This window comes from Girardinichthys multiradiatus, chromosome 14 (genome assembly GCF_021462225.1).
Source record: "Girardinichthys multiradiatus isolate DD_20200921_A chromosome 14, DD_fGirMul_XY1, whole genome shotgun sequence".
Taxonomy (NCBI): Eukaryota; Metazoa; Chordata; class Actinopteri; order Cyprinodontiformes; family Goodeidae; genus Girardinichthys; species Girardinichthys multiradiatus.
This window is the reverse complement of record NC_061807.1, coordinates 30550947-30673715: the sequence shown is the minus strand read 5'-3', so window position 1 is coordinate 30673715 and position 122769 is coordinate 30550947. Positions and strand designations below refer to the sequence as shown.

The following is a 122769-nucleotide window of genomic DNA, read 5'->3' as shown; positions in this document are numbered from 1 at the left end:
GTCTTTCCTCAATCCAAGAACTTTCCCTCTTCACAGAATTCATTTTACATATGGTAAAAATAATAATAATACTTTCAATATAACAAACAAAGCTTTAAGCTTCCACAATTGCAATACATTAACAAAACATTTGGCCTTTAGATTGGAAAAGGTATGTCCATGCTTGATACACTCAGACCAGTTGGGGTTTGTTAAGGGAAGAATATAATCAAATAATGTAAGGGCATTTTTGCACTTTATATGGTCAGAGATATCAGTGCACCTATAACTGCTCTATCACTGGATGCCCAAAAGGCATTTGATTGAGTGGAGTTTCCTTCAGTATACTTTAAAGGCATTCATATTTGGCAAAGGTCTAAGTGGGTTAGCGTACTTGGCATACACTGCAGGGGCACACACAACCAGAAGATCCCTGAACTTTGGGGAATGACATAAGTACATGCATCCACCATTCTGAGACCAATAATTGTAGGCTGCATTTATAGGCCACCAGCTTCAAATGTGCTAAATGTAGATGCATTGTGCTCTTTGCTTACAAAGATATCAGAGTTGGGCAATAAAATGTATATATTAGGCGATTTAAATATTGACTGTCAGTCTAAAACATGCCCACTAAAGAAAAGGCTAAAAGACACTGCAGTTATTTGTGACTTAAAACAACTCGTTAACCAACCCATTGGAATATTCTGTGATAACTCAGGGCACATATCTTCAATATGCATCGACCATATTTATGCCAATAACAGTGCTGTTTGCTCAAAAGCAGATTCTGTCCGTCGTATTTACAGATCATAATGTAGTTGCTGTGGTAAGGAAAGCTAAGGCACCAAAAACCGTTCCAAGAATATTTCAGAAGAGAAGTTATTGGAAATTTTGTAAAAATTATTTTGTTAGTGACATAGAGGAAATAGACTGGACCCACGTGTTGGGGACTAAAGACATAGATATAACTGGCAAACCTTTCAATGAGTTGTTTCTTTCTGTAGTGGATAAACATGCACCGTTAAGGAAGTTTACAATGAAAGCTAATAAGGCTCCATGGATTGATGCTGAGCTTAGACAGGCCATGGCACACAGAGACTCATTGAAAAAGGAAGCATGTGTTTTAGGGAAAACTGCACACCCAGAGAAATGGACTGCTTACTGCAAAGAGAGGAACACAGTGACTAGACTGAAAAGAAAAAAGAAAAGAGAATATTATAGACACTTATTGCAGGAGAAAAAGAATGATGGAAGACAGCTCTGGAATACTTTGAATGAGTTAATGGGCAGGAGAAAATCAAACACACCATCATTCACAGAAGTGGATGGCCTTTTTCTAACAAAAGGAAAACAGAAAGCAACTTATTTTAGAATCTTTTTTGCTAATAAAACTGATAAGATTAGACAAGGAACTGTAAATTACAGTAGTTATGGCACCTCATCTAAAATAATCAAGAACTCAGCAATGAGGGGTAAAGATTGTAATTTCATATTTCATCTGTTGAGTCCCAGAGAAGTAGAAAAAATTATTTATAATCTGAATCATTACAAACCATCAGGAATACATGAGGTGGATAGTAGTTTACTAAAATTAGCAGCGAGTAAGATAGCTGTTCTGGTGTGTCACATATTCAACCTACTTTTGGCACAAGGAATCTTTCCACAGGCATGGAAATCTGCCAAAATAATTCCTCTCCTGAAGAATAAAAGTGATGGCTTCTCAACAGTAAAGAGTAGGCCAATTAGTATCCTTCCCATCCTGAGCAAACTAATAGAAAAGTTTTCGTACAGATTTTTAAATATTTAAACGTAAATGAATTAAGTTTTGAATCACAGCAGGGATATAAGGAAAATCCCTCAACGAGTGATTGAGTGATTGATCGGTGGCTAACCAATGTTGACAACAGAATGATGGTGGGTGCATTTTTTCTAGATTCTAGTGCTTTTGACTTAGTAGATCATGACCTGTTACTAGAGAAACTATCTGCATATGGTTTCTCTTACACACCACTAAACTGGATAAGAAGTTGCTTAACCTGTAGATGTCAATCTGTATTTTTCAATGGTTCTTCTTCTCCTAAATATTTACAGCGTGGTGTGCCACAGGGCAGCGGCTTAGGGCCGTTACTTTTCTCACTTTTTATAAATGACATGCCACATTTTCTTAAAAGGTGCAGTACAACTCTATGCAGATGACCCTACAGTCTATTATGCTACAAGTAATATGGCAGAGCTAAGACTTACACTACAGTCTGATCTACAGCTGCTACAAGGCTGGATAAATGAGAACAAATTGATTTTGAATGTATCGAAAAAAAAGAGTATGCTATTCATATTATGTTTAAGGGAATGGAAATTGAGCAAGTGCAGGAGGTAAAACTCCTCAGAGTAATAGCTGATGAACAGCTGTAATGGGAGAAGCACATCAGGTCAATTGTAAAGAAAATGGGTAAAAATATGTCTTGTATAAAGAGATGTAGCTCACTTCAGACCCCTGCTTCCAGAGTCCAGGTGGTTCAGTCTTTGGTAATATCCCACCTGGATTACTGTTTTGTGGTGTGCTCTGGGGCATCCAAAAAACACCTGTTTAAACTTCAGACTACACAGAATAAAGCTGCTAGATTGGCATTGGGTTGTGGTCCATTTGACTGGAGACAGAACTCAGCTGCTCTTCATGAATGTCCGTCATGGCTCAGGGTAGAAGAAAAACTTAAGAATCATTTATTATGCTTCTTTAGGAATATATGCCATAGCAGACAACCTGCTTATTTACATGGGTGCTTACGTTATGTGAGAGATCAACTCAATTATTCCACGAGAAAAGCCTTTCATGGTCATTTGGTCCATCCGTGACCCAGGACTGAAGCTGTTTGTAGATTAATTTTCTTTAGAGCTGTAACTATATGGAATAAACTACCCTCAGCAGTTAGTAAACCATCTGGAAAAGTCTCTTATAAGAAATTACTGAGAAAGTATTTGTTTTCTGAGTAATAGATGTTTGTAAAATGTTTGTTTTCTGGTTTAATTAATTGGAATTTGATTTTTTATTTTTTTATTTTAACATGCATATGTACAGGTCCTTCTCAAAAAATTAGCATATTGTGATAAACTTCATTATTTTCCACAATGTCATGATGAAAATTTAACATTCATATATTTTAGATTCATTGCACACTAACTGAAATATTTCAGGTCTTTTATTGTCTTAATACGGATGATTTTGGCATACAGCTCATGAAAACCCAAAATTCCTATCTCACAAAATTAGCATATTTCATCCGACCAATAAAAGAAAAGTGTTTTTAATACAAAAAACGTCAACCTTCAAATAATCATGTACAGTTATGCATTCAATACTTGGTCGGGAATCCTTTGGCAGAAATGACTGCTTCAATGCGGCGTGGCATGGAGGCAATCAGCCTGAGGCACTGCTGAGGTCTTATGGAGGCCCAGGATGCTTCAATAGCGGCCTTTAGCTCATCCAGAGTGTTGGGTCTTGAGTCTCTCAACGTTCTCTTCACAATATCCCACAGATTCTCTATGGGGTTCAGGTCAGGAGAGTTGGCAGGCCAATTGAGCACAGTGATACCATGGTCAGTAAACCATTTACCAGTGGTTTTGGCACTGTGAGCAGGTGCCAGGTCGTGCTGAAAAATGAAATCTTCATCTCCATAAAGCTTTTCAGCAGATGGAAGCATGAAGTGCTCCAAAATCTCCTGATAGCTAGCTGCATTGACCCTGCCCTTGATAAAACACAGTGGACCAACACCAGCAGCTGACACGGCACCCCAGACCATCACTGACTGTGGGTACTTGACACTGGACTTCTGGCATTTTGGCATTTCCTTCTCCCCAGTCTTCCTCCAGACTCTGGCACCTTGATTTCCGAATGACATGCAGAATTTGCTTTCATGCAAAAAAAGTACTTTGGACCACTGAGCAACAGTCCAGTGCTGCTTCTCTGTAGCCCAGGTCTGGGGAATGCGGCACCTGTAGCCCATTTCCTGCACACGCCTGTGCACGGTGGCTCTGGATGTTTCTACTCCAGACTCAGTCCACTGCTTCCGCAGGTCCCCCAAGGTCTGGAATCGGCCCTTCTCCACAATCTTCCTCAGGGTCCGATCACCTCTTCTCGTTGTGCAGCGTTTTCTGCCACACTTTTTCCTTCCCACAGACTTCCCACTGAGGTGCCTTGATACAGCACTCTGGGAACAGCCTATTCGTTCAGAAATTTCTTTCTGTGTCTTACCCTCTTGCTTGAGGGTGTCAATAATGGCCTCCTGGACAGCAGTCAGGTCTGCAGTCTTACCCATGATTGGGGTTTTGAGTGATGAACCAGGCTGGGAGTTTTAAAGGCCTCAGGAATCTTTTGCTGGTGTTTAGAGTTAACTCGTTGATTCAGATGATTAGGTTCATAGCTCGTTTAGAGACCCTTTTAATGATATGCTAATTTTGTGAGATAGGACTTTTGGGTTTTCATGAGCTGTATGCCAAAATCATCCGTATTAAGACAATAAAAGACCTGAAATATTTCAGTTAGTGTGCAATGAATCTAAAATATATGAATGTTAAATTTTCATCATGACATTATGGAAAATAATGAACTTTATCACAATATGCAAATGTTTTGAGAAGGACCTGTATTGATATTGTATTATGTAAACTGTCTGTAGAAAGGACCCCAGAAAGAGTAGCTGTCAAGCTTATGACAGCTAATGGGGATCCAAATAAATAAATAAATAAATTCTGTTTCTGTCTTAATCACACCCAGTTTAACAATAAAGTTTGGTATGACATTCAACTCACTGAACTTGTTATTTTTGTCATCTTTAACAGGCAATTACTCATCAATTTAAATAAATAATAGCATTTGATTACACTTACAAAACCTACAAACATTATTTAATCTACAGCTGTATTTAAATTTTTTTTTTGTTTATTTGTTTTTGACTTATAGTATGCCTTTGCTTTGTTTTGGTAGGTTTATATTTAAAATGACAAACGATACATAAAAAGATTATGTTTATCAACTAGTAGTTCCTCTTACATGACAACAGATGCCAGCCAAAGGTTGGAATGTGCATGTACTTTCTGTCATTCCCCAAAGATTAGAGATATTCTGGTTGTGTCTGCCCTTGCAGTGTACCGATTGGGTAAAATGACCTTAAATGTAGTGGCTGAGCACTTAAAGGACCACCACACGTTTATTTATGTCACCGCGCGTTGACATTCACAATCTGGTTGCTCGTAAAAAAACGTCTCGTTATTTACGGATTAGAACAACGCGTTAATATCTCTCCCTCGTCTAAACCCGCTTATCTTTGCAGTGTGGCGGGGGTTCTGGTGCCGAGCTGAGGCTAACTTGCTGCATCATGACTGAATTAAACCGTTTTTAAGGTGATTTTAGGTATTTTTCAGAATGAAAATAATCTATATGAGTATTCCATTTTCAGAAGGACCTGATTATAAATACAAAAACATGTAAACTGTTTACTTGGCAGCAGAGACTATTTAGCACTGTAGGCCTACTATAAAATAAAAGCAATTAGTATAAACTATCTGGCTTGCTACCACCAGTGTAGCTGTTATTTGCTGCTGTGTATTGTATTACCCTGTTCACACAGAACAGTAACCTGTCTTTTTGATGAAAAAGATCATTTGTAGTTAAGTTTCTGTCAGATGATTGCTGCTATTGCTGGTTTGTAATCAGATCCTGTCGGATCAGGAGCTAACACCCAAACCAATCAATAAACTTAATTTCAGTGAAGCTGCTGTCTGTTTCTCGGTTACATAGTTTTTCTATACAAGAAATGAACCAGCTAATTAAGTCTCCATGTGAACATTTTGTTTAAAAAAATCTTTTATAGAATAATTAAAGTGCAATATTTGACAGGAGTTGATATCTTTAGTCTACACAGTGTGAACACGTTTGTCTGCAAGACAACAATAGCTAATTCCCTGTCCTCCTCTGTGTGGTGACTTCTATTTCAATCAAAACGTATTATTAAAAAGTTTAACTAATAGTGAATATCATATAGCTTTACCTCCTAACCAAACATTTTACAGATACTAGCAGACCTTCTTCTTTCAAAATGAAGCTAACTCAGACTGATATTTGTGTTTTACCTTTTTTCAAAGTTTGTTTTAAATGTTTTGATTAGGATTATAATTCAATGTAACTGGTCGGCTACTCAGTCTCATATTGGTGAACAACTTGTCAAATGCATTGAACATGTATTTAACATTTGTCATGTGAGTCTCATCTCTTATTCCTGAAAGTAAAACACAGATTTTTTTTGTTTTGTTTTTTGAAAGTAAAGTGCAGTTTCTTACTTGGTATATTTTTCTCCTGTGTTGGATAGCCCACGTGGGAAATGACAGTGACACCTGGAGAGGCGTGATCGGGAGGAATGGCCTCCCCGATCTGAATCCGAGTGGTGTTTTGTTATTGGACTTCTGTGCTAGTCATGGGTTGTCCATAATGAACACCATGTTCAAACATAAGGGTGTCCATCAGTGCACTTGGCACCAGGACACCCTAGGCAGGAGGTCAATGATCGACTTTGTTGTCGTATCATCAGACCTTCGGCCGCATGTTATGGACACTCGGGAGAAGAGAGGGGCTGAGCTGTCCATTGATCACCACTTAGTGGTGAGTTGGATCCACTGGAGGAGGAGAAAGCCGGACAGACTTGGCAGGCCCAAGCGCATACTGAGGGTCTGCTGGGAACGCCTGGCGGAGCCCTCGGCCAGGAATTTATTCAACTCCCACCTCCGGGAGAGCTTTGAACAGATTCCGGGGGATGTTGGAGACATAGAGTCCGAGTGGACCATGTTCTCCGCATCTATTGTTGATGCTGCTGCCCGTAGCTGCGGCCGTAAGGTCTGCGGTGCCTGTCGCGCCGGCAATCCCATAACCCGGTGGTGGACACCGGCAGTAAGGGATGCTGTCAATCTGAAGAAGGAGTCCTATTGGCTGTGGTTGGCTTGTGGGACTCCTGAGGCGGCTGACGGGTACCGTAAGGCCAAGCTTGCTGCGGCCCGGGCAGTGGCAGAGGCAAAAACTCGGGCCTGGGAGGAGTTCGGTGAGGCCATGGAGAAGGACTACCGGTTGGCCTCGAAGCGATTCTGGCAAACCGTCCGGCGCCTCAGGAGGGGGAAGCAGTGCTTCGCCAACACTGTTTATTGTGGGGGTGGGAGGCTGCTGACCTCAACTGAGGACATTATCGGGCGGTGGAAGGAGTACTTCGAGGGTCTCCTCAATCCTGCCGTCACGCATTCCCTGGTGGAAACAGAGGCTGGGGACTCAGGGTTGGACATTTCATCACCCAGGCTGAAGTCACCGAGGTGGTTAATAAGCTCCGCAGTGGCAGGGCTTCGGGGGTGGATGAGATAAGCCCTGAGTACCTCAAATCTTGGCGGTCGGGGGCAGTGCCTCTGGACTGGCAGACTGGGGTGGTGATCCCCTTGTAGTTGTTCCAACTACAGGGGGATCACACTCCTCAACCTCCCTGGTAAGGCCTACGCCAGGGTATTGGAGAGGAGAGTCCGGCCGATAGTCGAATCTCGGCTTCAGGAGGAGCAGTGTGGTTTTCGTCCCGGCCGTGGAACACTGGACCAGCTCTATACCCTCTACAGGGTGCTCGAGGGCTCATGGGAGTTTGCCCAACCGGTTCACATGTGTTTTGTGGACCTGGAGAACTCATTCGACTGTGTCCCTCCTGATACCCTGTGGGGGGTATGAAACAGTTTAGTGGAAAAGAGATCTGTAAATGATTGCAGACCTAAAACATTAAATGGCTCCTGTCTTTTTAAAAGAAAGACATACAATGTTCTAAACCTTTTGGAGTCAATTGTTTTCTTTTTTATTGGTCTAGAAAAAAAGCTTAGTTTATTCTCAGCAACAAAACAGGATATGAGACTCTCTTTGAAAATGCTTAACTGTATTTAGACAGGCTAAATGAATGGGCGCTCCCTGGACTGGCTTTGACTAAAGGTCTTTAGATGTTTATGTTTTTGAAAAAAAAATGAAAGCAAAAATATGGTTTTTTAGGAACATTCCAGTTTCTCTGCATTTTTGAAAGGCCTCAGATAAATGGAGACCTTTCTCTAAAAAATTTAAATAGTGTCTGTCTGCATCAACCACCTGAGTTTGTGGGCCAAACGTGTGCAATTGTTAAACGGTTGATGCTGGCCGCACAAAATCATTCTGAATGCTCCCCGACCCCTCTTGCCACGCTTCAGATTTTTATAGTGCATCACAGATTCTCTTACCTGAGCTGTGGATCTATGTAGCTCCTCCAGAGTTGCAATGGACTTTGTGTCTGCCTTTCTGATTGATGCTTCATTTGTCCGGCCTGTTAGTTGAGATGGACGGTCATGTCGTGGGAGGTTTGCAGTTGTGGCATACTCTCAGCTATCTACACACCCAGTGAATAAGTTATTTAGTCTTCATGATGTTATTGTTCACTGATGATCTGTTAAAATGCTTCTGTGCCAATTTAGCCTAAAAAAGACACAAGTTTTGACTGGGTGTATGATCATCTCTAATAACCTTTTAAATCATATTTAGATATAAAAGGACATTATGTTCAGGGGGTAAGTCTATGCTGAATCAGTTTCAGGCTACGTGTACATTGAACATTTTTGATTTAAATCTTTTCTTTTTTATGTTTCCGACAGTGTTATTAATTATTAAAATATGTGATAATTTCTTGTCTGAACATACTATAACTTGTTAAAGTCGGTTAAAAGCCTTTTAACTGTTAAGTGCTTCTTTTTGAGAGTTATTTTTTTCCCCAGACATAATTACAATTAAATTTTATTAGGAGAACGGCATCAAGATGTTTTTCACACCAACAATATTTGATGGAGAGAACCAGATGTACTGCGATAACTGTGATATTAAAGTTAATGCTACCAGAGTGAGTAAATATTTTGTGTTTTTCGGATTTTTTGATAAATGATGAAAAAATTTAAACATACATACATTGCAATATTTTTACATCAGGATATCTGTTTTGTCCTTCAGAAATGTGTAATAAATCATCATCCAGATGTTCTTCTTCTTATGCTGAAGAGGTTTGACTTCAGCTACAAGCACATGTCATACATCAAAATCAACTGTGATGCCAATGTTCCCCACACCTTGAGGGTACCAGAGGTAAAAATCCTTTCTATGTTTTTAATTAGAGCTGGTCGTTATGCACAATTGTTGTTTTGTATTTTTCAATTCCTGATTCCAACAAAAATTCTTACATGTGGGTCAGAATCAGACATATGAGCTGTACGCAGTTGTGGAGCATTGTGGTGACCTGAGAGGTGGGCATTATAAGGCAATAATCAGGCCCAAGAATGAAGAAGTCCAGTGGTACGTCTTTGATGACACCAACGTCATGCCGGTAAAACTAATTCAAACTTTCTTTCACCTTCAAAGATTTGTGCTCAACACTTGAGTTGTAAAACATAGAACGAGAACAATTAATCAGATCAATTCTTTGCTTTTTTCTTCTATCAGCTTGGCCAAAATCCTTTTCCTGACAATGTGAACATTGCAATGTAAGTTTTAAAGACTGCTGACTGCTGCATGAAAGATGCGATCACCAATTGTCAGCTTTTTAATTACCCGGCATTGCACCCCCTCCACTAAAGTGACTTGAGGAATCATCTTAAATCAAATTGAAAATCCACTTAGTCATTTCACTCAGGCAAAGGGTGGCTTGCCATCTTCAGGTTGAATGGGATTTCCTGCCTCAAGTGGAGGAGTTCAACTATCTTGGGGTCTTGTTCATGAATGAGGGGAAATTTGAGCGGGAGATCGACAGAAGGATCAGTGTGGCTGCCTCAGTAATGTGGACGCTGTGCCGGTATGTTGTGGTATAGAGAGAGCAGAGGCGAAAAGCAAAGCTTTCGATTAACCGGTCGGTCTACCTTCTTCACTTATGGGCATGAATTTGGGTCATGACCTAAAGAACGAGATCGCAGATACAAGCGGCAGAAATGAGCTTCCTCCGTAGGGTGGATGGGACTCCTTTACAGATAGGGGGAGGAGCTTAGCCATCCGGGAGGAGCTTGGAGTTGACCTGTTGGTCCTCCACATCGAGAGGAATCAGTTGAGGTGGCTCGGGCATCTGTTTCGGATGCCTTCTTCCTTGCTTACCAAGGGTTCCTTGCTCATCAAGCCCATTTCAAGTCACCCCACAGAATCTCAATAAGAGCTTGAACTTGGCTTAATTCTCAGCCAGTCCTTGGTGGATTTACAGTTGCTGTGTTTCAGGTCTATGTTACTGGGTTAAGTTCTACTTCAGCTTTATTTTTTTTACAGATGGTCTCATATATCTATATCGTCTGATACACAGCAGACTTCATGTTGCGGCCCCTACCAGATTCATAGGCTGCAACAATCTTCTCTCTAAAGCCCTCAGAAAGCTCTTTTAATCTTTCCATGATGTTCACTTTGACTTCAACCGTCAGAAGCACACCATATTTACTGGTTGAGGCTTAAACAGGGCAAACTTCCTTTAAAATGCTGAGTAATTATGTACTTATAATGAGTATCTGATGTGATTTGCCTGTATGCCATCTTAGCTATTAAAAGTGGGGTAAACATGGTGTCTCAATTTTTTCCGTACAAGATATTGCGTTTTTATTACATTTTGCAAAATAATTTAAAAGGTCTTTACATTTTTTTGTTTCTTGTAAATTCTAAGCAAATTTAATGAGAAGGATCAGGCTTTTATTATGGGAATAAACTTGTGCCATGAGAAACTGAATTTGAATTGCTCAGACTGAATCTGCATTTGCGTAATTTGAAATGAATTGCATTGGTTTGAAAAGGAATTTCACTAAACTGAAACTGAATTTCGTGGTTTAAAACTGAATTCTTTTGCTTTGAAAATTGCTTTGCTTTGTGTTGAAAATTAACTTTCAGTTCTAAAATTCAATTTCATTTCCAAAATTCAGTTTTTTGTGTCACACATCCAGGTCCTTGAAGCCACAGATTATTCAAACACAGATTTGTTGATTTACATTTCACATCAGGTTACACTTCCTTTATGGCACCTTGAGCTGCAGCTGTGCAGCATACATGAGCTTGGCAAATGTCAATCAACAAGTCAAATGATCATTTATAAGAAGCATCGTGTAAACAAATGATGGTCAAACAGTAACACTTATGCTATTTGTAGCTATTAACTAAACATGCCAGATTAACTGGATTGACAAAACCGACTGCTTTTTAAAACCACTGGCTAAAATATACTTTATAAAACATAACGTTTCTCTATGTACATTCACAGAAAAACAATCTTTAAAGCTCTGAGGATTTATACATAAAGTATACTGAAGGTCACTCTTTAACTAGCCTAATTTCTGTCTCTAATAGGAGTCAAACCTAAATGGATTTGTCTTCAAACTTCTTGGCAAATAGGAACAGTTGTATTTTTAAAAAGATCCCCTCTATATCCATCAAACTATGCCATTTTTAGCAAGAACATCATATTTTGGCAAGACAGTTATAAACCATGTTTTGCTCATATCACCGCGGCATCCCAATGCAACCTACCTTCATAATAATATTAAAACAGTTGCTGGAGAGAAAAACAACACCACCGGCCCAAACTGTTCAACATCTTAAATACTCAAATACAGCAGTGTTGATAAAAGACAAGTGGTAAAGAAAATGGTAAAACTGTCAGTCACATGTTGTTTTGACTTTGCTGCAAACAAATACATTGAAAAATGGTTTTATATTGAAATTCTCAAACTAACTTTTTGCCAGGTTTATTATTAGAGTCTAAGAGTTTTTTTTTTTTTGCAATGTAAGAGTTTTTTTAACTTGTTGATTGGTTAAAAAAAAATTTTTTTTTATTTATTTATTTATTTCTCCTTCTAGATCCAGGGGTGCCTATCTTCTGTTCTACAGAAAGAAAGGTGAGAATCAACATATAATTTTGAATGAAAATTTGAGAAGTGTTAAAGACAGTTGGATTCATTTGCTTAATAATTTTATTTTATGGGGTGGACAGGAACCTTTTTTTCTCTTACACGCACCACTAACACCATGCATACATTTCTATAGACAAACACACAAATTCACAAGATATAATATTGCGCATACATACTATTAGAATATCACACGCGCACACCATTAAAAACATGCACACATATAACTAAAACACCTATGCCTGGTTGAATGAGAGGTCATACCCGTGTGTGCGTGCGTGCGTGCGTGCGTGCGTGCGTGCGTGCGTGCGTGCGTGCGTGCGTGCGTGCATGTGTGTGAACTAATACTAGACTGAATGTGGTAATTTGTATTAGAATGACTGAATGAATGGCGATACATGTACAAGTAAGAGCTTATTCTTTTGTGAATGAGAGGCTTGTACTTGCGTGAGTTAAACTTGTCACGCAAGAAACACGGCAAAGTTGCAGGTCAGCTCGCCCATGTGTGAATCTCAGAGCAACAGTGGTTTAATACTGGATGTCCAGTAAGTGGCAGCATTGCAGCGAATTATCAGCAAACAACCATGAGCTCCAGAAAAAGCAAAACATGGCAAATGACAATGTGAGTGAGGTCAGAATAGATCAAGCAGCCGCAGTTTTAAACAGTATTTTATTATCACCAGATGCAATAAGCAGTGCAACCTGCGTCTTAAGCGAAAGAACTTCTATGACCGCCTGCAGTGATTCAGTTGAGACAGGATCAGCATCTCTGTTTTGTGCTGGAGCAGCTAGTGGGAGTTCAGCTGTGTCAACAGTAAATCAAGGTAAAAAAAAATGCTTTTATTCCATTTTTAATGCAGTAAATATTTTGTTTACTAAAGAGAAACTGGACATTTTATTAACCAGTTTCTCAAGTCCCGACCTACCTTAACTGTTGCCTAAACACTGACAATTAAAAGTATCGCTCTGATGTTCCTCAATGCTGAAAACTGTTCTACCACAGGACCAGGTCCGGAGGCTCCTGTAGCTCCACATTTCTAAGCCCAGCAGTGTTTTGGACCTTGGACTGCTAACAGGAGAGGAAGGTAATATGTTCCAGGTCTTCATTTTGATTACTAGCACTGATTGTGCATATTTAGGCCCGAGCAGGAAGGCCTGCAAGGGCCTATTGTAATCGTAGGATTTCTTATTATGTTTGTTGTTCCTTCTGAGAGAATGTAGTTAACTCTGCCTGGATAGTTGCATCACATTACACACAAATAATGACATTTTCTTTAGGGTCAGTGGTCATTACACTGTAATGGTGTCTATTACAGAGTATAATTCAATAATTAGAATCTAAATGCTCCAGATCTGTTTGAGATGTATAGTTTCTTTAGTTGATCTTGGGATTTATCCTCAGTTAAGTACAAGTACTGATGAAGAATTGCCAGGAGTAAACCATTCAGCCTTTTGTCCATCAGCACCAGCTCATCAGCTGCAGACTCAAACCCCTCAGACACCAGTGGACTCTGCCAAGATGAACCCACAGCACACGCAAGCTCCAACAACACAACCCATTTGTCAATGATGTCAAATGGAATGCACTGCAAATTCGATATCAGTCGTTCAGCAGTTTTAGATGGAGCCATACGTGAATTTAAGAGGGTTTCATACAATCCACATTTCTCAATGAATGTGAAATTTTCTGATAATTTTGGAAAAAATGAAGAGGCGGTTGATTTGGGTGGCCCACGGAGAGAATTTTTGCGTCTACTTATTGAAGCCTTGTCCATGTCTCCGATGTTTGAAGGCCCAGACGAAAGCAAAGATTTAGCAATGAATAGTACAGGTTTGTTTTGATTCTTCCATTTCCATAATTTACTGTCAACATCTTTATTTTTAAAATTTTTAGATTTTCTTTTTGCTCTACAGCCCTGAGGGAGGACAAGTACTTTATAGCTGGAAGGGCAATAGCTGTTAGCCTTGTCCATGGAGGCCCAGCTCCACAGTTCCTTTCTCCAGTCCTTTTCGCTAGATTGGTTGGAGGTCCAAATGCAGCTTGCCCTACTTTAAAAGATGTAACTGATGCAGACCTCCATGAAAAACTGAAAAAGGTTAATCCACTCACTAATTATATTACTTTTAACTGTGCATAAAATTTATAGAAACCATTCATAGTAAAAGTGTAGTGGCTAAAGTTTTTCTTATTTATTTCTCAAAGTGAAAAAAGATTGTGGCGTCCCTATTTGATGTTGTGTGTTTACCCTTTTGTTAAACTGTATTAGGTATCTGAAAGTTCTACTCTGGAGGAGCTTCTGAGAGCCACAGATCCTTTTTTAGACTACATGACCAGTGCAGGTTGTGTCAGACCCTTAACAACCATCAATGATCGAGATCTTCTCCTGTATGATCTGCTGATGTTTCATGTTGTTCACCGAGTCCAAGGCGCTTTTCAAAGGTTTAGTTTGTTATTAATATTACTTTAAATGCATGATACAAAGATGATTCAGCTCAGTTTATCAATAAGAGACTGGGAGCAATGTTCTGCCTATTTAAATTTGTACAGGTTTGAAGAAGGACTAAAGACACTTGGAGTTTTGAATGCTGTTCAGCAACATCCAGACAGTTTTCGCTCTTTGTTCTGCCATGAACCACGTCGATTAACTGCTGACGTGATGGATGACCTTTTTAACCCTCGGCTTGCTCCCAAAGGAAGTAACCGGAGAAGAGTAGAAGGTGCAGTTATTCCCTTGTGGAGACATAATCTGCAGGATGCGGAAGGTACCTATAGCAAATATTCTATCCTTTGTCTATAGTGGCTATTAATTATACACGATTGTTACTCATTAGAGTATCTCTCAAAATACCCACACATCATTTGAAAGAATAACACCATACCTTAAAACTATAAAGTTTGGTTTATAATGAAACAAATGATCCCCAGTCTTTATGGAGATGAAGATTTCATTTTTCAGCATGACCTGGCACCTGCTCACAGTGCCAAAACCACTGGTAAATGGTTTACTGACCATGATATCACTGTGATCAATTGGCCTGCCAACTCTCCTGACCTGAACCCCATAGAGAATCTGTGGGATATTGTGAAGAGAACGTTGAGAGACTCAAGACCCAACACTCTGGATGAGCTAAAGGCTGCTATCGAAGCATCCTGGGCCTCCATAAGACCTCAGCAGTGCCACAGGCTGATTGCCTCCATGCCACGCCGCATTGAAGCAGTCATTTCTGCAAAAGGATTCCCGACCAAGTATTGAGTGCATAACTGTACATGATTATTTGAAGGTTGACGTTTTTTGTATTAAAAACACTTTTATTTTATTGGTCGGATGAAATATGCTAATTTTGTTAGATAGGAATTTTGGGTTTTCATGAGCTGTATGCCAAAATCATCCGTATTAAAACAATAAAAGACCTGAAATATTTCAGTTAGTGTGCAATGAATCTAAAATATATGAATGTTAAATTTTCATCATTACATTATGGAAAATAATGAACTTTATCACAATATGCTAATATTTTGAGAAGGACCTGTACAGATGGATATGATTGAATCTGAAGAGACCATGGGTTGATGGAATAGTTTCAAACAGGGGTCAATCAAAAGAAGGGAAACCGGCAGCCATTTAGGCTCAATGGTGTTAAGAATTTTATTTCTTTTATTTAAAATGACGATGTTATAAAAGCAAATCCACAAACCTTCAGCCTTAGTACAGGCCACCAAACATTAAGGGTTGTTCCTTTGTGTTTAGTTTCTTCCTTATTTCCTGTATCTTTTTCTCTGTGCATTTTGGTTTATCCTTTAATGTAAGTGTTAGGCTTTGTGCCTTTGATTTGTAGATCTTTTTGTGACTTATTTCAGCTTCCTCTTTACTGTCGGTGTTAATTCGTCTGTTTCCCTGAGTCTCCCTGTCTTACCTTACCTCAAAGCTGTTCTGTATCCCCCTGAGTATGCTCACCTGGTTTTAATGTAACCAATCACACCCCCTCTATATTTAAACTGCTTTGTTTCTATTGTTCATTCCTGTTTTTTTCCATCAAACTTCCCTGGTCTGAAGTCATGTTCTCCTCTTGCAATTTTTTGTAAGTTTTTTGTTACACCAAATAACTTTCAACTTTGTATAGCCATCATTGGACGCCTTTAGGAGATATCTTGTTAAGAGGGAAGACAGTCATAAGAAATAACACTGTACTGAGACAGTCATAATGACTCTTACTCCTTCTGTAAAGTCAAAAGGTTTGTTTTAATATACAGTTATTGTGCTCAGAAAATAATCCATGTTGGATCGTAGCCTAAAGGTTACTTGTAATGTAGAGCAAAAGAGTGATAAGTAGAAAACAATAAAGAAAGCTGAGGACATTGAGGGACTGGTGAGAAATTATATATCTGCACTCTATACAGCTTAAGGATGAAGGTAAGAAGAATAATCCTGTAAAAGCAGAACTAATGAGGTTTGAAGACAAGAAGTCAGATTTTGAATGAAATTGTGACTCAGGATGAATAAAAGGATGGACCAGATTTCTGGAGGTCCAGTTTTCTTTTTTTTTTCTTTTTTTTTTTTTCTGGAGGTCCAGATGTCTTCAGATTTTTCCATAATGTCACACAAGAAAGCAATGTGTTTGTCTTGATATACATCCAAAGGTGTGCCTTCATTTAACTTAAATGTTGTGAACTGACCAATCAGCAGCTCACAAAGCCTCAACATCATTGCATTGTCTACGCTTTCCCAAATTGTTCAAATGCATAGTAATTGTAAATACATTTTTAAAACTACAGAAATCTGTCATTATTGTTCATGTAGCACACAGAAATAATTTTAGTAACCCTACCTGACCTAAAACTGGAAAACATTTGGTCTTATTCAATGTTAGACAGGGTTAATAAAAGGGTTATATGTCTTTGTATACAGTTGATATGTAAATATCAACTGTATTGTTGTTCATGTTGACTATTATGAAATATATCTAATGAAAACCACAAGCTCAGTTTCTCAGAAATTTATAGACCCCTAAAAAATTGTTATGGCCATGTTATGGCCAATACCATAATGGGAAAGTCTGCTGACCTAATTGTGTCTAGCAAACTGGTATTGACACCCTCCACAATGAGGGTAAGACACAAAAATAATTTGCTAACTAAGCTGACTGTTCAAAGAGTACTGTGTCCAAACATTGTTTTGGAAAGTTGAGTGGAAGGAAAAAACTGGTAGAAAAAAGTGTGCAAGCAACAGTGAGAACCAAAGCATCAAGAAGTTTGTAAAACAAAAGTCCAAGTTCCTTTAGATCCAGTGTGGAGTTTCCACAGTCAGTGATGATTTGAGGTGCCAAGTCATCTGCTGGCGTTGATCCACTGTTTTTTATCAAGTCCAAAGTCAACACAGCCATTTACCAGAAACCTTTAGAGCACTTCATGCTTATCTCTGCTGACAAGCTTTATGGAGATACTGATTTCATTTTTGAGCAAGACTTGGCGCCTGCAGCAACTGCCAAAGGTACCAATGCTTGCTTTAATGACCATGGTATCACTCTGCTTGATTTACTAGCAAACTGGCCTAAATTAAACCTGAGAGAGAATCAATGGAATATTGTCAAGATGAAGAGGAGGGACACCAGACCTAACAACACAGACAAGCTGAAGGTCGCTGTTAAAGCAACATGGGCTTCCATTACATCTAAGCTAAAATGACAGGCTGATCACCTCCATGCTAAGCTGCATTGATGCAGTACTTCATGCAAAAGGAGACCTGACCAACTAGTAGATACAGTCATAATAAATTAGAATATCTGTTCCAACAAGGCTTGTACCTTTAGAAACCTTTCATTAAGCCCATATTTCTGGGTTTAAAAAGTTTTAATTTGTTTGATGTATATGTTTTTATTAGCTGCAAGCAGAAAATCCTTAATAGATATAATATATCACTCTGTGTAATTAAGCTATATAATGTGTTTTAATTATTTAGTTGAGTTACTAAAAGAAAAATAAACTTTTCAATAATATTCTAATTTATAGAATATTATTATATACTGCACGTTAGTTTTTTGAAATTCAAAATAATATTCAAATTTTTCGAGAAAATACATTTTGGGTTTTCATTACCTGTGAGCCATAATCACAAAGTGAAATACAATCTTGAAAGATTTTGTGCAAATATAGTGGTTCGATATTTTCTGAATTTCACTTTTTGAATCAAATTACTGAAATAAACAAAACATGTTTATGTATTTCTTATTTAGTGAGTTGCACCTGTACAACTAGCATGCGTAGTACACAGTACAAAGTAATAGAACTAAACAAACTGTTTACATTAAAATACAACACCAAACCCACAGGGAATGCTGACTTTAAACCTTCCAATATCTGAAATCTACAGTAGAGGACGCTCTTATCTTTTACAAATGTTACCGGCAGCTCTGAGCACAACTGCCCAAGAAAAACAACAAAACAGATGGTGGTAGTCATTATATATGGAGAGCTCATTAATTCAAAATGAAAAGAAATACTATTATAATTATTCATAAATACTCTGTCCAATAAATAAATAAATGTCCCCATGAAATAAAACAAAATATATAATAGAAATAATCTTTTTTTTAGTTTGTCAGGTATTTACTTACTTCCAGATTTATGCATTTAAGATTTATTTTACAATTTATTTCAAGATTACTCTATTTAATAATGGTATTTTATTTTTTGATACTTTTATTTAGTAAAGCTACTTTAGGTGGGACTTTTATTTTTTTAACCCCATTGTATCTAGCAATCTTCAATGAAAATCCATGCTCTACATCAGAGATCTTCAACATGGAGGTGACACCATATCTGTACTTTGGCAACCCCACACTGGAATAAAATAAAAACAGTTGGGGAAAGTCACTATAGGCTTTATTTGCAAGAATATGTTCCTTAAAATAATGAAATAAATCCACAACCAAAACTGCTCATCTCACAAATTACAAACATTTTGCAATCATAACTGACAATCATGAAAATAACTTTTTTTCATTTTAACTGAAAATGCATTATTTTATTTTATATCGCAGACAAAGTTAAACTGATGTCAATGAAACTAACCTTTGACCTCACACACTAGAACAACAAAAAAAAAAAAGTAAATCAAGTTTGATTGTAAAGGAATCCAAACGTTGGAGCCTGTATCAGGCCAGACTCCATGTAGTGCACAAAGCTGTCATAGGTCTGGTGGACGGGGAGGCGCAGAGTGACCTCACAGGTGTTCGCCTCTGGATACAGAAAAGTAGTTATGCTCTAAAAGACAGGATGAACTGGATTTTCAAAAGAACATGATGTCACTAGCAGTAGCAACTCAGCTGATGCCTGCTCCTTTTTCATTGGACCTCTTTTAAGGACCCTGTAATCATTGTTTGAATTTTGTTATTTTGGGAAAATAAAACCCATCTTCCTTGAAAATTATTTCTGTGTCCTCATGCTTGACCGACCCGGTCCCTCACATCATGGAATATTTGTCGAGCACTTTCCAAGGCTTCCACTAGTATATCCATCCCAAAGCATGTACTAGGGCGAAGAGGATCTATTCTCTCACGGAGATGTTCAAATACTCGGTTTTGTAGAGGCATGGGATTTTCTGGAACATCAACTGCAGCTTCATGATCAACAGGTGTTGGTCCTTCCCAGTCAATGCCATAATCCTCCAGAGTTGTATCGCTGCATTGGCAGCAAAAGGAGGCCCTAAACCATACTAATAAATTATTGTGATCTAAAACCAGGTGTTTCAGTTTCATTGTCCAACCCCTGTATATGAACTGAGAGAGAGAGAAACAGACCAAGTTTTCATGGTCCTGAAAGCACGATGGTGAAGCCACTCCCTACAGGACACACCTTCTGTGAACCCGTAAAATTGTTAACTCTAAACAAAACCACTGATGCATTTTAAATGATTATAAGACTGTCCAACTGTTCGACTGCCTAGAAGATACATGTAAAAGGAAGACTTAAGAGTTATGCACAGAAGCTTTAACTGTCTACAGTAAGATGACATTGTGAAGCCAGTTTTTGTTTAAATGTTTGCATTGTAAAAGTAGTACTTTTAAGAAATGTTGCTTTTTTTTTGTTTACCAATTGATCACGTTTTACTGAAAAAGACTAGAGGCCATTGATTTAAAGCATCAATTTATTTGGAAAGCTGGTGAGTGTGGTTCCTTGCAGTTTTGGATGTTTTTGGAGCATATTGACAACTAAACCAGATAAGGACAGTACACACAACAAGAACAAAAATATATTGGTGGCAAAATAATGCTGTGGGGATTCCTTTCTTGATGGTAAATTGATGGGTAGCTAAATGGAGACATTCAGTTTAAACTAGGTAATCCATTTTGGATTACCAATATTTCAATGTACTAAATGTTAAAATGATGAGTTCCCTGCTTCTGGATGAATGGATAAGCTAAAAGAATTTAAAAGTTTACCTACATTTCCTCAGTATTTTGGGGAATTGCCTTTTAAACTGTACAACTTTGGTCAAATTCATTTTCCAAGCTTCTTACAACAGTTTGCTAGAACTTGGGCCCATTCCTCCTGACAGAAGTCATGTAACTGAGTCGTGTTTGTAGGCCTTCTTGCTCACACACACCTCTTCAGCTTTTCCCATAAGATTTCTACAGAACTGAGATCAGGACCTGATGATGGTCTCTCCAAAACATTCACTCTGTTGTCATTAAGCTTCTTTGTAAGTAATTTGGCTGTATGTCATGTATGCATGTCATTGTCCATTTGGAACACCTATTCTTTAACATATTTGCTCTAACTTCCTGGCTGATGTATTCAGTTACCCTCAAATTTCTCACATAATGTTCTTACAGTAAATGTTTGCAAGAGAGAAAAGAAAGAACTTGTTCCTGAGCAGGTGAAGTTTCCTCACTCCCGTTTCTGACACAGCAGACGGAGGATTTCTCAACACATAGTTGTTATTTGGTGTTGGAAGGGCAACCTCAGACTGGCTGGTGGTGTGCAAAGGTAAAACAAAATGAAGCTTGCTGGTATTTTAGTGATTAGACGTTGAACAAGACAAAAATGTATCACTGGTGAATGATGGAGACATTTACTGAAATATTATTTGCAGGAAGAGGCAAGAATGCAACTTACTCAATTCTAAACTAGTAGGATAATTTTACTATAAATGAGCATAAATAATAGGCATCTAAGTTAACAGTTTATCATTTCTTTGCATTTTTACAATCTCAAGAGAATCATCCAATGTCTCAAATAGAGCTTTTTAACAGTCTTGGTCTAATGCAATCTGTCCATATGAATATTCAGATGTATGTGAAAACTCTAAACATCTATAACCATGCATTATGCTTGTTTTAAGTTTTCCTTGTTCTCATTTCCTTGTAAATACTTGTTGCTTTTCATTTGAAATGAAAAACTCATTCATTCATTCCTTCATGCATTCATTCATACCAAGCAATTAAAATACATTTAAGTTTGTGGAAGTAACATGCCAAAATGTGGAAAGGTGCCAGGGCTATGAATGCTCTTGCAAGGCATTATAACAAATCTCAGCAGTAACACATTTCACCTTAAAATTAGACTTTTATTCTTTTGAATAGCGATTACAGTCATTCATTTCATAGATGCAGAACAGAAATCATATGTAGAATGAGTGAATGTACAATGTAGCCATCGTATGGTGGTAAGATCACATTTGCATCTCCACAGGTCGGAACAAAAGTTCTCCGACCTGAAAAACAAGGTGGTGACGGTCAGATAATTCTTGAATAACTGAAGGTAAGACAAAAGTAAAACACAAAGCTTGTAAAGATAGAAAAGGCAACTACCTCAACATGAGGAGGGGCACTTAGGGCATATACAACAGCATTCGCAACGTCTATTGCTTCCAAGGCCTGGAAAATAAGGTAAAGGCTTGATTACTTTTGTCATCCCTGTAAAAAGTCTACATTATATTAATGCAGTATGGATTATTAAATATATACATTTTTAATATGTTTACCTTAAGGCGAGAAAATGATGCCTTAGCTTTCTCAGGGTTATCGCTGTAGAGCCGATAAATAAATTCAGTCTCAACCATACCAGGAGAAATGGACTGCAGAGACAGAGAACAGTGGGATAACGTCAGGACATAAAAAGATCTATTCTACCATAGACTGCAGAACCGGTTGAGCCTGAAACTTTATGGGGTCAAATGTAAAAATACTAAAAGCTGAAAGACTGATCAGTCAAATCAGCGGCAGTCATTCATTTCTAAGTTGTGCCTGGCCTGCATATCCTTTTTAAAAACCAACAGATAAATCTGTCTTTCAAGAACACAGCAGCTTAAGTCATGAGCTCTTATGCCAACAAACACTCCTCACAGGTCTCTACCACATAAATAGGAAAGTGAAGTTGACTGATATCCTCAGTGTTAAATGAGGTTCCTTTTATAATATTCTGAGAGTTTGTTATGAGGTGTGGTGGATCTATCAAAAAGATTTGATTTTATACTGACTCACTGCAGGTTAAACAAGTAAAAGGGGTGTGTTTTTAAATGAAGGGAGACAGCACTGCAGCCTTACTGTAGCTCTGATGTGAGTCTTGGCCTCTCTTAGCTCCTGCCTCAGGCCTTCAGTCAAGGCGGACACGGCGTATTTGGTGGCCGTGAAGAAATGGACGTCGCTGCTGTTAATTACAATGTGCCCACTGATGCTGAAACAGAAGAAAATATTTGACGGGCCAACTTTTACAAAGACGTACTGATATATCCCACTACAGAAAGCACAGAAACATCCCAACTGATGTGAATTCATAGTGAACCATTGAACAATATTAGACATCTTGTGCCACAAGACTCTTATTTAATTCATGTTTTATTGAGAAACTGAATGTTTCAATTTTTTTTTGCTTTGAAAGTTCCTCAAAACACAGACAAAACCGTTGCCAGAGCTGTTGCTGCTATTAACTTTATGCGCCCTGTTTTAATTTCTGTGAGCCTTTCACTACCTGCTGCAAAAACAGGTCGATTATTATCATTTGCAAGGTGAAACAATATAAATAAAAGTGTACCTGTTTAAGTTAATGATGTGCCCATCATCAATGTTTCTTTCTTTCATCGACTGGTACGCTTCACGAGCGCAGATGGTAGGAGCCAAAACATTCACCTGCAAAAGAACATGTCAACACAGTAAATATATAAAGAATAAATGTTTATAGAAGTTGGGTGTCATAGTTCAACTACTATATATTTTAGTCTAAAATTTCCTGGATGGATTAAACCTGTCATCCAGGTTTATTCCATTTAATTCTTTCCATTTAGATCTCTCTCAATATCTGAACATCTCCAACTCTGCCCCCGTGCTTTCTGTTATTACCCATATCTTGCCCACCATTGATCTCAGGTACCCGAGTAGCACCTATGCTCCTTGCAGTTCCACTGTTTCTCCCATCTCCTTCTCATTTACAGGAATGAAAACGATTTCTGACTATCTCTGAACAATTTAGAGCCTTAAAACAATGTTACGTCAGATTTTCAGAGTAACATTGAGTTCTTACATCCAGCATGTTCTTCCAGCCGCTGGTTTTTCCGCTCAGCAGATGCTCAGGGTGAGCCAAGCCGGCGTTGTTAATGCAGACGTCCACGCCTTTGTGCTTCGCTTTGATGGCTGCGAACATGGACTGGATGTCTTCCACACGGGTCAGGTCGCACTTGTATGGGATCAGGACGCCGCTGTAGCCTGCAGTCTGACACTCTGCTGCCAGCGCCTAAAAAGGAGAAAATGTTTGTGGTTTTATTTTTTCCAAACATTTGGTTGAAATGTCTGACATTATCAGGACTGCAAATCTATACATTAATTTGTGCTAAAAAGATCCCCCCCATAAATGTACAGTTTTATTTAGGGGTGGAAATTTAAATCTAAGACTGTTACTCAATGGAAGTGGAGAGCAACATCCTGTAAATCTTACTACTGACCTGATGATCCTGATGTTTAATTTCACAGATGCTTCTTTAATTTTCAGTGTAAATGGTTAGTTTAGTTAATTCTAGGTTTTATTTGTAGTTGAAGCTAATATTTGAATTAGGTGTGTTTGTCAAACACATGGAGCTGACTACAGACACACCCACCTGCTGGAATCACCCACAGAATCCTGGAAGAAGCAACTCTGTTACCCTTCAAAAATAAACTGCTGTTTATTCAAAAATAAAACTCCTGCTGCCTTTGTTTGCTGCTCACACTAGAGGATCTTATTAGACAGACCAGTAGATTCAAACTGTAACGTCACCCTCACAGCATCTTCATGATGTTTTACCCTCAAACTGACTTGTTTGTGTGTCATTTTAATACTTGCAATGTTACAAAACTAATTTGGATGTCTTAAAACATATTCAAAAAGGGGTAGATGGCTTTAAATGTTTGGTTTTAAGGCTTCTTTGGAGATTTTTCATACAGAACAGCTTTTCTGTAAAACAAAAATGCTAAACCAACGCCACTCTAAAGAACCAAGAATAGCATGTGAAAAATACAAATTTAACTAATAATAAAAAGCTCAATTTCTGACTTTAATGACTTGATTCTTTTTTGTTTGAAGATAAAAAAGTAGCCAGAATTGTTAGCATGTGCAAACAAAGCCTTATGTTTATGGCTGAATAATTAAATAGTTACTACACATAGTGAGCTTCATCTTGTGAGAACTTGGACCTATACAAGAAATTAAACTCTGTATCTGTGTGGACACTTTTTCTTCAACAAGTTACCTATTCATTCCAGCTTTTATCTTTATATATTTAATAGACTGATTGAACATATTTCATATTTCATTCCAAAATGCTGGATTTTGCTTTTGTTGTTTGAACCGCTTAACTATTTTTCAACAACATCCAACCTCAAAAAAGACCCAAAACGAATCCTGCTGCAGACATTTGCTTCATTGTGTAAATCAGCAGAACTCCCAGTCAGAGGTTTTCTTCAAACCAGTCGCAGTGGATTTTAACTGGAAACTGATCTGCTTATTTTATTACATAACAGGACCTTTGTGTGTTAACGGGGTTTTGCTTGTTTATAATAAATTTCAAACGCCCCTCTTATGTAATCATGACGTAGACCAGCTGGCATTCAACTGACATTAAACGTTTAAATATTGTTGAAATAATGTCAGTTTAAAAGAAAACATTAATTCAACCACAAAACAACGTTGAACACCAAACAGTTGAATTGGTGTTGTTAACTCACCATGGATTCAGCATTGAAATATCAACAGTTTTTGAGCTGTATGTCTAATAAACATTACTTTTACAAACATGACTTTTAAAAATGTTGCTGAAATATGTCAGTTGAAAAATAACATTGTTCCAACATCCAGACATGATGATACATGATGTAGAAAAGACGTTGCTATTTTAACGTTGGCTAGATTTAACCGTTAATTCAACGGTTATCCAACTCAACTACCTGCCGTTGATTCAACAGTGACTCAATGTTAAAATTATATTTCTAATTGCATAAATAATCTAAGCTGTCTGAAACCGTTCCTCTATTATAAATAATGTAAAAACGTTCCCAGCTGCTTTGACAAAGTTGCATAATATCCGGATTTAATTAAAAAATAAAAATAAAAAAAAGTTTTAAAAGTGGAACAAACCTGTATCTTGTCCACGTTTCTTGCGCAGCCCACCACCTTCATGCCGAACCGGACCAGCTCTTTGGCGATAATCGCTCCGATCCCGACCGAAGCTCCGGTCACCAGAGCCACTCTGCCCGTCCAGCGGTCCATCACAGCTTCACAGTAGGACGTTTATTACAGGTAAGAAGGAGAACCAGGAGAGAGTGCAGCCGAGAGAACACCGGATGATTTATAGTCTTGAGTTCCTCACCATGGAGACGTCACCTCTACCGTGGTGCGTTCAGGGCCTATCGTCACTGTGTTAGTGGATGGATGAGACGGGGTGCCGTTTGTAAAGTTACTTTGTCAAAAATTAACAGCGATATTTTTGGATTATTTAGCTTAAAGAAAAGAAAATGGGGGCTCAGTTTTCAAAGTCATATTTTCACCATGTCATTCATACATTTATGAATATCACAGTTACGAACTAAATATTTAATTAGCAAGTTAAATATTACAGATTATATATTTAGTTAGCCAGTTTAACATATAGTTCTACACTAAATATGTAGTTAGCAAGCTAATTATGTAGTTCACAAACGACATATTTAGCTCCAAATTAAATATTTCGTGAGCAAGCTAAATATTTAGTTTACAAATTACATATTTAGTTAGCAAGCTAAATATGTGTAAACTAGTACATATATAGCTCCAAACTGAATATTTAGCTCCAAACTAAATATTGAGTTAGCATGCTAATTTGCTAATTAAATATTTATATCTTACCTAAATATTTAGTTTGGAGTTAAATTTTAAATTTGGAGCTAAATATGCAGTTTGTAAACTGCATATTTAGTTTTAAACTAAATATCTAGTTTGCATATTGCATATTTAGTTTGTCTCCTATGACAGGCTAAATAACCCAAAATATTGCTGTCAATTTATGACTGTAACTTTATGAACAGCACCCCATAGCATGGAGAGCCTTTTAATAAAGTGTGTGGGATTTGAAAGGGAAGAACGGGATAATGATTGTACACTCAGAATGTTTTGCTATTAACAGCCTGGATCGTACAACGTTGTGCTTGTTTTGCAAAAATCAGAACTTGCACCAGAAGCAGAATTGTACACGTTAGGTACACATTGCCCATAATTTCCACTTTTTGTTTTGGTATTTTTGCCAAATCAAACCTCTTTATACGAGAAGGCAATGACAGTAAAACGCTGACAGGTGAGAGTCCACATTATTATCAAATAGATGAAGTAGTAAAATGACCAGCCTGGCGAGTCAACGTAACAATAAGGAAATCAAACTAATGTCAAGCATTTAAATACGGTATGTTTAAACATTGTTATGCTGTGTGACAAGTGATTTAATTTTGCTAAGTTTTATTATAATGATTTACACATTTCTTAATCCAGTCAAAATTGTATGATCCATTAATTTTTCTCCAATGATTGCTTGTTCATTTGTTTTATTTGTTGTCTTTTCCAACAACCAATCACAGCTCTTAGAAGACAGCATCGTACCTAGCAACAGGGTCAACCACATCTCCTCACTAAGATAGGAATTTGTGTTTTTTTCCTCTCTCAGTGTTGCTCTCAGCAGCTAGCTGAATCACTACTAAGATATGACTCCTTGGTAGGACTTCTTAGGATAAGATAGGAGCTCTCTGAGAGGACTCTGTGAATCGCTGTGAATACGGGCCCTGGCCTTTACGTAAGAGTGGCAAGATGAAATCCATTGTTGAAAGAAAGCTGTAAAATATCCTGTTTGAAATATGCTACAAACCATGTAGAGGACACAGCAGACATGTGGAAAAGACTGAACCTTTATGATTCAATACACATGAACACAAGGCGGGAGACTAAAGCTGCACATCATCCTGGAAACATCATCCACACAATGACACATGGTGGCGCCAGTATCATGCTGTGGGAATGCTGTATTCAGCAGCTGTGGACACATGGCCACATGGTAATATCTGTTACAGAATGATGTCTGTTTTTAATGTGGTGCCTCCTAAAGGATCAAAGGTCATGGGCATTCAATATTGGTTTTTAGCCTTGCTGCTGACGTTCAGAGATATCTCCAGATTCTCTGAATCTTTTAATGATATTCTGGACTGTAGATGATGAAATTGTACGTTGAGAAACGTTGTTCTTAAACTGCTGAACAATTTCCTCATGCTGTTGTTCACAAAATCATGAACCTCACCCCATCCATGCTTGTGAACGACTAAGCCTTTTGTCGATGCCCCTTTCATACCCATTCATGACACTCACCTGTTTCCACCTGTGGAATGGTCCAAAAAGGTGTTTTTTGAGCATTCCTCACCTTTCCCAGTCTTTTGTTGCACCTCTCCCAGCTTTTTTGGAGCATGTTGCAAGCATCAAATTCAAAATAAGTGAATATTTGCACAAGAAAACAACATAGTTTATCAGTTTGAACATGACATATCTTGTTTTTGTAGTGTATTAAATTGCATATAGGTTGAACAGGATTTGCAAATCATTTTGTTCAAATATAAATATTTTTTGTAAGCACATCTATACCTATTCTTTCTCTATCTATTGCTGTTTGCCAAAACACAGTGTCGATCTTGTGATTTTTGACAGGAAATTTATACATGGTTCTTTTTTCTTGTTTATTGTGGGGGCTCTTTTGCGCTGTAGAACCCTCAGACAGGATGACAAATCCCAGCAGTTAGGAGGAGGACCATAAGATGAAAAAAATAGAAACAGGCTTCATCAGTTTTCCAGAGCTCTTTGTTTTTTCTTTTAATTTCTTTCATTAAAAAATGTACACCATCAGCTCACCAGTGCAGATTCTGGTACAGGTCTTTTGCATCACAGGTCAGGCAGAAAAATAACTTTGGCAAAACCCATCTCAACAAAAACAAAAAACAACCACCACCCCTACTCTGCAATCCTGCTTAAATATATAGGGATACTTTCACTCTTCAAATCCAGGTGGGATTTCCCTTAAGCAAAACAGCTACATAAGCTATCAGAATTGCTCAAAAGTCATTTTAAACACACACACACACACTTGACCAACAACTTATTTAAATATACAAGTCAACAAAACAAAAAAAAACAAAAAAACTTCAGTCCATTTCAACCCTCAGCTTCAGGCAGTAGGTATTGGCTAGATGGGGCCAGCAGGACCACTTTATCTGCAAAAAGAAGAGACAAAATCCACTGGTCCCCAAACCAGACCCCCTCCGGCCCTTGGCTGCGCCTAGAAATCCTGTCCGTAAAAGTTATGAACAGGACAGGTAACAAAGGGCAGCCCTGCTGGAGTCCAACATGCACCGGGAACAGGTCCGACTTAGTGCCGGCAATGCGGACCAAACTCCTGCTCCGCTCGTACAGAGACCGGATGGCCCCTATTAAAGGGCCCCCGATTCCATACTCCTGGAGCACCCCCCACAGGGCATCATGAGGGACACAGTCGAATGCTTTCTCCAGGTCCACAAAACACATGTGAACCAGTTGGGCAAACTCCCATGAACCCTCGAGTACCCTGTAGACGGTATAGAGCTGGTCCAGTGTTCCACGGCCGGGACGAAAACCACACTGCTCCTCCTGAAGCTGAGGTTCGACTATCGGCCGGACTCTCCTCTCCAATACTCTGGCGTAGGCCTTACCAGGGAGGCTGATGAATGTGATCCCCTGTAGTTGGAACACACCCTCCGGTCCCCCTTCTTACCACCTTCACCATGTGAAAAGTGTAGGAGGAACAAATCAGTGGTGTAGAACCAACTTTCACTACATGTAGCGAAAGTTGGTTCTACAAAGAGCAATACTGCTGACATCTGTGGTTTTGGGTATGGGTGGAGGTACTTGCGCTTATAGGGTGGAATCTACACTGTAAAAAATATCCGTAAATTTTACAGTTAAAAAAAGTAAACCATGAAAATTTAAAACCGTAAATTGGAAATCAGTTTAAAACTGTTTCTTTAACAAGTAATTACCGTAAATAAGATAATTAGGAGAAAATTTAATTTTTACGGCTTTTCTTCAGAAAATTTACATTGCCCTGCAGTTAAAACAAATCTTGTAATACTTTTACCAGTAATATACTGTAGTTTTTCTAGTAGTGCATACCGTAGTTTTTGCACTGATTTTTCTTAAATAATACAGTTAGTAGCTTTTAAATGTGCATACTGTTGTGACAATTACAGTAATTTACTGTAGTTTTTCTAGTAGTGCATACTGTAGTTTTTGCAGTTATTTTTCTTAAATAATACAGTTAGTAGCTGTTAAATGTGCATACTGTTGTGACAATTACAGTAATTTACTGTAGTTTTTCTAGTAGTGCATACCGTAGTTTTGCACTGATTTTTCTTAAATAATACAGTTAGTAGCTGTTAAATGTGCATACTGTTGTGACAATTACAGTAATTTACTGTAGTTTTTCTAGTAGTGCATACTGTAGTTTTTGCAGTTATTTTTCTTAAATAATACAGTTAGTAGCTGTTAAATGTGCATACTGTTGTGACAATTACAGTAATTTACTGTAGTTTTTCTAGTAGTGCATACCGTAGTTTTGCACTGATTTTTCTTAAATAATACAGTTAGTAGCTGTTAAATGTGCATACTGTTGTGACAATTACAGAAATATACTGTAGTTTTTCTAGCAGTGTATATCGTAATTTTTACATTTAATTAATCTAAAGTATACAGTTCAAAACTGTTGAATATGCATACTGTTGTGGAAATGAAAAAAAAAATGAAAAAAAAATAGAATGTCATTTTTCTAGTGGTGCATCCTGTAACATTTGCATTTAATTCTCCTGAATAATACAGTTGGTAACTGTTAAATGGGCATACTGTTGTGGCAATTACAGAAATATGCTGCAAGGATTTGAAGAGTAAATACTGTTGAACCAAACCGAAGTAATTTAGTGAGACATGAGGAAACCTGTGAAGGTGCTTTAAGTTTATGATTCGTGTGGCACTTAGTTTTAAACATTCATGCCCATAAAAATTTGGGCTGATTTCTTCACAGTATTCTGATATTTTGAATTCCTGTTTTGTGTGTTTCATGAGCTGGAAGCCCAAATTACGTAGAAATAAACAAATTCGTGCAATTGTTTAAGTTGTGGGTCCTGAATCTGGAATCTATTAAAGTTTGACTTTTTGAATGGAATTATGTAAATTAAATATCTTTCCATGAAATGTTCTGTACTGTCAATTATCTTGTTGCCAATACTGGAATTTTTTCATTAACAAATAAATTAAAATAAATAAGAGTAATCTGTACTCAGTCACTGAAAAATGTTTTAGAGATATTTGTAGCCTATTGTAAAATAATTTATTTGGTTTAACAAAAGTCACGTAAGTCAAGTTTCCTGCCTGTAAGTAAGTAGACCTGGCAGGCAGCCTGCAGCCAGTCTTAATTAATGGCCCATCAGGGGCCCCTGCACCTGGTCTGCGCGGACAGGTGAAGTGGAGCTCTGGGGGTATTTTGGAAGCGGTGGATTTGAACGGACCATTCAGCGCGCTGCATTTGAGGACTCGGTGGTTCGCGTTTTTTCCAGCTACCCCGCTCAGGTTGTGCAGAGACTTCATCATCCAACCTTCTCCATCAGAGTGGCTCTCTTTCTCAGGTATGTAAATATTGCGGAACATTTCAGAAAACAAATGGTTTTAATTAAACTCGGTAGGTTGAAAAGAGATTTCAGGGGAAACAAGGAAAAAAAAAAACGTTGTGGAAAGTTAGCCTCTCCACAAGCTGTAGCTGACATCTGTTCCGTATCGCCATTGCTGTAAACTAACCATCGAAGTAATATATTTAAGATGTATTCATGCAACCTGTGTGCAGAAACAGTTCAATCTGTTAAAGCCTTTGTTCTCCATTGCAAACTGCATCGCAACGAACCGAGCCGTATGTTCAAGTGTGTTGCAGCCAGTTGCAAGCAAGTATGTACTGGTTATGCAGCATTAAAAGCACACTTCTATCGTCATCATAATAGCATGCCAACAGTTGCTCTGGACACATGTTTAACGAAATTAAAATGCACAGTTGCACTTTGTGAATGGCAGTGTGAAGGGATAAAAGCTTTGGTTGTTCACTTGAAGGAGCATATAGTAGAGGGGCGTCAAGTAACTTGCCCTGTGAGAGGGTGCACCTCTGTGTTCCGTGTAAAATCTTCCTTTACCTCTCACATCTCCAGAAAACATAAAAATTATTTGGAAAATGTGATTTGTGAAACAAGTAATGAAAATACTCAGAGTGCTGCAAGTGCTACCACAAAAGATTCCAGTGTGCCAGATGCAGAAGACACAGTCATAGATGGACCAAATTTCAGTGACTTGTATCTTAGAAATGTATGCATGTTTTACATAAAACTACAGGGACAGCATCTTCTTCCATCATCTACCATTCAAAACATTGTAGAAGAGATACAGAATATACATGAATTGGGACAGACATACTCTTTAACTAGATTGAACTTGCTTCTTAAAGAAATGTCATTTGCAGATGAAGACATTGCAAAAATCTGTGACACAGTAAAGCAGTCGGACTTGTTCTCAGCTTGCCACACAGGGCCCATGAGAACTGCTTATTCAAGAGTCCAGTGTTTTAAAGACATGTTCAAATATGGGGAACCCAAAAAAGTGTTGTTGGGCAAAGACGAGGACAGAAATGATAGATTTGCATACTATGTTCCTGTGCCAAATACATTAAAAGGTATGTTAGATTCCAAATATTGGCAGGGCCTAATGATGGCTCATGATGTTTCAAAAGCTGATGTTCTCTGTGACTGTAACGATGGTAAGGTGTTTATGTCCAACATATTTTTTCAAGAAAACCCAAGTTGTCTCAAGCTGGTTCTCTATCAAGATGCATTCGAATTTGTGAACCCATTGGGATCTGCAAAAAAAAAGCACAAGGTCTTGGCTGTATACTTTTCTCTACTCAACATGCCACCCCATGTCTGATCAAATACTGATCATATGCAGCTGGTCTTGTTGTGTAGAGAGAAGGATTTCAAGGAATTTGGCCATTCCAGAGTTTTTTCAGAACTGTTGACTGACTTGAAAATACTGGAGGAGAATGGGATAACTATGGCAGATGAATCAGTTGTGAAAGGGGCTGTGTATTGCATTGCTGGAGACAACTTGGGGTCTCACTGCATCGGGGGTTTTACGGAAAATTTCAGTACATCTCAGTACTTCTGCAGATATTGTCTGATTACTCGTTCTGAATTTCAGAGTGAAAATCCAGCTATCATTGGACCGGAGCGGAACATATATCAATCTGCCACTGAACAGCTGGAGAGAGAGGATGTGACAGAAGTACAGGGGATTAAGTTCAGGTCAGTGTTTAATACTTTAGAGAACTTTAATGTTTGTTCACCAGGCATGCCCCCTTGTCTTGGCCATGACATCTTCGAGGGTGTCCTCTCATATGATGTTGCCCTTTATCTCAAATACATGATTGTCAAAAAGAAATGGTTGACATACACAATTTTGAACAGGCGCATCCGACAATTCAAATACAAAGCAACAGATGCTTGTTCCAAACCTTGTGCTGTCACTTCAAAAGCACTGAAACTCAGTGGACAAGCTGTACAAAACTGGAGTTTCTTGAGATTGTTGCCTCTGTTAATTGGTGATAAGGTGCAGGATTCACAAGATGATATGGCAGTTAACATTGCAGCTTAAGGATATTGCTGACCTGATTTGTGCTCAGCAAATTTCTAAGCCTCAGGTTGCATATTTGAATGTTCTCATCCAGGAATATTTGGAGACCAGGAAGGCATTGTTTCCAGATAACGCACTGAGACCTAAACATCATTATTTACAGCACTATCCAGGGCTGATTCTGAAATTTGGTCCACTCATCAGGCTCTGGACCATGCGGTCCGAGAGCAAACATAGTTACTTCAAAAGATGTGCCAGACATCTGAAGAACTTCGAAAATCTGTGTTTGACCCTTTCAGAGAGACATCAAATGTTTCAGGCCTTTCTTTCTGCTGGAACAGTGAGTCCCCCAACCCTGCAAATAAAAGATGGCTCACCATTTTATTCAGAACTTTACAGTGAGGAAGTTAAAGGTGCAGTTCTTCATTTTGGGTTCACTGAAAAAAATACAATGATTCCTGTTGATGTGCAGTATAATGGAATAACGTACAAGAAGGGCCAATTTGTAGTCAGTCGGAATGATGAGTCACTGGAGTTTGGTGAACTCATCCTCACTTTGGTGAAGGATGAATCTGCACTTCATTTTCTGATGAGAGTTTATTGTGGAGAATTTCTTCCACACTACCACATGTACTTCGTAAAGGATGAAACAAGAAGATTAGAATGCAGACACATTAGTAAACTGGTTGACATGTGGCCATTATCATCTTACATAAAAGATGGGAATCAGTTTGTCCCATTAAAACATAGTGTTTTGTCATTGTAAATGCTTGATATTAATGGGTCAAAGATCAACCTTTTTTTAGTTTTCTGTATTTCAACAGATATGATGGATACACAAAAGGACATCCGTGATGCCCTACGAGCAGTGCTTCCTGGCCTTTCACAGGAAGTTTTGACTGCTTTAGAGGATGTGTTGGAGAACCTCAGCACTACAACCACAGATGATTTACAATATATCACTGAAGGAGACTTATTGCCTGTGCTGAAGCCCATACAGGCCAGAAGACTGGTTGCTGCGTGGGCCCAAAATAGTAAGTATTTCGACATAAAGTCTTGTGTAACTTTTGCATAAAAATATGTGCTTTACACCTAACTACAGATCAAAATGAAAATGAAAGGTCAACAAAGACAAATTTCAATCATATTTCATGTGTTTGTTTATTTGACAAGAACAACAATGTACAGCTTCTCATTTACACCTGGTAGTTCCTGTGCAGGGGACAGACAACAGTCTGTTAGAAAAGGAAACACTCTACATTAACAGTTACCTAACATTACTTTACACAGGTAAATTTGATATCACTAACACAATTTAAAAGATGAAAATTGTAACAATAAAAAGTACATGTACTTGTATATATTTATGCATAACTTAATTTGATATGACCAGTTAGTAAGATATTTCAAGATAATTGCAGTTTTGAGATTTAAGCATATTGTATATAATATCTTGTTTTGATAAAAAAAAAAAAAATTCTTTTTTTTACAGAGTACCAAAAAAATGTATACTTAATGTTTTTCAATTTCATTTGTTGTACCTTTCCAGACTCAATGGCTTCATCTTCAGGCGGGGCATCCTCCTGTCCACAGTCCGTTCAGTCCTCTCAATCTGCAGCCTCACTTTCACAACCATCGTCTGCTGCTATTTCATCACCTTCACTGAGCTGCTCCCCAGTTTTGCCAACCTGGGTTGACAGTTTTCAGATACCGTGGCAGAAGCTCCCGGAAGAGCTGATACAAACTTTGGAACGACAGAAAAGGCCAAGTGCACCACTTCGAAGACAAATGGTGAGGATTATTGTCTCTGAAATGATGCAGATTTGCAAGAATCCAACCAAACGCAACACTACTGAAATAGCAGAAAGGATGGTGAGCAGATATCCAAAGTCACTTAAGGATGTCATTGATGGTGACGTTATTGGACTTGGTTATCATTCCCTGGTAAAACAACTCCAGGCTAGAATTGAAAATGTCAAACGACAATACACACCAAAGATAACTAAACGCAAGGCAGAATCAGATAACGACACTGATGAGATACCTGCTGAGCAAAAAGCCAGTGTTCAAGACACGTATGGCTGTGTCAACTGGGAGCCAAAGTTTTTGCCCCTTTCTGAGACTGTAGAGAGTCAGCTTAAGAGAAAAAAAGACTTGAAAAAGATGTTCAAAGACAAAAATTACGCTGCAGAAGATGTGAAAGAACTTATCAAGTCCACCTATTACACGCAACGAAAGGACATCAATAAAGGTACAAGCATCCTGAAGCTATGCCAAGAATGGCCTTTTTTGTTCCACAAAACTGGCATGGCAGAACACTTCCAGCAACTTACTGGCATCAATCTGATGGAAGCCTTCACCAATCTGGACAAAAAGGGGGAGCGCATCCTCAACTTCCTTAAAACTGTTTTTGCTGAGAAAGAAAACCAAGTTAGCAAATGAAAAAGGTCGGTCCAGTGGTTGTACAGAGATGATTCTTCTTCTACTTGCTTTTTTTGGTGAGAAGGAAGAGCATATGTTCCACTACGTTGAGAAGACGAGCCTTGCTGAAGAGGTTGAGATGGAGGATGTGCCAGCAACACCCTGCCTTATTGTGTGTGGTATGTCTGAACCAAGTTTACAAAGTAGTTGAATGGTGGAAAGTTTGTACAGCCTCACAAATTTTCATTAAATGAAAAATTACAATAAACAAAGTTTGGTTTTTGGATATTTTATGTAGACTTTTCCATGTTTTTACCATTAGACAAAACTGGTAACACATTATTTAGCTGCTATAATCGATTGATAATCCATTTCACAATTTACACTAACTAAAACACTTCTTTAATGTTTCAATGTTAATTTTTAGCCAAAAAGTTGTTTTTTTTTTCCCCCAGGGTAGAAACTTAGTTTTATATAACATGGCTTTGTCTGTAATTATCCATAAAATCAACAATACTGGTGCTCTTTTACCATTTAAAGTATAGGATAAATACCCATCATTTTTACAGTTTTTTACCTTTGAAAAATACAGACAAAACTTGCATTAATAAAGTAATTTAGGGAAATGTTCACATGGTAAATTTGTATTTTTTAATTCAAACTGTTAATTTTACAGTAAAATGTTTCAAATTTCATGGCATGAACCGTATCTTATATATCCTTTAAATGTAAATTTTGGGACAAAATGTCATTTTTTTCAATGGTAAAAACAAATTTTTACGGTAAAAGGTTAAGAAAAACACAATTAATTACGGTAGAATCAGCAACACCAATACTCATCTACCGTAATTGTAAAAAATGTCTTACTGTAATTTTAACGGTGAAATTCTGGCAACCACAGCTGCCGGTTAATTACCGTTTAAAATACAGAAAAAAACCTGTATTCAGTGACATGTTTTATAATTTAGACTGTTAATTTTACAGCAAAATACTTTCATATTTCATGGCTCTAAATGTATTTTATATATTGTTTTAATGTAAATTGTAGGATAAAACTTGATAAATTTCAATGGTAAAAACTGCCATTTTTACAGTAAAAGGTTAAATAAACCACGATTTATTACTGTAGAATCAGCAATTGTAAAAATTGTCTTACTGTAATTTTAACGGTTAAATTCTGGCAATCACAGCTGCCGGTATTTTACTGTAAAAATTACATTTTTTTTTTTTACAGTGCAGTTAAGATGCAAGTCTTTTGGGTTACATCTCTGCCAACTTTGAAGACCCAGAGACCAGTGGCGGATGCTGGTCTTTCAAGGAGGGGAAGCTCAATTTCAAGATCGCTGATTTGCTCATTTCGTTGTCAATCAAAAAGGGATTCAGCCTCAGACAGATCATCCAATCATCATGCAGAAGCTGAGCGTCCGGGCCAGCCGAGGCCAGCCCACTGCCCCATAGACTCCCAGAGACGCTGAGCGTCCGATGGACGGGACAAAGCCCAGCATTTTTGCTTCTCTATTGAACTCACTGTTTAAAGCACTGTGAAGCTGCGGGAATGATTGAGAGGACAGCCGTGTCATAACCAGTGATAAGAAGCTGATTTTGAACAATTGTTGAGCACGTTGTAGCGCATATTTAGTCAGTGACATGTAGATGCAACAGTATATATTTGATCACTTATTTTTTGATATTTTTGGGGAAGCTGAGCTTCCCTTGCAGTCTTAGAGCAATCGCCACTGCCAGAGACTGACTTTATTTTTATGTTCTTCTCTTCAAAGTAGGTTAACTTCTATTAGGTTGGATAAGGAGCGTCTTTCAAAAGCAAGTTTTAAGTTTTGCCACAGAAAATATTGGATTATGGTCTCAACTTTGACTAGGCAACTCTAACATATTAAATATTTTAATCTTAACCATTGTTTATGCTTTGTTTTATGTTTAGGGTCATCATCCTGCTGGAATGTGAATCTCAGAGTTTCAAGTCTTTTGCAGCCTCTAACAGGACTTCTTCCAACAATGTGCTGCAATAAACTCAATCCACCTTCTGTTAACTCTGACCAGCTTGTCCACAGCTGCTGAATACAGCATTCCCACAGCATGATACTGGCGCCGCCATGTGTCATTGTGTGGATGATGTTTCCAGGATGATGTGCAGCTTTAGTCTCCCGCCTTGTGTTCATGTGTATTGAATCATAAAGGTTCAGTCTTTTCCACATGTCTGCTGTGTCCTCTACATGGTTTGTAGCATATTTCAAACAGGATATTTTACAGCTTTCTTTCAACAATGGGTTTCATCTTGCCACTCTTACGTAAAGGCCAGGGCCCGTATTCACAGCGATTCACAGAGTCCTCTCAGAGAGCTCCTATCTTATCCTAAGAAGTCCTACCAAGGAGTCATATCTTAGTAGTGATTCAGCTAGCTGCTGAGAGCAACACTGAGAGAGGAAAAAAACACAAATTCCTATCTTAGTGAGGAGATGTGGTTGACCCTGTTGCTAGGTACGATGCTGTCTTCTAAGAGCTGTGATTGGTTGTTGGAGAAGACAAAAAATATAACAAATGAACAAGCAATCATTGGAGAAAAATTAATGGATCATAGAATTTTGACTGGATTAAGAAATGTGTAAATCATTATAATAAAACTTAGCAAAATTAAATCACTTGTCACACAGCATAACAATGTTTAAACATACCGTATTTAAATACTTGACATTAGTTTGATTTCCTTATTGTTACGTTGACTCGCCAGGCTGGTCATTTTACTACTTCATCTATTTGATAATAATGTGGACTCTCACCTGTCAGCGTTTTACTGTCATTGCCTTCTCGTATAAAGAGGTTTGATTTGGCAAAAAGACCAAAACAAAACGCACAAAAAAGGTGAAGAAAACCGAACTGGACAGAGGAGTAGAGCCTGCTGGTGGCACAGCTGGTGGGAGAGAAGAGAGGAATGTTGAAAGGTAGATTTGGTCCCAGGATCACAAAGAGGCCTCAAATATTCTTCTACAGTATAAAACAGGGATGGGCAACTGGCAGCTCCCAGCCTATGCCCTCACTCAGTTGCTCTAGATATATTTTGAATAATAATAAAAATGTAAAGGAATATGGAATGCCAGTGGCACAGTTGGTAGCACCACCCCGTTGATGCTGACTAGCCCACAGTCCTTTAGTTGTAAAGTGACATGAAATAAATGGGCATGGGAAAAAAATCACCCTTATAAAATAAAAACAGGCTTTTTGAAATAAAAGCCTTAGGAACATTTCAGAAAACCACTGTCAGTTAACACGATTCGTCGCTACATCTACAACTGAGTTAAAACGTTACCATGCAAAGCGAAAGCCACATATGAACAAAACCCAGAAATGCTGCTGGCTTCTTTGGGCCCGAGCTCATCTGAGATGGACTGACACAAAGTGGAAAAGTGGGCTAAGGTCTGAGGAGTCCACATTTTAAATTACTTTTGGAAATCATGGGCAATGTGTACCTAACGTGTACAACTCTGCTTCTGGTGCAAGTTCTGATTTTTCCAAAACAAGCACAAAGTTGTTGTATGATCCAGGCTGTTAATAGCAAAACATTCTGAGTGTACAATCATTATCCTGTTCTTCCCTTTCAACTCCCACACACTTTATTAAAAGGCTCTCCATGCTATGGGGTGTTGTTCATAAAGTTACACAGTCATAAATTGACAGCAATATTTTGGGTAGTTAAGCCTGTCATAGGAGACAAACTAAATATGCAATATGCAAACTAGATATTTAGTTTAAAACTAAATATGCAGTTTACAAACTGCATATTTAGCTCCAAATTTAAAATTGAACTCCAAACTAAATATTTAGGTAAGATATAAATATTTAATTAGCAAATTAGCATGCTAACTCAATATTTAGTTTGGAGCTAAATATTCAGTGTGGAGCTATATATGTACTAGTTTACACATATTTAGCTTGCTAACTAAATATGTAATTTGTAAACTAAATATTTAGCTTGCTCACGAAATATTTAATTTGGAGCTAAATATGTCGTTTGTAAACTACATAATTAGCTTGCTAACTACATATTTAGTGTAGAACTATATGTTAAACTGGCTAACTAAATATATAATCTGTAATATTTAACTTGCTAATTAAATATTTAGTTCGTAACTGTGATATTCATAAATGTATGAATGACATGGTGAAAATATGACTTTGAAAACTGAGCCCCCATTTTCTTTTCTTTAAGCTAAATAATCCAAAAATATCGCTGTTAATTTTTGACAAAGTAACTTTACAAACGGCACCCCGTCTCTCCATCCACTAACACAGTGACGATAGGCCCTGAACGCACCACGGTGGAGGTGACGTCTCCATGGTGAGGAACTCAAGACTATAAATCATCCGGTGTTCTCTCGGCTGCACTCTCTCCTGGTTCTCCTTCTTACCTGTAATAAACGTCCTACTGTGAAGCTGTGATGGACCGCTGGACGGGCAGAGTGGCTCTGGTGACCGGAGCTTCGGTCGGGATCGGAGCGATTATCGCCAAAGAGCTGGTCCGGTTCGGCATGAAGGTGGTGGGCTGCGCAAGAAACGTGGACAAGATACAGGTTTGTTCCACTTTTAAAACTTTTTTTTATTTTTATTTTTTAATTAAATCCGGATATTATGCAACTTTGTCAAAGCAGCTGGGAACGTTTTTACATTATTTATAATAGAGGAACGGTTTCAGACAGCTTAGATTATTTATGCAATTAGAAATATAATTTTAACATTGAGTCACTGTTGAATCAACGGCAGGTAGTTGAGTTGGATAACCGTTGAATTAACGGTTAAATCTAGCCAACGTTAAAATAGCAACGTCTTTTCTACATCATGTATCATCATGTCTGGATGTTGGAACAATGTTATTTTTCAACTGACATATTTCAGCAACATTTTTAAAAGTCATGTTTGTAAAAGTAATGTTTATTAGACATACAGCTCAAAAACTGTTGATATTTCAATGCTGAATCCATGGTGAGTTAACGACACCAATTCAACTGTTTGGTGTTCAACGTTGTTTTGTGGTTGAATTAATGTTTTCTTTTAAACTGACATTATTTCAACAATATTTAAACGTTTAATGTCAGTTGAATGCCAGCTGGTCTACGTCATGATTACATATGAGGGGCGTTTGAAATTTATTATAAACAAGCAAAACCCCGTTAACACACAAAGGTCCTGTTATGTAATAAAATAAGCAGATCAGTTTCCAGTTAAAATCCACTGCGACTGGTTTGAAGAAAACCTCTGACTGGGAGTTCTGCTGATTTACACAATGAAGCAAATGTCTGCAGCAGGATTCGTTTTGGGTCTTTTTTGAGGTTGGATGTTGTTGAAAAATAGTTAAGCGGTTCAAACAACAAAAGCAAAATCCAGCATTTTGGAATGAAATATGAAATATGTTCAATCAGTCTATTAAATATATAAAGATAAAAGCTGGAATGAATAGGTAGCTTGTTGAAGAAAAAGTGTCCACACAGATACAGAGTTTAATTTCTTGTATAGGTCCAAGTTCTCACAAGATGAAGCTCACTATGTGTAGTAACTATTTAATTATTCAGCCATAAACATAAGGCTTTGTTTGCACATGCTAACAATTCTGGCTACTTTTTTATCTTCAAACAAAAAAGAATCAAGTCATTAAAGTCAGAAATTTAGCTTTTTATTATTAGTTAAATTTGTATTTTCCACATGCTATTCTTGGTTCTTTAGAGTGGCGTTGGTTTAGCATTTTGTTTTTACAGAAAAGCTGTTCTGTATGAAAAATCTCCAAAGAAGCCTTAAAACCAAACATTTAAAGCCATCTACCCCTTTTTGAATATGTTTTAAGACATCCAAATTAGTTTTGTAACATTGCAAGTATTAAAATGACACACAAACAAGTCAGTTTGAGGGTAAAACATCATGAAGATGCTGTGAGGGTGACGTTACAGTTTGAATCTACTGGTCTGTCTAATAAGATCCTCTAGTGTGAGCAGCAAACAAAGGCAGCAGGAGTTTTATTTTTGAATAAACAGCAGTTTATTTTTGAAGGGTAACAGAGTTGCTTCTTCCAGGATTCTGTGGGTGATTCCAGCAGGTGGGTGTGTCTGTAGTCAGCTCCATGTGTTTGACAAACACACCTAATTCAAATATTAGCTTCAACTACAAATAAAACCTAGAATTAACTAAACTAACCATTTACACTGAAAATTAAAGAAGCATCTGTGAAATTAAACATCAGGATCATCAGGTCAGTAGTAAGATTTACAGGATGTTGCTCTCCACTTCCATTGAGTAACAGTCTTAGATTTAAATTTTCACCCCTAAATAAAACTGTACATTTATGGGGGGGATCTTTTTAGCACAAATTAATGTATAGATTTGCAGTCCTGATAATGTCAGACATTTCAACCAAATGTTTGGAAAAAATAAAACCACAAACATTTTCTCCTTTTTAGGCGCTGGCGGCAGAGTGTCAGACTGCAGGCTACAGCGGCGTCCTGATCCCATACAAGTGCGACCTGACCCGTGTGGAAGACATCCAGTCCATGTTCGCAGCCATCAAAGCGAAGCACAAAGGCGTGGACGTCTGCATTAACAACGCCGGCTTGGCTCACCCTGAGCATCTGCTGAGCGGAAAAACCAGCGGCTGGAAGAACATGCTGGATGTAAGAACTCAATGTTACTCTGAAAATCTGACGTAACATTGTTTTAAGGCTCTAAATTGTTCAGAAATAGTCAGAAATCGTTTTCATTCCTGTAAATGAGAAGGAGATGGGAGAAACAGTGGAACTGCAAGGAGCATAGGTGCTACTCGGGTACCTGAGATCAATGGTGGGCAAGATATGGGTAATAACAGAAAGCACGGAGGCAGAGTTGGAGAAGTTCAGATATTGAGAGAGATCTAAATGGAAAGAATTAAATGAAATAAACCTGGATGACAGGTTTAATCCATCCAGGAAATTTTAGACTAAAATATATAGTAGTTGAACTATGACACCCAACTTCTATAAACATTTATTCTTTATATATTTACTGTGTTGACATGTTCTTTTGCAGGTGAATGTTTTGGCTCCTACCATCTGCGCTCGTGAAGCGTACCAGTCGATGAAAGAAAGAAACATTGATGATGGGCACATCATTAACTTAAACAGGTACACTTTTATTTATATTGTTTCACCTTGCAAATGATAATAATCGACCTGTTTTTGCAGCAGGTAGTGAAAGGCTCACAGAAATTAAAACAGGGCGCATAAAGTTAATAGCAGCAACAGCTCTGGCAACGGTTTTGTCTGTGTTTTGAGGAACTTTCAAAGCAAAAAAAATCGAGACATTCAGTTTCTCAATAAAACATGAATTAAATAAGAGTCTTGTGGCACAAGATGTCTAATATTGTTCAATGGTTCACTATGAATTCTCATCAGTTGGGATGTTTCTGTGCTTTCTGTAGTGGGATATATCAGTACGTCTTTGTAAAAGTTGGCCCGTCAAATATTTTCTTCTGTTTCAGCATCAGTGGGCACATTGTAATTAACAGCAGCGACGTCCATTTCTTCACGGCCACCAAATACGCCGTGTCCGCCTTGACTGAAGGCCTGAGGCAGGAGCTAAGAGAGGCCAAGACTCACATCAGAGCTACAGTAAGGCTGCAGTGCTGTCTCCCTTCATTTAAAAACACACCCCTTTTACTTGTTTAACCTGCAGTGAGTCAGTATAAAATCAAATCTTTTTGATAGATCCACCACACCTCATAACAAACTCTCAGAATATTATAAAAGGAACCTCATTTAACACTGAGGATATCAGTCAACTTCACTTTCCTATTTATGTGGTAGAGACCTGTGAGGAGTGTTTGTTGGCATAAGAGCTCATGACTTAAGCTGCTGTGTTCTTGAAAGACAGATTTATCTGTTGGTTTTTAAAAAGGATATGCAGGCCAGGCACAACTTAGAAATGAATGACTGCCGCTGATTTGACTGATCAGTCTTTCAGCTTTTAGTATTTTTACATTTGACCCCATAAAGTTTCAGGCTCAACCGGTTCTGCAGTCTATGGTAGAATAGATCTTTTTATGTCCTGACGTTATCCCACTGTTCTCTGTCTCTGCAGTCCATTTCTCCTGGTATGGTTGAGACTGAATTTATTTATCGGCTCTACAGCGATAACCCTGAGAAAGCTAAGGCATCATTTTCTCGCCTTAAGGTAAACATATTAAAAATGTATATATTTAATAATCCATACTGCATTAATATAATGTAGACTTTTTACAGGGATGACAAAAGTAATCAAGCCTTTACCTTATTTTCCAGGCCTTGGAAGCAATAGACGTTGCGAATGCTGTTGTATATGCCCTAAGTGCCCCTCCTCATGTTGAGGTAGTTGCCTTTTCTATCTTTACAAGCTTTGTGTTTTACTTTTGTCTTACCTTCAGTTATTCAAGAATTATCTGACCGTCACCACCTTGTTTTTCAGGTCGGAGAACTTTTGTTCCGACCTGTGGAGATGCAAATGTGATCTTACCACCATACGATGGCTACATTGTACATACACTCATTCTACATATGATTTCTGTTCTGCATCTATGAAATGAATGACTGTAATCGCTATTCAAAAGAATAAAAGTCTAATTTTAAGGTGAAATGTGTTACTGCTGAGATTTGTTATAATGCCTTGCAAGAGCATTCATAGCCCTGGCACCTTTCCACATTTTGGCATGTTACTTCCACAAACTTAAATGTATTTTAATTGCTTGGTATGAATGAATGCATGAAGGAATGAATGAATGAGTTTTTCATTTCAAATGAAAAGCAACAAGTATTTACAAGGAAATGAGAACAAGGAAAACTTAAAATAAGCATAATGCATGGTTATAGATGTTTAGAGTTTTCACATACATCTGAATATTCATATGGACAGATTGCATTAGACCAAGACTGTTAAAAAGCTCTATTTGAGACATTGGATGTTTCTCTTGAGATTGTAAAAATGCAAAGAAATGATAAACTGTTAACTTAGATGCCTATTATTTATGCTCATTTATAGTAAAATTATCCTACTAGTTTAGAATTGAGTAAGTTGCATTCTTGCCTCTTCCTGCAAATAATATTTCAGTAAATGTCTCCATCATTCACCAGTGATACATTTTTGTCTTGTTCAACGTCTAATCACTAAAATACCAGCAAGCTTCATTTTGTTTTACCTTTGCACACCACCAGCCAGTCTGAGGTTGCCCTTCCAACACCAAATAACAACTATGTGTTGAGAAATCCTCCGTCTGCTGTGTCAGAAACGGGAGTGAGGAAACTTCACCTGCTCAGGAACAAGTTCTTTCTTTTCTCTCTTGCAAACATTTACTGTAAGAACATTATGTGAAAAATTTGAGGGTAACTGAATACATCAGCCAGGAAGTTAGAGCAAATATGTTAAAGAATAGGTGTTCCAAATGGACAATGACATGCATACATGACATACAGCCAAATTACTTACAAAGAAGCTTAATGACAACAGAGTGAATGTTTTGGAGAGACCATCATCAGGTCCTGATCTCAGTTTTGTAGAAATCTTATGGGAAAAGCTGAAGAGGTGTGTGTGAGCAAGAAGGCCTACAAACACGACTCAGTTACATGACTTCTGTCAGGAGGAATGGGCCCAAGTTCTAGCAAACTGTTGTAAGAAGCTTGGAAAATGAATTTGACCAAAGTTGTACAGTTTAAAAGGCAATTCACCAAAATACTGAGGAAATGTAGGTAAACTTTTAAATTCTTTTAGCTTATCCATTCATCCAGAAGCAGGGAACTCATCATTTTAACATTTAGTACATTGAAATATTGGTAATCCAAAATGGATTACCTAGTTTAAACTGAATGTCTCCATTTAGCTACCCATCAATTTAGCATCAAGAAAGGAATCCCCACAGCATTATTTTGCCACCAATATATTTTTGTTCTTGTTGTGTGTACTGTCCTTATCTGGTTTAGTTGTCAATATGCTCCAAAAACATCCAAAACTGCAAGAAACCACACTCACCAGCTTTCCAAATAAATTGATGCTTTAAATCAATGGCCTCTAGTCTTTTTCAGTAAAACGTGATCAATTGGTAAACAAAAAAAAAGCAACATTTCTTAAAAGTACTACTTTTACAATGCAAACATTTAAACAAAAACTGGCTTCACAATGTCATCTTACTGTAGACAGTTAAAGCTTCTGTGCACATGAACACAAGGCGGGAGACTAACGCTGCACATCATCCTGGAAACATCATCCACACAATGACACATGGTGGCGCCAGTATCATGCTGTGGGAATGCTGTATTCAGCAGCTGTGGACACATGGCCACATGGTAATATCTGTTACAGAATGATGTCTGTTTTTAATGTGGTGCCTCCTAAAGGATCAAAGGTCATGGGCATTCAATATTGGTTTTTAGCCTTGCTGCTGACGTTCAGAGATATCTCCAGATTCTCTGAATCTTTTAATGATATTCTGGACTGTAGATGATGAAATTGTACGTTGAGAAACGTTGTTCTTAAACTGCTGAACAATTTCCTCATGCTGTTGTTCACAAAATCATGAACCTCACCCCATCCGTGCTTGTGAACAACTAAGCCTTTTGTCGATGCCCCTTTCATACCCATTCATGACACTCACCTGTTTCCACCTGTGGAATGGTCCAAAAAGGTGTTTTTTGAGCATTCCTCACCTTTCCCAGTCTTTTGTTGCACCTCTCCCAGCTTTTTTGGAGCATGTTGCAAGCATCAAATTCAAAATGAGTGAATATTTGCACAAGAAAACAACATAGTTTATCAGTTTGAACATGACATATCTTGTTTTTGTAGTGTATTAAATTGCATATAGGTTGAACAGGATTTGCAAATCATTTTGTTCAAATATAAATATTTTTTGTAAGCACATCTATACCTATTATTTCTCTATCTATTGCTGTTTGCCAAAACACAGTGTCGATCTTGTGATTTTTGACAGGAAATTTATACATGGTTCTTTTTTCTTGTTTATTGTGGGGGCTCTTTTGCGCTGTAGAACCCTCAGACAGGATGACAAATCCCAGCAGTTAGGAGGAGGACCATAAGATGAAAAAAATAGAAACAGGCTTCATCAGTTTTCCAGAGCTCTGTGTTTTTTCTTTTAATTTCTTTCATTAAAAAATGTACACCATCAGCTCACCAGTGCAGATTCTGGTACAGGTCTTTTGCATCACAGGTCAGGCAGAAAAATAACTTTGGCAAAACCCATCTCAACAAAGACAAAAAACAACCACCACCCCTACTCTGCAATCCTGCTTAAATATATAGGGATACTTTCACTCTTCAAATCCAGGTGGGATTTCCCTTAAGCAAAACAGCTACATAAGCTATCAGAATTGCTCAAAAGTAATTTTAAACACACACACACACACTTGACCAACAACCTATTTAAATATACAAGTCAACAAAAAAACCCAAAAAAAAAAAAAACTTCAGTCCATTTCAACCCTCAGCTTCAGGCTGTAGGTCTTGGCTAGATGGGGCCAGCAGGACCACTTTATCTGCAAAAAGAAGAGTCAAAATCCACTGGTCCCCAAACCAGACCACCTCCGGCCCTTGGCTGCGCCTAGAAATCCTGTCCATAAAAGTTATGAACACCGGGGGAGGGACACAGTCAAATGCTTTCTCGAGGTCCACAAAACACATGTGAACGGTTGGGCAAACTCCCATGAGCCCTCGAGTACCCTGTAGAGGGTATAGAGCTGGTCCAGTGTTCCACGGCCGGGACGAAAACCACACTGCTCCTCCTGAAGCCGAGGTTCGACTATCGGCCGGACTCTCCTCTCCAATACCCTGGCGTAGGCCTTACCAGGGAGGCTGATGAATGTGATCCCCTGTAGTTGGAACACACCCTCCGGTGTGGATTAAGAAATGTGTAAATCATTATAATAAAACTTAGCAAAATTAAATCACTGGTCACACAGCATAACAATGTTTAAACATACCGTATTTAAATGCTTGACATTAGTTTGATTTCCTTATTGTTACGTTGACTCGCCAGGCTGGTCATTTTACTACTTCATCTATTTGATAATAATGTGGACTCTCACCTGTCAGCGTTTTACTGTCATTGCCTTCTCGTATAAAGAGGTTTGATTTGGCAAAAAGACCAAAACAAAACGCACAAAAAAGGTGAAGAAAACCGAACTGGACAGAGGAGTAGAGCCTGCTGGTGGCACAGCTGGTGGGAGAGAAGAGAGGAATGTTGAAAGGTAGATTTGGTCCCAGGATCACAAAGAGGCCTCAAATATTCTTCTACAGTATAAAACAGGGATGGGCAACTGGCAGCTCCTGGCCTATGCCCTCACTCAAAGTTGCTCTAGATCAATTTTGAATAATAATAAAAATGTAAAGGAATATGGAATGCCAGTGGCACAGTTGGTAGCACCACCCCGTTGATGCTGACTAGCCCACAGTCCTTTAGTTGTAAAGTGACATTATGAAATAAATGGGCATGGGAAAAAAATCACCCTTATAAAATAAAAACAGGCTTTTTGAAATAAAAGCCTTAGGAACATTTCAGAAAACCACTGTCAGTTAACACGATTTGTCGCTACATCTACAACTGAGTTAAAACGTTACCATGCAAAGCGAAAGCCACATGAACAAAACCCAGAAATGCTGCTGGCTTCTTTGGGCCCGAGCTCATCTGAGATGGACTGACACAAAGTGGAAAAGTGGGCTAAGGTCTGAGGAGTCCACATTTTAAATTACTTTTGGAAATCATGGGCAATGTGTACCTAACGTGTACAACTCTGCTTCTGGTGCAAGTTCTGATTTTTCCAAAACAAGCACAAAGTTGTTGTATGATCCAGGCTGTTAATAGCAAAACATTCTGAGTGTACAATCATTATCCTGTTCTTCCCTTTCAACTCCCACACACTTTATTAAAAGGCTCTCCTTGCTATGGGGTGCTGTTCATAAAGTTACACAGTCATAAATTGACAGCAATATTTTGGGTTATTTAGCCTGTCATAGGAGACAAACTAAATATGCAATATGCAAACTAGATATTTAGTTTAAAACTAAATATGCAGTTTACAAACTGCATATTTAGCTCCAAATTTAAAATGTAGCTCCAAACTAAATATTTAGGTAAGATATAAATATTTAATTAGCAAATTAGCATGCTAACTCAATATTTAGTTTGGAGCTAAATATTCAGTTTGGAGCTATATATGTACTAGTTTACACATATTTAGCTTGCTAACTAAATATGTAATTTGTAAACTTTTGTTCCGACCTGTGGAGATGCAAATGTGATCTTACCACCATACGATGGCTACATTGTACATTCACTCATTCTACATATGATTTCTGTTCTGCATCTATGAAATGAATGACTGTAATCGCTATTCAAAAGAATAAAAGTCTAATTTTAAGGTGAAATGTGTTACTGCTGAGATTTGTTATAATGCCTTGCAAGAGCATTCATAGCCCTGGCACCTTTCCACATTTTGGCATGTTACTTCCACAAAATTAAATGTATTTTAATTGCTTGGTATGAATGAATGCATGAAGGAATGAATGAATGAGTTTTTCATTTCAAATGAAAAGCAACAAGTATTTACAAGGAAATGAGAACAAGGAAAACTTAAAACAAGCATAATGCATGGTTATAGATGTTTAGAGTTTTCACATACATCTGAATATTCATATTCATCGTGCTTTCAGGACCATGAAAACTTGGTCTGTTTCTCTCTCTCTCAGTTCATATACAGGGGTTGGACAATGAAACTGAAACACCTGGTTTTAGATCACAATAATTTATTAGTATGGTTTAGGGCCTCCTTTTGCTGCCAATGCAGCGATACAACTCTGGAGGATTATGGCATTGACTGGGAAGGACCAACACCTGTTGATCATGAAGCTGCAGTTGATGTTCCAGAAATCCCATGCCTCTACAAAACCGAGTATTTGAACATCTCCGTGAGAGAATAGATCCTCTTCACCCTAGTACATGCTTTGGGATGGATATACTAGTGGAAGCCTTGGAAAGTGCTTGACAAATATTCCATGATGTGAGGGACCGGGTCGGTCAAGCATGAGGACACAGAAAGAATTTTCAAGGAAAATGGGTTTTATTTTCCCAAAATAACAAAATTCAAACAATGATTACAGGGTCCTTAAAAGAGGTCCAATGAAAAAGGAGCAGGCATCAGCTGAGTTGCTACTGCTAGTGACTTCATGTTCTTTTGAAAATCCAGTTCATCCTGTCTTTTAAAGCATAACTACTTTTCTGTATCCAGAGGCGAACACCTGTGAGGTCACTCTGCGCCTCCCCGTCCACCAGACCTATGACAGCTTTGTGCACTACATGGAGTCTGGCCTGATACAGGCTCCAACGTTTGGATTCCTTTACAATCAAACTTGATTTACTTTTTTTTTTTTTGTTGTTCTAGTGTGTGAGGTCAAAGGTTAGTTTCATTGACATCAGTTTAACTTTGTCTGCGATATAAAATAAAATAATGCATTTTCAGTTAAAATGAAAAAAAGTTATTTTCATGATTGTCAGTTATGATTGCAAAATGTTTGTAATTTGTGAGACGAGCAGTTTTGGTTGTGGATTTATTTCATTATTTTAAGGAACATATTCTTGCAAATAAAGCCTATAGTGACTTTCCCCAACTGTTTTTATTTTATTCCAGTGTGGGGTTGCCAAAGTACAGATATGGTGTCACCTCCATGTTGAAGATCTCTGATGTAGAGCATGGATTTTCATTGAAGATTGCTAGATACAATGGGGTTAAAAAATAAAAGTCCCACCTAAAGTAGCTTTACTAAATAAAAGTGTCAAAAAATAAAATACCATTATTAAATAGAGTAATCTTGAAATAAATTGTAAAATAAATCTTAAATGCATAAATCTGGAAGTAAGTAAATACTTGACAAACTAAAAAAAGATTATTTCTATTATATATTTTGTTTTATTTCATGGGGACATTTATTTATTTATTGGACGGAGTATTTATGAATAATTATAATAGTATTTCTTTTCATTTTGAATTAATGAGCTCTCCATATATAATGACTACCACCATCTGTTTTGTAGTTTTTTTTTGGGGGGGGGGGGGGGGGGGGGGGGGGGTTCTAATATCAGCACCTAACATGAGCACCTCACATACACAGCATACATAGACATGAGCACAGCACATATACATATACATAGACACATAAACATATACATATTTTTGGCACTAATGGAACCCCACAGTACCAGGTTATTTTTCCAGCTGGTGTCTAAGTGTGCGGCAGCATGTTTTGCACTGCGTTGATGGCATGGGTTTGAAACGCTGTGATACAATGGGCCCTCTGAATCTTTTTCATGCCTTGAAAACAAACCTTAGGTGCATTATTGCTACCTAATGAACTAGAGTGGGGCTGCACGGTGGCGCAGTTGGTAGCACTGTTGCCTTGCAGCAAGAAGGTCCTGGATTCGATTCCCAGCCAGGGGTCTTTCTGCATGGAGTTTGCATGTTCTCCATGTGCATGCGTGGGTTCTCACCGGGTACTCTGGCTTCCTCCCACAGTCCAAAGACATGCCTGTTAGGTTAATTGGTCTCTAAATTGCCCTTAGGTGTATGAATGAATGAGTGTGTGTGGTTGTTTGTGTGTTGCCCTGCGATGGACTGGCGACCTGTCCAGGGTGTACCCTGCCTCTCGCCCATAGACTGCTGGAGATAGGCACCAGCTCCCCTGCGACCCACTATGGAATAAGCGGTAGAAAATGACTGACTGAACTAGAGTGTGTGCATTAGTCTTACTGGCAGGCCAGAAATGACACAACTGAGAATAATATGGTATTGTTTTTTGTAATTATCTGTAATTTTGTAATTAAATAATAGAAATTAATATTTTAGTTAAATAAAAACAATTTGCTAATTTTTCTACCACTCAACTTTCTTTCTTCTTTGAAACTTCTTTGAAAGTGACCTTTTGTGGCTTACCTTCGTTGTGAGGGTTGTCAGTGACTGTCTGCTGCTGGCAAACTGTCAGCTTTGCTGTGTTAACCATGATTGTGTATGCTTTTACATTTTATTAATGTTGAGTTTGAAAAACTCTGCGTGTTCGTTGATCTGAGACAGACACAAACCTCTTCTGTGCGACGAGGATTTAATGAAGGTCAGGGTTCGGTTGTACAAGGGTCTTCTTAAGACAAGGCAATGTTTCATACAATGCATACATGTTTTATACAATAGATAACGTGTGACAACATTACAATGACTGGATATAATGAGGTGAGGTGAAATCCATGGATGAGGCTGGCTGGTTTCCAGGTAGATGGGCATTGCAGTCTAATGGGTCAACTCAGACCCTCTTATCGTAGAGATAAAACCTTACTTCATCTCTGCCTCAGGTTATTCTTCATCACTGTTAATCAGTTCATACTATACTTAAGATTAATGTTGACGTCAACAACCCTATCATATGTGGCCCTGAACGTGACAAAGCGAGCCCATATCAATTTAAGCATAAAACAGCAGAATGCCACTCTTTATCTTCCAAACCCACATCCGTCTCACTGCCAATAATCACACCCCCCTATATCTTTACGAGACAAATTTGTCCACCTTAACATGTTGCGTGTTTTTTCTGAGAAACTGAATTTTAGGGTTTCCTAAACTGCAAGCCGCAATCATTAAAATTAGCAGAGTTAAACCCTTGAAAAGAAAACAATAAAATGTAACTTCCATTGTTTGCAGACTCATGTTTGTCATTCACGTCCTGCCCTTGGCGGTAAACACCAAATCTGCATATCTTGTCACCTTCACGGAAATCCCCATAGATTCTTCATGTTTTATCTTTCAGTTTCTATCTGGTAACTAAAATAAATCACATAATTAAAGAATTATGTTAGGCACGAAAGATTTTGCCTGTTGGTTTCTGTTGTTCTTACTCTAGAAATATTTTACTTTCGAGTTTAAATGCAATTTTGCACTCCACAATGAATAGACAGAAAGCACCAGACTTGATCTGACAAGCAAACAGAAACCACTGCGGTTAACAACAAAGGCTGGTGATTTAGGTACTTTCCAGTTATCATCTGGTTGTTGCCAAATGAAAAACAAGGCAATGAGGAAATAGATGTTACAGGAAGCAAAACAAATACGTCAGAGATACATCAAAGTTTGTGCCAAAATGAGCATTTTCTTTCTGTGTTGTCCTCCCGCTTGTAAAGTTTTTACCTTTGAGCTTAAGACAATACCCCAATTATTTGGAAATTTTCTATTTTGTGAATCTTAAACTGGCAACGTTCGCATTGTTATTGATGAACAAGTTTATGTAAGACTTTATATCATGTGCAATAATCGCATTCTCTGCCTGAACACTGCCTACACTTTCATTTAATGCATTCATTTAATGCATTTATGTTATGTGTGATGTTATCTGTGTTTTGTCAACCTTGCTTGTTTTTTTTTTTTTTTTTGTGGCCTTAATTTTTTTCACATTTTTTTAAAGTGAGTCGACAGGGAAATGAGGTGGAGAGAGGGGGGAAGACATGCAGCAAACATCAATGGGCCAGGACTCAAAACCAGTGACAGCCACATTGAGGACCAAAGCCTCCGTAGGAAGGTAGGATTGGGCAACCCCAACCTGCATTGTTTTTGTATATTTTTACGTTGTTTGTATGGCGTTTGCCATATCTAGTTACGTTCCACCAAAATTTTGTTGCAGCAATACAATGAGAAAATGTTTTACATGCATTTACAAACTTTTGTTCAAAGAGATTATTTATATTTTATAGTTGCAATGTAATTTTCTGTTTTCCTCACATGAAAAATAGTTGTCTTCCCAGTATTTACAGGACCAGTTTAAAGGAGGGTAGGGCCTTAGACCGACTCAACCTTAAAAGCCCCATTGGTGTGATTGTTCTGACAACGATCTGTACGATCTGCCTGATTCTTCCGTCACGTGTTCAACTGAGGAAAAGACATCCTCAAGAAATAAGAGAAGTCCAGTTGCCTTCTACTCAAAACATTTGTAAATATTGAGGTTTTTATCTGATCATTTTAATACAGAAATAAACTGCACCATAAATAATGCATTGTAACCCAAATATTACTTGATCAGGTATTCTTTTTCAACCTACTCCTTGGTCAACTTACATTATAGTCACTCTATAATAACCCATATGTTGGGGTTAGAAGCCCAACTCAATATGCTGAATCAAACCCACAACCCAACCATGTTTTATTAAGTCAACCCAGGGCTGGAATGGCCCAGATTTGGTGCAGGACTGTGTCATCAAGCTGACCCACATTGTGTTGTTTTTTACCCAACAACTTTTATGTTTCTAACAGCTTAATATAATGCGTTTAGAACATTTTGTCTCACATGTCCACTTTTTTAAATGTTCAAATAAATGATTTACAGTATATCCTTAGCAGGGTCATAGGAGATGAAGACAACTTGCAGTTAATGTGAAACAGTGTACACAAATGAGCACCGAAAATGTCAGTAATAAAAGCAAACAAGAAAAGAACATCAGTGCCCATTAGTGCAGTTGCAGAGATTTATTTGTATGACTCGTTTAATTATGTTATGTTATAACCATGTCAAAAGCAGAACAAATTAAAGAAAATAAACTAAGTAGAAATAGAGACAATATGAATGGAAGCAATCTTTAGTTGCATCTCGGAAAGAAAATTAAAGATTTCCAATCAACAGTCATGTCTGATTCCTTTAGTAGGTGGATCAAATATGTTAATACCGAAGATTTTTACTTTTAAAACTAGACCAGACTACTTGGAGCTTTAGCCCAAATCCTGGAAATAAATTCTGCAAGCTGTCAATGGTTCTGAACCAGTAAACCGCTATAGATTTCTGAGCTTTTCTTCCTGCTGAAAATTTATAACAATTAGATATTCTCTTGTCTGAGATAAAAAAATTATAATTTGGCACTTTGGTAAAGTATGAAGAAGAACATTAAAATTCAAAGAAACATAAATGCTATAATTTGTAGACAAAGCATTAATTCTTTTTCCACACAGGGATAACAGTCTGTCTGGGAGCAACACCACTGGAGCACGCTGCTGATATTGAACTTGTTTTTGAACATTGAGCAAAAGTCTTGAGACACACGAAACAGAACTTGACCTTACACTGAGGACAGTCCAGGTGTTTGCAGTGATTTCGTTTATGCTCCAGCAGTGACCCGCAGGTGGGACAGGCCCGGATGGAGGGACATCCAGTGATTCCTTTCACCGTGTCAAAGACGATTTCTGGGCAGGTTTTCAGAGTTTGGAGCACCGTGTTGGAGCAGCCATCATTCTCACAGCGGTCCAACCGTGGCTTTGGGCCTTTCCATTCCCTCAAACACTGCCAGCAGAACTCATAGAGCTGTCCTTTCTTGGCTGTACACGCTTCGCAGCTGACGGAAAGATCAAATTCATTGCGTCTCGCAACGGAGGACTTGCATCCAGGACACTGTGAAGGTGAGATTTACATCCAATTATTTCTCAAAACAATTTTAGGTTACAAATTGAAATTCACAGGTTTAAAAACACATACTTTTCTTGTATTAGAAGCATTGATGTCCATGATTTTCTTAAAGTGAATAATTTCCTCAGTGGTCAGTAGAGCCATCTTGCAGACCTCTTTAAAAGGCCACACATCATCACAGCCATACACGCCACACACAAAGGTGCTATGTCCCTTTAAAATGGTGAAAAAACACAATAATTAATATAGTCACTCATTAGGGACATATCTTTCACTTATTCTGATTATTTGCAGCATCTTACATCTTCCAGCAGCTGAAGACACCATTTAGTGAGAGACATTGGGGTCACAGCATGACCACAGGACATCTCAGCTCTTCGAGACACGAAGTCTTCACACAAAACTGAGCAACAGTACAGACATAACTCAATACCAAATGCATTTTTACTCGCATGTACCCTGATCGGGCAGAACATTATGACCACCGGCACAGTCCTTAGCTCCTGTTTTATTTTTGAATCTGTCTTCCCTTGTTCACCGTTTCCCATTTACTTCCAGTTTGTCTTTTTAAGTCTCTTTTTGAATTGTATGTTGTGGGTATTGTTTAGCCATGCTTATATTTTGTTATCTCTATTTAGTTATTGGTCCCAGGTTGTATCTTAATAGCCACTCCATTCAATCATTGTTTTCCCCATTGATTTCTCCCCAGCTCTGCTTTTCCCATTTGCAGCCTGGTGGTCATTTGTTTTACCTGATCCTCATCCAGTAATCACCACCACAGCTTCAATTCCTCTCTGTTTAGTCAGTACTTGTCCAGAGCCTATCTACCATGACCCTGATCCATTATGTCCCCAGTAAGTTCTATTCTTTTATTTGATTATGGTTTCCATTCAGTATGGTTATGCATTCATCCTACTTTCTTTGGATCTTGCACCAATCAAGATATAGGTTGAACACTACCCAAAGCATCACACTGCTTCCACCTCTGGCTTCCTTTTTTGCCATAGAACATCCTGCCGCATGTAACCAGGGATCTATGTGATGTAAAAGAAAACATGAACCATCAGACCAGGCCATCTCCTGTCTTTGGTCTCATTCTATCTCCCACCTGTCCATTTGTGGTCTGCAGCTATGCAGCCCTATACACAAGAAACTGTACTGCAGTGTGTACTCTGACACCTTTAAATTAGAAGCAGCATTAACCTCTTCAACAATTAGAGCTACAGTAGCTAATCTGTTGGATCGGGCTACATGGGTCAGCCTTCACTTCCCAAGTGGATCAGTGATCCTGTGAGAGGTTGGACCACTTTGATAGATACTGACTACAGCAGACAGAAACAACTCCACAAGAGCAGCAGATTTACAGATGCTCTCCACTCTTCTTACTCTCAAACTTTGGGCCTTGACTATCTCAAATATTTACTCTTTCTGTCAACCAATTAACTTGAAGAACAAAATGTTCAACTGTTTCCTTATATATCCCACCCACCATCAGGTGCCATTAAAAAGAGATTATCGGTGTTATTACTTTCACATGTAGGCGGTCATAATGTTTTGACTGATCGGTGTGCACATCCCTCTTCAATTCACAGCAGAGCTACATTATAGGTTGATTTAGAATTAGTCTTTCTCATAGGTTACTTACAGTCCAAATCGTCCTCTCGGTCGACAAATTTCAGGGAGGGATCCTCGGGATCATAGTACTTCCCGTTTGCAGTGGATTTATTCGAGACCATTTTCGTTCGCAGCTTAAACCTGAAGAGAAATAGAAAACAAAAACGTTTAATTTCCTTCCCAGAGCGTGTAAAGCATCCATTAACGCAGGGCGAATGAATATCATTTGCTTTCATAATACGCGCACACGTTTTAGGAAAGTTAGCGCTTTCTGCAAAATGATTTTAATTGAATATACAGAAAACGTTACGCACAATAAGATCCAATCAAATAAGTAAAATCATGTTTACCTGCGCAGTAATCCTCGTGGCGTGGGCTCCTTGGACATTTCTGCTTTTAAACAAGTCGAGTTCAGAAATGTTCAGTTCAGACTGAAACTGTGACAGGGTGACGTCAGGGCGCTGAGCTGATCGGATTAATCCTCATTCTGAGTCTGCGCCAGAGATCTGCCTGCAGGTTCAAGCGCTGAAGAATAAGCAACTAAAATATCTGTAGTGACAGAAAAGCAACAAATTTACAAACGTCCAATACTAAAGTATAGAAACTGGTCATTCCGCCTCTTTTACTTAGCTGTTTTAGTCGTTTCGTTCCTGAGTTTTCATAAACGAAAAGGAAGTCATCTGCCACTAGACGTATGGACCAATTCTTGTCTGCTTTGACAACTAGTTATTTGAAGTCGCTTTCAATAATCTATATTATCTACAATGTGGAAATATGTTTATGTGATGACAGATAATACATAAAAACAGGAGGTCTTAGTGTTGTTTTGGTGTGATCCACAACTTTGTTTATTTTGCGACTTGCGAAAATAGGGATCAGAACCACTATCAGTGAAAATATCAAATCAGTCTTTCTCATATTTTTTTACGTCAAAGTAAATAAGAATTAATACATGGATGCAAAATGAAAGAAAGCTGGAATGAAATGGTAAGGTGTGGGTACGTGATATGTTTGCTAAAAAGTAAACTAACCCAGGCCCATTTTATTTTATTCGTTTATTAGTTTTCATATTTTGTTTCTTTTATTTAGCTTTCTGATAAAAGCAGACCTTCCAACGCATCCCATCAAAACAACCAATCCAAAACTGAAAGTATCCTAAATATAAGGGACTTTTTTTCATTTAAGCTGTCCTTTTTTTTAAATGTTATACATCTGTATCTGTATATTATACATACATTTGTATGTCTCATGTTAATGACGTTTAACTTTATTTCGTCTAATATATTCTCACTTTGTTTTGTTTTCTGCGATGCACTTTGTCCCATAAATGCTTCCTAATTCTTCACGCATCAACATTTAAGCAATAAAACACAGCAAATGTTTTATTTTTGTTGGCTGTTCCTGCATCTAATGGCTCTGGAAAGAGAAATAAAAGCTGCAAGACGGTATTGTGATTTTTTAAAAATTTCCAGGACTCCTGGAAATCCCGAACTTTTTGCTTTCACTTTGTCTTTGATGTAAAGTGTCTGTAAGACGGCCCACTTTTTCTTCTATAAAAACTGAACAGGTTCAGGAAACTCCCATCAAACCAAGGATCGAGCAGCTGAAACACAGCCAACATGTGCCAAACAGACCTGCTCCGCGTTTACTCCAACAATGGAGAGGTCAGCTATCTGAACACCAAGGGACCTGTGGAGAAAATGACCGTTCTCCAACTGAAGCAGTACGCGGTGAACACGTTCCCTAAATCAGGTAATACTTTACTAAAGACACGTTCAAGTGTGCAACATGTTGTTATGGAGCAACTTTTAGGTATACTTACAAACTGAAACACATATTATAAAGAGAAATGCATGAGTTTTACTTACATAAAGGATTTCTTAATATGTTGATATAATCTGCCTGCAAAATAATGCTGCAATAGCAGAATTTAAATGATTTTCCCAATAGATTTCCTGGACGACAAAACAAACTTTCGTTCTGCTTCATTTGCTCAGGACCGACTGTGAATGACATCCGGCTGATCGTCCAGGACCAGCCTCTGGACAATGACTCTGCTTCCTTGTCTGAGTACAACATCAAATCTCATGCTAAGGTCCAGATGGTGAGGAAGGTGAACGGAGGCTGAGAGGCAGCAGACAGAGACACCTGCAGCATTTCTTCAGAGGGGATGTTGAGGCAGGAGGAAGAGGAGGGAGGGGGGAGTCCAGGACTATTTATAACATAGCAAAGCCATCATGTTGTCAGCTGCATGACTCTCAATGATTTTGGTTTCAATTTACTCTTTCTGAAAAGCAATAAATCAGTTGTCTTATTCATTCAATACAATAACACCACTTTGCAGATTGCAGTTTTTGTACAAATTAATAACAAGTCTTTCTAAAGTTATATGTGTATTTCTTGAGATGTTAAATAATAACTATTGTTTAACATTTAATTGTAAATAAGATATAATAACAAATCCACATGACTTTTCAACATTATTATTGGTATCAGTCTGAAGACCTGGAGAAATTGTAGATATGAATGAAATAATATGAATTGGAGCCTGATCTGCTCCCACATGAGGTGAAAACTGCTGTTTTCTTCTAACATTTATGTCATAAGAGCCAGTTTACAGTAAAGTGATTTTTTTACTAAGCTTTAGGTCAAATGTTCTAATTATGTGTCAGGGAAGAACCAATAAAAATGGTTATATACATTTCTGTTACTTTATTGTGTTTATTTATTTACTAATGTACTCACTTAACTATCCGTTTTTAATTAATTGGCCTATTTACATGTTTTATTTTAAAACTATGTGTATATTAATATGCTTATTTATTATTAACTTCTTTAGACATTTTATGTCTAATTATCTTTTTATTTATTAATGTACGTATTTATTCATAATTTTGGTTTGGATTTATTTTTTTATTTAATTTGTGTCAGGATAATGTTCCCAGCTTGATGAAGGGCCAAGGGATAAAGCTGTACTAAATATCAACTAAAAAGCCTCTAGAAGTTTGGGAGAATATTTTTCATCACATAGCTTTAGACAGAGCCTAAAATATAATATATATTACGTTTCTAAAATGTAAATGTTGTAGTCGCTTTTCAAATTTTTTTTTTTGTAATTGTAACTATCATTGCCTAAGGAAAATCGAACATTTCAATGCTCCATGAAAAACATTTCTTGTAGATAACAGCTTTAATTTTGGAGTAAATAGAGAGACAGTGGTACAGAAGCTGGAGAGAAATTTCAGTTCCAACACAAAGAAACCGTTTATAGAGCCTTCCTTAGTGGGTTATCTAGAAACATACTTTCTTAGAAATATACAATAAAATCTGGGAATGTGGAAAGCCGACCCAAAATGGCCGACTTCCTGTTGGTTTTAGGACATACCCCCAAGAGACCTTTTTTCATGATGATGAGGGATCTACCTATGTACCAAATTTCAAATCTCTATTCTCACTTAAGGGGGCGCTGTAGAGCCATTTGGCCATGTTCACTTTCAAATCCATTAAAATACAAAAATTTTACACAGAGACAAATGTGCGTAAGTTTGATGACTTGATGATATGTAACAGCTGTCAAGAAGGCAATTAATTTCCCGGATGAATAATTATAATAATAAACAGAAATACAATCGGCCTTCGCAGCACTTAGAAGCTCGGGTCTAATTAAAACAAGCAGTAGCTTTATTGGTGGAAATGGGTGAAATGTCTTTAGAACTAAGAAAGTCACAGTTGCTATGAAATTACTGTTTTAACAATGACTGTGTTGATCTACAGGAAAATATATTTTTCGGCAGGAAATAAGACATTTGAATGGAGAAAGCAGCTGAGCTAGGACTAAATGTCTTCTAGTGTCCACAATTTTCCCTTTGAGCTCAGATAAATCCTATAAAAGCTGGGAATAACATGCAGATATTTTTTTATTTACAACAATTTTAAAACTGCATCTGAAACTATCATTTTAAGTTGACCAACAAAAAAATGAATTTATTTATAAGCTCTGAAAAACATTGGCATTTATTAGGAATATTTATGTAACATTTTGTACACATTGGTAGCGAGACAACAAAAACACAAAACATTAGTACATATTTTCATTTTGTTGAAAAAAGAAACAAAATCATATCTCACTTCACATTCCTCCGTTTTGTTGGTTAATGACATAAAATACTCCTAAAACACATTGCAGCAGGTCTGATTGTGACAAAAGTGGAAAGGTTCATGGGGTGTTATTACTTTTGCAACACAGTGTAAAAGCAGTACACTGTCCATGGTTCTGAACAAACAAATGATTTTAGGTTTTGGCTTTTACACTTAAATTGGTTCCACTTAATATTTCTAACATGCTGACATTTCTGAGCAGAAATGTTATCAATCTCTAAGATAAGGTTCTGAAAATACAATCACGCATGTTGTTGTTGAAGAAATGCAGTGAAACTGCAAAGAAACAGAAATGTTCGATTCTGTAGAAAAAGCATTAATTCTTTTTCCACACAGGGATAACCGTCTGTCTGGGAGCAACACCACTGGAGCACGGTGCTGATATTGAACTTGTTTTCGAATATTCAGTAAAAGACTTCAGGCACACGAAACAGAACTTGACCTTACACTGAGGACAGTCAAGGTGTTTGCAGTGATTTCGTTTATGCTCCAGCAGTGACCCGCAGGTGGGACAGCCACGGATGGAGGGACATCCAGTGATTCCTTTCACCGTGTCAAAGACGATATCGGGCAGGTTTTCAGAGTTTGAAGCGCCGTGTTGCAGCAGCCATCATTCTCACAGCGGTCCAACCGTGGCTTTGGACCTTTCCATTCCCTCAGACACTGCCAGCAGAACTCATATGGATGTCCTGTCTTTGTTGTGCATGCTTTGCAGCTGATGCAGAGATTAAACTCATTTTGTCTTGCAACAGAGGACTTGCATCCAGGACACTTTTTGGAGGCAGATGGAGATTTAGAATAAATTACTAATCTAAACTAATTTAATTAAAAAACTTCAAAGTAAGGCATAAAATACATACTTTTCTGTTAACAGCAGCATTGATGGTGCTCATTTTCTTAAAGTGCTTTATTTCTTCAGGGGTCAGGAGAGCCATCTTCTGAATTTCCTTATAAGACCACCGAGCATTGCAGCCATACACACCACACACAAACCTGCTTTGCCCCTTTAAAACAATGGAAGAAGAAACACCGCTCAATAGACTATAGGCTGGCCTGAGGGCCCCAAATTTAAGTGTAATGTTAATTTCCTCTGAGCCATTCATTGATCAGGTTGGAACAATTAAATAACTTCACATATAAAACGCTCCCCACTAACATTTGGTTTAATGTTTGCAGAGAGACTCACGTTTTTTTACGATTTTGACCACCCTTTGGAAATGTTACAGTTAAATTAAACCTGTTGGTTTTCTGACGCGGACCCCGCTTTAAAACTTGGACCATAGATTTACATCAGAACATGCCTGAAGCCTGATTTTTGCCTATTTTATCCTTTGCAAACCCAGTTTGAGATTATTATCTGGTTGGAACACCCAACTGTGTGAAAGTTTCAACCATCTGCCCCAAACTGACACTCTGAGATGAAACCGGTTTGGATGTTCAGGAAGAACCCGGGAACCACTGAAGCTCAAGCCGGTCATGAAAGTCGTGCTCCAGGTGACAACCAGGAGGAGATGTCCAGATGATGCAGATGCGTACAGGTCTTCAATGCACCATCCAGGGCTGTGTTTGTTAAATGAATAAATTGTTAAATTTCCGTCATCCAGTCCCATAAACGACACCAAACAAAAGTCAACTGCAGAATAAGTTGTTTGGCATTAGTAGAGAAGCTTTTGGCACAGACTCAACTCTGCTGCTCAGCCCACTAAGGCATTTTTCTTACAAAAGCGGCATCATTTAAAGGGAAATAAACAGGCTTTCCAACTGAATGAGGATTTTTTTTGCCAGGAAGCATTGTTCCGTATGTTTCCTTTCGTTTTATATTATGACCCTGTGTGCATTAGAAAAAAGCCACCTTAGAATCATGTGATCAAGTCATTGAAGGTTTTTGTTGAGTAAACAAACCATGCAGAAAAAGAACAGTTCAAATAAATCAATAAAAGCAACAAATCACCCTGACTTTCATGCTGATGAGTTTATGCAAACTTCAGTAGCTGAGCTTCAGTACCGTCTGTCTCCTCGCTCCTTCAGGATGGAGTATATGTGAGAGGCTTGTACCTGGAGGGGGCCGGTTGGAACAGGAAGAACTACTGCCTGGTGGAAGCTGAGCCCATGCAGATGGTCTGTCCAATTCCCTACATCTACTTTAAACCAGTGGAAAACTGCAGGAAGATGTCCAAGAGTGAGTTATTTGTTGATTTTCTTTCATCTTCCCATGAGTATCTCTCAGGTTTTCCACAGTTTGATTTATTTAATGATCCATGTTTAGCTCTTATTCCTCCTAATGTTTCAGTGGGAGTTCCCTGCCTCAGCTCAGGCCGTCCCCTTTCTGTCTGCAGGTATGTACATGTGTCCCTGTTACTTCTTCCCAGTGCGTGCTGGCAGAGCCGGACGGCCGTCATTTGTGGTCGGCGTTGAGCTCAGATACGGAGATGTGGCTCCAGACCACTGGATCAACAGAGGAACTGCCCTCTTCCTGAGTGTGGACAAATAAAAGCTCACATATTTGTATTATTTGCTTTCTTATTTGGTTCTTATTTTAGCTTTTGTTTATCAAATGTTTTCGTTTCCAAGCCATAAGCAAACGGATGTGTTGCACACCATACTGTAAGTTGTTCTTTGACGCCTGGACTCTGATTTCATTTGTTCTCTCCCCTCTCTGTTTGTCTCTATAGTCTCCATTGGGTACGCTACAGTGTCGCTGCTGAACATTCCCAAATATTCTTTTTTTTCTCCGCATTGATCAACAGTGCTGTGACAAAGTATTTGCACCCTTGCAGATTACTTCTCTGTCTAGCTATCTGAACCAAGTGTGAAAAAGTAATTACGCTCTACGCAGCAACTGCCATCAAGCATCTGCAATCACTAGTATTAAATCTTTTTGATCCTTGTGGAGGAAATTAGACTTTTTTTGCAGTATTGCTTAAATTCTGCCCTTTATGACCGGCGGGAGCGCCAGCGCTACCATTTGCATATCTATTTTTAAACGCCTGTAGAATTGCGACCAAATAAGGTAGAACAATACTTTTTTATGCAAATGAAACCGGAGAGTTCAACTTAAATATTCTACTCACCACGTGTCCCAGAGCACGGTTTTTATTTTCCAGAAACTGATCCAGAAATCTAGTAAAAAATTGCAAAAAACAAACATTAAAATCCAGACCGATGTACATATTATCTTTTCTCAAACTGTTCACAATGTACATTTTATATTCGTTTTTGTCTCTGTTCATAAAAATTAGTGTATTTCAAAAATGAAGTTATGGATACACTCCAAATAAATTTCCTCTGGTTTGAAAGGGTTTTGTGCAAATTTTTTAGGGATTTTTGAGGGATACAGCTACGATATTTCTATATTTAGGAAAATACGTGCAAAAAAAAAAAAACGATTTTAATTTTTCTGGTGGTTAATTGCCCTTTTTAGCAATTTACTTAGTTAATATGGAGTTATTATATACAAAATATTAAAATGTATGATGTAAGGGTGGTATTGATGTATATCAAATTGAAATGCTCCAAAAAATGGCTCTACAGCATGTACAAATGTAAAAATATGCTCTGGCGAACTTGTTAGATTGGTAGGTCATAAAGGGGCATGTGCCACAGCCTCTCAATCAGATTCATATCCAGACTTTGACTAGGCCACCCAAAAAATACAATCTTGGGGATAATCAAGATGTTTCTGGCAGATGTTAGATGGACATTTTTGGATCTATTTTAGTCAGCGGCGGTTTTATCATGATCATCACTGTTAATCGAATTTATTTATAAGGCTGTGAACTCATTGGAGCCCAATGTTCTTGTGCTTGTTGGTCAGTAGTTGTGCAGGTCTTGGACTTCAGACATGGAGTCCATCAGCGTTTCATTTGTTCCATATAGAAACAGGAACCTCACTGGCTGCTGCCACCAAGTCTTGCTACAGGTCTTTGGCAGCCAGTTGAGGGTTTTTGACCTCCTGCTCCCTCATGAATCTGATGGCAGACGTTGATGGCTTCCTCTTTCACCCACATCCACCAGGTGTAGCTCCTCTTTCTTTGACTTTAGGCCTGTGAACCATGATTCTATATCTCTAGGAACAACCAGGCCTTTGCAGTCTTTTCTTATTATTTTCCTTTTTCTATTGTTCTCTGAACTCGTTGGACAATTTTCTGACCTAACATTCAATGAAACCTCACCAACAGCAGTCCAGGTAACTGAGGGCTTTTGTCTCACCTGAATTGCAAACGTGCCTTATGAAGAACTCAACAGAGGGGGTTGAATATTTTTGAGACTACAGTACTCTTTGAAAGTGGGATCTATTATTAAGTTTGTCTGAAATCCTTGTTATATTAGTTTTATTTAACTATTTAAACTGTTCTTGTGTAATTTACTTTTTGCAAACAGCTGAATAATTCTAAATCTTACCAATAAACGTACTTTTCTCTTGGAGTGGAATCGCATTTGATACCGTTACGTCAGTACTCACTGAAAGTTTAGTTAAGTTTATCATCAGGGCTTCAAGAAAACACATCATATAAGAGATATAATGTCTGATTATGAACAGCAGATTCCTAAAACAATCAATCTGCAGTGTATTCAGGCTCCTTATAGAAAGCCTGATGAAAATCCCAGTGACTTTTAGTCCCGGCTCATATTCATATTAGGAAAGAACTTTTTAATACTTTAAATATGACTATTTTTCATTTTCCTACCAGCTTTCTATCGAACTGGATGTAACTTGATACATATTCCCTCATGACTTTATCATCCGGGATCTTTTTGTCAAATAATATTCATGTTTTACCATAAAAAACTAAAAAGCTGAAGGTTGTAATTTCTCACTGAGGTGACAAAACCTGACTCATCTGTCAAAGTTCCCACGGGTCTGATGTGCCGTGAGGAGGCTGCAGGAAGCTGAGATTAATTACGTGTCTTTACTCTGGAGCCAAACCTACAAAAGGAGAGACTGGAGGGTAGTTCTGACACCAACGAGCCTAAAAGTGCTCTCCTGTGTGCGTTCTTAAAGTGAAAATGAATCCCTAACTGTGACACGTTTATAAAATCAGCTTAACAAACCCGTGTTAAAATGAACTTTTTCCACTTTTAATACAACATTTATCCTGTCCAACTCAAATGAATCTCTGAATATGAACAACAGATTCCTAAAACAATCTATCTGAAGGGGTGAAATCAAATTAAAATAAAAAATAAACTAAAATACTGTGGTTACATAAGTGTGCGTACTCTCATATAACTGAGGGTGTGGTTTGTTTTAGAATTAAACACCATCTTTAAAATATTCATGCTAAATAGGATTACGTACACAGCTACCATCATTTAAAGGTCCTCTGAGTAAGCCCAACTCAAGTTCAGGTCTTCTGGTAGGCTTTTACTGACATTTTCTTAGTCGTGTCTCACAGCAAAGCTCATGGACGGCAGAGAGCTGCCAAAAGCATCAGAATGATCACACTGACCAAAGGTATCAGTCAGGAGAAGAACATAAAAGAAATTCTAAGGTAAAAGATATCCTGTGGAACACAGCGAAGACAGCTGTGGGAATATATGTTCCAGCAGCGACATTACCAAGAATATACCCTTAAACTAATTCTCTGTTAAAGCATCTTTTGATTTCATTAGAGCATTCAGCATTGTTGGGGTACAGACAGTTAGCATGGCACTTCTTGACTGAGCAATATTTACCTACTTATATTTCTATATTTGCTTGGCTATTCAAAAACTTTAACCTTCTTCCACCGATACCATTTTCTGTTGATTTAGAGATATACTTTGGGTTGTTATCTTGCTACAGAACGAAGGCTTTGGTTTCTTCAGACCATAACAGATTTTCCCACTTGCTTCAGGGACGGTTCAAATGATTTTGTTTTAAAGCAAATAGCTTCGGTCCTGCAACCCCTGTAGATCAGTATGAAGAATACATGAGATTGTGAGTGGTCACAAGTACCAGTCACCTTCACCCAATTCTTCACTCAACAGCTTAATCTGTCCTCTTCATGGAGAGAATGAAGAGGAATGAATCTGGTTTTTGTATGAAAGCCTAACACTACGGATGCATAGATGCTGTTGAAGTAAAGTGATGCTGAAGGTGTAAATGACACCTTAATTGAAAAACACCCTTAAATGTACATGAGGTACGTTTTTTCTTGTTTTAGAGACTGCATATGGTAACAGATCTTTAAAAGTTTCTGCACGACTGTGTATTTTCTGTGTGTCTCTGCACCTTCTCCCACAGCAGGGGCACTCAGGCGTCGAACATACAGTTGAAGGTCTCCTCCATGCTCGGTGACATCACCACGAAGCTTTTGATTCCCTTCTCCAGCTCCACCAGGGATGAACTAAAACACACCACACTCAGTGACAAACAAGCAGCAACATTTGGAAATAACCTTTATTTCATATGTGTTGAAATTACATCATAACAAATGAGATAAGCTTCCTGTTTCCTTAATGTCATTTGCTATGGCGGTTATAAACAATATGAAATTCATATCAACAAATTAGCTAAATCTGTAACTGTGCTTTTAACAGTATGGCTCTTGAATGGCATAAAATGTAATATGAACATATAAAATAAACTGCATACCTTCATATAAAGAAGTACCGTATGTTCTGCCTTTTGCAGATGCTAGGATGCTGGGTCTGAATATTTGGGATGAGATTTTTTGTTTAAAACTAACGACTATTTTAAAGATCCAGATCAGACAAAAAACATAAATGGGACCTACGTATTGCCCATTTAACCTCTAATACCATCTAAACCATCTAAAATAGGTAAAAGCTGATTTAGACAAGAATCAACCTGAAATGTCACTTACTATATTACTGATGGTCCCCTGTCAAGGTTCCAGAAACACATCAACACCCTGCCGCCCACAGAGCACCCGGAGGTGTTTGGACAGCACCCCAACGCCGACATCACCAGCCAGATCGCAGAGACGCGCACGCTGTTTGACACGCTGCTCTCCTTGCAACCGCAGGACACGGGGGCCATGATGGCGGGGGGAAAGACCAGCAGCGAGGAGACGGTAAGTCACTGAGGGTGAAAAGATGCTGGGATCTCACAAAAAATGAAAAACCTAAATATTTCCTATCATAAAGTCCTTCTGGTACGGTGCTACCCAGTTTGTGTCAGCATGTGACAACCTGTTACTTTGTTTGAGCCCTTTATTTTGAAGTAAGGAAACTTATGAGGGCCTCTGTGTTCTGCTTCCTTAGTTTTAGTCTTTAAACCCATGGATGCTTTTTGTTATCATGAATGTCAGATCTTTACCACTGACCTTAACTGAGGCAAATAAGGTCTAGAGTGATATTGATGTTGTTCTGGGTTCTCTTGTGACCTAGATGAGTCATCAGTGTAATTTTGGTTGACTGCCCAAACCTGTGTAGGTTCACCACTGTTCCGTGTTTTCCTCATTTGTGGATAATGGTGCTTTCTGTGGTTAAAATTAGGTTGAGGTCTGAACTTTGACAAGGTCATCGCAGCACCTTGAACATTTTCTTTTTCAGAAGTTCTGTTGAAAATGTGCTGCTGAATTATTGTCTGGTTATTAACCAAATTTCAACCAAGCCCCAGCTGTCAAACAGATGATCTTGCATTTGGCACACAGCCCAGACCACAATACCTCCATTATTAGGAAGGACTTTGTTCCTCATCTGTTGATGATTTTCTTGAGATTGTGGCATGTGTTGTTGTTTTTTTTTTTTTAGATCTTCTGGCCCACTTCTGTTGAGGCTTAAAGTTTAAAGTGTTATTGTTTTTACCATTATAAGATGAATTCTGTGAAGAATTGTTCACTCTGAGTAAACATCAAGCCTTCTGCAAATAGATTACATTAGGGAAAGGTTCTTGGCGAGAGGAAAAGACTAATGGGCTTGTTAGTGCAGTTCAGCCAGGAAATCTTATGACTGAGGCCAGGTCACTGTGACATTAGAGTTTGCATCCAGATAAGTGATGAAATTGTTATTGTAAACTGTCACGTAGGCCAACTTGATGTTGGGCTGAAGTGTATTCCTGGAAAAGTAGAGAGAAGTAATGTTGTAAGTGCCAAGAAGTGTTTTGTAAATGAGTATGATGATGTCAATTGGTCAAGATGCAATACAATACACACCAATGCTTTGTATCTGTATAAAACCGCCCTGTAAAGACTGAAGAGGTGGGAGACTTCTAGAATTTTTGATGAAGATGATTCTGTGCGCTTTTTGAAGAATAAAAGTTCCCCCCCATGGGGACTGCTTGAGAGAGATATTTCTGAGTTCTGTTTTAATTATTTTAGCTCAGTGATAAGACCGCCCGCTCCAAAACTTCCTGTTGTCACACAGGTCATGTTGTAATCATCCCCTGGTGTGTCTAGTGAATTTATTAATTAATAATGATTTCACAACGATGGAAATTAGTTTTTCCATTGAGGGCCAGAGTAATTTAAAATTCTAGAATTGCGCCGCTCAAGGTGGCAGCAGGTTGGAGTAGCTCTGTTTCTTTTGATTCTGATTTATTCTTTTTTGGGAATTATTCTTCTTGTAGTGGATACAGTTGATTTTGTTTTTTTGGTTTTTTTTTGGACAACTGTCCTCTCCGGTGTCAGATGCTGTGCAGGTTGGAGCATTTTTCCTAATAGTTTCTATTTTTGGACATTTGTTATGATGCATTGCCATGGCAACGGGGTTGTTTCTTACAACCGGGAGCAGCTGATTAATATCTCAAAAGCTCAAATAATACTTCTATTACAACCCCAAATCCCTGATGAGTTGAAAAGGAGATGCCGGGGATGCAGAGCAGGAGCTAAGAAAAGAGAAAGAAGGAGGAAGTTCAAACCATCTCTTCTATCGATTATGATGGGCAATGTGAGATTGTTGGGAAACAAGTTGGATGAACTCCAAGCCCTACAAAGGACCCAGCCAGAGTACTGGGCATGCAGTATTAGATGTTTCACTGAGACATGGCTACAGGATCATATCCCCGACTCCAGCGTCTCACTGCCGGGCTTTTTAACCATACGAGCAGACAGAGATTTAAAGAGGAGTGGCAAATGTAAAGGAGGTGGACTGGCAGTACTTGTGAACAACAGATGGTGCAATCCAGGACATGTTACTGTGAAGTGTCATCTCTGCAGTCCAGATATTGAACTGTTGGCAGTACGTTTCCGTCCATATTATTTACCCAGAGAGTTCACCAGTGTTATTTTGGCAACAGTTTACGTTCCACCTTCCGCTGTTGCCGACACTGCATGTGATGCCATCAGCTCAGTTGTTGCTAAGCTACAGACACAAAACCCCAATGCTTTTGTGGCAATTTCTGGTGATTTTAACCATGCTTCACTCTCTGCTACACTTCCAACGTTTCAACAGTTTATCAGCTGCTCTACCAGAGAAAACAAAACATTGGATTTGTTTTATGCAAATGTCAAGGACTCATACATCTCTACAGCAAGACCTCTTCTAGGCAAATCAGATCACAAACCTTGTTTTTCTCTGCTCAAAATATAAGCCCCTTGTTCAGAGGCAACTTGTAATAAAGAGGACTGTGAGAAAATGTTCACAGGAAGCTGAAGAAGCTCTGCAAGGTTGCTTTGAGGCTACAGACTGGGACGCACTGTGCCAGCCAAATGGAGAGGACATCAATGCCATGACTGAGTGTGTAACCGACAATATAAACTTCTGTGGATAACATAATCCCCACCAGAACCGTGAGATGCTCCCCCAATAACAAACCTTGGATCACCAGTGACCTGAAGGACCTGCTTAACAAGAAAAAAAGAGCCTTCAGAGAGGGAGACAGAGAATTATTGAGGAGTTTACAGAAGCAACTTAAAGTCAAGATAAGAGACAGCAAGGAGGTGTACAAGAAGAAGCTGGAGAGCAAGCTCCAGCAAAACAATATCAGAGATATGTGGTCAGGGATGAAGAAGATCACAGGCTTCAAGCAGAAGGATGATCAGAGCGATGGAGGTCTGGACAGAGCCACTGAACTGAACGCATTCTTCAATAGGTTCAGTTCAGAAACACGCTTCGCATCCTCCTCTCCTGCTCACAGCCAAACAGACATCCCACCCTCCTTTGACCCACAGGACCCACAGGACCCACAGCTGTCCAGTAACACCTCAAATTTTTTATCTTCCACCTCAGCCCTAGACCCTTCTGTTTCTACATGTTTGCCTTCAACCATATCAGAAGATGCTGATGCTTCCTTTGCTTCCCCCTTCCACCTGTGTGTCTCAAGAAGTCAAGTGAAGATGCAAATGGAGAGACTGAATCAGAATAAAGCTGCAGGTCCACATCATGTCAGCCCTAGAGTCCTGAAGGCCTGTGCAGAGCAGCTCTGTGGGATTCTGCAGCACCTCTTCAACCTTAGCCAGGCCCAGAAGAAGGTTCCGGTGTTGTGGAAGACCTCCTGTCTTGTTCCGGTACCGAAGAAAACTCACCCTTCAGTCTTCAATGACTATAGACCTGTTGCCCTGACATCTCACATCATGAAGGTCCTAGAGAGACTCCTGTTGGCCCACCTGAGTAAGCAAACAGTAAACTATCAGGACCTCCTTCAGTTTGCTTATTGCTGTGGAGTTGGAGTTGAAGATGCCATCATACACCTGCTTCAACAAACCCACTGTCATCTGGACAAAGCCAGTAGCACTGTGAGGATCATGTTCTTTGATTTCTCCAGTGCATTTAATACAATCCAACCTGATTTGCTTTGTCAGAAACTCCAGGAGACTCAGGTGGAGGCCTCAACAATCTCCTGGATCAAAGACTACCTGACAAACAGACCACAGTTTGTGAGACTGAATGGTTGTGAGTCTAACCAGGTAGTCAGCAGCACAGGAGCACCACAGGGGACTGTACTCTCACCATTCCTTTTCACTCTGTACACCTCAGACTTCCAGTACAAGACAGACTCCTGTCATCTGCAGAAATACTCGGATGATTCTGCAGTTGTGGGGTGGATCAGAGATGGACAAGAAGCTGAGTACAGGAAGGTGGTGGACCGCTTTGTGGCATGGTGTGGAAACAATCATCTAATTTTGAACCTGACTAAAACAAAGGAGATGATTGTAGATTTTAAGAGAAACAGGAATAAGTCAAAAACTATTTCTATCACGGGAGAAGAAGTGGAGGTGGTGGAGGAGTATAAATACCTCGGTGTTCACCTGGACAACAGACTAGAGTGGAGATGCAACTGTGAAGCCATCTACAAGAAGGGACAGAGCAGACTGTACTTCTTGAGGAAGCTTAGGTCCTTTGGTGTTTGCAGCAAGATGCTGCATGTCTTCTATAAGTCTGTTGTGGAGAGTGTGATCTCTTCTGCCATCATCTGCTGGGGAAGCAGCATCAGAGCCAAGGACTTAAAAAAGCTCAACAAGCTGATAAAAAAGGCTGGTTCTGTTCTGGGGACTCCTCTGGAACCTCTGGAGATCATTGTGGAAAGACGAATTCTTCATAAAATGAAGAACATTATGGAGAACCCTTCATGAGACTGTCCTACAACAACAGTGTCTTCAGTCAGAGGCTTCTTCAGATCTGCTGTAAGACGGAGCGCTACAGGAGATCCTTCCTGCCCACAGCCATCAGCATCTACAACAGCTCTTTGAGGAAACCTTCATAATGAGCTACAACATTTAATTTCCCTTCGGGATTAATAAAGTATTTTTGAATTGAATTTAATTTAATTGACTGCTCTAAAAAATAAAGGGAACACTCAAATAATACATCCTAGATCGGAATGAATGAAATATTGTCATTAAATACTTTGTTCTGTAGAAAGTTGAATGTGCTGACAACAAAATCACACAAAAATCATCAATGGAAATAAAATCTATTAACCAATGGAGGCCTGGATTTGGAGTCACACACAAAATTAAAGTGGAAAAACACACTACAGGCTGATCCAACTTTGATGTAATGACCTTAAAACAAGTCAAAATGAGGCTCAGTATTGTGTGTGGCCTCCACGTGCCTGTATGACCTCCCTACGACGCCTGGGCATGCTCCTGATGAGAAGGCGGATAGTCTCCTGAGGGATCTCCTCCCAGACCTGGACTAAAGCATCCACCAACTCCTGGACAGTCTGTGGTACAACGTGACATTGGTGGATGGAGCGAGACATGATGTCCCAGATGTGCTCAGTCAGATTCAGGTCTGGGGAACGGGCGGGCCAGTCCATTGCTTCATTGTCTTCATCTTGCAGGAACTGGCACACTCCAGCCACATGAGGTCTAGCATTGTCCTGCATTAGGAGGAACCCAGGGCCAACCGCACCAGCATATGGTCTCACAAGGGGTCTGAGGGTTTCATCTCGGTACCTAATGGCAGTCAGGCTACCTCTGGCGAGCACATGGAGGGTCATGCGGGCCTCCAAAGAAATGCTGCCCCACATCATTGCTGACCCACTGCCAAACCGGTCATGCTGAAGGATGTTGCAGGCAGCAGATCGCTCTCCACGGTGTCTCCAGACTCGTCACGTCTGTCACATGTGCTCAGTGTGAACCTGCTTTCATCTGTGAAGAGCACAGGGTGCCAGTGGTGAATTTGCCAATCGAGGTGTTCTCTGGCAAATGCCAAGCGTCCTGCACGGTGTTGGGCTGAGCACAACCCCCATTTGTGGACGTCGGGCCCTCATACCATCCTCATGGAGTCGGTTTCTAACCGTTTGTGCAGACACATGCACATTTGTGGCCTGCTGGAGGTCATTTTGCAGGGCTCTGGCAGTGCTCCTTCTTTTCCTCCTTGCACAAAGGCGGAGGTAGCGGTCCTGCTGCTGGGTTGTTGCCCTCCTATGGCCTCCTCCACATCTCCTTGTATACTGGCCTGTCTCCTGGTAGCACCTCCAGGCTCTGGACACTACGCTGACAGACACAGCAAACCTTCTTGCCACAGCTCGCATTGATGTGCCATCCTGGATGAGCTGCACTACCTGAACCACTTGTGTGGGTTGTAGAGTCCGTCTCATGCTACCACGAGTGTGAAAGCACCACCAACATTCAAATGTGACCAAAACATCAGCCAGAAAGCATAGGTACTGAGAAGTGGTCTGTGGTCCCCACCTGCAGAACCACTCAGATTCCCCCTGTTATCTATTCCATTTGAACAACATCATGTTAAACTGATTGTCAATCAGTGTTGCTTCCTAAGTGGACAGTTTGATTTCACAGAAGTTTGATTTTCTTGGAGTTATGTTGTGTTGTTTAAGTGTATATATATATATATTTTTTTTTTAGCAGTGTATATATATACATATGTATATTAATGATAGCTGCAGTTCTGATTATTCTTGTGTTTGGTTTTTAGCCTTCTTTAAACTAGATTATATTGTACATTCACATTTCCACCCCCAGCATTCATCTGTTCAGATGTAGTTACTGTCAGCCAAAATCAGAAATATACAGAAACATTGAATTCAGAACAAATATTTCTCTTCATGTTGTTTATTTTCAAATTTCAACTGTCAGCTGTGGGGGTGGAACACAGCAGGTCATGTGACATCAGTGACATAATTAGAACAGCAACGGATGGAACATCACAGGTCATCACTGTGACCATAGTTGTGACCATAGCTTAATCTAAACTTCTAGCCACAACCAACAGGCAGTCAGAGCACATCATTTCTCTTGAATTATCTAAAAATGACAGAAAACGGTAAACAGATGGAGCAGACAGAAAACGTGAAAAACATGGAAAATGTTTTAAAACGCAGAATGATGAAGTGTCAGGAATTTTGGACAAATGAGTGGAAAAAACAGTACACAGAAGACGAGGTGTTCTGGAAAAATGAAATTATATCACTCAATCTTAAAAGTGACGGACTTATTAGAGAAAATTCACAGCTTCGAATGAAATATGAAGCATCTCTGAGCAAAAATGAGGCCTTAAAAAGGGAGTTTCAGGAAAAGTACACAGCCAGAGAAGCTGAGATTGCTGAAGAGTTGCGTAAGCATCTCAGCCAAATTGAGACACTGTCAAACCTAAACAATATCGAAAACAAGAGATTTGAAGAATTCAGGAAGAATACGGTGAACAAAGAAGAATATATTTCAGCATTAGAAAACAAAATCAAACAACATCAGCAAACAATTCTGGACAAAACACATGAGTTTGAATCAGCTTCGACCCAGATGAAAGCAGAGATTGTGGAAGCAAAAAATAACCTAAAAAAGCAGACGATGTATTTAGAATCTGAAAAATCCCAAACACAAGCAGCAAAGCTTGAGAAGATGAAATCTGAACAAGCTATCCAGAAACTGGAAGCTGAACTTTGTAAATTTAAGGAAAAACAGGAGAAACTGAAGACAAAGGTGGCAGGCTTGGAGGAGTTATTACAACAGCAGAAGAAGAAAACGATGGAGAACAACTTTCACCACAATAGAGACAATGAAAATCTTAAAGCCATTATTGAAAGTCAAAAGTGTCACATTATGGAAATGCGCAGAAATGAAGTAGGCAAAAATAAAGTTGTCACTAAACTGGAAACGAAAATCAATGAGCTTGAGAGAATTATAAAAGGCTTACACCAGGAAAGCTTTAGCCAAAAATCAGAGAGAAATAAACTTTTAAACGACCTATCGAACGAAAAGGGCAAGACATGTATTCTGAAAGTCAATCTGCATGAAAGAGATGAAGTGAAAAAAAACCTGGTGGCAGAGCTGGAGAAAGAAAGAGAAAAGCACAAAGAACTTATCAGGACAATTAAATCAAAAACACTTGAGAACAGACTTCTTAAGAAGAAATATGACTTCCTGGAGGCCAGATACAAAAACGGAAACCCAGAGATGGACAAATGCAAGCTTAAAATCAAACAGCTGGAGAATAAGATCATCTCTATGCAGTGTGACATTCAGAACTGTGTCGATGTTTTTGACTGTCCCAAGAAGTTTTTACACTATTTCATTCAGCTGAAGTTGAAACACTTGGACAATACCAAAATGACCGAGGTTGACAGCCAGTTTGAAGTGTTTCATCGCTACATTAACAGGCTCAAGCATTCATTTAACAAGACCATCACTAGTCAAAACAGAGAGAAGGAGAAGATCAAGAACATGGCGTCAAAAGAGAAGAATATGCTGTATCAAAATAGCGCAAAAGCCTACGAAGCTTTACAAAAATGCAAAACATTAGAAGAAGAAAAGAAAGCATTGGAGAAAAAGTTGAGAATGACAGAGAAGGAGCTTCAAATATTAAAAAATCCTGCCAAGTCCAAGGTCCAATGCTTACCAAATTTAGCAAATCAAAAAATAAAGTCCACCAAGTATGAAACTGCACCCAGGATCAAGCAGTCCACCCACCGAGTCTCCAGAAGGTCTCTTCAGATCCAGAGAAGATGATTCACATGAAGCCGTCTTAGACAACCACTGCTTACCAACACCTGAAACCCATTCACTTGGTCCCTTGACATACTTCGTAAACTATATTCCAGATGATAACTAGATGATGGAAAATATTTGTAAGTAAATTGACCTTAGAGGAATTACATAATGCTGGCAATGAAATGCAGACATTTTCCTGACTTCATGTCCGGAAATGTAGTTTTTACCACTCAGCTGTGCTCTAAATCCATTAAATTTTACTTATCAAGAACTTTTCAGAAAGTCAGATGCTTCATCAAATTAAAATAATGCCAAAAAACGCAACTAACTTGACAGAAGAGGGTTTTCATCAGATGCTCTGGGTTTCTCCCACACTGTAAATTGTAATTTTGCACTTTAATTACGTCAATATGTAATTCTGAGTCAGTTTGGCAAATATTTTATTAAGCTATTGTGATAACACATATTTTTAATTGAAAACTGCTTAATTACACAAAAAAGTAAAAAAATGGAACCTCACATTGAGTCAATTCTGAAATGTTTTTCAACTTAACTATCTCTGTAATTATGGGCGTGTCTAATTTAAAATATGTGTTAGGATTATGAATGTGAGAATATTATTTAATATTTAATATTAATATTTTATCAAATAATATTTCGGTCTGTTAAGGGTTGTCCTGTGAATACCAGCCCAGTAAGATGATGGTATTAGGACAAAATAGAAAGGTGTGAGACGAGCTCTGACATTATTGAACAGCATAAACTCTGCACACACATGGAATGAATTCATACAATTTCTTAAAATACAAGAATTTATTAACAAAAATAAGTCAACTCAAAGTCAAACATATTTCAATCAACAAACTCTTTACTATGCTAAAACAATTCAACTAAACTACCAAGCAGAATTAAAGAATAAGGAAGACTCATGAACTATTTACAATATAAACAAGTTGATTAAAGGTGATTGGAAATTATGACAAAAAGAGTGATGCAACATTACCATGCAATGTTTATGTTTGAGAACCAAGGATTATCTTGAAGAATCTGGAAGTAAAGTTAAGTTAGTCTTGGAACCAACTTAGGCAATAATCAGCAAACGTTTAGAGAACCCTTCACAATGCAAGATCAGATAAAATATTATTTTAATAAAATAATGTTTTAAAGAATGATCTGCTGAATAAAACCAACCTTCTGGATGACCATTTCTCAACGTTGTCTAATTAGCTGCCTTTATTTATTAAAATAATATTTAAAGAAATATTATTAAGGGAATGGTAAAATATTTAAGGAAATATTTTGGAAAAGAGCCAAATCTTTCTGGAGAAATTAGGTTTAATGGTGTTTACTTAGTTATCAAATTTAGTAAAATGAGGTTAGGGACACATTATTTACTGGATTGAAAACTAAACCTTTCTGGGTAAATATTATTTAGCAGCAAGCACATGTCCTTAGCTGTTAGCAGTTGAAGCTAACAAAGGAGGCTAATAGCTTAGCACCAGAATCAAACACACACCTTTAAAAATACCATCAATAAAAGGGTTAAAATGCATAAGCGCAGACGGCGCGTTATGGCCGATCTTCTGTGTTTAAAATCACCCTTTAAATAAAGTTTGTCTTAACTATAAAAACACACAAACAAAGAACAAAACCTGAGCACGTGTGCTGCAGATATTCTGCTAGCACCAAGATAACTGAGTTCAACACAAACAAAACCAAACTGAATGAAAAACGTTTAGATCATTTCAATCTAAATCACTTCTATGTTATTCTGCCCAAACACTTAACCTCATGAACTGTGGTGAGGAACGTTGTCCAAGGCAGAAAAGTTTGAAGAAACGTCCACAGTCTTTAAACGGTTAGCTACAGCTAACCTCCTTAGCTGTGGGGAGTGGCGGCTGTTCTGTCGGCCGGCCAACCTGCACGTTGCCGTAACCATGATGATGCGGCTCCTGTTGTCCTTCTCTCAGGCAGGGAAAACCGCTTCACTCGGTTTGTAGAGACAGCGTCTCTACTACCGAGGGGAAGTATTAGGTTTCGATAGCTCCTTGGACTTCTTAAAAGCCCTTAAAGCCGCTTACTTCCTTGTGAGTAAAACACGCAGAGATAAATGCGCATCCTCGGTTTAGGTTTCGATGGTTCCTGTTTGCTCTCGTAAAGAGCACGAAAGCCACCACCGAGAGGGGATCTTGAGTTTCAAAAGCTCTCTCATTTTTCCATAAGAAAAATTTAAAAGCCACTGGCTCCTTTTTGACTAAACAGCTGTATAAAGATAAAAGTGTAACATCAACTGGCTAATGTGGATGTGTGTGAGTCGGAAGTGAGCAGACGGAAGTGACGGGGGACACATTAGACTGACGGACTTTGACTGCTACATGCTAAGCCAACAGACCCTAGCTCACTGAATAAACTCTACTGTGAATAAGCTTTGGTGTCTGAGAGATAACAACTTAATTTGGACCAGGAAACGGTGCTGTACCGCCTGGTTGGCCAGAGTGTGTGAGCGTGTGTGAAGTGAGAGAATGACTGAGACGTCACTAACGAGCTCCCTGCTTGTTCTGTAGGAGCAATGCCAGGAAACAGGGAGGGGAAACATATTAGCGACTGTGCCTCAGTAGGAAGCGTAGTTGTCTTGCAATCAGAAGGTTGTGGGTTCGATTCTAGCTTCCTCCTGCCATATGTCTATGTGATATGTCTATGTGCCCCTGGGCAGGGCACTTAACCTCAAGTTGCCTACCGATCTGCGTATTGGTGTATGAATGTGTGAGCGTTAGTGAGTGCAATTGGATGAATGTGGCTCTAGTGTAAAGTGCTTTGAGTGGTCTGTATGACTGGAAAAGCGCTATATAAGTTCAGTCCATTTACCATTAGCAAGTTTCAACCACAAAGATGCTTTAACAAGTTAAGACAACAGTTTGATGGAGCTTGTTTGGGTCCCGGAAATAATTGTCACGTCACCAGAAAAGGGTAAGAAATCATTTTTAACCATTAAGTAACACAAAGTGGTTCCACTCTAAAAATGCTGTATTTACAGGGTAATCGAACTTTTTATGTGGCCAATGTTTGTCCATTTTGTCTGTCTGTTTTTGTTAAATGAATGTCTGTTTCATGTTATGTAAAAAGTAGGGTATATGTGGCAGGATAAATTTAATTTAAATTGGTTTCTGATATGAAACTAATTGGAATTTGAGTTTTTAGGTCTGGAGAAGCAGTCCTGGCCATGGACCGCCTGCTTGAAAGGTAAAAACATTTTAAACTGTCTGACGCTCAGTGTTATTTATCTCCGGAGCGCTACAGGAGATCCTTCCTGCCCAAAGCATCTACAACGGCTCTTTGAAGAAACCTTCATAATGAGCTACAACAACATTTAATATCCCTTTGGGATTAATAAAGTATTTTTGAATTGAATTGAATTGAATTAAGAATGCAGTCTGTTGTTTCAATGCTAAGACAGCCGCTATATCTAGTTGCATTTTTTTTTGTAAGGATAACCTTTATTAATATGACTCATAGCTGTTTCTCACACTTATACTATATTATAAAGCTTAAGTTCTAATGTTTCCCTTTTGTTAGAGTAGGATAAGGAAGCTCATTAACACATTACAAGGACAAATGGCCCAAGGTTCGTTATGAATGACCTGAGGCTTAGTGGACTGGGTTTTTGATGGTGGAGAAGGCTGGAACTGGGTTTGATTAGAATGCTGCAGCGACACTTAGAATAAAGGATGGACACCCACTACTACACAACCTATCAGGTAGACACATAGTCTACTGATAAACTCTGAGGGAGTGTACATCCATTACATTGGAGTGCCAGATATAAAACTACATGTGACCTTCTTTCGGGGCTCTTCATCATACTTTCACAGACGGCAACGGGCCGAGACGGGAGCCTCAGCGCTGATCTCTATAATCATTCCTTTGCCTAATTCAGATTAAATGTGCTAAAAGATAGAAACAGTTTGAGAGTCATTCCTTTAAGAGTAAGTGTTCAGGTATTCCATGTGTTCTTGCAGCAGCTACATTGAATTTCCCAGCAGAACGACACTCATTATACAACGCATAGGGCTATTTCAGTTCAATCAGTTGTGTTTTTGTTGTAAGCTGAAACTGGGCTTTTTATTTTCTTACATCTGCATGAGACGTTTCATTTAGGAAATGTTTTCCTTGTCACACTTCATTGTTCTAAAACCTGAAAAAAATAACTCAAAACATGGTTCAAATTTATATTTAGTTGGTATTTGCAGAATATTGTAAGCTATCTTTTTATCTGAAATAGTTTGCAGTTTGACAAAAAACATGTAGGGGCCACAGCAAACATGTGAAAGGAGGTACTGTGTACAGGTGAGACCAAACTTGAACTTGCTGGCTTACATGAAAAACACCTTTTGGCAGAAAGTCAAAATACTGCAAATCACCCTGAACTCACCATCACCATGGTGAAACATGGCAGCAGCATAATGCTGTGAGGATAGTTTGCTTCAGTAGGGACAGGAAAGCTGGTCAGAGTTGACGGGAAAATGGATGGAACTAAATCCAGGACAATCAGAATAAAAAGTGATGTTCACAGATGCTCTACATCCTATCTGAGCAAGCTAGATATGCAAAGCTGGTAGAATAGATACAGCTCCATAGACTTGCAGTTGTAATTGAAAAGAAAGTTGGTTCTGCAAAATACCAACTCAGGGCTGCTGAATACAAAGGTATGCCACACAAAAATATGCTTAAAGCATCATAGTTAGGCACAACTTTGTGTTTGTCTGCCACATAAAATCCCAATAAAATACAACGAAGTTTGTATTTGCAACAAGATAAAATGGAAGACACTGTAGATGGTCGGCATTGTAAATAAGTAGTTTTCAATCGTCCCACCTGGTGAAATAAAGGTTGAAAAAATAAAGATGGTCTTAAATGTACATTATACCATCTTGTATTAATTTAGAAGCTCATTAATTTACACGTATCTGAGTTGCTATACTAAAACTGAAAAGCTCTGAAACTTCATACATTTTGTGTATACCTATTTAATATTTCCTTTCTTCAGAACATCTAAGAAAATAATAAATTGCTATAATCCATGCCATATTCAGTTCATTTCTAACAACATGCGGAAGATGAAAGATTAGGTTCATTATGATTAGGTTCAATCTTTCAAGATGAAAGATTAGGGTTATTATTTATGGCCTTGATTGGTATTCAAATACCAATCTCTAATAATTCCAGTCATCATTAAAGATGGGGTCTACATCCTAAAAGTAAAGTAACGCCCATAATTATAAAATACTTAATGTCCCTGAATGCAGCAGAACAGCTGCATGAAATCAGAGCTAAGTAGTACCATGCAGCTGCAGCGGTGCCTTTTTGACTGATTTTTCTGTCATGCTGCAGTGGGGATATGGATCTGGTGTAAAACATGCTGTAAGATACTTTCTTAGCCTGTATGGAGATGTTCTAGCAGGTGCTTTGCATGCAACCCAGAGCCTAAATATAGATTGTCAAACATGTCTGCATCTCATAAAAATGCATTTTTATGAGTTTCTTATTTTCCTGCAGGTCACATCCGTACAAAAAAAGTGATATGTCTATTGGCCAGCTTTTTTTGCATGTACAAAGGATAGGCAAATATTTCACCCCTGTACATATTTAGAGCACTAAGTAGCACTCCATGTCTACACACCGCAAGCTCCAATCCCTCCTCATCCAGCTTACTGCTGGATCTGTGGGAAGTCTCTCTGGCTGCTGACCACTCACCACCACAAACACTTCTTCCAGAAACCTAAAATGCACAAAATTCCCAGTGACAGTGGTCAGAAATGTCATAATTACAGGCCTAAAGGTTACTGTAGTTATACAGTTATAATATGCAATCTTACATGTCTGGTTGTTTTGTGTACATAGTCCACAAATCTTCCCACGTCTTCATCCCTGGCTATAAAGATGTCCTCAAATATAGCCTGTTCTTCGGATCTGAAAAGACGAGCAATAAAAAAACCTGTTATTGTCCAAAGGCAGTGAACAATAGTCACCTATGCAAAGAATTGGTATATTGTACATATTTTGCCATACCTTGCTGCATTCTTAAAACGGCAATGTTTGCGGTTTCCATCCACCGAAACTGCAAGCATATCTGGGGTACACGCTTGGCACGTGAAGGGATCCTTCCTTAACATTTTATCTATGTCATATCTTACGGCTCCCCACTCAAAAAAACTTTTCTGGAAGCTGTCTGCAGAGATCTTCCCAGTCTGTTTTAAAATGAAAGATAAGCAAAAAACAAAAACACAAGTTATATTGTAGGACATTAGTGTCAAAATTCAGGCCTCAAGCTTAGGTGTCCTGCAAGCTTTAGGTGTGTCTTTGGCACAATACGCCTCATTCACATAATTTGGCCATTAGCAGGACTCTGTAGGATCTGACTGGATGCTGAGGTGGTACCTCAGTCATTTGAGTCAGATGTGTTAAACCAGGGACATGTAAAGTTGCCTCAAGGATTAAGTTTGACAGCCCTTCTAGGATATATATATAGATATCTAGATATCTATATATATATATATATATATATCTAGATATATATATATATCTAGATATCTATATATATATATATATATATATATATATATACATATATATATATATATATATATATATATACATATAAATATATATATTGTATTGTATTGCACCGACTACGCCAAAACAAATTCCTTGTATGTCCAAAAACGTACTTGGCAATAAAGCTTTTCTGATTCTGATTCTGATTCTGATATATATATATATATGTGTATATATATATATATATATACACATATATATATATATATATATATATATATATATATATGTGTATATATATATATATATATATATATATATATATATATATATATATATATATATATATGTGTATATATATATATATATATACACATATATATATATATATATATATATATATACATATAAATAAATATATATATATGCACACACACCAAAGTACTCACACGGCTAAAGTGGACAATTCGTTGATCCAGCATTTTTAGAGATGCTTGGCAGGAGAGACCTGGTGCCGCCATGTTCATTTCTTCAAATGTGAAGAAGACATCAGTTCCATAAAGAGTGGAAAAGTGAAGGGTGGCGGGCCAGTAATCACTTAAATTTAGGTCATGGACTCCAGAAGTCCAAGTAGCGTCACACGCCTCACACAACAGCTCCGGCATTCTTAGATCATAACGACCTAAAACAACAAAATTTCCACTTTAAAAGCTTATAATTTTAGAGTTAGGTCTCCATTATATTACAATTGTCTGTGTTATGCAACACACATTGTAAATATTTATTTATTTAGTTTTATTTTGGTTTTGAGTCAGAAGATTTTTTTTATTCTTACCATTGATTGTGACCATGGCAACAGCCTTCTCTGGTTTCATCCTCAAACACTCTGATGGACAATCACAGATTCTAAGTGGGGTCTCCACAAGTACAAGTCGTGCTAAAGAAGTTAACAATTATTTAACATATGCATTCACCAAAACTGTATCAAAACGCTTTGACAAAGCTATGTAGAAACAGCTGAACCATAAACCAGCGCATTAACAACAAAGTAGAAAGTTAACAGTTGGAAAAAAAAGGAGGAGTTTTCAAAAATATTGAGCTTAGTTAAACTTACCATCATGGCAAAGAGTTTTATTTAAAACGTATGTTGCTGGAGGCAATGGCTGGAAGAATCCAGCTGTCATGGTCTCTCTGTTGTGAAGGACATATCTGCTGTGCATCATCACATCACATTTGTCGCAAAAGAAGGGGCGAGGCAGACAATCGCGACAGCGAAGTGCAGCTGGATTGCTCCCACACTACTGGCATATGTGTGCATATATGTGCAAGAACTTTGCTCCGGCCTCCTCTTCTTCTGGCTGTGGTAATGCTCTTCTGGCTCTGGCAAATACAGGTCCTTCTCAAAATATTACCATATTGTGATAAACTTCATTATTTTCCATAATGTCATGATGAAAATTTAACATTCATATATTTTAGATTCATTGCACAAAAACGTCAACCTTCAAATAATCATGTACAGTTATGCACTCAATACTTGGTCGGGAATCCTTTTGCAGAAATGACTGCTTCAATGCGGCGTGGCATGGAGGCAATCAGCCTGTGGCACTGCTGAGGTCTTATGGAGGCCCGGGATGCTTCAATAGCGGCCTTTAGCTCATCCAGAGTGTTGGGTCTTGAGTCTCTCAACGTTCTCTTCACAATATCCCACAGATTCTCTATGGGGTTCAGGTCAGGAGAGTTGGCAGGCCAATTGAGCACAGTGATACCATGGTCAGTAAACCATTTACCAGTGGTTTTGGCACTGTGAGCAGGTGCCAGGTCGTGCTGAAAAATGAAATCTTCATCTCCATAAAGTTTGTCAGCAGATGCAAGCATGAAGTGCTCCAAAATCTCCTGATAGCTAGCTGCATTGACCCTGCCCTTGATAAAACACAGTGGACCAACACCAGCAGCTGACACGGCAACCCAGACCATCACTGACTGTGGGTACTTGACACTGGACTTCTGGCATTTTGGCATTTCCTTCTCCCCAGTCTTCCTCCAGACTCTGGCACCTTGATTTCCGAATGACATGCAGAATTTGCTTTCATCCGAAAAAAGTACTTTGGACCACTGAGCAACAGTCCAGTGCTGCTTCTCTGTAGCCCAGGTCAGGCGCTTCTGCCGCTGTTTCTGGTTCAAAAGTGGCTTGACCTGGGGAATGCGGCACCTGTAGCCCATTTCCTGCACACGCCTGTGCACGGTGGCTCTGGATGTTTCTACTCCAGACTCAGTCCACTGCTTCCGCAGGTCCCCCAAGGTCTGGTATCGGCCCTTCTCCAAAATCTTCCTCAGGGTCCGGTCACCTCTTCTCGTTGTGCAGCGTTTTCTGCCACACTTTTTCCTTCCCACAGACTTCCCACTGAGGTGCCTTGATACAGCACTCTGGGAACAGCCTATTCGTTCAGAAATGTCTTTCTGTGTCTTACCCTCTTGCTTGAGGGTGTCAATAGTGGCCTTCTGGACAGCAGTCAGGTTGGCAGTCTTACCCATGATTGGGGTTTTGAGTGATGAACCAGGCTGGGAGTTTTAAAGGCCTCAGGAATCTTTTGCAGCTGTTTAGAGTTAACTCGTTGATTCAGATGATTAGGTTCATAGCTCGTTTAGAGACCCTTTTAATGATATTCTAATTTTGTGAGATAGGAATTTTGGGTTTTCATGAGCTGTATGCCAAAATCATCCGTATTAAGACAATAAAAGACCTGAAATATTTCAGTTAGTGTGCAATGAATCTAAAATATATGAATGTTAAATTTTCATCATAACATTATGGAAAATAATTAACTTCATCACAATATGCTAATATTTTGAGAAGGACCAGTATAGGGTTCAGATTTAAACTTCAACAATTTCTCCAAATTAATCACATTCTCAGTGTTCCTGCATAACTTAACTTCACAGCTTCTTCCAACTTGTCAATGATTTGACTTTGTCCCAAAATTAATAGGCAACAAAGCTTCACTTACCCAGAGATACACAAAATTGACAATTAACACTTACACACGTGCCTTCACATGTACGCACATACATGCACATATCCGTAGATATACAGACATATACAAACACGGGTATATATGTCAAAAATATAAAAAGATATGCAAACATCTTTACGGGTTCCCAGAACCCTCACCTATAGGCTGAATATAGATAAAAGCTTGACTTTCCCGGGTCCTACGCACACCCTTGCCTTCAATCCACCTGGCAAATGTCCATTCCCTGGCCAACAAGGACAAACGGCTTCTCATCATCTCAGACCTCTGCGGATCTGCCGCCCTCAGCTTTACCAAATCCTGGCTGAGTGAGAACACCTGAACTATGTACTTCTGACACCGGGCTTTCAGCTGTTCATAGCGGAACGCACTGCTGGAAAAAGCAAGGACGTTGAATCTGCTTTAATATAAACGAAAATTGGTGCAGGGACATCAAAGTGTTGAAGAAGACATGAAGTCCTGACCTGGAGTAACTTCTCATAAAGTGTAAACCGTTTTATTCACCAAGGGAGTTCTCCTCGTTTGTTCTGGTTGGTGCTCGCAAACCACCTCAAGGCTCCACTCCAGATGCTGAAAAACAACTGGCAACTGGCTGATAACAGATGTGGAGAAAAAACATCCAGACCCTCTCGTCATTCTTCTAGGGGATTTTAACAGTGCAAACCACTCCAGAGAACTTCCCAAATACAGACAGCAGATTAAGTGTCCCACCAGGGACAAAAACACTCTGGACCAGATGCATATCATGCTGTCTCCAGGGCTGCTTTGGGACTTTCTGACCACTCTCTGGTCCATCTCATCCCAACCTGCAGGCAGAAATTCAAAACTCCCAAACCTGTGGTTCGGGCTGTTAAGAAAATGACTGATGAGTCAAAGCAGATGTTACAGGCCTGCTGTGACGGCACAGGTTGGACTGTTTCTAAAACTTCAGCCACTGAAGTTTCAGAAACCAACTTACTGAGGTGGTGACATTATACATCCATTTCTGTGAGGACATGTGTGTGCAGACCAAGACCTTCTGCACATACAATAACAATAAACCTTGGTTCAGTTCTCATCTGAAGGCAGCTGTGCAGGGATGAGCAAGAGGCTCAGAGCAGTGGGGACCGGGCCCTGTAGAAGCAGGCCAGGAACAAACTGACCAAGGAGATCAAAGCAGCGAAGAAAAGATACAGTGAGAAGCTAAAGAAAAGCTTCTCAGATGGAAATGCTTCTGCTGTTTGCAAAGGTTTGAAAAACCTGACTATAGGAGCCATTCCTCCAACCCTGAGCAGAATCCTCACCTGGCAAATCAGTTGAATCTGTTCTACTGCAGGTATGAAAAGCAGCAGTTCACACCTCAACCCAACTCCTCCACATCCCATTCAGACATAAACTCTTGCCATTCACCAACCACTCCTCTACCTTCAGACCCCCTACCTTTTAGGATCTCAGAGGATGATGTAAATAGGCTCTTTCAGAGCCTAATAACAAAAAGGGCCTCAAGACCTGATAATGTCTCCCCATCATGCCTGAGAGCCTGCGCCGACCAACTGGACCCCATCTTCACTGAGATCTTCAACAAGTCACTGAAGCTGTGTGAGGTTCCCTCCTGCTTCAACCGCTCCACCATCATCACAGTACCCAAGAAACCAACCATCACAGGATTAAATGACTACAGGCCTGTCACCCTGAAGTCTGTGGTCATGAAAACCTTTGAGCGACTTGTGTTGGAGTCCCAGAAGGACATCCCAGGTCCCCAGCTGGACCCCCTGCAGTTTGCCTACCGGGCAAACAGGTCGTCAGATGATACAGTAAACCTGGGACTACACTTCATCCTGCAACACCTCGACCACCCAGGGATGCACGCCAAGATGAGTGGAACACAGGTGAGGGGTGTGTTCTGTCCCCACTCCTCTTCTCCCTCTACACAAATGACTGCACCTCAGCGGACCCGTCTGTGAAACTTCGGAAGTTTGCAGATTACATCTTTGTCATTGGACTGATCCAGGACAGTGATGAGTCTGCCTATAGACAGGAGGTGGATCAGCTGGTACACTGGTTTGGTCAGAGCCACCTGGAACTTAACCCACTCAAGACTGTGGAGATGACGGTGGACTTTTGGAGAACACCACCCCCACATACCCCCCTCACTATACTCAACAACACTGTATCTGCTGTGGACCTCTTCCGGTTCCTAGGAACCACCATTTCTCGAAATATGAGATGGTCCTCACGCATAGACAATGTTCGGAAGAAGGTCCAACAGAGACTGTACTTCCTGAGGCAACTTAAGAACTCTAACCTTGCACAGGAGCTGCTGATCATCTTCTACACTGCTATTATTCAGTCTGTCCTGTCTTCGTCCATCTTAGTGTGGTTTGGCTAATCTACAAAACAGGACAGGTCCAGACTGCGATGAACAGTCAGGTCTGCAGAGAGAATCATCAGGGCTGACCTTCCCTCTAACCAGGACAGATACAGGTCTAAGATCAGGAAAAAGGCAGCTAAAATCTCTGCAGACCCCACACACAAACTGTTTAGACTTTTACTTTCAGGTCGGCGCTACAGAGCGCTGTCTGCTAAAACCATCCGCCACATAGACAGTTTCTTCCCCCAGGCTGTATCTCTGATGAACACTTGATTGTCCAGAACAACACCATGCATAGTTGGACAGATCTCACTTTATATTACATTATAAAGTAAATTTTTTATATATGTACATAAAAAAATAATCTTTACTATTGAGAGCAAAGTGGGAGCAAACTCTTATTCCTTGTTTGTCTGTACCAACTTGAGAATAAAGCTGATTCTGATTCTTATAATTCCCAACTATTTGTCACTTGGACTCCCAGAGTACCAGACTTAATCCTGATTACTTAATAGACATCTCTGTGTTTCCTCTCTAGAGAATGGGTTCCCAGAACCCCTTATAGCCCCAGACTATATCATAGACATCCCCATATGCCTGGTTCTGTGTTCTATAATAGGGTTTTCCCTAGATTTTATTTAACTGATTCGATGTTTACTGTTTTGTAGTACAAAGTGAACTGAACTGTAAAAGCTGCGTGAGATTCTTGCTAATATTTCATTCAAGAATCTGGTCATTTTTGTCCTTTTCTTTATTTGAGCATCTGCCCCTTTAGTGCTTTCTGCTGGCCCTGCTTGTTCTGAAAACTGTTGCTCTTTTGTTGATCTAAATGTTCTGACAAGATGGACGGGATTTTAACATTATAAGCTTAAAGTAAACATGATGAAAATCTATTTCATAATAATTTTTCTTGGCTAGAATAAACAAAATCCTCTGTAGAAGAGGCATTAAAGATGCAAGATTCAAATATGGTAATGTGACTCCAGGAAATCCCGCACTCTTTGCTTTCACTTTGCTTTTTGATGTAAAGTATTAAAGCGCCGTCAGCACACAAACAAGACGGTCCACCCCTTTCTTTTAAAAGCTGAACAGGTTCAGGAAACTCCCATCAAACCAAGGATCGAGCAGCTGAAACACAGCCAACATGTGCCAAACAGACCTGCTCCGCGTTTACTCCAACAATGGAGAGGTCAGCTATCTGAACACCAAGGGACCTGTGGAGAAAATGACCGTTCTCCAACTGAAGCAGTACGCGGTGAACACGTTCCCTAAATCAGGTAATAATTTACTAAAGACACGTTCAAGTGTGCAACATGTTGTTATGGAGCAACTTTTAGGTATACTTACAAACTGAAACACACATTGTAAAGAGAAATGCATGAGTTTTACTCATATAAAGGATTTCTTAATATGTTGATATAATCTGCCTGCAAAATAATGCTGCAATAGCAGAATTTAAATGATTTTCCCAATAGATTTCCTGGACGACAAAACAAACTTTCGTTCTGCTTCATTTGCTCAGGACCGACTGTGAATGACATCCGGCTGATCGTCCAGGACCAGCCTCTGGACAATGACTCTGCTTCCTTGTCTGAGTACAACATCAAATCTCATGCTAAGGTCCAGATGGTGAGGAAGGTGAACGGAGGCTGAGAGGCAGCAGACAGAGACACCTGCAGCATTTCTTCAGAGGGGATGTTGAGGCAGGAGGAAGAGGAGGGAGGGGGGGAGTCCAGGACTATTTATAACATAGCAAAGCCATCATGTTGTCAGCTGCATGACTCTCAATGATTTTGGTTTCTCTTTAGATCCAATTTACTCTTTCTGAAAAGCATCAAATCAATTTTCTTATTCGTTCAATACAGTAACACCACTTTGCAAATTGCAGTTTTACACAAATTAATAACAAATCCTTCAATAGGAATATGTATACGTCTTGAGATGTTAAATTATAATTATTGTATAATGTTTAATTGTAAATAAGATATAATAACAAATCCACATGACTTTTCAACATTATTATTGGTATCAGTCTGAAGACCTGGAGAAATTGTAGATATGAATGAAATAATATGAATTGGAGCCTGATCTGCTCCCACATGAGGTGAAAACTGCTGCTTTCTTCTAGCATTTATGTCATAAGAGCCAGTTTACAGTAAAGTGAATTTTTTACTAAGCTTCAGATCACCACTAATTGTTCTTATTATGTATCAGGAAAGTTCCAATAACATGTTTATATACCTTTCTCTTACTTTATTGTGTTTATTTATTTAGTAATGTGCTCACTTAACTATCCGTTTTTAATTAATTGGCCTATTTACATGTTTTATTTTTTTATTTACTTACTTATATTTTCATTTTCTTGTTAAATTTTCTTTCATTTTAAAAGTAAGGTTATATTTGCTTATTTATTCATTTTTTCCATTGGATCCATTTTATTTACTTCTGTAGTAATATTGTTTTATATTTCAAGTAATTTTATGATTAATTTTCTTTTTATTTATTTATTTTAAATTTATTTTATATATTTAGTATGTCTCATGATAATGTTTTCAGCTTGATGAAGGAACAAAGGACAAAGCTGTATTAAAAATAGACTATAAAGCTTCTAGAATTTTGCATATTTAGTAATATTTTTGATAATGTAGCCTTGGACAGAGCCTAAAATATTGATTAGTTATTGATTGAAGTCAATATAGCTGCAAAATAAATTTCTTAAATGTAAGTGCTGTAGTTACTTTTCAATATATTTCCTGTAATTGCTAACCATCTATGCTTAAAGCAGGAATAAATATTTAAATACTGCCACAAAAAAAGTTCCTGTAGACAAACTTTTTACTTTTGAGTAAATATAAAGACAGTGGTGCAGAAGTTGGTCTGAAAGTTCAATTCAAATGCAAATAAAAACCTTTTATGGAGCCTTCCTGTGTGAGTTATTCAGATTTACTTTTTTAGAAATATAAAATAAAATTTGGTAATGTGGAAACCCATCTAAAAGGAGGACATGGCAGTGCCAATGCATATGGTCATATGTACAAAATGGAGCACCACAAGGAAGTATACTAAGCCCTTTATATTCTTTATGCTAAAAAAAATAGAGAATGAGATTAGCTGCTGATTTTTGCAGATGATGGAAACATGAGAGAAATGTAGGTCAAACTATTAGGATGCAGTTTCTAAGGCTGAAAAAAGTGTCATAAATAGAGATTCAAATTTTCTGTCAAAATGAAAATAAATCACAAAGGAAATCTAAAGTTAAACAACCAGGAGCTTGAAAGAGTGATAGAATTTAAATTTTGGGGATTATTGCTTTATTAAACAACTACCCTTTACAGTCCTTGATTAAAAGAAGGAGAATAAATGTAGAGAAATGCTGAATGTAACAAGGTGTTTAGTAAATTAAGTATGCAGTTCATAACAATCAGCTCCTGACAGCTTTCAAAAAGCTGAATTTCTTTCATCATTTAGCTCTGTGATTAATAACAAGTGCAATTAAAACAAGCCCAACAGTAGCTTTATGGGGGGAATTATGGTATAAATGTTCTTAGAACTGAGAAAATCACAGTTGCTATGAAATTACTGTGTCTACATTACAGAGCCCCAATCAAGATGGAGTGGTCTTGATAGAGATAGAGATTGCATTCAAAGCCTGTGGACAAAAGGAAAATATAGGAAATAAGAAATTTGAATGGAGAATAATGGAGAAAGCAGCTGAGCTAGGACTAAATATCTTCTAGTTGACATAGTTTTCCCTTTGAGCTCAGCAAAATCTAACCGGACAATTTTCATCCGTATGAATGCTGGGAATAACATGCAGATAATTTTCTATTTAAAACAAATTTAAAACTGCAGCTGAAACAATCGTTTTAAGTTGACAATCAATTAAATGAATGTATGTATTAGTTCTGAAAAACATTGGCATTCATTATGTTTATGTAACATTTTGTACACATTAAAAGCCCTAAAATAAATTCCATGCAATTTCTTAAATTATGAAGAGAAAACAACAAAACAAATAAAACACATTCCAGCAGGTCTGGATGTGACAAAAGTGGAAAAGTTCATAGTGTAAAAGCAGTACGCTGTCCATGGTTCTGAACAAACAAATGATTTTAGGTTTTGGTTTTTACACTTAAATTGGTTCCGCTGAATATTTCTAACATGCCGACATTTCTGAGCAGAAGAAGAAGCATTAATTCTTTTTCCACGCAGGGATAACCGTCTGTCTGGGAGCAACACCACTGGAGCACGGTGCTGATATTGAACTTGTTTTCGAACATTCAGTAAAAGTCTTGAGACACACGAAACAGAACTTGACCTTACACTGAGGACAGTCAAGGTGTTTGCAGTGATTTCGTTTATGCTCCAGCAGTGACCCGCAGGTGGGACAGCCACGGATGGAGGGACATCCAGTGATTCCTTTCACCGTGTCAAAGACGATATCCGGGCAGGTTTTCAGAGTTTGAAGCGCCGTGTTGCAGCAGCCATCATTCTCACAGCGGTCCAACCGTGGCTTTGGACCTTTCCATTCCCTCAGACACTGCCAGCAGAACTCATATGGATGTTCTGTCTTTGTTGTGCATGCTTTGCAGCTGACGCAGAGATTAAACTCATTTTGTCTTGCAACAGAGGACTTGCATCCAGGACACTTTTTGGAGGCAGATGGAGATTTAGAATAAATTACCAATCTAAACTAATTTAATTAAAAAACTTCAAAGTAAGGCATAAAAGACATACTTTTCTGTTAACAGCAGCATTGATGGTCCTCATTTTCTTAAAGTGCTTTATTTCTTCAGGAGTCAGGAGAGCCATCTTCTGAATTTCCTTGTAAGACCACCGAGCATTGCAGCCATACACACCACACACAAACCTGCTTTGCCCCTTTAAAACAATGGAAGAAGAAACACCGCTCAATAGACTAAGGTATAAGTAAAGGTTGAAAAGTGTTTATGTTCCCCCTACAGGCCTGAGGGCTCCAAGACAGACCAAATTCCTAAAGATCATGTTGACAAATGCACCAGTTGTTTGTATCTAAATGTTCTAAGAATTTTTCTTAAATTGATGATATACACCATGCTCACTAAAGATTATACATATATATATATTTTACTAACAAAGATCCTAATGTGTGCAACTGAAATAAAAAATATTGTTATTTTCAGACTATATAATATATAAAGAACTGCTTCTAATTATAAAGATTCATTGCACACAGAGGGATTTCAATTATTTATTTTTGCTAACTTTTATGATTAAGGCTCAGAGCTAATGAAAACCCAAAATTAATTTTAAACAATAAGAATTTTAAACAAACAACAGCAAAACTGTGCTTATCCCTGTTGCTTGTGCCCCTTGCTCTACCACATTTTTCCTTCCACTCAACTTTCCATTAACATGCCTTGATATTATACTCTGTAAACATAAAGTTTCTTAATAGCTATAAAATTAGATCTACTTTCAAAAAGAAGCAGCAATTTGTTAAATAAACTAAAAGAAAAAAGAAAAACAAACAAAACAAAAATATATAGACTGGAATTGGTTCTCCAGATACATTTTTTTAGAGCCTCTTACATCTTTGGGCAGATTGTAAATATTATACTAAATAGGAGAAAGGTTATTTCTCTAATTCTTGTAGTTTGGAGCATCTTACCTCATCCAGCTGCTTGAGACACCAGTTAGTGAGGGACCTCGGGGTCACAGCGTGACCACAGGACATCTGCGTTCTTGGTGATGTGAAGCCTTCACACAAAACTGGCCGACAATACAAACAAATAGTAACTCAGCAAATGAGTTTTAAGTCCATTTCCAGCATTAATCCACAGATTAGTTAAAAGAAGCCACTAGCAGCAGCCTACTCACAGTCCAATTCATCCTCTCGGTCGACAAATGTCAGCGAGGAGTCGTTGGGATCATAGCACTTCTCCTTTGGTGTAGATGTAGCTGCGCCCATTTTCATTCGCAGCAAAAACCTGAAGTGAGAAAATGAAAGTGGTGGAGCTAAAACTTTCGACTGCATTTTCGACTGCGTATGAGAATAATCGCTTGTTGTATTCCCTAAATGACGCAGAAACCAACGCGAAACTGTGCCTTAACGCATATAATCTGAACGCAGTCAGCTACACTCACTTGGGACTTGACTAAAATGCTAAGCTTACAAAAGACGACCAGGTAAATTATCCCCCTGCGTTTCTGTGATTGGATAAAACCATGTTTACCTGTCTAGCGCAGCGAATAACGGATCGTTGGTTATCTGTCCTTTTGTTACGCGTGAAACCAGTGTCACCACTGAGTGTGACCAAGGACTGCCTGCACCTTTCATGTTTTTCTAGTCTGTTTAGTTTTTTTTTTTTGTTTGTTTGTTTTATTCAAGATTGTAAGAATAAAGCGCAAAAAGTTATATCTGTATTCGACAGAAAATGGAAACATTGCACTCGTTTTGTTGCGTCCATCCCATAAAAGAGAACATTTTAGGACAGATTTGCACGTTTCAAATCGAATATTGTAGATCGCTGAGGAACGTATATATATATATAATCTTTCTGTCTGTCCGATTAATTCAAATAGCCTAAATCATAAAAAAATAAAATAAAAAAAATGTAATCCTGCAGTAATTAAAAATGAAAGTGAAAACATGATAAAAACTGGAATTTCCCCTGCGCTCTTCTGAGCTTAGATGTAAACAGATCATTAACCAGACATTCAGAATCAAACCCAGAACCGAGCTGCTCGCATGCAGCCCAAATGTGGACTATAGACCAGATTAGCTCCAACAATGTAGAGGTCAGCGATCTGAACACCAAGGAACCGCCGGGAAGATCGATCACAAGAAGTGACCGGTGCACAAAAACACACTAGTCAGCAGATTAAATAATAATTTTATTTAAAAAGAAAAACAACGAAAGTTTGTTGGAGTTTGCATGAGGGATTTTGTCTTTGTGAAGTCAGTTTAACATTTTCACACATGGGCATGTCTGTAAGTAACTTCATACAATAATACGAGATTTTTAATGCAACGCTCTTGAGAAAATTTTCACGTTTTTTCCTATTCGTGCAGAATATGCGCCTCTGGAGGAAAAGGGAGGAGTCTACTGTTAATAGCCAAGCAAAGACTATAATAACACTCACTGACACTGAACGAGACGTTCAAACAACAAACAAAGCATTACAATGTCATCATAAATGTCAGATCTTTAAGACTCCTTGTGATGTGTTGTTTTGTTTCTACATTTGAAAAACGTTTTACACCCATAGAATCTATTTTTGGTTCATTTATCAACATATCCTTACTGAGTGTCTGTGACTATTATTTTGTAGAGTTATATTGTAAATTAGGCAGGACACAATATCTAAATAATTAAGCAGCTGGCGTATGTTTTTATTCTTCATCAAGAGGACTTGTAAACGTTTTAAAAGGAAAAATAAACTATTCAACCATCAGTATACACACCCCTGTATATTTTCCTGGTCAGCTGTTTTGCATCACGTTCCCGTCATAAGACCAACTATAAAGTGAAAGTAAACTTTAAAATGAAAGTAAATTTGCAATGAAGTACCGGATGACCTTAAAATGATTAGAAATAGAGACAAGAATGTTTAAAATGTAATTTTCATTTGAAAACCTTTATTTATTTAGTTAGCTATTTATTTTGTGTGTCTCTGCAAAAAGGAGTTTATTTTTTTACAAAGGCAAAAGCCTAAATAGGAGGCTGTATTTAGTGTTGGAGCCTCATTCAATTGTGCTACAAGATATTACATTAAGATGTTTTTATTTCACAAAGTAGCTGTGAACATATAGGCTCACCAGACTGTGGCACATGCCCCAGAATGCATCTTCCTAATGCATTGCGCAGTCAATACATTTAGATTAAATGTATTTGAAAGAGGGTAACAAATGTATACCTATAAATAAATTAATTAATTTGGACGTTTATATTCAGATCCTGTGTCTCAGTATGGCTTGATGTGTTGGCTATAAATTAGGCTTCTAAAATGTACGCGTGTGGTCAAAATGTGTAAGATTTTGTTATATAATAATAATAATAATAATATGGAATAATAATAATAGGTTAAACTCATGCTGCATTTCTTACGTAGAAAAAAAAACACATCTGCGGTTCGGCAGGTTGATCCAGTGTTGCCAGATGTACGATAATTATCGTATTTGTACGATAATTTTGCTCTCTGTACGATCAATATTCGTAAAAAAGGCCAAATGTACGATAATTTGACCATTCCGTGAATGTGTGGTTGTAATCAGTCGTCATCAGCCTATCGCCAAAATCTGTCGGAGTTTTTTTGTGAACCTTGAAGGCATCTGTGTCCGGATTCGGAAACAAATGCTGGAAATTCCAGCCAATCGTGCTTTTCTAAATGTGACCTACGTGTGACGTGATGCGTTGGGCTCAGAACAACGGCCATGATTGGCTGAATAGTCCACTGCGCCCGCCCATGATTGAGGAAAGGAAAAGAAGAAGAAGGAGAGCCCGGCACAGTGGGGCTGCAGCGGCTTGGCTGGTTGGAGGCAGGATCTTGGCGCGAAACTTCGATCTGAAAACGTTGGTCTACTAAGAACCCCACAGTGGTAGAAATTATTTACTTTTGGAAGTGGCAGTAAAAGGCATAAACTGGTATGTGAATGGTTCAGATGGATACACAGGAGGATAATATGGACTTTGATGCAATGGACGCCAGTAAGTAGAGGGGAGAGGACGCGGAGAGGTAAGCAGAAGAAGGAAAAAATGTTAGACAGCCAAAGGAATAAAAGAGAGTTGGAAGAAAACAGTTCTGAAGAAGAGAGAGTAGTTAGGGGAAAATCGAAGGGAAGAGAGATGTAAAATAATATAAAGATAAAAAATGAAGAAGAAAAAGAGAACCTGAGGTCCTATTTCACTATCTAGATGAAATTAAAAAAAGATAGGAGATGTTAAATGGTGAAGGTCTTGAGAGATGGAAATATACTGGTGGTGTGTAAAACATGAAGAACAAAGAAGAAAGGCTTTACAAGTGGAAAACATTTGCAAGAAAACAGTGACAGAGAGAAGATTATAGGAGAAGATAAAATCATTCGGGGGGTAATGTATGGCATTCCTCTGGAGGAGGATATAGACAAGTTAAAAAAAGCATTGTTTGGTGCAAAGGTAAAAAAATCTCAAAGACTGACAAAAAATGTAAATGGTGAAAGAGTAGGAAGCCTGTCAATTTTATAGATTTTGAAGAAAAGTGTTGCCAACAAATGTTAAAATAGGATATCTGAGTTTTTCTGTGAGGCCTTTCATTCCTCCACCACTAAGATGTTTTAAATGTCAGAGATATGGTCACATAGCAGCTGTCTGTAAAGGAAAACAAAGATGTCCAAAGTGTGGAGAAGATCACAGAATTGAGATTGTGGGGAAGAAGTGCAGGAAAAATGTTGCAATTGTGGAGGGCACATAGAGTTACATTCGGGGGATGTGAGGGTAAGGAAGAAAGCAAAAGAAATCCAACAAATTTAAAATGACTAAACACATAAGCTATGCCGAAGCAGTCAAAAATGTACAGAAAGAAATATCAAGGATGAAGGTCAAATTAGGATTCAAGATTATCAACAAAGAAAAGTAGAATCAGAGGAAATGGTTACAATGTCTGTGGAAAAACTGATATTATTGCATAGCTTATGTCATTGACCTGCAACTGAACAGGCTAAACACAAAACAGAAAAGATTAAAATAATAGTCAGAGGAGCAGAAAAGTTCTTAGGGGTTTAAAGAAGGACTTGGGAAAACATTAATAAAAAGTTGGAAACAGATGGAAGGCAAGGAGGAACCCCAGCTGATAGAAATATATGATAATATTACAGTGGAATGCAAGAAGTTTAATCGCTAATGACAGGAATTTAAAGGGTATATAGATGGAATTGAAGAAAAACCACGAAATTATATGTATACAGGAGACGTGGTTAAAACCAACCTAGATTTTGTGTTAAAGGGGTACAATAGTATCAGAAGGGATAGAATAGAAGGAAGTGGAGGAGGTGTGGAATATTTATAAAGAAGGATACAATATCAGATATTAGGAAAAGGCAAAGAGTTAGAATATATAGTAGTTGAAATTTACAATAAAAGGAAAGTGTAAAATAATAAATTTTATAATCCATGTAAAATATTATCATTTGAGTTGATGGATGAATTAATGGGATACTTAGAAGGAAAACGTAATCTGGTGTGGAGATTTTAATGCTAACAGCACATTATGGGGAAATGTAATAATAAAATGGACAGTTATTGAAGAAATAATGGAAATAAAAAATTTGGTATGTATAAATGATGGAAAAGGAACAAGAATTAATGTATAAAAACAGGTACAGAATCTGTGATTGACTTAACAATAGTATCAAATTGTTTAGCTAATAACGTTGAGTGGGGACATTGACAACGATACAACAGTAGGCAGTGATCATGACCCCATTAAAATCATAACAGGAATATTATAATAAATAACAGGAATACAGGATTATATAAAAGATGAACTTTAATAAGGCTGATTGGGAAAAATTTAAATATTTAAGTCAAAAGAAATTGGAAGAAATAGATGAGTCAATTGATATAAATAGTTTAAATATAAATATCTGTAAAAAATATTACAGGCTGCAGAAGAATCAATAAAAAAAGGAGGAAGAAAGAACGATAAAAAAATTGTGCCATGGTGGACAAAAGAATGTAGTGAAGTAATAAAATTAAGAAATAAAGCATTTAAAATGTTAAAAAGTAACCCAATTTATCAGAATTTAATTGAGTACAAAAGAAAGCAGGCAAAGGTAAGAAAGATCATTAAACATGCAAAAGAGAATATTGGAGAAACTTTTGTAATACCGGAGGGAGAGAAACAAAATTGATCAAATTTGGAAAACGATTAAAAGATGAGGTATTAGAAAAGATATGGATATCCTATATTAAAAATAGATATATAACTATAACGGAAGATAAAGAAAAAGCAGAAATATTAGCTAAACATTTAGTAAAATTCATAGTTCAAATAATATTAGTGAAGAGGAAAGAAGTAGGGAAATCACAAAGATGAAATATAAAGAATTAATGCAAATATGTAGATACAAATAAATTAAATAAATGAACCATTTACACAAGGAGAATTGAACTTTGTAACCAGGAAACAAAAAATACATCACCTGGAAAAGATCAAATTTACTATACGATGATAGAACATCTATGACAAAGCAAAAGACAAAATATTAGAATTATACAATAAAGTCTGGGAGGAGGGAGAGCTTGCCACAGAGCTGGAAGGAAGCAATATTATTCAATAGCTAAACCAGGAAAGATAAACACAAAACCAGAAAATTATAGACCAATTCGCATTAAACATCAAATATTTGTAAATAATGGAAAAAATGATTAATAATAGATTACATATTATTTAAATATTAATGGATTATATCTAGAAATCAAAATGGGTTTAGAATAGAAAAAGGGAGAAGCACAATGACTCTGCTTATGTTTAGAATATGAAATTAGGAGAGCACAAAATAAACAAAGAAAATGTAGTAGCTGTATTTTTTGATATAGAAAAGCATATGACATGATGTGGGTTGAAGGATTATTAATTAAATTAAAGAAACATGGGTATTAACTGGAAAAATGTTTAAACTGGATTAAAGATTTTTTACAAAAAGAACAATACAAGTAAGAATTGGTCAAGAATTGTCAGCATAATATATAATAGATAAGGTACTCCTCAGGAAGTATTATAAGTCCGTTATTGTTTTCTATAATGATAAATGATGTATTTAAAATAATTGGTAAGGACGTCGGTTGGCTCACTATTTGCAGATGATGGAGCTATAGGAAAAGGGGTCGTAATATCAAATTTATTGAAAAGAAAATACCAGGATGAGATTATTAGAATAGAACAATGGGCAAATCAATGGGATTTAAATTCTCAGTGGAAAAAACAAAACTAATGGTGTTTACACAGAAAAGGAAAAGAGAAAATATCAAACTAAAATTATACAATCAAGTTTAGAACAAGTAAAAATATAAAATTTTTAGGTATATGGTTTGATGAAAAAATTATATGGAAAGTACATATAGAAAAAAGTCATAGATAAATGCAAAGAATAGTAAACATTATGAGATGTATGCTGGTATTGATTGGGGAGCAATCGAACATCATTAAAAAGAATTTATACAGGATTAATTAGATCAAATATTGATTATGGAAGTATAATTGATGGATCAGCAGCAAACACTCATCTTATAAATTAGACAATATACAACATCAAGCTTTAAGAATTTGTACAGGAGCAATCAGAACCAGTCCAATAGCAGCACTTCAGGTAGAATGGGAGAGATGCCATTAGATTTAAGAAGGAAACAGTTAGCAACTAATTACTGGATAAACTTACAAAGCAATAATCCGGATCATCCCACAACAGTGATTATTTTAAAACCAGCTGGAAAAAAGAAAAAAAAACAAGTTAAGAGTTTTGGTTGGATTAATCAATAATATAGCAGAAAATTTAAATATATGAAAAAGAAATAAGTTTAATGTTGCTCTTTTGCCAGTAGTGCGCACCGTGGCTGTTACCAGAAGCAGTGGTGGATATGGCGTTGATGGAAAGAAAACGGATCCAAAATGTAGATTAGATTCAAGTATAATACAAGAATATATAAACATTACTATCATTATGTCCAGATTTACACAGAGCCATCAAAAACAGATGAAAAAATAGGAGTAGCATTTGTAATACCAGAATTTAAAATAAAAGTAGGAAAAAGAATTACAGATGGATTATCAGTATATTCAGGAGAATTATTAGCAATATTGTTAGCAGTGCAGGGGTGGAGGATATAAACCATTAAAACAATCAGTTGTTCAGACTCAAGTTCAGCATTATTAAGTTTAAACATAATCATTCAGAGGGTAGACCAGACATTTTGTTGGAAATAAAACTTACTTTATTTAGAATACAAGAATGGGATTAATATTAGTGTTTTTATGGGTACCAGCACATGTAGGAGTTGGAGGGAATGAGAAGGCGGACAGGATAGCAAAGAAGGCAACACAAAACAACATTAGCTTTATAATAAATATTAGTAGGTCAGAGGCAAGAAATATAATTAAACAGAGATCAGGAAAGAGTGGCAAAAAAGTGGGATGAAGAAAAGAAAGGAAGATGGTTTTACAGAATCAACAAGATAGTAGGAGAGTAAGAACAGGAAGAAGGAGTAGAAAAGAGGAAAGATTAATTACAAGATTAAGACTAGGACATACAGGACTTAATTCTACATTGTTCAAGATAAAGAAACATAATACAGGAAAATGTGATCATTGTGAGAGGAGGAAACAATAGAACATGTAATATTGAAGTGTCGATATGAACAAGAAAGAACATTTTAAGGAGAGAATTTGTAGGTATTAAGAAAATTTTATATTGAAGAGATACTTTGCAAAGAAGTTTAGGTAGCAAACATATTCAAATTATAATTAGATTTTTCAAAAGCACTAAATTATAAATAAAATTGAGTTGTTGTAATAGTAATAAGATTTAAAAACCATGAAGAACCACACTCTATACCAGTTGGTGGCGGTAATGCACATCTTCAAGTTATTTGCCAACTGCCAAAAAACAACACAGAAGAAGAAGAAGTGGGGCTGCAGCTGTTGATAAATCATTTCCGTACTGACGTCACAAAGCTGCGAGTGTCTGTTAGACGCCATTCAAGACATCAACAGACTTGTTATTTTGGTTATGACGAGTGTACGATAATTTTATGTCTCTAGTACGATAATGCTACAATTTCTCACCTGGCAACACTGGGTTGACCCTTCACACGTTCCGTAGGTCTGTCTCCTCCCTCCCAACATGGCTGCCATCAGGAGAGGGGTGACTCCGAGCTGCTTAGCAAGATGTTTTCTGAGACAGACTGGAAAACCGAGCCGAGGCAGCTCTGCTCTTCCAAACATTGAGAACCAAGTAGGTCCAGATTGCAGCTCTGCTGGTTCGGTTCTGTCCCTGCTTCTAAAACAGAGACAGAAACCGCAGTTATCAGCGGCTAGCATGCTAGCCGGTGAGCGCACACTGCGTTATGAGTGTGACTTTGACAGAGAGTCTGCAGAGAAGACATCAGTATAAGTCGATTAAAAACTTCAAATAATTGGTTTTCCACATGGAGCCTGATTGTAGTTTTGTCGGTTGTTCTGAAGTTCGTTGTTAGGACGTTTATACGACGTTATTTAGACTATTTTCTGTGGCTTTAAACTAACTAACTCGCCAGGTTTGTGTAAAAGTGCCAACGAGTTTCTTCTGGAGTTAAACATTGAAACATTTACATATGAATGATTTTCACTCTAAAGTAGTTTAATATTAATTAATGCAGAATAAAGGGAGTCACCTGCTGTGGGAAACAACGATCACAGCTGATTGGTCCCATAAAACACTGATATGTGGTTTTTATAGCAACGTTTTAGACTCCTGGACTGTTTGAAAACAACATTTCAGCAGCTTTATGGAAAGTTGGACGCCCAGTTTTAATAAATGTATGAATTTTAAACCGAGTGGTTTTAGCAGAGCCGCAAGTCTTCATATAGAAGAAGCAATCAACATGTTAAACATGTTTAAAATCTGAATAAATATCAGGTGTTAATGTTTCCGATTTATCTGTATATGCAGCAAATGGTTTATCATATTATCTGAATCATATTTATCTGGGTCTCTTGTTGTTTTCATCCTTACAGCTGTTGCTCCAGAGCTCCAGCCTGCACACACTGTTTGGCTGCGGCGGTCCTTTCAGCAGGTCTCAGATCAGCCGCAGGCACCGTGGAAAGTTCCTCTGGGTCAGCTCTGTGGCCGTTAGACACAACAGCTCACAGGTACATTAACACACACGTTGGTAAGAAATATTAAGAAGGATATTACAGTGTGATAAAATGATTATTTTGATTTTACCTCCATGTTTTAATGCGACTGTTGTTGTAACCCGCTGCATCTTGGTGAGGTCCTTTCTGTCTTCATTACAAACCTGCTGCCAATAGTTTAAACGTCATATTTGACCCCTTTTAGCGTCTTATCTTGTAAAGTAAAGTCAAACTAAACTCAGTATTAGCACCATATCTTCCTCTGTATGGAAAAGGATAAAATGGTAATAATTTTTCCAAATCCAGCAGTTTGGTATTGATTTTAGGGAACGTCTTTGAACAAATTAAGTGACATGAATGTGATTCAGTGTCTGTTCTGTAACAGAGACAAATAAATCAGAGTATGAGAGAATATGTTAGTTTTTTATATATCTGCTTAGAGATCATGCTGATAGTTTGTAGTGGAAAAAGGCACAGATGTACAAGAAAAACAACGTCAAATTTCACTCGGTTTTGAACTTAATAGCTCTAAAACGTATTTAAAAGGTACTTAGCTGTAAATTCACCTTTGTTTGTAAAAAACCTTAAAAATATATATATTATTTCAGTAGCATAATCTTAAAGTGATGATTTTTGAAATATACAAAATACTTTTTATAAGTTGATCTGAATTTCCGCAAGCTTTTATTTATTAATAGTTTTATAAATATTTTATAGTTTTTATTTTATTGATAGTTTTGTAAAAAAAATGACTTCCTCTTTCCCAGAGCATATAAATATGGTTTGAGACTGAGGCCCATTTTTCTTAGCCACACTTGCAAATGGGAAAGACAAGAGAACATGATATTCAATTAAGGTAGATGTGTGTTAATCTTCACAAGTCAGGAAGTGGCTACCGGAAAATAGATAGTTGCTTAAAGTTGTCAATAATCAGAGCAATAGTTACAAAGTTTGAAACAGCTGGAAATGCAACCAAGAGTTACATGTTGGAGTCACCATTTATTTTAAGGCACTGGACACAATTTAGAGACAGTTTTAAAGATGTTTGATCAAAAAGCTCACATCATTTGCACGTCGATCTCGCTCCTGATACATAAATTCACTTTTATGAATTCGATAAATGAGCAAAATTCTGGTTGTCGTCACTGTTGGGCATTATAGATGATATTTAAATGATGTTATGATCTGAGCTGTGAGGATGTAGATCAGAACCTGCAGAATGAATCTGGAGGATTCATATTTTAATTTTAAGATGAACTCTGTTAGATTCAGTCGCTGATCAGTTGAATTTATGGTGGTTTTCGTAGATCCCACCTGGTGATGGATCGATACCTCCTCCTGTCCTGGAGTCCTCCGCAGCATCTCTGCCTGCGGACTCGGTCCCCGTCCTCACACACACAGCCTTCCAACAGGTCACTGATAAATAAAACACAGTTACCTAAAAGGCTTTCGCCTCATTTCCCAGCCTCACTCTTTGTTACTGATATCTCCAGATCCCAGCTGAAAGCGTTTCAGTGGCAGCCTCGGTAGCGGACAGTTCTGCCTCTCTTTTGACCCCTGACCCCTCCTCGCCTGTTCTAACGCAGTCGGTCATGGAGCAGGTGGCTGATGTTGCTCCTGTTGCAGCAGACATCCTACAGGCTGTGGCTGCAGAGCCCAGGCTGGCAGAACTGGGACTGGCCGGCTACACTCCAGTGGGTCTGATCCAGAGCCTGTTAGAGTTCTTCCACATGGATCTGGGCCTGCCCTGGTGGGGAGCTATAGTCGTAGGTGAGCAAAAACTTTCAGAAAGTCTGACTTTTTTGTGTATTTATTTCTACATTTAGGAAATTTATTATTTATTTTCTGAAATTCTCCTCAATCTGTGTTATATGTGATAATTATGTGTTCTTTTGTTGTTGGCTCTAGGAACGGTTCTGGCCCGTTTGGCTGTGTTTCCCGTCATAGTGAAGGGTCAGAGAGAGGCGGCTAAACTGAACAACGTCCTGCCTGAGATGACCAAACTAACCAACAGAATGAACGAGGCCAAGCAGAGCGGAAATAAATATGAATGTACGTTATCTCCGTATTTTCTGCTGTCTTTCTGCCATTGTTGTCCCGCTCATTCTGACCCGATGGGTCATTGTTTGCAGTTGCCAAAGCGTACTCTGATCTGAACCTGTTCCAGAAGAAAAATGACGTGAATCCTCTACGAGGCTTCCTGGTTCCTTTGGTCCAGGTCAGTTTGCCTAATTTAAAAATCAAACGGTGTCTTAAATACCTGAAGTTTCTCACCCCTACCGGTTCTGTCAATTCATGGTGTCATAATTTAAGATGCACTGATCAGCATTTTGTGTCCAGTTTCCAAACTGCAGATATTGTAAAGCTTTGATTCTGACTTTCTCTGATTCACATATCTCTTTAAGAGTCATAGTAAGAAACATAAAACAAGCATTCAAAATATTTTCTGGTGCCTTTCTGCAAGAGCCGTCATTGGTTAATTTATGTTAGGAGTGGAGGTGACATCACACCATGTATGTAAGCTGTAGCTGCAACACTGGGTTTTGATTATACTTTAAAATAACAAAAAAATAACCATGACGATTTTCAAGCTGCCCTTAGCATCTTGAAGCGGTGTATGTCTGTTTTTCATGTGCTTTGTTTCCAGATGCTCACTGTTCCTCCTTTACTCGCTGATCTCCCACAGGCACCAGTCTTCATCTCGTTCTTCATCGCTCTGAGGAAGATGGCGTATTTGCCCGTGCCCAGCTTACAGACGGGAGGTGCGCTCTGGTTCACCGACCTGAGTGCAGCAGATCCTTTTTATATCCTTCCGTTAGTTGTCACTGGGACCATGTTCTTCATCCTGGAGGTGAGATAACCTCTCTCCTAGCCAAAGAATCAGAGCAGCAGCTTTCTTAAACTCATCACACTGATTACATTTTTCAGCTTGGTGCCGAGTCCGGTTTCGACAACCCAAATCTGCGAGCCATGAAGACAGTTTTCAGAATCATGCCTTTAATCATCCTCCCTCTCACCATCAATTTCCCCACGGTTAGTGTGGATTTGTCCCAGAACCTAAACCTATTGTACCGAGATGTCATAAAGCTCTGCTGCTTAGGGTGTGTTAAAAATATCTGTTCCCAGGCGGTGTTTACCTACTGGCTGACCTCCAACTGCTTCTCCTTGGGTCAAGTGGCTCTGCTCAGGCATCCTGCAGTCAGACGGAGGTTTATGATCCCGGAGAGGATCAAACACCCGGCCTCAGCGATGCCTCAGAGCGATGGACTTATTGAGAGTATGAAGAAAGGTCAGAAATAACTCAGTCGATCGAGTCTTTTGAACCATAATTTAGTCCGACGTTATAGTTAAGTGTAACTTTGTTTTATCTGTGTGATAACTGGTTTCCAGGATGGAAGAACGCTCAGCTAGCTCACCAGCTGGAAGAGAGGGAGAGAAGAATAAAGAATCACCTGGACATCGCTGCTAAAGGTCTGATCCAACACATTTTGGTCCTTTTTATTAGCTTGGTGAGGGATTAAATGAGTAAAATCATTGGAGCTGGTTAAGAAAAGTATGAAAGACTTTGGTTTATTGTTGACCTACTTTACCAGGTTAGTCCCACTGAGGTCCCACGTCTCTTTGGCCAAATACCAGCAGCACTTACAGGTCAATCACAAGAAATGAGAGGAAAACATAACCTTAAAAATTTTTGATGAATCTGAAAAAACCCAAATATTGTTGAACTGAATAGAAAAGAGAAAATGAATAATTGTGTTACTATCATAAACCGTTCCTCCAAACTTGGTTTCAAACTACTTCACCACAATGTCAAAAAATCACAGTCATTTTAATGACTAAATCAGTTATCAGAAGTAAACAGGAGTTTGACATCCTGAAAATTAAAAAGAAAATCTATATTTAATGAGTCAGCAGAGTTAGGGTGTCCTCCTGAAACAAACTAAAGTAGAGATTGTTCTGGACTGTGTGTGAACATTTTTAGATCAATATAAAACTGGTACAAATTTCTCTGATTTAATCCAAACAGCTGAAATATGAACATTGCAGGAAAGGGCTCCCTCTTGTGGCTAGTTTGACTTCCTGCACACAAATAAAAGATTAAATATCTTGAGGCCCTAAAGAAATTTATTTATTTATTTATTTTGCTCATATTTTACATCCAAAACTATATTAAACACACTGTTAACGTTTTATTTCTATTTCCCTCAATCTGTTTAAATTAGTGTCTTTATTTTTGTCAAATTCTTTGTATTTAAGCAGCATTTTCCATATAAATTATATATGTGTAGAATATCAGCCTCATTTTGTTCTAATGTGTTGTTATCTTGTTCCTTCCTACTTCTTGATCCTATTAATTATGAAAGAGGTCACATCTCTCCTACATTTGAGAGAGAGAAAGTAGTGTATTATGTTTTGGAGACTTGTGATTGAACCCTATTTCTACTTATTGAGGTTATCATCCTATATGACAGTGTTTGCCAACCCTGCTCCTCAAGTACCCCTGTCCTGCATGTTTTATGTGTCTCCTTGCAGCCTCACAACTGACTTAAATGAAAGAGCGATTACTAGGTTTCTGCAGCCCTGATGGCTGCTGAGGAGGTCATGCAATCATTTAAATCTGGTTTACCGGAACAGAGCCACGTCTAAAACATGTAGGGCAGGGTTGGGAAACACCGCTGTAAGGAACAGTTGATTTGTATAAAACATGAAGGGTTCTGACCCCTGATCAAACCAAAATAACTCCGATCAACCTCCTGCTGGTAGATATTTATTAGTCTCACGATCATGTTTTCAAACCATAGATTTAAAAGGTGTGTTTGAATTAACACACGGTCTGTATGAAGTGTCCAGCCTAAGTCGACACTGTTTTGTCCCTCAGAAGAACAAGAACTTCTAGCGTGTAAGATGGCAGTGGGGTGAATTTACTGCCACCAGTCCGGTACAGTGGGCTAGCACACTGGAGCTTCAAGTCACTTTATATCCTCAAGCAATGCCGAAATTCTAGTTAAGGATTTGCACCTTAGTCACAACAAATAGTCACCTTGCAATCCAAAAGTTGTGGTTCGATTCCAGCTTTCTCCTGCCACAGGTTGATGTGCCCCTTTGCAAGGCACTTACCCCCAAGTTGTGTGTGTTTGCAAGTGCGATTAGTTGTAAAGTGTTGTAAAGTGCTTTGAGTCATCATTATAATGAGAAAAGTCAGTCCTTTACCTGTCTTACTTTACGCTGGATGTGTTTCAGGTGCGCCATTCTGGAGCCTCTTTAAGAACCGAGAAATCATGTTGGAGCAAAGTTCTTCTCTGAAGCACTTAAACAGATTTTCAGTCATTTATCTGGAGATGCTGTATTCATCAGGTCCTAATTAGAAACTTTACTTATGTGCTGTTACTATTTTTATAATCTTTATTCTTCTTCCACTCTTAAGATTTTTTTATAAACGTCATCAAAACACCATCAGTGCTTGGAGATAGGAGTGTTTTCAGTTCACTTCATTCATAGAGCATCATCTCACAACAGTGAACACTATAAAACATGTTTTCCTAAATATGTTTAAACTTCTCTGTTTGGCCCTGCAGGTCCACTGAGGCAGACGTTTACCCACAATCCTCTGCAGCAGACGCCTGGGAGTGCCGCAGCATCAGCTAAACAAAAGGAAGCTGGAGTCAAAGCGAAGCCGTGGAAGAACACGATTGGATGAATCCAGTGGGCTTTTAGCTCCTCCGTGTAGAGAGTTATGTACATATTTATAGACAGGAGCGGGAATGTTGGAATGTGTTGTGTTTATGTATTCTGAACAGATATAAACTCTGCTTTAAAACATCACCACGTGTGATATCGTTTTATTTATCTGCACGTTACATACAAACCTGAGCCGTTTAAAGTTGTGAAGTTGTTTTATTATAAATAAATCTTTGCAGCTGAACATGATCAACAGTCAGCGTTTAAGTCAGACTCTACAGTGTTTGTGTAAAAATAGCCCTTTACTTCAGCAGACCTCACAGCTAACAATATAAAACATTTTCTAAACGTCATAAACATGTGAACGTCAAGTTACACACTTTATTTTATTGCTCTTCCTTCTGTGTGCAAATAACATTAAGGCTGGTTGTACGGTCCGCGGTGCTTTCAGTTTTTTTTTTAAATGCCCACTTAAATTCATCAATGATGTGTAGCCTTAAAGTAAAACGTGTCGATAATTTCACACAAAATACTTATAATTAAATGTTTCTTGACTGAGATGCCCGGGTGCATGAAGGCTTCTTCTGGAGTGCATTTTATGTGTTAATGTTCTCCCTGAAACTGCACCTGCCACCATGAGGAATTCATTCCCAGTCACTTGGAGATGATTGACGAGTCGGAGAGCTGCGTCCAGCTCGGGGCCCAGATGTTTGTCCTCTGGGGGCCATTTTAGTAGCAGCAGCTGGTGGGCTGGAGTTCAGACTCTTTGTCTTCAGTCTCTGTCAACTGCGAAAAGCAACCGTCTCTACTCTGATTTGTTGTCGTCCATCTCAGTCAGAACTGAGTAGCACACTTTCTGAATCAGGATACCACACTTAGCTGAAAGAAACATACCAGAGGAAGGTTTAAATTTACATTATTGATAAACACAACATTCAGGGAAAATACGAAGGATTTTGTGTGTCAACAAAATTACAATTTATCAACTAAAATAAAGCTATCAAGACAATGATCCATTCAGACAGTTCTTCCAAATATTGAGCAGAGAACACAAATCTGGCCTTTATGAAGGAGAAGAAGAAAGTCATTGTATGTGGCACCATGCACCACACATCAACCTGAACACACCATCCCCACAGTAAAACATGGTAATGGCAGCATCATGCCGTGGGGATTCTTTCTTCAGCTGGGTGGGGAGGCTGCACAGAATTGATGGGAAGATGGAAGGAGCTAAATACAGGGCAATAAGGGAGGAAAACTTGTTTGAAGCTGCAAAAAGTTGCTGTCTGTGACAACGTTTTTCCTTCCAGCAGCAAAACAACCGTAAACACACAGCCGGAGGTAAAATGGAGCGGCTCAGATCAAAGCATAGTCATGTGTAAGGGTCCATTCAAAGTTGAGAGTCTGTGGTAAAGCTTGAAAGCTGGTACTGGTTGCATAAATGGTTCTTAATTAAAGCAAATCCTGCATCTGCCTTACCGATATATCTGCGCAGCCACAGCGGTCTCTTGCTGGCTGGAGTGTAGCAGCAGAGGAAGTAAACAGGGACTCCTGACAGGGCGATGCCAATCCCGATCAGGGAGTTGATAGTGTCGCTGTAGAGGGGCACCACCACCAGGAAGATGGTGAGGAGGCAGAAAATGATGGGGTAAACCAGACTGAGCTGTTAGAAAGAAAGGAGAGGAAGACATAATGAGATGAAGACCTGAATCTGAAAATTAAAACCATATTTGGAATTTGACTGAGCTACCTTTAGTGGTCTCTCTCTATCAGGCTGCTTCCAGCGAAGATAAAGCTGCCCTAAAATTGACAAGCCAACGAAGAACCAGTAGCTGAAGCTGTAATAGTTGATCAGCCTGAAGACGTCCTCCACGCACAGGTATATAAGAGCCATAAAGCCCTGGAGAAAAGAAAAAGGAAACCTAGTCAAATCAGGAAATATGGTGATTAATTTAAACTTAGGGGAAAAGATCTGAGAGTTGACTGACGTTGAAGAGGAGGGCAGGAATGGGAGTGTAGCGGTGGACATGGATCATGCACAGGAAGTCAGGCAGGTGACCCTCTCTGGAGCCCACGAAGAACAACCTTTTTATAGATAGAAAACAGAGACAGAAAGTGGGTGTGACAAGGGTTGCTACATGACATCTAACAGTGAGGTTGTGCTGTTGCCTGGAGCCTGAATCCCTCACCTGGAGGCCGCCACGATGGAGGCGTTCAGACCGCCGAAGCAGGATAGAGCCACTGCTAAGGGAATGGTCCAGTTCATCACACCAAACACCTTATCTGCAAAAGTCTGAAGAGAGACGACAGCAGGATTCGAAGCACAATCCATCCCTCATGGCGGTAAAGATTTACTGAAAAGATGCAGGAACTCACCACAGCGACAGCATCGCTGTCTAAGATAGCGTTGATGGGGAGGACGGTGTAGTAAGCCACGTTGGTCAGGATGTAGATCACTGTCACTATGGGCATGGAGATAGCGATGGCCAGGGGCAGATTCCTGCAGTGCACAGAAACAACCAGCAGGTGGCAGCAAAGCAGAGGAGATGCACATTAAATTCAGCTGAGGGGGTGTGAGAGGAATGGGGATGAGGCTGTTTGACACCTAATCTGCCTGGGAACCCTGAGATAATGGAGGTCCAAACATAATCAGGCTAGTCTAAATTAAAGCGAGGACTCAACACAAACATTCAGACACTACTTTTCTTTCCTGGTAAAAGGTTTGTTTGAATTTTAGTCAAGAGCCTGGCTCTTATTGACAAACATTTAACCACTCAGTGCAATGTATTTAGATGAAATAACATCAGAGCAGAGCATTCCATTATTAATAAGGTGCTCAATCAAAGTATTTTATTTGGATCTTTAAGATTAATCTTTAAACAAAATAAAATAAAACAGGCCAATGCAAATTTGGTATGTTTAGATGTTTGATACCAATATGAATAAATCATGAACTGGAAACAGTTGGAACAACAGTGTGACTCCCCATAGTGAAGAAATTTAAATATTATTATACACTGAGAAGGTGCTGAGCAAGAAAGAAGCTTCAGCTCTAAAATCGACAACGTCTATCTCAATTCAAATTTGCAGCTTCCTGCATGGAAAAGCCAAATGTCCTCTTTAGAAAGGTTTTATGTTCAGATAAAGTAAGATTGGGCTGTTTGGTCACACCCATGCCTTAGAGGTGTAAAGGTGAGACCTTCAAACCTACAAACACTGTACCAACTGTCAAGCACGGTGGTGGTAGCATAATGCTATGGGGCTATTTTGTTTCCACTGGTGCTGGTGCATAGCATGGCATATACAGAATAATGAACTAGGAGGACTACCTCCACATTCCTGCAGGGGATAATCACTTTATGGGCAGGGATTGGAAGGAGAAAAGAAATGACCATCTTAGACCCAGGCCCTTTTTTGCTGGCCTGCTCACCTCTCTGGGTTTTTGATCTCCTCTGTGACGAAGTTGAGCGTGTCCCATCCGGAGTAGGAGAACAGAGCAGAGTATAGAGCCAGAGCAATATGTCCTGGGTCCTGAGTGGAGCCGTCAAACAGGCCCTCAAAGTTCTGGGTGTAACCTAAAAAATAACGCAGTTATTCAAATATAAAAACAACACTTGCAGTAATCATTAAGCTGTTTTAATGAGATAACAGCAGGTGACCAGCAGAAAGTTCTGCTTATCATCAAATCATTGACATTTAATGGTTTCTTAGTGACTGCACAAGCACCTTGTCCGATCTTCATCAGACCAGTGATGATGACAGCGATGAGGGCGATCACTTTAGCGTAGGTGAAGAAGTCCTGCACCCTGGTTCCCCACTTCACGTAGGCGCAGTTCACAAAGGTCAGCAAACCTGTGGGGAAGCGACCAAACAGTGTTTTGTTAGTCACAAAGAGGCTCTGCGAAGCCAGCTGACTCAAACACGGGTCTCAGCGGAGACATATGCTCTGTAAATTTCAGCATGTGCCAGCATGTTTCCGTGTGGCCGATCTAAGGAAACGCTGCTGCTGACTCAAGCGGAGTGGCCTGTTGTTTATCAGGCGAGGAAACAGCTGAGAGTAGCACATACAGGCAGAAGCTCTCATACTGAGACACACACAGAGACACACAGGTATGGCGCCTTGCAGAACCGTACCATCGGACCTCTGGCTCTATGTTTGGACCATTGTTCTGCTGGAAGGTAGATTTCTGCCCAGGTCACAAGTCTTTTAGTAGCTTGCAACAGTTTATTTTATTCGTGATTGCCCTATATTTAGTTATATATATCCACGTTCACTCTCACCAGCTTCCCTGTCCCTGCTGAGGAAAATGAGTCCCACTGCATGATGCTGCCACCACCATGCCTAATCCTGGAGATTTTATGTTCAGAGAACCTTCTTCACACATTTGCAGTTCCTCCTACATGGTTTGTGCCACACAGCAAACAAGATTTCCTTCCGCTTTCTTTTAACAATAGCTTTTTTCCTGCCTCTCTTCCATTAAGGCCAGATTTGTGGATGTCACAAATATTATTCGTCTTTTTTATGGATTCTCAGGTTTACACCGATAGTAAATTATACACAGTTCCATTTACTAACTGGGTGTAAAGTATAATGTTTAGAATTTATTTGTAAAAAATGAATAAAAAAACTATCATTTGGGCGCGGCGCTGGTGGTGTAGGGGTTAGCGTGTGACCACATATAGAGGCTATAGTCCTCGAAGCAGCCGTCCTGGGTTCAAGTCCATTCCTACACCATTCCTAACGAACTAGCAATGGCAGAAATTGATTTCCTTTGACATGGTGCCTTACTTCACCTTAAGCAATGTTGCTGTTTTTAGCTTCTAATCAGCATTTAATAATCCCTCCTACTCCATTAGGGTAAAAACTGGAAGATCTGTGGAGCCCCGGAGCAAATCAGAGCTCCATATAGTTAAAACCTTTTCAATTAACATTTCTTTTTACCTCACTCCCTCCTCAGCTGAGTATAATGACTCCACAAATTTTATGAATGCTAATAAAATAAGTTCCATTACAAACCAGCTGACACAGCAGGTTGCGTCTTAGCGTTTACAATTATCATCCCTCAGCTATTGCGTCTGATGTTTATAAAAGGGTCTGAGCTGTGATTGCATTATTCCTGTCTCTGATTAACAAACTTAATGGAAAAAAAATTGGTTTTTTTTTTTAAACACTTAAGAGGATCACAACAGGTCTGAGCTCAACAGGACGTCCAGTCAAGCACAAAAAAATACCAAGCGTCACTTATTTTATTTGCCAACATTTTATAGAGGCAGAGTTAGGTTTAAGTGTACATTTAAAAGTCACGACCCTGAAGAATTGTGTAGGGCTCTGATATTCAGAAAAAAAAATAAACAGTTTGATATAATTTTTGTAAAATGCACTTAAATAAAAATACTATTTGTCCAATTTCATTAAAATATATTAAAAGGCTTTCTAGAAACGTGATAAAAATGTTACCTTTCAAACAGTTGGACTGAAACATCAAAACACTGAGACAGGTCATGTTAAATGAAAATTGACCTCAACAATCTGGCTAAACCACTGAAACCCAGAGTAAACATAAATAAAGCAAGATTTGCTTCAGAATCAGGACCTGACCGACTGTAGCAACCCCAGATCACAGTTCTGCTCCCTTAAGTTTGTACAGTGGGTACTAGGTATGATGGGCGCATCATTTTATGCATCTGTCTTTTTACCCTGAGTTACCCATCACTCTGAAACAGGCTAAATATGGACTCATCAGACCACAAATATTCCATAAAGCCAAATCTTGCTCCCCATCAAGCCAAAGCCTTTTGTTTCCCTAATTAGCCTCTCCATTCAGTGGCTTTCTCAAGGCCTCACAGCTGTTTGGTCTCAATCCATTCAGTTCCCTTCACATTGTGTGATTTTGTCCGATCACATTTCTTGATGATTCCCCACAATCGTTTCAGTAGACAGTTCCCAATCCTAGTTTCAGTAATGTCCTCAGATGTTTCCTTTGCTTGATGCGTGGCAATAGTTGGATCCTTCTGAAACAGATTAACATCTTGTCCACAGCCACAGGAAGTGTCTTCTGACATGGCTGTTCAAGAAATCAGAAGCTACTGCCTGCATCAGTTAGGGTTAAATAATTCGCTGTCATGTGAAACATAATCAACCAATGGGAGGCTTTTACCTTTTTGCATTGGTGGGGAACTTTCTAAACCCAGTGGCAAAGGGAAAAACAATGTGTTTGAACTGGTAAAGACTGAATAGATCATTCGTGTATCTGCTTTAACGTTGTAGGGTTTTTGAATTAGATTGCGTACATTATATATCGCATTTCAGTTGTCCAAATCAGTGTGCACAAATATTTGCAATAGCTTTTATCCTGGGCCATGCGTTGCACTCTAGTACTGTATATGACCAGTAGGGTCAACACCTGGTTAATTTTTTCTGCATTTTTCATTTTGAGCAGAGTTAAATAAAAAATGACAGAGGCTGAGATAAAGCACAAGAAAAAGAGTTGTGATCACAGTGATGACAGAGACCAGCAGGGAATCCTGAATTTATCACTCCAATATTCAATAGTAATATTTAAATTTATTGATTTATTAATATTGTGCAGCCAAAGTGGTAACAGGTTGGAAATGTCAACCGCTCATCATCATTATCTGTAAAAGACATTGGGAAGTATGTTTATAATGGAGAATAATCTTTTTATTAATATTTCTTCTATGAAGAACCTAAAACTGGACAGGATGACAGTCTCTACCAGAATAGCAGCAAACATCTAGCTGAGCAACCAAACCCGGCGGGCTCAGGATCACCTGACACAAGTCCTTTTTTAGGCTGTCTCTGACGGAACTAGCTGATACAGCTAAACCAAAAACTGTGCACGCCCCACAATCAGTTACATCAAAACTTTACCATCTTTAACAGATTGGTTTTTTTTTCCAGTCGAATTCTACTGGAAATGTTTCACATTAAAGGTGTAAAAAGTTTTAAATGGATTTTTTTTTAATCACGAACCCTGGCGTTGGAACAGGGGTGTGTAGACTTTGTGGGTGCCCAGTCTGTATCGTCTTGTTTTCAGCGGGACCAACAGGAAGTGGGTTTTTATGGTTTACTGTTATGCTGAGCTGTCAGGACTCTTAGGTCAGAGTCTCCCTGCAGCGAGGACTTTACCTCACAGCTATCAGCTCCTCCTCTAAGTGCTGCTTATCACTGAATGGACTGCATTTGTGTGTGTGTGCTTGTATTTAAAGTGTGTGTTCGTTAATGCATTCCTTCCAGGTAGGTGGGTGGCTGAGGGGGTTTTACTGACCACAAATGAGCACCTGAATATATTTTATCTTAGAATTCAGGGCTTATGTATGAAGAAATGTATTATTAAGCTCTCCGCGTCTCTCAACTTGTCGTCCCAGGTGAGCAGTATGATAAGATATTGATTGTGTTATTAGCTGCTTGGCTTAAGTTATCTGAACAAACATTTATGAGGAACTCGCAGTGTTTCCAGTCCTGTAAAAACTCTACACATGAACATGATTTCAAATTTTTTTTTTTTTATGAAGTAAATTAAAACTTTCCCTGATTACTCATGACCGAGGTTTCAGGGAGGCTCAGTTCCTCTTTTCATTTAAACTCAGCAAGAATGACTGCTGCAGACTTGCTGACTCCAGCCATGGTGTCACCATCTTTCACTTCTCCACTCCCTAAAGCTCACATGAGTTCTCTCCAATCTGCAACCACAGTGGTAAAATAAACACTTTACTCGGTTTACTTACATATACAAGCTGCTGCCAGGAGCCTGTTGGCCACGTAGGGAGCTATACAGGTGGGGAAAATGGGCTGCACCATGTAGTTGGAGAACGTGATGGCGATCACAGCCTGGCTGGTCGGCTCGATGATCAGCAGGGACATCCACAGACGGATGAAGGCCAGGAACCCGCCGAAGGCCTCCAGGATGTAGGCGTAGGAGGCCCCAGATTTGGTGATGGTGGTCCCCAGCTCAGCGTAGCACAGAGCCCCGAAGACAGAGAAGATTCCTCCGACGGTCCACACCACCAGAGAGAGACCGTAGGAGGCACTGTGGATGAGGACGCCCTTTGGCGAGACAAAGATCCCTGAGCCGATCATGTTCCCCACGATGAGGCAGACCCCATTTAGGAGCGAGATCTCCTTCTTCAGCTTCATGGACTCCTGGGAGCTTTCAGATTTCATAGATGTTGGGCCTCCATTGGTCCCTTCCGATGTGGGAGCTGGACTGTAGGACGCCATTGTTGAACTTCGACTTAACAGTTTATTAGGTTGGTGTTAGAGTCCCAAAAGTAACCTTTTTTGCCTCAATACGGGTCTGAAGATGAAAATTTTCCCCTCAGTTAACTGTGTTTATCTCCCGTCATCTGTGAAGGAAACACACGAGGACGTATCAGTGATGCTGTAACCATGGAAACTGATTCCGATGACAAACGTCCAACAAGCAAACGCTTACCTTTCTTTAAAACCTGCTTAAAACCAGTCAAATGAAAACATATTTTACACACCTAGGACAGCAAACGAAGAACAAACATACATGAAAACATATTACAACACAGCTGTGGACACTGCTGGATGGCAGAGCAGTTTTGTGGGTTGGAGAGCCATTAGGGGGCTCGCTGCAAATGGCCTTTTAAGGTTGAGTGTATTGACAGAGAGACGGGGAGGAGAAGCAAACATGCTCCTCGTTGGTAACCAAAAGCTGAGGAAGGAAAACTGAACGAGACGCACGTTTGAGCCTCAGAGCTGCCCACGCAGACACACACGCTCAGTCTGAGAGTGTCACCACAGGGGACACAGGTCACATGATTTCCGAAGTTCATCATCTTCAGCACGCACAGACTCTGATGGTGCAGAGGCAGACATCCAAAGCAGCATGTTTAAAATAAAAATAAAATCTTTCACTCTGGCTGCATTTACTGCCATGTGAAAAAATGTATAGCCCTTGAACTTCTGCACATTTTGTTACATTACAACAACAAACTTCAATGTCTTTTATTGGGATTTTATGCCACAGACCAACACAAAGTTGCAAATAATTGTGAGGTGAAGGAATAAAGTGAATAAATTTGTGTTCAACCCCCTTTTACTGATACCTCTAAATAAAACCCAGTACAATAATCTTCCTTCAAAAGCATTACTAAAGCCAGAGTCCACGTGTTTGTAACTTAATCTTAGTATTAATCCATATGAAGGCCTCAGATGTTTGATTGAGAGCATTAGTGAACAGACAGCATCATGAAGACCAAGGAACCCAGCAGACTCAAGGAGAAAGTTGAGGAGAAGTTTGAAGGAGAGTTTGGTTACAAAATAATATCCTCAGCAATGAACGCCTCACAGAGCACTGTCCAGTCTACAATCTGAAAATGGAAAGATTATGGTACAAACATGGCCACCCAAACTGACAAGGTCAGGCAAGCAGAGCAGTAATCAGAGAAGCAGCCAAGAAGCCTATGGAAACTCTGGAGGAGCTGCAGAGATCTACAGCTCTGTTGGGACAATTTGTTGTCAGGACAGCTATTACTAATGCACTCTACAAATTGGGCCCTTTATGGAAGGGTGGAAAGAAAATTCTTATAAGTCCCATTTGCCAAAAGCGGTGTAAGGAACACACCAAGCCTACATGCAAAACGCTGTGCATGGAAAACTAACACAGAACTCTCCATCCCCACTGTGAAGCATGGTGTGGGCAGCATCATGCTGTGGTGATGCTTTTCTTTAGCGGAGTTAGGAAAGCTGTTCAAAGCGGCTCAGCAGATGGATAGAGCTAAATACAGGGCCGGTCCTGGAAGAGAATCTGTTAGAAGCTCCATAAGAACTGAGACTAGAGCAGAGCTTCACCTTCCAGCAGGACAACGACCCTAAACATAGAGCCAGAGTGGCAATTGAATGGTTTACATCGAAGCATATTCATGTAATAAAATGGCCCAGTCAAAGTCCAGATCTAGCTCCATACCATTTTCCTTCAATTTTCCAGTCTTGTGCTACTTTTGTTGATCTATCACATAAAAATCCCATTAATATCCATTAAGGTTTGTAGTTACTATACGATGAAATTGATCTGTGATACGTTCAAGTGGTGTAAACACATTTGCACAGAATTGGACAGCTGTAATTTTGCCTTGATATCCTCATGGTAAAAACAATCAGACATGCATTAAAAAGGATACAACATAAGGCACTCCCAAACGTTCCACAGACAAACAGATAAAGATTTTTAAATTCTTTTAAAGATAAGTAACAAAACACACAAAGCGAGGAACTAATTTGATCGGATATCTAATTTGATTGGATGATCAGACCTGATTTGAATGCTGACAATGAGAGTGAACATCAAAAACAGTTGAAAGAGAAGCTTATTAGGAGAAAGTTAAAGCCTTGGAAAGCTCAGATACCTTTAATAAGGAGCAGATCAGCAGCACGTGGTTTCATGAAGGAGTCTCTGCGAAGGACAATGAGTTGAATGCCCGTTCATGTGCAAAAGACACGGAGACGTGAGGCTCTGACAGAAACAGAGAGCAAGGTCCAAAAACCGCTGATAAATAAGTCATCTGGACTTAGCCAAGGTTACATCCTGGATCCACAAACATCACTCTCCAATCAACCATTCATCAGCAAATCAAAGACAAAGAGTGAATCAATTACAATGATATCATGTTGTTATGATCTCTCTTTTTCTTACGTGGCAGCTGTGACAGATGGCTCTGGGGGACCATCACCTCTCTAAATGGATCTTAATAATTTTGAATTGATTAAGCAAATTTTAATAAGTCCAGATTATTACGGTGTTATGAGTTTTACCCCTTGGTTTTATAAAGATTTAATTTCTCATGTATTTATCTTCTATTTAAGTCTTGTTATTCTCTACTGTGTGCTGCTTTGATTTGATTTATGGAGCTTAAAGAACTTTGAGCACTGTTATATTTATTTGAATGGTGGGTCTGGGTGTGTTAAGATGTTTGTATGAATGTTTTGAACCGCTGTAAAATCTACTGACGAGGTAATAATAAAGTTACCTTGACCCTTGAACCTGGTTGTACAATTTCAACAAATCTGCACATAAGACATCTTACACTTAGAAATAAAACAAATCCAAGCGTGAGCCTTATAATTCTTAACAACACATGCAGAAATCAACCAAGTATATGTGCAATGGCACTACAAGTTAATGAATGATTGGCTGAATGGAGCCTGTGTTGTAAACTACTATCTTCTATGAGCTAATCCTGTTTGAATCATTAGGAAAAGGTTCAATACGGTAAATTACAGCTAGCTGTTAGACGAAGACTCACCTTCTACCTTTAGGACCAGTCCTGCTCCTCTCTGGTGTCCTGGAGGTTTGTGCAGCATGTGTCATAAATGAAATATAATTCCTGTTTCTGTTCAGTAATAGGAGCCAGCGTGAGATATCTTTGTTCCTCCTCAGCGTTACAGTCAATAATAAGCCCCCCTCCTGTGTGTTCCTCCTCTCTGTCTTTGTGCTGCTGTTTCCTCTTGTTTTGACTCTGCTCACAAGCCGCTCCTCTGGCCAGCTGATCATGCACTTGTGGTTTTTTAAGCACTTCTGTTCGCGTAACTACAGAGGATGAATGCGCCATCATGTGCTCTTTCAGCGAGTTTCAGTAGGGTAATAAAACCTCCGTGATGAGATTATCATCAGTGATGAAACTGGGCTGTTATCTGGGAAAGCCAGACAAAGTGTTGTGTAAACTGCTGTGTTCCTTTAATAAGGATCTTCTGTGATTTTTAAAGAAGGTTTAAGAAATTATTTGATATTTTTCTAAAGTAATTATCTCATAAATTACTACTATTAAAATGGCCAATATAGCCCTAAAATTACCTACAATTGTACTAATCATGAACATTTTGAACAATATAAGAAAACTTCGAGAACCTGAATAGAAGCCACAAAATACGTATTATTTAACTTAACTGTATAGAAATAAAATTCCTGATTCACTATTTTACCCACTGACAGTACTTTTTGGACCTAGTCAATGTGGCGTCACGTTTTACCCTAACATTTCCTGTTTTGTTTGACTAAAAGGACCAAAGTCTGTGTGCAATGGCTCCCTCTTGTGGCTTTAAAGGTGAAACGGAGGGACGTGAGTATTTATTTCTTTTGGTTAAATTGTGTCAGATCTGCTCATTTATTTATTTATTTTCTTACATGGTTCTCAAGCTTTTATTCTGCACTTATAAAATGCAAGATTTCCAAGTTCCAGGAGATACTTTAAATCAGTAGAACAAATTGACTTTTTTCCAGTTGGATTCATAAAAAAAAAAACCTAAACAAAGCAAGAACAAAAGTAAACAAATAAATATTCTAATGAATTAGCATTGCATGATTAGTTGTGCGAATCTGTCTTCTATGTTTATTTTTCTAGATTTGAAACCAAAGAAATTAGCAGAAAAGTCAGAAGGTGGGATTCGTCAGATATTCTCACCAACCCAGACCTCAGTATCCAAAATGGCTGCACTGCAACATAAAGTTTATTTTTTTCCCAGCTTCCTCTAGTTGTAACAGCGTTTGAAAGTGGAGAGAATGCAAATAACTTGATTGTTATTAACTGTTATTGCTAATAGCAATTGGCTTGTCACTGAGCATATCGATTAGCAAATCCTAGTAGTTTTGAACTTAAACCTAGAATAGGGTTACATTGGATTTGAAGTCATTTCCAGATTCATGTTCTGACTTCAGAGGTAAATAGAACACAGCAAAAGTCGCCACCAGCACTTGTTCCTGGTTTACTGTCGACAACTTCAGTTCATAATGGGAGTTTGGGAAAATTTCTGCACTTCTCTTATGAGAACCTTTGGATGAAACAAAGATTAATGTGTTTGAAAAAATCTTCTTTTCAACTGTTGGTGTTTACCAGCTCTCCCTCACAGTTTAATGTTTGTATTTACTTTGAGAATAATTAAAAGCAAAATTTCTTCTAAATACCACAAAAGATCATATTCACACATCATACTCTGTGAATATGACAAATTTAATATCTTTTCAGAACTTGTTATTTATCTTGGTTTGCTTAAATTAGGCTGAGACTTTTTTTTAAAAAAAAGCTGGATTTAATATTTCAGAAGTAAAAATCAAGACACAAAAAGGTGAACAATTAGTTTCTCTTTTTTTTTTTGGATATCTGTGTAATCGGTTTGTAACTTACAATAGTAGGAAGTAGGAGTGCACGACAGATTTTTATTTATTTATATCTTTTTGGAAAACAAATAGTTGCTGTGACTGGCGCAACATCTGGAGCTCCAGCATTTCCAAATGGAAATAAATAAATGAACCTAAGGTGCACCTTCTTCCTTATCTGTAACTAATCTGAGGATGTGCTCACGTCTTGCTTGCATGGCAGCTTTAATTACTGTGATCAAATGAATTAGCGACCAATGAAGAGATAGCAGCTGCTTTGTCTTCCAGATGTGGGTTGATTCATCATTAATGTTCTCTAAATGTCTCCTTCAGGACATTTAAAAGGTTTTTACAGTGAATGACTGACGGTCATAGGGAGGTGATTAATGTTTATTGATAAGTCATGACAGGGTTTCATCTGACCAAAGATCGGACATCTGAGGAGCTTCATAGTCACCTTCTCTTCTGGGACATTCAGAACCACCGACTTTCTCATTCTTTGCTGTTTGATTGAGACACGGCTCTTGTCACTCATGAACGCATGTGGACAAACTTCTCACACATGGCTCCTTTCACTGCTTTTGTCTCGCTCTCTGCTCTTGGCCATTCTTTCCCCCTGGTTACCAGTCGTCATGGTTTCTGGATCCCCTGCAGGCTCAAAAAAAAAAATAAAAAACTACTAGAGAGAGAGGAGGGTGGAGGACGGATTAAAGGCAGCCATTTTGGGGACAGCTGGACCAGGTTGGTCCCTGTTGCCCCCTGTCCCGCTTCCAGTCACTTTTTTGAGGGGGGAGAGGGGGAGGCATTGTGAGAGGATTAGAGCTTCCTGTGTGTCAGCTCATTACATGGGGTGGGAAGGAGGGGATGATGGGGTGAATGCAGAGAGCGATGGAGGGAAATGAAAGAGAAAATGAAAGAGACTGCGTATGAAAGAGAGAATGACACGGGGAGACTGAGGGAGGGAGGTGGCTGCCTCTACAGCTGCACCCTCAATGACACTCATACAGGCTCTGATTATTCTTTTCACACACACACATACACAACGCTGGGGAACTGA

General features: G+C 38.6%; 8 protein-coding genes and 1 long non-coding RNA gene across 13 annotated transcripts; 3 read left to right on the top strand and 6 right to left on the bottom strand.

Moving 5' to 3' along the window:
• Window positions 1-21470: 21470 nt before the first annotated feature.
• Window positions 21471-25751, bottom strand: LOC124880193 (dehydrogenase/reductase SDR family member 11-like). Its single transcript, XM_047385143.1, has 7 exons — window positions 25529-25751; window positions 23444-23653; window positions 22958-23052; window positions 22471-22600; window positions 21909-22001; window positions 21736-21801; window positions 21471-21638 (listed from the first exon to the last, which is right to left on the bottom strand). The coding sequence occupies exons 1-7, from the start codon at window positions 25658-25660 to the stop codon at window positions 21597-21599; spliced, it is 768 nt and encodes a 255-aa protein (XP_047241099.1). The 5' UTR covers window positions 25661-25751; the 3' UTR covers window positions 21471-21596.
• Window positions 25752-30919: 5168 nt separating this feature from the next.
• Window positions 30920-37724, top strand: LOC124880191. Of its 4 annotated transcripts, XR_007041261.1 has the most exons (6): window positions 30920-31107; window positions 32717-32820; window positions 33973-34182; window positions 34322-34438; window positions 34698-35748; window positions 37509-37724. XR_007041261.1 is itself a non-coding variant. In XM_047385140.1 (5 exons), the coding sequence occupies exons 3-5, from the start codon at window positions 33975-33977 to the stop codon at window positions 35588-35590; spliced, it is 1218 nt and encodes a 405-aa protein (XP_047241096.1). In that variant the 5' UTR covers window positions 30920-31107; window positions 32717-32820; window positions 33973-33974; the 3' UTR covers window positions 35591-35837. The 4 variants fall into 4 exon arrangements, 3 of the variants coding, with proteins under 3 accessions (XP_047241096.1, XP_047241097.1, XP_047241098.1); XM_047385140.1 differs by lacking the exon at window positions 37509-37724 and having other exon boundaries at window positions 34698-35837; XM_047385141.1 differs by lacking the exon at window positions 37509-37724 and having other exon boundaries at window positions 33955-34182; window positions 34698-35837.
• Window positions 37725-39936: 2212 nt separating this feature from the next.
• On the top strand, window positions 39937-44209 carry LOC124880948 (dehydrogenase/reductase SDR family member 11-like). Its single transcript, XM_047386403.1, has 7 exons — window positions 39937-40152; window positions 42028-42237; window positions 42629-42723; window positions 43080-43209; window positions 43679-43771; window positions 43879-43944; window positions 44042-44209. The coding sequence occupies exons 1-7, from the start codon at window positions 40021-40023 to the stop codon at window positions 44081-44083; spliced, it is 768 nt and encodes a 255-aa protein (XP_047242359.1). The 5' UTR covers window positions 39937-40020; the 3' UTR covers window positions 44084-44209.
• A 7498-nt stretch (window positions 44210-51707) lies between these two features.
• LOC124880947 (probable E3 ubiquitin-protein ligase ARI5) lies at window positions 51708-57297 on the bottom strand. Its single transcript, XM_047386402.1, has 5 exons — window positions 57019-57297; window positions 56700-56809; window positions 55357-55457; window positions 55124-55267; window positions 51708-55039 (listed from the first exon to the last, which is right to left on the bottom strand). The coding sequence occupies exons 1-5, from the start codon at window positions 57054-57056 to the stop codon at window positions 54584-54586; spliced, it is 849 nt and encodes a 282-aa protein (XP_047242358.1). The 5' UTR covers window positions 57057-57297; the 3' UTR covers window positions 51708-54583.
• Window positions 57298-61140: 3843 nt separating this feature from the next.
• LOC124880328 (probable E3 ubiquitin-protein ligase ARI8) lies at window positions 61141-64833 on the bottom strand. Its single transcript, XM_047385372.1, is given in 5 exon segments — window positions 61141-61381; window positions 61384-61597; window positions 61687-61830; window positions 63898-63946; window positions 64718-64833. Coding segments are annotated over 5 exon segments (762 nt in total). The 3' UTR covers window positions 61141-61142.
• A 13074-nt stretch (window positions 64834-77907) lies between these two features.
• LOC124881074 lies at window positions 77908-82606 on the bottom strand. The gene is made up of 3 exons (XR_007041522.1): window positions 82177-82606; window positions 81984-82077; window positions 77908-81886 (listed from the first exon to the last, which is right to left on the bottom strand). It is a non-coding gene; the product is annotated as an uncharacterized LOC124881074 (long non-coding RNA).
• Window positions 82607-91327: 8721 nt separating this feature from the next.
• LOC124880524 (putative E3 ubiquitin-protein ligase ARI6) lies at window positions 91328-95083 on the bottom strand. Its single transcript, XM_047385685.1, has 5 exons — window positions 94260-95083; window positions 93904-94013; window positions 93695-93795; window positions 92782-92925; window positions 91328-92692 (listed from the first exon to the last, which is right to left on the bottom strand). The coding sequence occupies exons 1-5, from the start codon at window positions 94361-94363 to the stop codon at window positions 92237-92239; spliced, it is 915 nt and encodes a 304-aa protein (XP_047241641.1). The 5' UTR covers window positions 94364-95083; the 3' UTR covers window positions 91328-92236.
• Window positions 95084-101685: 6602 nt separating this feature from the next.
• oxa1l (OXA1L mitochondrial inner membrane protein) lies at window positions 101686-108717 on the top strand. Its single transcript, XM_047385682.1, has 12 exons — window positions 101686-101797; window positions 101882-102013; window positions 102775-102909; window positions 104202-104306; window positions 104388-104664; window positions 104803-104946; window positions 105027-105112; window positions 105581-105745; window positions 105823-105927; window positions 106021-106183; window positions 106285-106365; window positions 108471-108717. The coding sequence occupies exons 1-12, from the start codon at window positions 101789-101791 to the stop codon at window positions 108590-108592; spliced, it is 1524 nt and encodes a 507-aa protein (XP_047241638.1). The 5' UTR covers window positions 101686-101788; the 3' UTR covers window positions 108593-108717.
• A 52-nt stretch (window positions 108718-108769) lies between these two features.
• On the bottom strand, window positions 108770-120111 carry slc7a7 (solute carrier family 7 member 7). Of its 2 annotated transcripts, XM_047385683.1 has the most exons (11): window positions 119866-120111; window positions 118969-119075; window positions 116323-116940; window positions 112300-112425; window positions 112004-112148; window positions 110950-111073; window positions 110763-110866; window positions 110562-110658; window positions 110324-110473; window positions 110053-110236; window positions 108770-109452 (listed from the first exon to the last, which is right to left on the bottom strand). In XM_047385683.1, exons 3-11 carry the CDS (start codon window positions 116813-116815, stop codon window positions 109379-109381), a joined length of 1497 nt encoding a protein of 498 aa, XP_047241639.1. In that variant the 5' UTR covers window positions 116816-116940; window positions 118969-119075; window positions 119866-120111; the 3' UTR covers window positions 108770-109378. The 2 variants fall into 2 exon arrangements, with proteins under 2 accessions (XP_047241639.1, XP_047241640.1); XM_047385684.1 differs by lacking the exon at window positions 118969-119075.
• Window positions 120112-122769: the final 2658 nt, after the last annotated feature.

What these genes read in the sequence shown, in the direction of transcription:
- LOC124880191 (XM_047385140.1), top strand. Translation starts at nt 33,975, where the DNA reads ATGATGGATACACAAAAGGACATCCGTGATGCCCTACGAGCAGTGCTT. An exon ending in TGCTGCGTGGGCCCAAAATA is followed by an intron (nt 34,183 to 34,321) that starts GTAAGTATTTCG and finishes TTATTTGACAAG; the next exon opens with AACAACAATGTACAGCTTCT. An exon ending in CCTAACATTACTTTACACAG is followed by an intron (nt 34,439 to 34,697) that starts GTAAATTTGATA and finishes GTACCTTTCCAG; the next exon opens with ACTCAATGGCTTCATCTTCA.
- LOC124880524 (XM_047385685.1), bottom strand. Translation starts at nt 94,363, where the DNA reads ATGAAAGGTGCAGGCAGTCCTTGGTCACACTCAGTGGTGACACTGGTT. An exon ending in TTATTCGCTGCGCTAGACAG is followed by an intron (nt 94,014 to 94,259) that starts GTAAACATGGTT and finishes TTCTCACTTCAG; the next exon opens with GTTTTTGCTGCGAATGAAAA. An exon ending in ATGCTGCTGTTAACAGAAAA is followed by an intron (nt 92,693 to 92,781) that starts GTATGTCTTTTA and finishes GCCTCCAAAAAG; the next exon opens with TGTCCTGGATGCAAGTCCTC.
- oxa1l (XM_047385682.1), top strand. An exon ending in TCCTGGTTCCTTTGGTCCAG is followed by an intron (nt 105,113 to 105,580) that starts GTCAGTTTGCCT and finishes GATCTCCCACAG; the next exon opens with GCACCAGTCTTCATCTCGTT. An exon ending in CCATGTTCTTCATCCTGGAG is followed by an intron (nt 105,746 to 105,822) that starts GTGAGATAACCT and finishes TACATTTTTCAG; the next exon opens with CTTGGTGCCGAGTCCGGTTT.
- LOC124880947 (XM_047386402.1), bottom strand. Translation starts at nt 57,056, where the DNA reads ATGTCCAAGGAGCCCACGCCACGAGGATTACTGCGCAG. An exon ending in CCGAGAGGACGATTTGGACT is followed by an intron (nt 55,458 to 56,699) that starts GTAAGTAACCTA and finishes ACTGTTGCTCAG; the next exon opens with TTTTGTGTGAAGACTTCGTG. An exon ending in ATGCTTCTAATACAAGAAAA is followed by an intron (nt 55,040 to 55,123) that starts GTATGTGTTTTT and finishes TCACCTTCACAG; the next exon opens with TGTCCTGGATGCAAGTCCTC.
- LOC124880948 (XM_047386403.1), top strand. Translation starts at nt 40,021, where the DNA reads ATGGACCGCTGGACGGGCAGAGTGGCTCTGGTGACCGGAGCTTCGGTC. An exon ending in CACATCATTAACTTAAACAG is followed by an intron (nt 42,724 to 43,079) that starts GTACACTTTTAT and finishes CTTCTGTTTCAG; the next exon opens with CATCAGTGGGCACATTGTAA. An exon ending in CATCATTTTCTCGCCTTAAG is followed by an intron (nt 43,772 to 43,878) that starts GTAAACATATTA and finishes CTTATTTTCCAG; the next exon opens with GCCTTGGAAGCAATAGACGT.
- slc7a7 (XM_047385683.1), bottom strand. Translation starts at nt 116,815, where the DNA reads ATGGCGTCCTACAGTCCAGCTCCCACATCGGAAGGGACCAATGGAGGC. An exon ending in CCTGGCAGCAGCTTGTATAT is followed by an intron (nt 112,426 to 116,322) that starts GTAAGTAAACCG and finishes GCTTCCCCACAG; the next exon opens with GTTTGCTGACCTTTGTGAAC. An exon ending in ATAGAGAGAGACCACTAAAG is followed by an intron (nt 110,237 to 110,323) that starts GTAGCTCAGTCA and finishes TCTTTCTAACAG; the next exon opens with CTCAGTCTGGTTTACCCCAT.
- LOC124880193 (XM_047385143.1), bottom strand. Translation starts at nt 25,660, where the DNA reads ATGGACCGCTGGACGGGCAGAGTGGCTCTGGTGACCGGAGCTTCGGTC. An exon ending in GAAACGTGGACAAGATACAG is followed by an intron (nt 23,654 to 25,528) that starts GTTTGTTCCACT and finishes TCTCCTTTTTAG; the next exon opens with GCGCTGGCAGCAGAGTGTCA. An exon ending in GTGCCCCTCCTCATGTTGAG is followed by an intron (nt 21,639 to 21,735) that starts GTAGTTGCCTTT and finishes CTTGTTTTTCAG; the next exon opens with GTCGGAGAACTTTTGTTCCG.